Source organism: Musa acuminata, chromosome BXJ3-5 (genome assembly GCF_036884655.1).
Source record: "Musa acuminata AAA Group cultivar baxijiao chromosome BXJ3-5, Cavendish_Baxijiao_AAA, whole genome shotgun sequence".
NCBI lineage: Eukaryota > Viridiplantae > Streptophyta > Magnoliopsida > Zingiberales > Musaceae > Musa > Musa acuminata.
In genome coordinates this window covers 42,322,041-42,428,625 of record NC_088353.1, presented here as the reverse complement: position 1 = coordinate 42,428,625, position 106,585 = coordinate 42,322,041, and the positions used below count along the sequence as shown (strand labels likewise).

The following is a 106,585-nucleotide window of genomic DNA, read 5'->3' as shown; positions in this document are numbered from 1 at the left end:
TTGATTCTCGTAAACAATCTCAAACTTTCTTGAGCATCAAAGTGATCGTACTAGTTTTACGTACGATCAACTATCTCCTTCGTTATGATTCTCAAAACATAATGATTTTTAGAAAGTGGACCAAGTTGACTTGACCTATTGATAATTCATCATTTAAAGCATTTCATTCACCCATCAAATAGATTAACAAATTGGCTTCCACCTTCCTAATCTTGGTTTCAAGTTAGGTCATCATTAATCTTCTATCATCTCAACTGTGGTTTCTCTCGTCTAATTAGAATATCCGATCGATTAAAACGACTATCATTAGGGTATCTCCAAATCATCGCAAAAAAATTATCGTAACAAAGAAAAAGAAATCGAAGGAACATCGAAGCCCCACCGGCCGCATCATCTCCTTCCTCGAACCATCTTTTAAAGAAAATTAAAAAAAATTATTACATTAAATAACATGGGAGATATTCAAACATGTATTTAAATCTGAGATCTATTACTTGTGAAACAAAAAATTGAGAATTATAATATCACCTTAGTATCTAAAGCCACTATGTGCATACCAATAGTCCGAAGGATTAATTTCAATTCCCAAAGTCCCGATTAGATAAAAAGACCAATTCACCGTAGAAAACGAACAAAGATTCTGTCACATAGCAAGCAGAGCATGCACGTCTTTTCCTCCCACCATCCTTTGGCTGCATCTATAAATAGGGCACTACAGGTTGTGCGACTTCTGCTCTCGCCATCCCTTCTCTTCCTTCTGAAGCTGCTCGTTTCATGGCGTCGTCTCCTCCTCCAGCAGCAGCTTTTGCGTCTTCTTCTTCTTCTTCTTCTTCTTCTTCTTCTTCTTCTTCTGATCCCTTCCATCGAGCAGCAGCAGCTCCTCGGGGAAGCCATGCCGTGCGTTCCTCGGGAACGTGAGCGATCGTGGAGCCTTCTAAGAATCACTTGGGAAGTGCTGTTTTGGGGAATCAAGCTCAGTGGTCCGACATAATCCATGCGTACTGCGACTGTCATTGCTATCTTCATTCTTTCCTTTTTGCCTGTTCTTTAGATACTCTTGAGGTTCTTTGTTTATATACATATATATATGAATGTGAGTTGTAATTGCAATATGAATGAGTGTGAGGTAATTGCTGTTTTAGTAGATGTAGGTTGTGCCATAAGAATGATTGCTGTCTGTGAATGTGAAGCTTATTCCACTCAAATTCCTCAAGTGAGGCTGTCTGTGTAACCATATGCATGCAAGAAATGAGGAACAAAGTCGATGACTGCATCAGAATACATCATGTTTTTGCCCTGACTTGGAAGCATAAATATATGGCAGAATCTTATTTAGCTTCACTGAACCTCACCTCAATCCCTAGCATCTTTACTAATGATCCAAATCTATATAAGACAAAGCATAGAGTGGGCACAACATGGGAGTTTTAGAATGCTAGTTTATTAAGAACATGAAAGAAGACTGGATGATGTCTGATCTAATAATGACTTGAGCTTTTAGAATAATGATCGACCGACACATCGAATAAGTTGGAAAAAAAAAATCATGGATAAATAAATATAAGCTCATCCGAAATATCACAAGGGCTACAATGTCTTCCACAATTCCCCTACAGTTTTCAAAAATTTCCTCAAAAGTATTAACTCAAAGTTCTGTAACATCTACATTGTAGTGTTTCATGCCGAGTGTTCTTTCTGAGGAGATTAGCCTGTTTGAATAAGCACAAAGCAGGAACAAGATAGTCTAGAATAGATTAACTGGATAGATCAGTGTCAGGCAAGTCATGGCATCAAACAACCAGATTATGACACAGCTAAAGTCTTCCTATGTTACATCACTTGGATAGGACCTACAACCTTTAGAAAATTGATGAAGCTCTTTTAACATGTGGCGGTAGGTAGGCAGATACATCTTCTTTCTCTTTTACTCACATCGCATAGCTTTTGTTACTCATGGAACTGCTCGGTGGACCAAGTTATGCACAATCATGTTTGTTCAATCTCAAGCTGTAAAGAACCAGTTAAAAGAAGTGGCAGTAGAATTGTCAATGTGAAATGGAGAGACTAGTTAAGGAGAAGAAGGACAAAGATAATAAGAACAGGTCATGTCTTTGTTCTTTTCATGATCTCAAGTCTACCACTGTTCCTGAAAAAAAGATAGACTTTGAAGTCTCAACTTGCTCAGCTGGAAAGGTATCAGCACCAACTTAGGGATGACCCTTCAACTCCCTATACCTACTTTTGACTAAAGCCACAATCAGTGTCTTGATAATATGGAGACAAAGATAGATTTGCAAAAGAAACAAATAAATAAATGCAAAGCTAACAGATCCTTGTGGCCTTGGCTGCGTGTTTCGATTTCGGAATCTTCTCTAGGGATTAAACATGTTCCTTTAATGGTACAAAAGGAACTCACAAGATGATTCCTAGTCTGCAACCGATGTGTGATCGATCAAGTAATGTTGTGTAAAGTCCCAATCTGAAATATCTTTCCTTAAAAGGAGTTACAAAAGTGTGTTTAAGTAGTTGCTCCTCGAAACTTCACAATCACAGTGGTTTGTACTCCTTAGCATATACAAAACTTGGGAAACTAAATATTTGGGGCCAATAAATCATTGAAGGTCAAGTCCAAAGAACATTCCTTAAGGCCTGGATAAACTACAACTACAGTTGTGCTAGCAATAGCCATAAATTCTAACGTTAAAAAAATTATCAACAGATGCATCTATCTATCTACATACGTCACATCACACTGTCCAATTTATTGTGTGACAAAATAAACCACTTATCTAACTGTTGAATTCGGAGGAGATATCCCCATTGCTCTGAAATATGCCTTCTCAGCATCTGACATACGTGTTTGAAACATGCCCCATTCTTTCCTACAACGCTGTCTGACCTGTGAAAGTCAGGGAAAAGAGCTTTAGGCAGCATGCCGAAGTTTTGTAGGGTCTAGAGACATCTAAGAATAATTGATCACTACAAAATACGCATGATAGAATCCTCAAGGAACAGCAGGAACATACCCCTTCCCATGGTGCTCTACCATTCTCTGCTAGGCCCTACATCATGGAAAAATAGCAGGATAAGTGAAGCTACCTGCAAGATGTGCAGTTGTAAAGATGGCAAATATCCCTAGTCCCTACCTGATTACCAAGCGAAGGAACCACCTGATGAACAATCCACTGAGAATCTACAACTCCTATTTTCTCATGAGCGGGCTGGTGTTCCAAAATAGAGGGTAAAAGACATTCTTAATAAAATAAACTTGAAAAGGAGAGGATAGACAAAGCATTCTAATACGGAGAAGTGGTAGAAGATATAAGACACAACCACAAAGACATAAATTCAAAAACAAAAAAAAAAATTGCCCACACTCCGTGCATCTAGTGAAAAGGAGCATCGAGTACCTCTACACATTTTCTAAGAGCAAAATCAAGACCCCATCCATGAACCAGATCATTCTGCACGAGTAAACTAATTTTAGCAGTAGTTAAAGAGATGCGGATGGCATGTAGCTGATGAAAAAGATGAAGTCACCTGAATCATATGCCATACACAACGCCATGCATCCCTGGAGAACACAGGTGCCATAATTTCCACAAATCTGCAAAAATAACAACATTAACAAGCAAGAGAACAAATAAAATATGCAAATGGGCATAGAAACCACACTATCCTCAGGAAGGTTAATCCAAAAATGGTTCTGGAGAAGAAAAACTGTAGCATAAATAACAAGTGAAAAAAAAAATAGAACACATACGCAGCACATGGAGGCAAATGTGCGTCAGTACACCAGCCTGGTCTCTCCTCTGTTTCTCTGTTAGGAATAAGCCATCAATAAATTAATCTAATTGAAAAATAGTTGCATCAGTAGTAAAATGGAAACAACCCCACAAGAAAACCACTTTATAGAGGTAAGGACACATGCAAATGTGATCGAATGTACAGATACACCACGCTCACTTGTGCACTTCACGGTCACCTCTTCTTTTAGTCATTTGCCATGTCAAACCATTGTTTGGCTCCAAACCAGGTTGTGAAATCTCCAGCCCATGTTTCTTCACTAATTTAATGTACCTAAAGTATAGAAACTATTCATTCAAACTAGTGAAAGACTTCAAGAGTATAATGACTTTTGTTAAATGCAGTCAATGCTTACTTTTCTGCATCAAAATGCTCAACACCTAGGTCCTCATCCCATATGAAGATGTACTCGTATGGAGCCACGATGTCAGGGTGCAAAAATCTTTTAGCATACCACCTTAAATAAAAACAATAGAATTACAAGTTCTAATTGAAGTGCAGCGACAATATATTTTCATAGTTAAATGCTATAAACTAGGGAGGTGAACATTTTCTCACCATTTGGTTTGCTTCCTGACACTCACATGAATAGCCTGTTTTGACCACTCAAATTCATCCCACTCAGAAGTCCGACCATCATAATGGAATAATAAAATTGTGAAATCTTCAGAAAACTGCAGGAAAAAATTCTCAGAATAAAACAAATGAAAACATTATCACTCAGTACAATTTCATAGAAAGAAATCTGTTATAAGCATCCAACTCGGCGAGTAAAACCAAACCCAAATAAAGGTCACATTGACAGTATAGTAGACAAAACAATGATCATAGTTGGTGTTGGAAATCACCAAAAAAGAAAATCATAACTACCCCAAGCAAGCTATTCAACATTTTCTCACTGGTGAAGCTTATTTTGTATATGCACAATGAACATATCATGACTTAACCCTAACCACATCAAAAAGCATTTAACATTACAAGATAGCCGAAAAAAGGCTAGAGAACTTGCTCTTTCCTTTAGAGGCTATGTCAATCTATTGTAAATTCAATCAGTTACGCCGAACTGCCATAAAATACTATATTAGGGAATTTAGGTCTTTTGCAAATTATTGATCACATGCTTACAAACAAAAATGATATTCGTGTTGCATCAGACAACTCATCTTGCAGTATACAGAGGTCAGGAACATGGGATGCAAGAACTCAACAAACATGACAATATGACATCCTTCAAAGTTGATATCATTATATAATATATCAGTCTGGGAAAAATAAAAGCTTGAAAGAGAAATGGAAAGCATATACAAAAGTGATATTCAGTTAACATAAGTTCAAGAGAGAGAAGAGAGGCCTGCAAGGTCTTCAAATCAGGGTCAGATTAGCCAGCAACTCCTCTGGTAATGCCTATGGTTATATTTGATGATCCATGATATAATAACGCAAGAAGAAAAAATAGATAAGGATCATAAGTGATAAAAAGTACACCAAAATGGGAAGTCCATAATATGTAATCCAATTTTCCACATAACTGTAACTAAATCAGCCAAAAATAGTCAATATTTACTTTTAATGATAGAATAATTTTATCAGTAAGGGATTCCCATATCTGTTAAACTGGTGATGGCTGATTACCCACTTTTTTGACCACGGCATCAATATTACGTTTCTGCTCATATCCAACTGTGAAAGTCACAAGATACTTCTGTTTGGTAGCTAGGTCCTGTTCATCAAGAAAACAGAAAGATTAATGCAGGATGAGAGAATTTACTGTAAGCATCGGACATAGACAACTATAACTACAGACCAAAATATATAGAGAAAAAGGCATTGCCAAGTTGCAGGAGCTTTTTGAAAGAGAATAAACTAAAAACTTGGTCATACCGAAGTAAAAAGAAAAACATACACTCATGCAGGATTATGGACTCAAACTAAAAAATGCAAGTACTGAAGATGGATAAAAATAAGTTACAGACAAGTACAAAATGTTATTTCTACTAATTTGTATCTATTTACGTTTACATTAGAATTCTAAAAGGAACCTTGCAACTAAGCACCTCAAAATATAACTGAGTATGAGAACCTTACAAAACTTATGATTGTAAATTAGTATATAGAGAAAAGGCATTGCCAAGTTGCAAGAACTTTTTGAAAGAGAATAAACTGTAAACTTAGTCATAGCAAGTAAAAAAAACAAAACATACAGGATCATGGACTAAAACTACAGAATGCAAGAACTGAAGATGGATATAGTTTAGTTACAGACAAATACAATATGTTATTTCTACTAATTTGAATATATTTACGCCTACATTAGAATTTTAGAAGGAACCTTCCAACTAAGCACCTCAAAATATAAGTGAGAATGAGAACCTTACAAAACTTATGATAGTAAATAAGTATAGCCAAATGAAAGAACTAAAGTAAAAAACTCTAATATTATATGAGACATGTAGCGTGTAGGAACATTATAATAATTGGTTTGCATGTGCTTTTTGAGAACATACCGTCGAAGGGACATAAATAATTACTATGTATCTAACTAAACCATAATAATTTTGAATAATTATCTTCAAGGCATGCCCAACTGCCATTTCTAATGAAATTACTGTCTAAGACCAGCAGGCAATTTGGCAGCTTTGATATCTAAAATTTTGTTAAATTAACTATTTATAGTGCCAAAGTGAAAAGCAGTGCTTACAAAATCTGTTCTAGCAAACATCACGTACATGATTCTTATGATAGCACAGTGCCCTAAACTGCTTCTAGTTGTCAGAAACCAAGAATATAAGAAAGCATCTAGTTATCAAATAATACATTACATTCATCTACAAATAAGCTATTCAGCATGGACCTGACAATTCACATAACACTTTTCATTCTAAAATATGAGCTGTTACACATTATTCCTTTGGTAGTATATTGCCCTAAATTGTATCTAGTTATATGAAATCAATATATAACAAAACATCTGAAAAATTTTATATATGCTGTTACGTATGGATATGAAATTCACATAACAAAATAAAACATTCACCTAAATATATTTAAAGATTGGTGCATAATTCATGAAATTAAAACTTAAAAACTCCTATTTGTACTTTTCCTTTTCTAAGCAATGATAAGCAAAGTCATAAAAATAATTTATCAAGAAAATGATATGAAGTTCATGGAAGAAATCTTGATAAGGCAAGAAATCATTAAAAAAAGGAGAAAAAGGGAAAAACCGATGAAAATGTAAAGAAAGAACATGAGGGAAACTCAAGATTGGCAATGCAACAACCAATTTGTCAACTGATAAGATTAAATTTGTTCAAGGATAATCTATTGGAAGGATAAATGGATCCATATTTCAAAACTGTTCGACTTGCTAAGCTACCAATGTGTCCACTGCCTGCAGTATGTTAGTGTTAAAAAAAAAGTTCTATTATGTTTTCTAAAAGATGAGATGAAGTAAACAAATAGCAGCCATTCCAACCAACAGTGGTAAAAGCACTTTAAACCTCCACAGTTGTCCATTTATAACCAAAATTTGTTGGACAGTGGCTAATACTCAGCTTGGATAAGCATAGAGTCAGAAAAAGCAGTTGGTAATGTTGGGCTACCCCTTGACCATAGGTCGTCTATGTAAAGTCTATCTTTAAGGTTAACTAGTGCAATTTTTATCAAATTTAAAAATTTCAAGGTGGATACTAACAACAACATTTGCATATTCCACAATGCTATTACTGATAACAAGATTTACAATAGAGTCTATGCTCACCAAAATTAAAAACCACTTGCAGAAGCAATTATAGAGCAAAACTTTGAAAAAATGAGCAGTAGTTATAGATGTCTATACACCTCATCAGGATTGCCCCACAATCTGCGCAAATAAAAATCTGACTCTGACACAACTATATCAGGAGGTAGTCTTTCTGCACCTCTAGGATTAGTAGGTACATAAATCTGCAAGACAATCAAGTAGAAAAAACAAATAGATAATATTATTATCAGCAGTCCTAACCAAACCATTTAACATAATGTCAAAAAGGTGTGCCTATGGTTTGTACCAAGGATTAATTATGTACATATTTCTGTAAAAACTTGTATGGGGAAGATATCCTTAACTAAAATGCTAATTCCAAACAGGTGGGACATTACAGCTTCTTGTTTGTATCATTAAATGATTCATTTAGGAAAGCAAAAACAAGGTCAACCAAAAAAGAGATGGTGTCATAACAATATGCAGTATTGGCATGACCATCCTTTTTGTTTGATCAAATATAATGTATACATCACATATAAATAGACAACAAAGATCATTTTGGATGAAAATGGAAGCGGCTCTTTGGTAAGACAAGTAGTACTGCTTGTTTTTCTATGTAATTCCCTAGAACAGAAAAAAGAAAACTTTGTATCATTCAGAACATATATTGCTATAGAGAAGGCATGACAAAAACCGGAACTTTATATTCAAACAATATGTCCATTCATTCACAAAGTTCTATCTAGTAGTAACCTGAACACGTCATCATTATAGTATGTTATTTGCATAGGGTTTGTCACCTTGACAAAGATGACATAACAATTAAGCATAATCTAGAAGATGACTTGGTGACAACATTCTGATCCTCTTCAGCATAGGAAAGTTCTCTTTTCGAGAATTGTCATGTCAGCCAACACAGGCACAGTATGAAACATATCGGCATGTGCCATATCAACCTGTGCCAAAGGCATATGATCGGGGCAAAGCAAGTTCCAACCGGCACAAGGACACGACAACAAGCACAACATGGAATCATACTAAGCCATAAAGTTAATGGCACACCTTCAAGCTACAGAACAGCAATCTTTTTCTTATTCTTATTTCAGCTGTGCACATCTTAATTAGACGGCATGGCATTAAATAATTCCTTTTTTTTCAAGTGATGTATCAACAATCATTAATCTAAAAGTCCAAACTTAAATATAATCCACTGATTTCTTAAGTTATACCATTCAAAAGCCACTGATTGCCAATCTAATCAACACTCCAGCAATGATACGAGTAATAAAAGAATATATGATGTAATACTCTAACAATTCTCACTTTCAACAAAAAATAGAAATAAAAATAGGTAAAAAGGTATTAAAAAATCTACACTAAGCATCATTCTGTTCTCTCTGTTGTCAAAGTGTTAACCTTTACCAAAGCTGTATAATACTACAATATGGCAAAAAAAATCTGAATTCTTTATCATGGTTCGTCTTACCGATCCATACTGGTGTACCAACCAGCCATCGATATAGTACCTATCAATCCGTACTGACGTAGCAACACATGGTACAGTGGGATATATCGACAAACCGGTATGTACAGCCGGTACCAATCTCTTGTTGAACCAATATGTACCTCCCTGATACGGCTGGTATGCTGTGGTACAGCGAACTTTATTTTCCATGACAAGTTGCATTTCATATACTGTGGTTACAGGTCAATCAAATGTAATCCATAGAGTCCCCTACAGTACCAAGCACTAAAAGTACAACCAATACAATATGTGAAAAATACTTGCACTCCAAACAGTTTCCAGATTGTATTACAGGTGAGCACTTACTGACATTATAAGCCAGGACCTTAATCTTCTACGCAAGGTACCTAAGCAGCAATTTTTTTTGTGCTCTTTGTTTAAAAGACCTAAGATCACATTCAACACATTCCTCATAACATCTATAGCTAAGTGCCATATTCCTTTTTCTTTTTTCTATTTCTAATATGTCATCACATGTTGATAATTGGTTCATTACACCTACAACCACACAGAAATATAGAATCATGCATTTGATTTAAAGACTTCTATATGCCAACTATTTATCCTCCGGCTTACATGATCTCTAAGATTGTCTTCAGTTTCTCGACTATACCATCTTGTCCAACTTGTTTAGTCTCAAGAGATAATAGAGATAAAAATGGCAAGCCAACTTATCATATCAGAGTTAAAAGCATGTACCAATCTATAGTTACAATAGCCAATGATTCGAAAGGATTTCAATAAACCAGGTTACCAGGCAAGGAAAAGGACACAAGTTCTATAAGAAACTTGAAACTCAAATGTCTTTAACTAGTAGATGAAGAAGCAAAGCACCTTCAGAAGATTAGTCGAGCTAGAAGTAGAATTATTTCTGTTTTGATTACTGGAAGAAGCCCAAGCGTGATTCAATAAAGATTGGGTTGTGGTGCCTGAGTTCCTCTCTTCAATGTATGATAAGATGCTGGAAGGGAAGTGAAGCTGCCAAATAAAGCAAACAAACTTGTTATCAACCCTGGGAGAGTATATCTCATAACAAAGCAGTATCATGCAGAAACAACTTATGATACCTTAATTATGTTAACTGTAGGAAAGGAGATTCCTATCAAGTATCCAAATGCAACTCCAATGACAGTTGTAATAATGAGCCTCAAACTCTCATTGGGTTTTCTTAGAAATCCACTGCAAACATTGTACATGACATTACATCACATGGAACAGCCTGCAGAAAACCGAAATATAACTAATAGATTATATACCTGCGGCCAACAGTTCCAAGTTTTGCCATGTCGTTCCAGCGTCAAAAGCAGAAATGATGAGAATACTTGCAAGCAGAAGCTACCTCACACTGTTCAAAAGGATAATAATTGTCAATTGTTCACAAAAGAATGTGACTTTCATCACAAATTGAAGTGCAAAATGGTAGGCTTAGGCACCAATGACATGCAAAAAATTTGAAAAAATGCAAATAGATGCTGATACTATGACAAGATTTGCAATTAGGTGTTTGTAGAGAATTTAGCCTCCATCACAACTTATGATGCCTCATGGCAGCTCAAGGCACGACAGAAGTTGGTGTACTAACTGGTACTGAAGACATTATTCTTAAACATTGAACCATTAAGAATCCTGAACAGGCATCATGACTGTAGAATGCCCACAGAATCCTGAACTAGCTAGTGTTGATCCCTAAACTGGAATCTTAATCGACTCAAATAACATCCAATTGCTATCTTTTGATGCAAATGACTACTCCAACCCAAGAAAGACCGAACAATATCCAAAAAATAATTACAAAATCCCTGTAGCAAAGTACCACGACATACTAAACCTGAACCTAAATCCACCTGTGTTAGTTAACCTCGACCAAAGAAGTATCACTAGCGTTCCTTCACTAACACAAACTCAGGGGTTCAAGAAACAACAAAGTCCAAATAGCAAAAGGAGACTGCTTTCCATGTCCAAGAAAAGATTAAAGCGCAAGCATCTCAGATCCAAAAGAAACCAGTTTTGAACTCCAAACTCGCATACCACCACAACACGAAAAGAAGATTAGAACGAACAAATATGAATTCCAACAAGGAAAACAGGAATGCACGAAAACGATCATTCTACAACTCCAACCCAAATAAATCGATAGATCTCATACAAGAATCACCAAGGTAGACAAGAAGATCTCGAATCCTAGAGCCGAATCCGAGGAACAGAAACAACTCGATCGTTCGGGGGGCGTAACCTAGGGTAACAAGGATCTCGCCCCGGTCGAGCGACGGAGTGAGCACCGTTCAATCGACACAACCAGACAAACTTCTTCCGGAGGGTAATGACTTCGAGTGGATCGCAAGGAATCGGATCCGCGGTTAGGGAAAACGACGTGATGTGACGTGATGACGAGTTCGTCGTATATGGATGATGTGCAGGGCATCGGTCACCTCGCCGATCAGCGACGAGATCGTGACACGTGTATATCACCAACATGATTAACATCGTGTCACGGATCAAATCGCGGTATTTATTGAACGTGACGGATATTTATCTTTGAATCATTAGTATATGTATCATTAAACATCAGAAATATTTTATTTTTTGTTTATTATTATATTTTTTGACACATAAAATTCTATCGCCGATCACTACATGTCATGTCAACTATCAAAAGATGATGAACGGTGTGATGGATACATCACTTTTGAAGATGCAGCCTAAGATATTTAATAGAAGACATCTGAAATAGGAAATATCTGACATTAATCTAAAATATTTTTTGTTTTCTAAAAAAAGAATTTTGGCCTTTAAAAGAAATATATAAATCTTAAAAATACTTGACAATTAATCTTAAATATTAAATCCGAAATGAGCTGGCAAGCGAATAACGGCAGCATTCCTTTCTTAAATCTCCACGAAGGAAAAGAATTTGGTGTGCGAGACGCAATCGTTGTTGTTATTGTTACCCTCGGTGACGGTCTTCGGCATCTGACACTACGGCCTTCAGCCGGCGCACGATAGCGAAGTGCCTCCTTCCTCCGGCACACGATAGCTGTCCTCGGCTTCCCCGAAGGAACCCTAAGTCTCTCTCTCTCTCGATCCAAACCGTAGCCCTAACGATCGGGTCGGGAGAGGAATGTCCAAGGCATGGGGCGGCGTCGGCGCGTGGGCGCTCGACGCGGAGCGCGCGGAGGCAGAGGAGCGCGAGAGGCAGGCGGAGGAGCCGCTTCCGGTGAGCTCTCACGTCGCCAGTGAGCCAGACCAGAATTTCCCCAGTCTGAAGGATGCGGCCTCCTCGAGGCATAAGAAGAAGAAGCCCACCGCTATGTCCTACGCACAGTTTGCCGCGGGAAGCTTCGGCGGTGGAGCCGGCAGCGGCCGCCGAGACCTGTCCTTCCAGTCGAAGGGTCTCACCCCCGATGAGAAGCTCCACCTCCCCACCGGTCCCAGGGAACGATCGCAGGAGGAGCTCGAGTACGGTCGACTTGGCGGCGGATTCAGGACGTATGGTGGTGGTGGCGGAGGTGGCCCCCGCGGAGGATTCCCGGGCCGTAGGGCTGACGATGGCGATGGTTCGTGGGGCGGCGCCGGTAGTGGAAGGAGGGGCTACGGTGGTTTCGATGACGAGCAACGGAGGGGTCCGCCTGCTAGGGTTTCTGATTTTGACCAGCCATCTAGAGCCGATGAAGTCGATAACTGGGGCATTGGAAAGAAATCGTTTGTTCCTCCGCTGACTGAGGGTAGGCGGCGTGATTCCTATAGCTTCCTGGGTGGTGGCAGTTCATCTAGGGCTGATGAGGTAGGTCATTGGTCAACTGCGAAAAAACCACTACCATCCAAGTACCCAGGCTTTGGCTCAGGGTTTGGGGATTCTCGTGCTTTATCTGGTTCTGATCGATGGGGAACGAGTAGAGAAGGAGCAATACAGGACGGTCAAGGGAGGCAAAAACTTGTTTTAGATCCACCAAAGAGGGATGCTGCTGCACCAAGCGAGCCTGCGAGGACTCGGCCAAGCCCTTTTGGAGCTGCGCGTCCTAGGGAGGACGTTTTGGCAGAGAAAGGATTGGACTGGAGGAGCATGGACTCTGAGATTGAGATCAAGAAGACCAGCAGGCCTGCTAGTTCACATTCTAGCCGACCTTCTAGTGCACAATCAAGCAGGCCTGTGAGTCCGGGATTGCAATCAGGAGCTGCTGCAGCTGAGGTAATAGTTAAACATGGACCGAGGGTGAACCCATTTGGAAATGCAAAGCCCCGGGAGGTTCTGTTGCAGGAAAAGGGAATAGATTGGAGGAAAATTGACAGGGAGCTGGAGCATCGGAGTGTGGAAAGGTTTAGATTCTTTGTTTTCTCAATTTAAATGGTTTCTTAACTAGCTATAATTTGTAATTATTATGCCTTGGTGTTTCCAAATTCGGTCAATTTCTGGTTGCAATGCTATATGCTTTGCTTTTTTTAAAAAAATTGCATGTTTTATGCAAACTGCCATCTGACTCTGCATTTGACTCATAGGCATCGTCTAATGCACGACGCTCTTGTCGATGCAGGGTTTAGAGCTTCCACTTTGTAGGCATTGTCTAGAAGTTATATTGCTCTTAGGGCTTTGACTGGACTGTCACTCTTGAATTTCCCACCTGGAATTTTTAGTTTTGCATAGGGTTCTCAATGGCTTTACGGTGAAATATATTTGGTATCGGGGTTCTTAATTATCAGTGAAATATATTTAGTTTTACTTTTACCTATCACTCTTTTTCTCCTAGGGTACTTAATGATTTCACATAAACTTTGATATGAGCATTTCTTTTATATGGTTCAGATCTGTTTTATGTTAAGGTCTTGGTGACTTGGAAATTGTTGTTTTTGACTTCTAACATTATAAAGCATTGTTCTCCCCTTTTATGTTTTTGAACTGACATTAAGTTTATATTCTGTGAATGGGATAACAGATCTGAGACTGACGAAGAAAAGCTACTAAAAGAAGAGATCAATTACCTGAAGACATTGAAAAAAAACCCTGAGGGATTATCTTCTGAAGAATTATCCAACCTTGATAAGGAAATAGCAAAGAAGGCAAAAAATCTAGAGGATCTAACACGTTTGTTGAATGACAAGGTTCGATTTGGTCAAAAAGCCACAACCATTAGACCGGGACATGGTGCTGACCGGAGTGATACATCATCCACAAGACCACCATCTCGATCTGGTATGTCTGATGGTTCTAGGAGCATCGAGTTTGTTGAGTCCGTTGACAGACCACAGTCACGTGACGGGATTGGAGATGCATGGGAAAAGACAATGAATGACAGACGAGAGTTTCGACATGGAAGGGATAAAGGCTTCTTTGACAAAAGAAACGGGGACAGGTGCATTATATATTCCACATTTTAACTTATGTTGCTGGCCTTTTTTGTTTCTTTCTTCCTTTGCCTATAGAGAATCAATTATCGATGACAATTGTGACCTGCCAACATTACATCACATTTGGTTTTGATTTTAAGTCTAGAAATAAGAATTAATTAATAAGAAATTGTTATTTGCATTTAATCTATAATTTATTATATTTATATTAATTTTATAGATTTCTTAGAGTAGATTATCAATCATGTGATCCATACCAGTTTATTAGGTCTTAGTTATAACAATGAGCATTTTTTTGGTTGAAACTGTCACTATTTGATTAATTTGGTTCAGTTTATTCAAAGGGTTGGTTGGGTTTAGTTTATTTTCTACTGAGTTGAAAGTGCTTTATTTGCAGCCTAGCTGTGAGATTCACATGTGTCGGGAGACCGTGTTGCTGCCATAGTGCAATTTTAAAGAGAGTATATTTTATTACATTTCAAGTTTTTACTGCTATAGTGCAATTATATTAAGAAACGGAAATGACCAAATTCACTTTCAGGATGGCTGGTTCAGTTTGCAGTGAAGTGGTCAGTTTATGTTTTAGTTTCCCTTTATACCAAGCAAGATGCAAAGAAAGAAGAAACAAAAAAATAGCAACACAAGTTCAAATATGGAATATATAATGAACCTATCTCTATTTTTTCTGTCAAGGAAGTCTTTATTCCTCCCACCTTGAAACCTTCGCATGTCATTGGCTTTTTCTCATGCATCTCTGTTCCCACCACGCGATTCTGGTCTGTCAACAAATTCAATAATCCCATAACCGACCTTGAAACCCTCTCTTGTCATTGGCTTTTCTCATGCATCTCCAGTCTCATCACGTGTTTGTGGTCTGTCAACAGGCTTAACAAACTCGATGTATCAGACCGAGATGGTGGTTTTATAGATGATGTATCACTCGGGTCAGCATCTGATCGTGGTCTAATGTTAGTTGTGGCTTTTTCACGAAAGAAAATATTATCATCCAACAGAGCATTAGAAGCTTTAGATCTTTTACCTTGTTATTTTCTTATCAAGCCTAGATAATTCTTTAGAAGATAATCCCTCGAGTCTTTTTATTCAACACCTTTAGATAATTGATCTCTTCTGTAGCATATTTTCTTCATTATTCTTAGATCTGCAAGCTCATTCACAAAATATAAACTTAATATTAATAAAAAATATAAAAGGGGAGAAGAGTATTTGATAATGTTAGGAGTTCAAAACAAGGATTCATAAGTCACCAAGATCTTAATATAAAATGATCTAGTATATAAGAAAAATGCTAATACCGAAGCTTATATTAAGACATTAGGAAAACCTGGCAAATAGTAAAGAAGAGAGATAGGTAAATCTAGATATTTTTCACTGATAATTAGGAACTGATCACATGCTCCGGAAGACTATCTGATTTCCTTTTTCTTTTTTAATCCAGTTTATCATTTCATGTGCTTTTCTGGAATGTTGTGGTTTTCAGAATTATTCAGTCTATATTTATGGGTTTTTAGACTGAGACAAGTAAAGATTGTCCATTCAGTAGCTAGTTGCACTATATATTGTTTGGAAGAAGGATACATCCTGCTTGATGGTGGTTTTCATTTCATATCAAGAATCCAATTGCACAGCATTATTAGTTTTCGAGTCACTACATTTATCCAATTTTCTAATCTTCACTTTATTGTTTTCTCTATTTTTCTCAGCCATCTCAGGTCAAATTCTAGGGAACGGTGGTGAATGTTGTCGGTGTCGATTCATTGGGTTCGATGACAACAAAGACAATAGGACTCAGTTTATTTAATCCCCTTTCTCTGGTTGATTCTTTGGCCATGAAACTTGAATAGCCATGAGAATCTTTTCATCATTGCCGCACTGTTGCGGTGTAAGGTTTAAGTTTTTTCTCATGTCAAGGCAAGCAGCATCCTAATCTTATAGAATGTTGAATCTCTTAATCATCAATGCTTGAATGATGTTTCTTCTGAATTGAAGCAATTTCTTGCATGTTCAACCCTGGCTCTGTAGTTCTACCTACAAACATAGCACATTTTTATCTTGTGCATTATGATTAAATAGCTTGGTAGTTGGTGTATCTGATGACATATCCTTAATGTACTCAGAGAAACAAATGGGCTGTGGTTCTCATGCATGGTCAGCATCTTTGATGAACTCATGCCAGTGGTGGGGAGTTCTTGTGAGACAAATGAGTTCTTCTAAGCCCAAGTCACTGTAGCAGCTTGATGTCTTGTTTATCAGGCTGTTTCTAGTCTTTGTTTGATCCACAGGTAAAAGCTACTAAAAGTTGCATTGTGAGAGTTACAACCACAGATTGTGTCAAATGCTAACCTTTTCAGCAGTGTCAGTAGGAAATCATTAATACTCCGCTAAATCCATCTCTTGCCCACTGGTGACAGGTGTTTGATTGTTTGGTGCTGGAAGCAACCGATGGATACCTTTCTGCTGCTTTTGCAACAAGGAATAGAAACTGACATCAGCAAAGAAGTGACTCATGATCAAGTGGTGGAGTGTTTGTTAGGAGAAATTTAAACTCAGGAAAGAATGAAATTAACCTAAATAAGTGCAATTATAGTTTGCCATTAAGCCATCAGCAACCCTCATGATCAAGTGGTGGAGTGTTTGTTCCTAAAACTAGAATTAATCGGAAAACAACAAGCATAACTAATGACATTATGGTGTACATGACAGAGTATTTATCAAGTAATCCTGAATATCCACCTGTCTTACAACCATTAAACTGTTTAAAACTACTTTAATTGTAGCGAAACATACAGTAATCACATCTTTGCCCAGTAATAGTCGCTGGAATAGTCAGCAGACGAAACGAGAAAAGAGAAAGAACCTAAGGCACAAGCTAGTAAAGTAGACGAAAGAACTCATGTGAAAGTAATTTGATCTTGTCGACAATTTGTCAGATAAAGAGAGTCGGTTTTTCCGTTATCAAAAGATGGCAGCGCTTCTTGGCCTCTCCTCAGCAACATTAACTCTTAATGCTCGACCATCCATACTCTGTTAACATCAAGAAAGCAATAATTACTAGATGAGCAAAATATATAGAATATCAAATATATTCTCGGTTCAGAACATTTTATATTTTCCCTATTGTTACATAAGAATTTTATGATGCAACAACCTTCTATACTTGATGCAATTGCAGACAAGAATACTGAAACTAAGGCGTCCTTATACTTGATATTCAACTTTGTCAAAAAAAAGTAAGTTTCATTGTCATTACCACTGATTTGGCAATCAATATTATGTGCAAGTTCCCATTTTTAAGACCAAGCAATAGGCTTTGCACCCTGGTTCTACCTTTGCAGATATAAACATCACATATACAGCTAGCCAAATTAAATGGACTCACCTGTCCATCAAGTGCGGCAATTGCATCATCCATTTCAGCCTGTGATGCCATTTTTACAAAGCCAAAACCACGTGACCGTCCAGTCTCTCTATCATATACCACCCTTGCATCCAATACTTTACCATGTTCACTAAATACTTGCTCCAAGCGGCCATCATCCACTTGCCAAGGCAGATTGCCGACATAGATTCTAAAAGACGGCTCAAATTCCCGTGGTCTTTCCACACGAGCCCCTCTAGGAGCTGCTTTGTTTACAGTCAAAAGCCTGCCGCTAACTTCCTGTTTCCAAAATAGAAAAGGAGTTAAGAGTTAAAAACTTAACCATAATAAGAAAACAAAAATTGCTGCTTTGACAGGATTAAGAACCACTTCATGCCAGTCAAAGCATGAAAGAGAGGCAATTAGCAACATATTCATACACTAGTCAAAATCATAATTTTCTCTTGCAGAGCAAAAATGGTAGGCAAGGACTTTTAGTTCACAAGAAAGAGAAACATCCCAGGGTCTTAACTACACATACAATATACATAGAGAGAGATGACGCACTTCCTAACCTGACCAAGATGTACTCTGGTCATCGTAAGTATTTCCTAACAAAGTATACCTGAACTCAATTATCCTGCCTGTACTGCTAGTGGTTTGAATAATTAAAGAAGATCTCTAACTAGTAAAATTCCTAAGATACAGCAAATAGAGCAGTTTACCAGGGGAATAGTTCATTCTTGTGAACTATTTCATGTTTTTAAGTGATCAAAGAATTAAAAAGCAGAAGAAATTTATCAATGTTATAGAAAAAGGGCCATGATGCGGTACCATAGTATGGCAATCTTAAGACAGCGAAAGTGCTCAATGCTATGGCAGACTAATATGGTGTTCAGGTTCATGACACATACTGAAGCAACCATGACAGTCGCCATAGCTCGCCCTGTAGCAGCCAAGGCGAGTGACATAGTGGCCATAGTAGCCCCATTATTGGTGTAAACCATTTCTTCTACTACTTATGGTTCATGTGCTTTGGATTGGGTAACCATGTTCCTCAAGTCATGCCGTTGTAGAGCTTATTTTTCTTTCAGTTTGATACAGTTTCCTAGGTGATTAGAGATAAAAAAGGAAACAGTAATCTGATCTTTCTGATCTTCAAGGAAAGAAGCTGTTATTTTTAATGGTTCACCAAACACCATCTCATTCTGATCTTTAAGGAAAGAAGCTGTTATTCATGCATTTAAACTATAGTAAAATCTAGTGTTATTTTTGTTGATGATGACATCGAGGGTTGTGAAACATCATCTTACATTTCCATATTTTTTTCGTTACCCAATGCAGAACTCCTATAACAAATTTTTAAGTATCCCACTATCTTAGTTAACAGCAAACCTTTATGGAAAACTCTATAATATATTGCCAACGTACTTGGTAAAATAAATTACTCAACTTCATAAAATAAAATAAATTATAAATTATATCAATAGTCAACTTTGGCCTCATGACACCCACTTTGTTATCTGCCTTGAATATCCTTAGCCGTTTTATATTCATCATGCAGTGCTCCTAATGTTGAAGTAAGGACCAATGCTTTACCCATCGATCTGTCTGGTTTACAAACATCCTAAATGATTCAACCTAGCTTCTGCAAATAACTCTTCAACCATGGAATCTTAAGCATGTTGACACCTAGCCACTTGAGAACTATGAAACCATGTATTCGTATATCTGTCATGGTTCACTGTCAACATGTAGCACATGAACCAAAAGTTCTCAAGGTTCAACTTTAATGCAATTCAACTCCGGTAGATTAGTTCAAACTCGCTAGACTTGTTTAAGTTTTAATTGAACCAAGCCCTGGTTACAGTCTAGTTTTACTAACTTCCACTAGTTTCAGTTTCATTAACTAGGGGTCAATTGGATTTGAAATTTGGGTTTATGGTATAATTGAACAGCTCAATGGATATTAATCAAATTATTTTCCAAACAGATATACAAAAATTTGAAATCACCTATGTAGATTTACTCTAAACAATTACATAAGTAGGAATCTGACATGAATAGTTTCTTAGAACTATCCTTCAAAAGGAATTGGAGAATTTTAAGCTATTTTTTTCTTGCTAAGGAAAACATTAGACAAATAAAGACTATGCAACTTAAGAAAGACTTCCTCGAATGTCCGACAAAGAAATTAAAATCCTGTCGCAATGCACAAATGAACATCTAAAATCATCCGTTACACTGTCTACAAGTCGGAAAACACATAAACAAACTGGAATATGCTCCAGCTCCACAAGAATGACAAAATGACATATACACATAAAAAACTTACATTCACTAAAAAGGAACCCACATAAACAAGAAAAATGACAAGTATATATACAAAACATATAATCTCTAAAAAAGGAACAGAGTGGCAATCTGATAATGCTAATATCTGCTGTCATTGTCATTCATATTCATTTCTTAAGCAACATAAACCATATTACATTGATTATAATGTCAGGAACTCAGTTGGAAACTTTTTATGCGAATGTCAAGTATTGAACAGAAAAAATGGCTAAATGATTCTCCCTTTTCCACAGGAAACAAAGAACAATATTTTAATAATTACTCAAGCAACTAAGACCAAGACAGAAAAATGCTAAACCAACTTCACTGTACATGACAAGATTCATATAATTGAGAATGAAACTATTAGGACACCAGGTAAATGTATGTTTTAAATGATGCAAGTAATGTCAGCCTTAAGGATCAAGTGAATGCAATCAAGATGGAATAACACAACAACAACAAAAATATAGAGTTAGAGTCACCATAAAGATTTGTTTCATGTTTTCTTTGATACTTCCAAAAGGATACCATTGTGAGTATGCACGTAAAGAAGTTTCCCATCCAATAAACAAGGAAGAAAACTTCCCACTTAATCATTATGGAGAGAACTTACATAACGATGGAACATCTCCACGGCTTTCTCTGCTTCTTCAATAGTGCTCATGGTCACAAATCCAAACCCACGACTCTGATCTGTCTGTCGATTGTATATCACCTACGTATCCACAAGCATGGCCGAGACAATCCACTCCTATTATCAGAACCCAAAAGCACCACAAAGCAACAACAACAAAAAAGGCTAAAAAGGTCCCATTTGTTCTTCTACCTCGGCGACCTCGACGACGCCAGCCTCTTCGAAGAGATGCGCGAGCTTCTCGCTGTCGAAGTCGTAGGGGAGGTTCCCAACGAAGAGCTTAGCCTCCTCGGGTGGCTCGACATAAGCTTCCTCCTCCTCCTCCTCTTCTCCCTCGACAAACTCGCCCTCCCCCTGGGCGACCACCCCACTGTCCTCCGCCTGCACCTCCTCTCCTTCCAACTCCGAGAGCCCAGGTTCATCCCCCTCGTCGAACCCTTCCAAGCCAAAACCGCGGTCCTCGACCTCGCTCGCCTCCTGCTCCTCCTCCTCCTGGCTAGCCCAGTCGGAAGTCTGGGCCACAAGGGGGAGCAAAGGGAGCTTCCTTCTAAGGGAGATCGATGAAGATGAGCGCGAGCAGGAGAGGTGGAGGAAGGGTAAGGGCCTGGAGGAGCGGAGCAATGGGAGGTGGGCGAGAGAGGGTTTGGAAGAGAAGAACGCGGCCGGGAGGTAGGGAAGAAGGCCTTCGGCCATGGATATGGGCTTGAAGGCCGTCCCTGCCGCCATTGATTGGTAGTGAGCGAGGGAGAGGAAGAGGGAGAAGATAAGGAGAGAGAGGAGAGGAGAGGAGAGGAGCGGAGGAAAGAGGCGTCGGGGGTTTCAGATATTATGGGACGCACATATTAGTGTTGTTAGTGCCCCAATTTCTTTTCCATATATACCCTCTAAAAACTTCAAATTTACTTTGAATCATAAAATATATAAAATAGTATTTATTAATCATCTTTGAATCATAAAATTAATTTATATTTTTTAGAAAACATTTTTTATAAATAAACATAAATATAATCAAATTATCATTTAATTTTAATAAAATTTTCATTCTTTTTATTCTCTCTTCTCCTTCTTTCCATTATTATTATTTTTTCCTCTAATCATTAGTGTATCTTTCATTATTGGTGATATGAAATAATAAAAAATCAAATCAAATGGGACGATCTAAAAATCAATGATAAGAAGATGAAAAATATTTTTCTAATAAAAGAATATTTTATTATATTTTAGTAAGAGGTTGTAAATAAAAAAATCCATCAAATTAAAAAAAAAAGGTACTGGATTGATGCTCTCCAATTCATTGATAGAATTGGAATCCTCCAATTCCACATCTCAACCTCACATCCAAAGTGTCCACGTGAGATTAGTTTCGATAGGCGATGAGATCGAGATGAGGTGTCTGACGGGCGGTGGAGATCGCACAATTGGATGATTAGAAAGACGAGTACAGATTCGTTCGGATCCTCAATTACAATAATATCAACTAAAGCATTTCTTATTAATCCTTCCCCATCTTTCGCACCTCTTCCGTCGCCTTTTGCTCGCTTTCACCGCCGCCGTAATAAGAGAGAGACGATTAATGGCTTCCGTCCTCTTCGCGGAGCTTCCATTCCTGCCGCTCCCCTCCTTCGCCGGTCGGCCCAGCGCTCGGCCGCCCTCCCTTCTTCTCCTGCGACACCGGCAAGATCGCTTCGGTCTTCTCGGCGGCCATCCCTCGCCCTCCCTTCTCCGCGGCTCCTTCGTCGCCAGGGTTGGCCCCGCCCCGTACCTCCCCGACTTCGAGGCCGCCGAGGGGCTTGCTCGCGAACTGTTCGGCCGGGTGGAGGGCCTCGTCTACACCGTCGCCGATGCGGCCGTCGCGTCCTCCGATGCGGCCGCGGAGAGCTCGAAGCAAAGCGGTGACTGGCTCTCTGGGATCACCTATTATCTTGAGACCGTCCTCAAGGTCGGTGCTCTATTGAAGAACGGTTAATTGGGATTTGGCTATCCATTAACTAGGGATAAGATGTGATGACTTACTTATATGATGATTCGGTATTTCCTTAGCTATGGAGGATAATACTCGTTCAATCTTACCCCATCATGCTGGTTTTAGATGCTTGAGATTTGTGTAGGATGCAACTAGAAAAAGGTAGGAGTATGATGATCAAGTTTTCTAAAGAGGTATGGTCTTTCGGAGTCATGGAATTTCTATCCCAAGTTATTTGTTTGCAGGCCTAGAGAAAAGAATTGATTTGGAGATTAGATAGACATTCATTAGTGAATAGTTCTAAATGAAAATTGTTGTAGATATCTACTATCTATTTAATACCCCTTTGTTAGCAATCAAGCGACAGTAAAAATATATCTATGAAATAATCAGGAAACCATTAGTATGTGATGAAAAAATAGCTCCTCAAGTGTCAAAAGAAAAACAATAGTTTTTTTTTTTGCAAGAAAACAAAGTGTTTTTGTTAAAAGGTTCTTATTCCCGGTGGAATACAAAGAACATGTTTTTTTAGCAGAGTTACAAATTCACCTTTTGGAACTGTCACCTACCAAAGCCAGACAGCTGACAGCTGGGTGTTTTTCTCCTGGTCTGCTGCTCCTCCTGTTTTCTGTTCCTTTTGGATTTTCTGTTGCAGTCCTACAACAGTCCTAGAAACCTCGTTTGGTTCAACATGTGTTAATCTGGTAGCCGGCCAGCCCAAGTTCTTTTGTTTAAAGTCTTATTTGGTCTCAAGGTCCACTATGGACAACAATCATACATTGCAATAGTACCAACAGCATGTTAAATATTTTTAATGAATACCAACAACCTATGTCGCTAAATCTTCTATTTGATTTACAATGAGTACAGAGTTACTAAATACAGCAGTATTCTTGAGAACAAAGACCAGATGCCTACACAAATATAATTGTCAATGAATCGATTCAATAGATCCAAGTTATATATTTTTTTCACAGCTTTTTGAGATCAACCTAATTCTGTGTTAATCTCAACTATTGATTTCTCTGTTCCTCTGTCATTCACCTGTTGCAGATTTTAAAAGATGGACTGTCAACACTGCATGTTCCTTATTCTTATGGATTTGCAATTATCCTGCTGACAGTTCTTGTGAAAGCAGCTACATTTCCTTTGACAAAGAAGCAGGTCGGCTGCATTATCTTGTTCTACCTGTCAAACTTGATGCTTTTTTAGATAATTCTGCATTCAGATGCTGCAGTATTTAGAGTAACTATAAATAGAAATATACGGAAGACATTGCGCTCATAGTCTTGACCTGTTTTTCATCAATTTCTTCCATTTATATATGATAAAAATGAATATTTCTATCTATTATAAATCTGATGCAATTAAGATTTGAGGCATGGATCTGTAATGTATTCTGTAGCTTGTTGTTTTCTTATAAATGCATGTAGGTTCTCATTTCAACTCAATGAGATGTTGTTGTTTCTCTGTACCATCATCATCTTAGTTAGCTCGTGACATTATGAAAGAATGCTAATTAGCAGATCAAGGTGATCCAATAATTTTATATCTAAGTTGATATCATTTTAGGGAAAAATAGAATTGGACAAGCCTTTGTGATCGTCATTGCAGAAGAATCAAAGAACTCTCACTGACGTCATGAGATGAAGGCAAAAATATATTCTTGTTTACTCTAAATGAAATGGAATGAATGGCAATTTCTTTAAGAGGGTCTCAGGTAACCCAAATCTGAATTTAATAGTTGATCCTGACATTCATCAAGAATTGTACGATTTCCTTGTAAAAGAAATAAAATATTTTCGGTGAATGTTTTAAATACCATATTGTACTGGGCATGCCATCTGGTACATACAACAACAATAAAAATGTAAGTTCCAACTATTTGTGGTCGGCTATATGGATCTTTTACCATCATTGAGATCTGTAAAAAATCTAGTACATATTGATCCAAATAAAATCCAATTAGTGTAAACTTTTGGACATGGTAAGAATGATAAATTTATATTGGAACATTTTTTGTATGACACATACTATAGGTCTTCTCATATATAAACCTAGCAACTTTTAGGATGTTGACTGGTTACATTGTATTGAAATATTATTCATATGGCACATACTATATGTCTTCTTACATAAAAACCTAGCAACTTTTACCATATTGAATGGTAAATCTGTATTGAAATATTATTCGTATGGCACGTATTATAGGTCTTATTATATAAAACCTAGCAACTTTTAGGATATTGATATTTTCATATTAATTGTGATATGATACTGCTTTTTTACTTCTTTTCTCATTCATATTTTGATGACTATGATATGTCTTTGAGTTTACTGGTTCTATTCTACTAAGCGAAATAATGGAAAATCTAGATCTTATTGCTTCCTACACTTCAAGCTCAAATCTTGTAACTACAAATAAATAGTTGTTGTTTTATACTACATTCACCTATAGTAAATTATTTTTGCAGGTTGAATCAGCACTAGCAATGCGATCATTGCAACCTCAAGTGAAGGCTATCCAACAACGTTATGCTGGTGATCAGGTAATTTATTAATATAATAAGCCACCTCATTCTTGTATCCCTTTCCTATGGCTGTTGACTTGAGTACTAAATGAATTGAGAGAGTGGTTGGTGATTAAAATGTTCACCTTCCTTACATACAACAAAGGTTGTAGCTGTCTGTTTTGTACAGCTAATTGTTTCTGCCTCTTTGAGGGGTTGCCTTTTCGAGTAAACACATGGGGCTTGTACTGTTATCATATTCCTGTTGTCATTTTTGTTGGTTTCTATTGTTTATATAGAGAATCTCTTATGAAAATTGAGAATTAAAATAGCTATAGGTTATTTTACAGAAGATAAGTTTGATACTAGAACTACTTATGTATTCTTAGAGCTATAAAGGTTGAGGTGTTTCTCAAGATACATTGTTCGTATATTTTCAGGAAAGGATACAACTGGAAACTGCTCGCTTGTATAAATTGGCTGGCATAAACCCTTTGGCTGGTGAGATATATAATTGCTGTCCCATGCCTTTTTTCTTTTGATTTTCTGTTTTTTTTTTCTGTAAAGGGGAACTTCCTAGTTGTTATATCGATGATTTTTAAGAAATAATATCTTCATTTTTACTTTTTATTATTTATAATTTTTTCCCTTGGCAGTTGCTTTTGCAGATTTTTTGGGATCCTTCTAAGCATTTTATGCTTGCCAAGATATAATTGTGGTACATAAAATTATCTTTCTATGAAACAAAAGCTAGAAATTCTGCATATTGACGGTTAGAGCAACACATACACACCATTGGGTCAGTGGAGCTATTTAACTGAAGACATTATAGTACATTGAAAGCACGCCATGTATCTTATCAGTTCACATTCCAGAGAATTTGCACTTTTAGCATTTTGATCACGACAAAATATAGGTTGTTCCATTATTTCTTAACTGAAAATATTTTGATATATGGATGACAACAATATTTTATAGATATAAAGTGCTATCTAATATCTATAACAATAACAACACAAAACAGTAATGTCTCAACTATTTGGGTTCGGCTGCTTGAATCTTTTGTTGCCGTTTAACCGTAAAAAGTCATATTCTTGATTAAATTAAGAGTAATTAAATCTTATGCATTATGGTATAAAATAATATCTTCACATGCCAGAGGATTTGTTCCTTCAGCAGCCTTTTGATTTTGATGCGATCAGTCAGTAGTATGAGTCTATAACACCTTAACTTGAACTTTTGAACAAAAAGTATATTCTCATGTCCTCCCAAGAATTGTATTATACAGGATTGAAGAATCATGTGTCATGCCTATGTGTCTAGCATTGGGTGTTGCTTTTTCAATCATGGCATTTTTAGTGTGAGAATGTGGCTGCATCTTTGTGGCATACTTGAATTACATTCTGGGTTATTTCATGCTTAAGTTCTGTAATACTTGGTTTTACTTGCATTATTTAGTTATAAACTTTGTATGTTTTTGATATGATATGACTCTTCTATTAGGGCATTCACGTATGTGAGGAGTGCAATAGGTCAACCAAGGAAGAATAATTGAGAAGAAAGAGAATTCTACAGAATTGTCACAAATTTACTTATATAAACAGAATAATAAGTCTTCAAATGAATTTTAAGGGTTTGAAATCACCGATACACGGGTTACTAATGCCTTAAATTCAATTTCAACCATAATTCCATGTTATACTAGAAAACATGTAATAATTTCTACAGCATCTTTGCTACACTACTACCCCCTTCACTCTATTCAGATAGGGATTAATAATTGCCAAGTTGTCCTGTCCTTCTATAGTAAATAGTACTTAGTTAGAACTTTAAGTTGCTTTCCATTTGATATAGACTGCTGGCCTTCTCCAAACGTGCATAGGAATTCTTGTTGAAGCAAATTTCCATTTCTATTTTTTTCTGATATAGTCCAGCTGCTCCTAAATGAAATCCAACTCAAAAACATACATCAGGAGCCTCCAGAAATCTGGTCAGGTCTCATCTTGTGAAGCCAGCTGGAGCTTGGCTTGATCTACTTAGGCTGGTTTTCAGTCGGTTCCGATCTGTTTGTTAACAATTGCCTATGAGATACCAGCCTGGTGTATATGATGGTTAGAAGTTGAAAGTAGAACAGAATTTAAAAACTGGCACTTATAGTTATACTGGTTATTATGTGGTTTCTTTGCTTAAAAATCCTGTTGACATTTCTTGCTAATTTATCCGTGTTTACCTTCTTGCACTGTTTTTTGTGAATGTTCAGCACCTTCTTTAGCAATTGGCATATGCATTTGTATGGTTGTAGAGATTTGTTTAGGGTAGTAAAACTTTTGTTTGAGTGTTCAAGAAATTTCTACTTTCAGTATGACCTAATCAGGATAGGCTCAGAACATAAGCACTCTTTACTGAGGACTGCCGTATAGTGTACCAGACCCATACTGGTCACTGGCCAGACCAGTCCTGTACCAATTGGTACCAAGACATGGTACATTGGTATGTACCGGTGTTTCGAAGACAAAGAAGGAGAAGAGAAAGGCATAGTGGAGGAGGAAGAAAAAGAAGAGGAAACAAGAGGAAGGAAGGGAAAGCAATGGAGGACAAGGAGGAAGAAGGATGAAGAGAAAGCGGTGCAGGAGGAAGACGAATGAAGAAGACGAAGTGGTGGAGGAGGAGAAGGAAGAAGTAAGAAGAGGAGGAGGAGGAGAAGAAGAGGGAGTGCACTAGGGAGATAGGCGGCAATGACAATGGTGGTGGCAACGGCATCGTGAGAAGAGGGCAGTGGCTAGAAGAGGGCTTGCTTTCACGAGCCCTCATTGCTGTTTTAGGGTTTTTTTTAATATGAGTTGGACCAGACCGTCCGAATACATACCACTCGTTTGGTACAGCAGTCCTTGCTCTTTACTATAATTTTATCTTAGTTTGATTATTGTGTATCCTTTGCGACAAGTACATGTATATGCATGCTTGGCAATTATATTGGCATGGTAGAGACTTGTTACTTACTGCAATCTTTACAATGTCATTATACACCACTTCGTATGTCCTTGCAATAGAATTGCCTTTGTGTTTCAAGCATTGTGATTGTTAACTGTTATCATTGCATTTGATGTAATTTCTTGAACATTTTCATCGTCAGGATGCTTGCCTACTTTGGCAACAATCCCCATATGGATTGGACTATATAGGGCTCTGTCAAATGTTGCTAATGAGGTTGCAAATTTTATCAATTGATTATGTTGTAGATTTATTTATCATCTCTATAGATATCTGACCTTGAAATCTATATTTAAGGGACTCCTTACTGAAGGATTTTTCTGGATACCTTCTTTGGCTGGTCCTACTACAATTGCAGCCAGGCAAAATGGTAGCGGAATCTCTTGGCTTTTTCCCTTTGTTGTAAGTATGCTGTATATGATTTTTTAATATTGTCATTATATTTTATAGTTCTAAATGTAGCTTCATGTTTGTCTGATAAAATTATGGAGTACTGAACAATTGTCCTTTGAAAATGCGCTCTGCCAAGTTTTGCAAATATTATGACATTTACTGATGTATGATAGTTGCAAAAATCATACTATCCATATTGAAAGAGTGGTAAATTTGTTAATGAGCAAATGAGGACATGTCACAATCTTGGATGTGATATAGATGGGCTAGTCATAAGCTCTCATTTCTTTAGAGTTTAGACCAGGGTTTGCCGTACCGAACCGTACCGCCTGGTACGGGCGGTACGTACCGGTCCGACAGGTTGTCGGTACGTGGACCGACAGTTACCGGTCCGAGAGTACTGTAGCACTGACTGTAGCACTGTAACAGTGCTACAGTACTTGGTACACCTGGGTGTACCGTTCGGTATATCGTACCGTACCGATACCGAGCCCGGATCGAAATACCGGTACGGTACGGTATTGCGAACCTTGGTTTAGACTATACAAGTGCTCTAGCTTTGTGCCTGAATATTGAATATAAGATCATCATGCCATTTTCCGGTCTTGGCAATACTCTCTTTTAGAGTTTCTAATTCTAAACATGTTTAATAATCATAATTAGTGCCAAATTTGTCGTTTCAAGCAAGATTCCTGTGCGGGTCCATGGTCAGGCCACTACGGTCGATTCCTATGTATCGTGTGTTGATATGTTGGAACTTATTGTGAACCGTTAGGGGAGGGAGAGGAGGGGAGGAAGAAGGAAGAGGAAGAATGAAGAAGGGGAAGAAGAAGAGGAGGAACAAGAAGGAAGAAGAAAAAGGAAAAAAAGGAGGAAGAGGAGGCGATGGAGGAGAAGAGGAGGAAGCATGCTCAAAACCATGTTGGGGCATGTGGTGGGCACATGATAACTTTTGGTGTGTGGAGAGGGAGAAGTCACGAGCCGTAATCATAACTTTTGACTTCTCTTCAAACATTTTTTTTAGTGGACCGGACTGGACCACCCGAAATGGGGGTGGTCCACATCGTGATTTGGGCTTGAACAGAATAAATTTCACCCAGCGAACTGCACGAAATTGCCATCACTGTTTTAAAGGAACAAGGGCCATCGTGGTATCCTTGTTGGCATGATACATGCAGATTGTATGGAACAATTATGACAGTGCTAAGATAGAAGCTATAACCACATTAATTTGGGGTCGGTGAAATATGAATTGGATATGCTATCAGATAATGAGAATAGTGTTTGTAAGTGATGGAAGAATTTGTTATCAATGTGTACTTCACAAATACTCAAAGGTAATAGAAGGCACATTATCTTTTCTACTGTCATCAAAAATTATTTTCATATTGTCTATTCGTTCTAGTTCTACCACATAAAGAGAGTGCATTGTTGCAAGAGGTGGAGAAAAAGAAGAAATAGTAGAGGGTTTAGGAGAAAATTAGTCATAATTCTTGGCACTAGAATTGTAAAAGGAAGACAGATATCAAAATTTTTTAAAGAATGTGAAATCGATTGTACAAGTCAGCAGCATGTGTTTAATATTACCAAATAACCAGCACAAATCCAAAAAACTCTTGGACCAGATTCCTATCAAGTCTGAAACTTATTTTATACGTGGTAATGGAGACTTATTTTATAAACCATCTAACGGAGCTATATAAGAACTTGAATTAGGGTTTTGTTGGAAATTTTCCTACCAATCTATGCACCAAAGTTATACCAAAATACCAACACCTGTTGTTTCAAGAGGATGCCTTAGACAAGGTGGCCACCTTTGCATTTTTGTCTAAGGCCTCGAAATCCAATTGACGATCAAGAATGCGAAGGCAGCTAAATAGTGCTTATCGCTTAGGTGGTTTCTTTAATCTGGACATTAAAATTGTGGAGCATGTTCCCCAATAAACCATGAAATAACTGATTATGAATTGGTAAATCAAATTACATCTCTTAACTTTCCGAGTAAAGAGTTGCTGCATAATTTTCTTTTTCCAACAAAGTGAGAAGAGGGAGAGGATGAAAAAAGAAGGATGCACTTACATTTTGGGGAAAATAGATGACTTCTGTGTCAAACAGAAGTTATGATAGTAACTTTTCCTTTCTCCTCTTTTTTCTCCTCTCCTTTCTCGTCCGCTTTTTCCCCTTCCCATCTTTCATGTGGTTCAAATAGGGTTGAAGCTGTTAAGGTAGCACTGGCTCAACCTTGCATTCTATTAAGGGCAAAATTTATTTTATGGATTAATTGGTAAACATACTCATTATATTGATTTTTTAAGTATATTAGATACATATAAGTTTTTAATTTTTTTGCATTGTTTTGATAACTTAACTGTTCTCTAACCCCAAGATGTGTGTCGAATCTTGGCTGTTTATCTACCACATAGTTTTCGAATATTGTTGACATAACCCTTGTAGAAAATTAAAATAGTGACAGTACTTTTCTGATAACAGGTGTTGAAAACCAGGAAGTTCATTTAAATATAAGATAGTGTTCGAAACTAGGAAAATTATGTTGATTTTAAATACAGTGAAGTGTTTCATGAAACTAGTCTCTTTTCTGTGTCTCAAAAGAGGCTGTCATTCATTGACCTGGTCCAGCTCAACTTGCATCAATTAAATATATGAAGTTCCTCTTTTATACTAGCTGTTAACCATAATTATTAAACTTAATAGTTTTAGTTATTATTTACATGACTTTTAGACTCCCAACTATGTGGGACCTTTCTTCTGTTCATCTTACTCAATTGTGTACTAGCTATGCTTTTCACTCGTTATACTCAGTTATGTTAATTATTTTTTTCAAAAACTAAAGAAAGGATTCTCATTTATTTTGTGGCTGCTCATGTTGCAGGATGGTCATCCACCCCTTGGGTGGTCAGATACATTTGCTTATCTTGTTCTGCCAGTGTTACTTGTTATCTCACAATATATATCAGCACAGATCATGCAGCCAACACAGGTTAGTTTATTTTTTAAATTTTCTGGCAAATATCATCATGTTACATGCATACAAACATTTGTATATCCTTAAAAGTTGGGTATGGATCTATATGATCTTGATTAGTTCTTGTATGAAACTATGGGTAAGATGCTCATAAAGCCTTTGCATCTGTAAGCAGAGAATGTAAAGTTACTGGGTTGGTTTCTGTAGGTTTTGTGCCTATTTGTAATTCCATGCATGTGTTGATCATTCAAATATCTCATATCCTTTATTGATTGTTATAGTAGATATTGTCTTTGAAAGTGAAATCAAAGTTTCTTTCTAAAATCTGAAAGTGCTATTTCATTTTTAGATGCAGCTGAAACTTCAAATCAAGGATTGTTTGGTTAAGAATCTTTGAAAAGGTGATAGGTATTTTTAGAAACTTTTGTACCATTGCCTCCAATTATTGAGGTGCCTCTTTCCTTTACAATAACTTTCTGAGCCATTGTTCCTTGTGTCCCGTGGTCTTCGTTTCTTACCTTTTTTTTTGCTTGAGGCTAACACCCTTGTTTTTTGTTTCCTCCAAAAGAAAAAGGCAAATTGCTTGATCAAATTCTCCTCTACATCAATGCTCATAGCTTTTCAATATCTTGTCCTGCACCTTATCCAACTTCTTAATTATTTAATTCTCCACCTTGTATCTATGCTTTACACAACGTAGATTGGCAAAGTTTTATTAACAAACAGGACTTTTAGGCCACTGCACCAATTTCTCTTTCACATTAACACTTTCTATATTTGTATTTCTCATTCTTCCTAATTGACAGATTAAAACATAGAAATTGTTCTATGCTCCCGGAAATGTATGTGGTTCACCTCGGACAGGTTGATGCCTAGTTAACTTGATTCAGTTTGCAAGAGTCATTTGTCAGAGGGCTTGGTATTTTTATTTTTAACATCAGGGGCTTAAAGTGGTTCAGTCTTGCCACCACTTCATGATGTCACCTTTTTCATCGTGGTTAAGAGGCTCATGGAAGAAGCATTTCACACGAGTTATTTACTTAAATAGTTTTCCCTAGCTTAGGTGGTACTTTCTGCCTCTTAGAAAGCCCTCCAGAATTGAGACTCTCCCTCTAAGGTTAAAATTTTCATGTGTAGAATCGTTGAGACCAAACAAGGGCATACTCATTCTAAATCTGCAAATTAGGAATGCCATTTAGACTATTTGCTACCTTCTGCTTGGTTGCAGCTTGTCATGAGTTATTAGTATGTTTCACTGACAAACATGTTATGTACAATTTTCTCAGGACATATAATCTTTTTGGTCAGCTTGCAGAAATGTAGAATTAAGCTTGAGTGCATTTTGAAAGAGTGCATCAACATGATTCTGAAAAACTACGTCTATTTCTTGATACTGGGAAGAAAGCAAGATTGATTTTTGTCTTTATGGCTTTTCCTTTAAGCAAAGGTTGAAGCAGCTTTTATGTAACTTCTTTTGTACATCTCTCTTATCATAAACTTTGCAAATCCTGCAGCTATGATTCTTTTCTAGCAACAGAAACAAAACATCAAACTGAGTAAATTACAATTTTTGTGGATTATGTTGAAATAGTCTTTTTAAAAGTTCTAATAATTGTGTAACAGGGTAATGATCCTAGCCAGCAGAATGCTCAAGCTGTAACAAAGTTTCTTCCGCTGATGATTGGTTACTTTGCTCTTTCAGTTCCGTCAGGCTTGAGTCTATATTGGTGAGCAGGTGTCATTGTCTTTCATCCACGATTCTATGATGTTTTGCTCTCTGTGAATAAGTTCTACCTGTGGTTTATCATAATTTGATGCGATGTAAGGATTTTTGGCCTCAAGGGAGCTATTTATCTATCCAAGGCAACAGTAATAATGTTATCATTTACCTCCTAATAATTCGTTAAGACATCACTGTACTATTGCCACAAGCATTCTACACAATTCATTGATTGACATTTTGCATTCTGTTGGAGTATTAATAATTTTCTCCATGCAGCTGGCAAAATGGAGGATCTGTAGATAATAGAAATAACTGTTTAAACAAACCAATTGGCATCATGCCTCCATATGGTAAACCTAAGATGATTTTTCACAAAAGCATTTTTTAATGCAGATTCATGGCTCTTGTGTTTGAATGAAGTTTGGACTGGGTGGGTTTTTGTTACCTTGCTGTCAGGTCCTGGCTGTCCATATTTCATAACGTGTTATTTTACATTGCTATATTTTTATGAAATTGATGTGTATAAACACTACATTGGATTGTCTCACTATTAAATATTTTGGTCTGCTTTTCACTTATGAATTCATGCGGCCTGTAGTTTCTTCTGTTTCTTGGAGCACCTTTTCTCACTTAGATTACTTGGTGCTATCTTCTTATTTCCTAACATAAGACAGTTTAAAAGAGTTTGTGTACAATTTTAGACTAAACTTTTAGTTTAGTCTAACATAGTTTGGTTATGTGACATTGCTATGGGTTCTAGACCTTTACTTCTAACCTTTTAGTTCAAACTGTTTAAATGTGTATAGCTCCTAGAAATAGACAGCTAACTCCATCAGTCTAGCTAAAGTTGATTTTGCTTTTTGAATGTTACATTTTTTATGTTTACTTCTATATGATCTGAAATATGAGGTTTATGGAACTTTATAGCAGCTATTCATAGCAACTCCAATCATAATACTATGTGGAATGAATACTATGTTGGCCATTTATATAATAGGTTGTTCGCTATGTAGAGTATCGGGCACCTTAAAAGGCTGTCGTTAACCATGTAACATCTGATCAGTTTTTTTCATTTTGTAGGCTGACAAACAATATTCTGAGCACTGCACAACAAATATGGCTTCAAAAGCTGGGAGGTGCCAACAATCCAGTTCAAGATTACATTAATAGTGCATCCAGAGATGAAGCCTCCGAGAGGCAGAAGACACCATCCTTAATGCAGAAGTCTGTTTCTGAGATTGAAATGTCAAAATCCAGTCAAGGACAACAAGAAGAAATATCTGATGGATTAAGACGTGGTGAAAGGTTAACCTTTGTTTAATATCTCTCAATGGTCTTACTATAATAATCCATTGATTGAGTTGCATGAGTTGCTAAGCAGTTTGATGCAGGTTTAAGCAAATTAAGGAGGAAGAGGCTTGGAGAAGGAAGCAAAGGGAAGAAGAGAAGAAAAGGATGCAGGAGGGAGCTGAAGATTCCTCTGTAATTATTATGCAAAGTTTGGAAGCTACATCAATTGATAGCGATAAATCAGTTGAGAAAACTGATAATATGGTAAAAGCTGATAGTCTCAGTGGCAATTCATGTTATATTGTTGTTCGTGATTGTTGATAGAACTTTTGTTTATTCGTATTATTGGCAAATAAAACAGGTTTTAAAGAAAGAAACAGAACTGCATGTGTCTCCGAGTGAAAATGGAGGGCTTAACTCAAAAACCATGACCACAAATAAGGATGGACTATTTCTTCAGAATGTCCATAAGGTACCCTCTGCACAGCTAAGGTTTTTTTCCTATTGTGTGAGTTTCATGTATGGATTTAATTCAAAGCTCTTTCGAAGTGCACTGATTTGTAAGACGAATTATTATTTATCATGCTCAGTTAGTAATTGCATAAAGGGATATATTTGGTGTATATTATGTTATTATAGTGGTTTCTACTTGGTTCAATCAAACTCTAAAGAAGTTGTACCCGTACCAATGAAAAGCATGGATACCATTGTCCCCGTCCTATTGAAACCTGCTTTTATACTTCACTTTAACTCATTTTTTAACCTAATATAGTGTAGTTATTGGTTTCTCTTACTTGAAATGTGAGGGCATGAAATTCAAGTGTACAATATATATTGGAGTACCTTTGTCATTTGGAGTGTAGATATGTTAGGGATCTTGGAGATGTATCAATATTGATGTTTCTTATGTCATCACAAGGGTAAAGAGAAAATCATTAAATTTCAGGTGGAATGAGTGGGGTATCAAAACCATGGAATTCAGGTGGAATTATTCCAAGGAATCAAAACAACAAGATGACGCATGGATTTTGTTATTTTGCATTTAGTGGCTGTTTAGAGAGGAATAAATAGGCATTACATAATAGTACGAGACATTTTAAATTAGCTTGCTGGCTATGCATGTAAGCCAATATATCATCATATTCCCTTGAGGTGGGATAAATTGCTTGAAAGATATTTTGATCTGAAAGTTATGCTTGTTATGTTTGAGTTTTGCTGGCTATAGCCACATGAAATCTTTGAAGACCCTCCTATCCAAAGAATGTTGGATATATATCGACTCATCTTATTGTGGATTATGCCTTATTTTCAGGAACAAGCCGCTTCCAATGGTGACCAGACTTCAGAAAATTCCCTTGATGAAAGAGATGAAGAGACAGAAATCGACAAAATTTAGCCAGTCAGACATTTTCTGACAAAGGAAATCGGCGTAGTCTTGTTGTTTCATGTGTTTATTTTAATGGCAGAGAAGGTGGTCTTTTCTTTACCTATTCTATTGGTGGTGTTGCATCGAGTCCCGACCACCTTGGCAAAAATAGTTGTACCTTTTGTACTACAAGATCATCGGTTTGGGGAAAAAAAAAGGAACTTCTGAGCAGTAGGCATAAAGTATTTAGGAACAGCAGCTTAATGTGATGATTAATTTTGTTTTCTTCATGGTACCTCAAGCTGGACCTTCACTGTACAGATGGTAATGGTTTGGAATCTTGATCCTTCTCCAGCCTAGCCAGCAGAGAGTCTTAAAAGTTTCAGATTTGATGCTGTTTCATGTCCTCAGTCAAAGAATCAGGTTGACACTTTTCCATGATCTTCTTTTGTTTTCTCACAATCCATGGTTGTATCGACTTCCTAAAGTTGTCTATTTTTGCTTCAGATTCATTTCATGCATCAACAAGATAAGGGACCATCCGAAACTTCTGTTCCGAAGTTCTCCGACTTCCGAGCTGAGGTGGCTACCTCAAGAGCCGTCCGATGAGAGCAAAAAAGAAAAAAAAAAAAAAAAGCAAGAAATCCTTTTTTTATTATGCCTAGACTTTCTGTTGTATACAAACATTTAAGTTTAAGATGTTGCTGCCACATTTCAACCCCCTTCTCTTGAGATGCATGCAAGTAGAAACATGTAGAGTTTAATCTCCTGTATGATGAACAGGCTATTACGCAGTCGACAAAGTTATTAATTATCTATTTTGATATTAACACTGGTAATCACCCTTCTGTTTTTCCAATAAATTCTTTGGATAGAGAAGTTTGACTCTGTTGCAAAGTTTGTTAAGTCAACTTAACCAAACAACAAAGTTGACAAATTTCTAATAGACAGCATCATAAGTTCATCTCTGATAAATAAATCCTACAGAAGAACGATGTCTCCACTTGTAGGGAGATTAAATCTAAACAATAAAAAGAAAATAATAACATCAAGTTATTGAATCCAAATGATTGCAGGCAAGCGAGTAAAATCCAACTTGTACATCAAATATTAGTCTGATCATAATATATTGATTTCATTTAACTAAGATTAATATCAACGGATATATTGTTGAATTATTACCCAAAAAATTCCTCATACAATAAATCAAAAAGAAGGATGGATTCGAGAGGTGCACTATTCCCCGATCTTTACCTCCATATTTGGAGGTGAACGGGTCAAACGCCTGCCCGTGGGACCCGCTCTCCTCCGAACGAGAAGGAAGGCGGTTATTAACAGCAACAACCGTCGACGACACTATATATTACTCCCCATACCCTTCCCTTCCCTTCCATCCTCCATTGCGACTACTACTACTACTACGACTACGATAAAGGCCACCGCCACCCTCCAATAATCCGTCATGGCACGCACGCAGCTCGTCTTCGTCCTCGCCCTCCTCCTCGTCGCCGTCGTCGCCTATGCCTCCGCCGACTCAGCCCCCGCCGCCTCCCCGTCTGGCTCCGCCATGCTCAGCGTCCTGACTCCGATCGCCACCTCGCCCCTACCAGCCGACGCCGACTCTCCTTCTGGCGATGTCGACGACAGCGACGCCGGCGGCGTCGGTGCTCCACTCGGGACCACCACGACCAAGCCGGAGGGCGAGACCAAAAGCGGCGCCTCCCTCAATGGTGTGGCCTCTGCGGCTGTCGTCGCAGCCATCTCCGGTTCTGCCTACTTCATGTTCTGAGCAGACAATAAATTCTTCTTCCGTTCTGCAATGCATCAAACTACTGTTCATTGCAGAATAGTTTAATGTATTCTGTCAAATGGAGGCAACGAAGAAAAATTATATTCCACACTTGTCTTGAATGCTTGCTTGCATTTTTGTTCCTCTCACACCATTGAGGGAAATTCAAATCAATTTCAATCCCTTTTTTTGTCAAATAGACATTGAAATATCTAAATTTAAACGTGAAATTCTCATAAGTAACTAATTCAATAAAAATATTATCATGGCACATAAATCGATTAAGTCACCATAATTAAAATAAGATAAAAAGAATCATTATCAAGATGGAGATTCCTCTCCTCCCTAAAATTCTCCTACTGTGAAGAACAAAGGAAGAGCCTCACCACCCTTATATATACATATATATATATATATATATATATATATATATATATATATATATATATGTATATATATATATATATATATATATATATATAATTTGCTCACATCATATTAATTATTTAGTAAACAGATTTAAAGTATTTGCTTATTCAGATTACATAAACAAGAAAATAAAAAAAATCCAAATTAAGTAAAATACTAATTATGATAATTTTGATTTTTGAAAAGAGGAAAAAAGCTCTGATGAGTACAGATTTTTTCTTTTATTAAGAGATAGTAATAAAATGTGTATTTTAAGTGGTTGTAGGTTCATCTCATTGAAGAAACAATGAGATGATGATGTTCTTCGATGCATTAAACATTGATTTCTAAAGACATTGAGCACCATGATGACACACAATATTCTCTCTCTCTCTCTCTCTCTCTCTCTCATTCTTTTTTTTCTTTTTAAAGGTAATATCTATTTCTTAATGTAGTCTGCCTGGCACGTGTCAAGTTTTGCTTGGTGGAAAAATGTGTACCCTGAATGGCGAAGACAGCCGAGCAGCACCTTCTCATCAACCGCTTTCCTATTCGGGGTTTACACGTGGCGAAGAGGGTGTCGCCATGCACGCTGGCTTCCTTTCTCGGCGCCGCGCACCAATCCCCGGTCACCTCGAGAAATGGTCCCCAATTTATTATGTATGAAGGTAATGTAGACCCACGCGGTCTCATCCTACTTGGCATCACACGCGACGTTGGGGAGCTCTGGATCGCATCTCGTACGAGATGCGCGTATATTCCGTCGGTGTGGCGCTACTTTCTATATAATGGATATATATATTACGCCAATATTTCGTACGAAGAGCGATGCGCACCCACGCGTTCTCATCCTACTTGGCATCACACGCGACGCTGGGGAGCTCTGGATCGAATGTCGTACGTGATGCGCGTATATTCCGTCGGTATGACGTTACTTTCTATATAATAGATATATATATTACACCAACATTGGCTTCCCAGAGTTCTTTCGTCTCTCCTCCTCCTGCCCACCGTTTATTTCGCCTACGGAGAGGAGGAGAGGACGAGAAAGCTTCGATCTTTATTAGGAACCGGGGGGATTAGGGCTCGTGTCCGTGGTCGGGTCCGGGCGCCAAAGAGGGGGGAGGAAATGGAGGCGTTTGAGGCTTTCGACTCGTTATTGGCCGCGGCGAGCAGAGCTTGCTGCAGCCCCCTCGCCGTCTTCATCCAGATCCAGGTAGGCACATTCGATCGATTCTTCTTGGTATGTGGTTGCTTCTTCCTCCGATTCTTTTTGGCGTCCGGGTGTGCCCTGTTTCTTTTTCTTTGGTTGTTTTCTTTCCGCCTTCAATGCCGATTGACGGATCTGGTGTCTCCCTCATTTATGCGCGGACTGGACCATGTTGTCTTCTTCTTGAACCGGCTTAGAGATTATTGGCCATTTCATCCTGGTTCCATTGGTAGACAGTAAAGGAGGAGTCGTATTTGATGAAGAGGTGGTGAGTTGGCATGTAACGCTTTCATGTGTTCGAGAAACACTAATTAAATTAGATAGGGTTCCAAAGAATATTTAATTAGTGAATTTGAGGATGTTGCAATTTCATGTTTGTAATTTATTAATGACATTTGGGCATTCACTCTATTGGAGTATAATAAGCAAAATGAATAGATCTATGGTCAAATTATAAAGCTGATGGCTCCTAAAGTGCCACTGAGATGCAGATGTTGTCCTATTTTTGTACAAATATCTAGTTGATGACCACCAAATCTTCATCAAATTATTAGATGACGAGTCTTGTAAGAACAATGACAAACTTGATGGTGATCATATATCAAATGCCGTTGTTTACTAATTTATCCTTTGAGTTGATAGATACAATTTTTTAATTTCAGTTAAAAGGAAAGATTTGGGGATTCCCGTCTTCATATGAAGCTAAACTCTTCTTACTAAGTGAACAATTTGTGAGTTTACTAGACATGATTTATTGTAGAATCTACTCATTATGAGATGCCATATATCTCAGACACTTCTTGAAAGAAAATTGCAAGAGTTTGTGGCTTAAGAATAGAACTCATTGACAATAACATGCAGGAGAAGAGCCAGATAAATATATCATGAATGTTTGGGATCCATATATGCGACTTGGAGAAATATTTTCCACCAAGAACATTGAATGCAGAATGTGGAATGGTTGAAAGATAAACCAAACAATAGAAGATCAAACAATGTGAGAGGGTACACTAATTTGAGAAGTAGATTATTTCTTTAGAATTATATAATGGATAGGAACAGATAGATCAACTTGGAGGATTTTAAAAATTTATGATGAATGGATGTTGAATTTTTGGATTGGAAAAGAAGAGTGATGTAGAAATATCAAGGCTTGAGTTTTTTGGTGTGATGTCCTCTCCTGTCAAATCATCAAAGGGATTATCATTCTGTCACATTTGAGATGCATGTGCAGCAGAAACTCAATCTACTTTTATTGTAAATATGTAGATTATACTATTTTACTTTACAGTCAGCTATATGTGCTCTTTATTTTAAGTGAAATCTGTAAAAGAAACAACTAAAGCAACCCTTTTTTGTTTGTTTGTAGGGTTGTATAATCTGTTTAACTCTTGCTGTTGGATGGGGCTTTGCTGCCTATGTCAGGTATTATTTTCCGAACAATAGCAAAATAATTTTAGATACTTGATTGGTATGCAACCTTTTGTTATATGACATATGGAAACACATGTTGCGGTTTCTTTCCCTTTACAGGAATAGAGTTATACAGCGCATGAAGCTTAATATTGCAAATGGCAATAGCTTTGCATTCATCTGTGAAGATATTAATGATCTTGAACACTCTGCTCAGCTGAATTTACCTAGAGTGTCAGTTATAATGCCTTTGAAAGGCTTTGGAGAACACAATTTGCAAAACTGGAGAACCCAAGTGAGTTATTGTTATTTATTAAAAAAGTTTCCTTGCTAGAACTGTGGATATTACATATATTTCAAGGAAATATTTATGGCGTATCTATTTTGCATTGCATGTTTATTAACACATGGTTTCTCTCATACCAGTGGAATTTCAACAGACTAAAATATTTTCTGAATTTTTGAATGCAGATTACTTCTCTCTATGGAGGACCTCTAGAGTTTCTTTTTGTAGTTGAAAGTGCTGAAGATCCAGCTTACCATGCAGTGTCTTCACTCATCTTAGAGTTTCAGGTAAATATGCATTCCTTTGGATTCTGCTTCTTACATATGAGGCAGTACCTTGATCAATTTTCAACTTGCCAATTGTGTGCAGTTTTTGGATGTTAATGCTAGTTATATATGCCTCTGCTATTTTTTAACATCCATTCTCTTTCACCTCATGAGTTCTTAGATGACACAGAAGTTTTTATATAGAATAGAAACATGATGTTCTTTAGTATGACCTTTATTTACAATTATCAATTCTGTAACCTTTTGCTACCTATGGACATCTGCAGAACATATCCAGTGATGTATGTTATCTCGATTTAGTTAAAAACACAATGAAACTTCATTTTGCATGGGTTTTGACATTTATCTACTAGTTTTTAACTGCTTGTTCTAGATGCCTATCAATCTCTTTTGAAATACCTGACCAAAAATTTTGCATGAATGATTTTCAGGAGAGTGTTGATGCGAAGATTGTAATAGCTGGCCTGTCAAAAACATGCAGTCAGAAGATTCATAATCAATTGGTACATAGAGCTACTTTTGATCTTGTCATTTTAACAAGAGACTACTGCCATTTAAACAATGCTTTTCCCTTATCTATGCTTTTAATTTTGTTCTTGTTTTCCCTTGATATCATAGAGTAAAAAAGAGGCATAAGGTTAAACATTTTCATAACAAGATGGAGTTTTGAACCACGTGGTATACATAAAATTATATAAGATGTATAATTTTTATTACTTTGCTGAAGTTCCGAAAAGGAGTTAAAAATAACATAGCACGTATGACCCTTGTTAAGATTATGCAATGTGTTAATTCAACATCATTTTTCACTTCTATAAACCAAAACATTTCTGCTACCTGCATTTCATAGGTTCTAAAATTTTCTGGAAAGTCATGATTTCTGGCCATACTCTGTTTCTAAGTTTTTTAATACTTTAAATATACCATGTTAATAGGTTACTCATTACAGTCATTTCTGTAGAAACCAAGACATTCTGACCTATTCATTGATAAAAGGAAGTCTTCGGTTGATCTCATCCTGCTAAAATTTAGAAATCAGGAAGCCATTGGATTTGTCGCTTGGTCCACATTCAATGTGTTTGCATTTGCATGTGCTATGTCTTTTCCTGAGCTTAAACCCCTTATGAATTAACCCCCTATTGCGTTAAGAGCCTTGCAGCAAATTTGTAAATAGCTTTTCATCTACATTGCAAAGTATATCTCATTAAAGCTAACTGTTTGAGGTTTTTTTCCCTGATAAGACTCATTTTCAGCTAACTGTTTGTGCAGTATATCTTATGAATTAACCCCCTATGAACAGCTAACTGTTTGAGGTGTTTTTCCTTGATAAGACTCATTTTCAGAAAGACCTTTCTTGACTAGCCTCATCTCAGAAAAATAATTTCTGAGAGTAGCCTCGTTTTGGACAATGTTAGAAGTGTTATTGATAAAGGAGAACTACTGTCAACAACAGTAGTTTTTTTACGCATCAACTGTTGTCAATGATATGGTTTTTTACTACAATAACTGCTCCACTTCAACTTGGCATAGATTAAAAGAAGGCTAGTCTTTGAAAAATTTTCAATGGCTGCTGACAGAAATTTTCTTCAGAAAACTAGGCTACTTAATTGAAAAAAAAAACATCGTGAGGGGTTAAAGGCATAAGTTCAAAACATTACAGTTTTGTTCATAAATATATAATTTGCAATAGGATAACATACCTTGGCAATCTTGTATTGAACTGTTTTAGGAGTATCCTTCATGCTTAATATATTTGATTCTCCTCAAATTCAATATGCCAAATGCTATCTTCCATTAATTAGTTTCCGTGTCCCCTAAAATGAGAATTAAAACATAATGATCTTTTAAAATCGTGCAAGTCTATTGCAGGTTGGTGTGGAAAGGATGCATAAAGATAGCAAGTATGTTTTGTTCCTGGATGATGACATTAGGCTCCATCCTGGATCAATAGGAGCCCTTACAACAGAAATGGAGAAAAACCCTGAGGTATTAAATTTGTTGCAATTGGCACATCACTGTTTCACACCTATTATCTGTTAATCAGCCGATAATGCTCTTTAGTTTTTTCCATGTACAAAATTAATTGTATTTTTTTCTCTGCAGATTTTTATTCAAACTGGATATCCTCTTGATTTGCCCTCAGGAAGCTTGGGTAGTTACTGCATATATGAATATCACATGGTATGAGTATTTTAAAGCTTTCATTCTATATTAATTTCTTATCAAGTTTTATATCCTCTTCAGAGTCATGAGTTTCAGAATGGGTCATTAGCTACCATGTAAAGCATTTGCCTATTTAATCTTTCCTATTTTTGTCCCATACATATATTGCTTCTTGTTTTTGTTCTCTCTTTCTAATTGGCTACACTATCAGCCAGCCACTATGACCAAATTTAAATGCTTGACATTTTCTGCCAATGTTCAGAAGTTATAGTCACCTTTGACCGTCCAAACAAAATGCCCACTAAACCAAATATTATGTGATTGACCATGCCTCCACTTAAGGCATGAAACTGTCAAATGTCTCTTCATGAAACAGTCTTAAGGATGGAACTAATTATGGTTGTGATCAGTGATTGTTGTACTATCAGAAACGTTAGTGTATGGGCAGTATGTACCTGTTTAGATGCAGACCGACACATGGACCACCTCTTCGCCGCTTCGATGCTGCAACGGCACTACCTTTTTGCCATTATGATGCTGTCGCTGCTTCCTGGGTATGCTGTCGCTGCACTTCTTCTCCTCCTCTACTTTCTTATTCTTCCTTCTTCCTTCCTCCGTTGTTCCTCCATCGTCCCTTTCACTTCACTCTCTTTTTCTTCCTCGTCAAAATACCGGTAGGCATCGGCATACTGTATGTCCGTACACCGGTACAGACTGGTACATAGTACATACTATTCCAGCAGATTATCGAAACGGGTCTGGTACCCAAGAAGGCAAACCTTGGTTGTGATGCTAACACTTAGACACATGCATCAGATGCTTATCTGTGAAAAAACTAGAATTTCAGTTCTTTAAGCAAGTTTTTTTTTGTCAATGAAATTAGTGACCTCTTATAGGTCATTTTTCTATCCTCTTGTTTTCTAATTCCATAACATTTGCATCATGAAGATGAGCAAACTTGTAAGTGTGATCTACATCCTTAGCTGCTTACGAAAACATCTGATTCATGCTTTTGTTTTTTCTCCTTTTCCTAGTAGCTGCAAGTCCCCATTGTGATATGACAGCATAATGCTCTTCTTGAATTCATCGATAATTTTTACCTTTTTAAAAGTGTTCCACCATCTGATATATTTTAACAGAAGCAAAATCTAAAATTTACATTTATCATTTTTTTCCACCAGCAATGAATTTCACCATAAACCACCATAGATAATGCTAGTCTCCATGGATCAATTTCAACATTCCTATAAGAAAGTTTCAAGGAAAAAAAAGCTTGATTTTGTCTTCTTTTATTGTTTAATTCTGGAGATCCTTCTCTTGTTGCCTTTATGTGCCCTATTTGTTTGTTCTGAAAAGGAAGCTGAAAGCATGGGGATATTTCCATCTGCATATGCTTCTTAGACCATGTTATTTCCTCTTTGTCCAGTGTGGGCAATTTCTGGCAGATATGATGTGCATTACTTTGACTGTAAGTTCTGTTTCACAAATTGGTATTTGAATCCAATGTCAACTTCTCCCTTTTTTTGTCTTGTCGGAGCATATAGGTGAATTATCTAAGTAGTTACTCTTATATTGATTGCAAGGCTAAAGCCTCTTATACATTCTTGATGAACATGATTTGTAGTTTATGAATGACCAACATTTGTCCACAAACATATCAACATGGAATTTTCATTTTGCCTTTTTTATTCTTGTTTTTAATTCAACAGTGCCAGTTACTTCTGTACTTATTTTCAGAATGTATTTTACTCACCTTTGTATATTGTTTTTCTCTAATCTTAGCCTTGCTCTATGGGGTTTGCAACTGGTGGAAAAACTTTCTTTCTGTGGGGAGGCTGCATGATGGTAAAGTTTAGGCATCTTAAACTGTTTGTTACATACATATGTAACTTAACAAGCTTAAATATGCATGTCTTATACATCGTCTTTAATCCTTAGATGCACGCTCAAGATTTTAGGAACGACTTGTATGGAGTTGTTAGTGGGCTTCAAGATGGGGGGTACTCGGATGACATGACCCTGGCAGCAATTGCTGGTAATCATTCTGACTTCTGAGTCTATTGTGAAATTCATCCTGCTTGCAAGAAGTGTTTTATTTATTATTTACTTGCTGAACTTGTGCTTTATAGTTGTTAAAATGATTGTGAATGCATAAGTGAAACATATTGTCAATTTCAGTGCTATATTTTTAGGAAAGGTGTGTATGAATTATGATTTGTTTCTCTAATAATATTACATTAAAAATGACCACTGTTATGAGCCTTTAACAAATTTTTTCATCTTGTCATATATTTCTGAGAGATCAGTGATTTAAAAAGCGCTAGGTGTCAAGGTCCAAAAGCGCCCGAGGTGTTAGGCGCTCGCCCGAGCAAAGCGAGGCACTAAAATTTAAAAATATATAATATAATTAATAAATATAATTATTTAAGTAAAAATATGATATTAAATTAAGAAAATCTTGCAAAATCATAATATCACATTAACAAAAAGTCTTAAAATTCAAAACAATAAAATAATTTCAAATAAATAAAAATTAGTAGTATTAAAATCAAAATAATATATTATTAATCTAATAAATAAAAAATATTGTTACTAGTATGCAGTTAACAGTATATTGTTAATATACTGTTAACAGTATACTATCGAGTCGATGTGAGAAGAGTGAGTAAGAGTAAGACAACAACGACAAGTAGTGAGCAGCGGCAATGGCGACAGTGGCAAGCAGTGACAACAGCGGCGAGCAGCGATAGTGGCAGCGACAACGGTAGCGAGAGCGCAGCGTAAAAGTAAGATTGATGCTGTTGATTGGGAGCAGCGACAACGGTAGCAGCGAGCAACGGTAGTGGGAGTGGCGAGCAGCGACAATGGCAACGGTAAGCAACGATAATGGCAGCGGCGAGCAACAATAGTAGCAGTGGTAGTAGAGAGTAACGACAGCGGAGAGAGGTAATGACAGTGGAGAGGAAATGTCGGCGGTAGAATCACGAGCAAGGTTAGGGTCAGGGAAGTCGCGAGAGGGATGCTAGGAGGTTGATATCGGTACTTTAGTTGGTTCGATTGAACCAACTAAAGTATCGAGGTCGCTTGGTTTAACTTGGGCGCTCACCCGAGCCCAAGCATCGGGCGCTTCGGGCGAGCGCCCAGGCGGTGCCTCTTTGAAGCGCGTCGCCTGGACATGAAATGAGGCGCTCAGGCCTCACCTCGCCTCGCCTGAGCGCCTATTGAAATCGCTGTGAGAGACAAGGTAAATTTATATTCCTTCACGTTAATATTTAATTAATTCTATCAAACTGGGATATCATAAATGATGACATAAGATGTAGTCCCATACTTGGTAAATGCTTAGGTCCTATACTTGTAAACTAGTTTACATGGCTACTATGAGAGAAAATTTGTGCAGGGTTGGTATTGCAATTTAGGTCCTTGCATTTTGATTTGTATAGGGGTGAAGCACTATATAAATTACATTGTATCATGAGAAGAGGGATTTCCTTTGCTCTTGTGTTTATAATAAAAAGGTCCTATGTAACAATGAAAAGTTTGTGTACATGTCGTGTCTCCTTCATTACTCGTTGAATTGTACCCTTGGATACATGTCCATGTATGACTTGCATTTCTTGATCAATGTAACATCAAGTTTAAGATATTAATTATTATCAAAATTAGCTTCCAAACCAATATGTATCTCAATGGTTTAGGAAAATAACTAATTTGTATGAAACTACTTGAAGCATAATAATAAGTACAATAACAACAACAATAATAAAGTCATGAGTCCTAGATATTTGGGTTGGCTACATTGATCTTTTATCGTCACTGAGATTCGTAAAAGTCATATATTTAGTTAAGTTAAATAATATTTAAATTTTTATTTATAATTTTATTAAAGTCTTCTTAGGTCTTCTTGTAACTCTTTGCATACCATTAAGACTAATTATTTCATATCTTTTAACTATCATATCTATATGTCTCCTGAGCACATGTTTATATAATTCTAAATGATTTTATCTCATTATATCCTCTATCGAAGTGATACCTAATTATTCACGGATAAAAATATTTTTTTTTTCTTTCTTTCCTAGTAACTCCATATATCCACCTCAATATTCTCATTTCAGCAATACAAATATTTTTGTATATATTATTTTTTAACTGTCCTATACTCAGATCCATAAAGTATTGTTGGTCTAATAATTATCTTGTAAAATTTTCCTTTTAGTCTCTCAGCTAAGATATATGTTTATGAGATTCGACATAATTTTACGTTGACTATCAATAACCTAACACAACCCTCCATCCTTTTCTCTGGGCTTGGGACTAGCATTGATAGTTTTCTCCTGCTTAGGTTAACCTTCTCTTATCATGTTGGAATACTATAATTTTGGCAAAACCTAATTTTCTTCTCTTTATTTCATGCATATATGTTGTTTCTGCCCACCTGGGTTAATATTTTCTTATCATGCAAAAACGTCAAATTTTTTTGGCAAGAACCATGTTTATTCTCTTTATTTCATGTTCATTGGCCCCTTGGATAGAGAAAACAAGTTAGTGATGTTGCTCGAAATTTACCCAACGTGTTACAACTGAATGTTTCATCCTTTGGAGTTACTGTATCTTTCCAGCTGTATTTCAAAGCATATTCGTTCTGAAAAGAGATCAAAGATCAAGCATTTTGGCCTTGCACATGCCATGATTTTCTCGAGTTTTTGTTATAGTTCTATACCATCTCCTACCAATAGTGCTTAAATGAGTGAATAGTGTTAAAATCAATCTTAACTAAATATGCTTTTGCAGGACAACATAACAGACTTATTTGGTCACCACCAGTTGCTGTCTTCCCCCATCCCCTTGCAAGTGATCTTAGCTTTCCAAGGTTTGTGGCGTCATCATCGGAAAAATTTCCATAACTGATTCACTTTTAATTTACCCTTCTATAATTTTTGTGTAGATACTGGAATTACCTAAGGAAACAAACATTTGTTCTTGAATCCTACATATCAAAGGTTAATTGGCTGATGAACCGTGCCTTGTTCGCTACACATTGCTATTTATCCTGGGGATTTGTCTGGCCATATGTCATGGCATTAATACATCTTGCAGCATTTGTAAGAGCACCATTTTGTGGTTCTACATACAGTGAGGCATTTTCCTCATCTTGTGGTGAGTCAATTATTTTTCCCTTGAAGTAGGACCTAGTCAACCATAGGGACCTGTACGGTTATATTTCTGAACTATTGATGTACTAGAAGGTTTATTGTCAAGAGGTGGTTTTGACTTTTTCTACCAGGTTCTTTGGACATATTATAAAATCAATTGACCCAATGTACAAATTCATTAAGTAACTTCATTTTTTTTATATTCTGTTATTATTATCTTAATAATACAAAAAGATGTATTTACTTGTATGTGTTCAGGCTTGTCACTGGCGAGCTGCTTGCTTATATCCACTGTTATAGAACTTCTGTCAATGTGGAACTTGACTAAGCTGGAGATTCAGTTATGCAACATGTTATCTCCAGAAGAGCCAACAGTCTCACTCGGATCTTATAACTGGGGACTTGTAAGCATTTGTCTTGCAATTTTATTTCATAGTTCTAGGTTTGATAGTTTCTTAGGAATAGTTGGGTATTAGATTAGCAATGTGTGTGACTTAACTTATGTTGGATTTATATGTTTGCCAAGCAGGTATTTCTGGCGATGCTTGTAGATAACTTCTTGTACCCTATCTCTGCAATTCGTTCACGTTTTTCACAGTCCATAAATTGGTCTGGTGTCCGATACCACTTGGAAAAGGGGAAAATAATCAAGGTAAATTAATAGTCTCTTATCATTTGTACCTGTTCATTTTACAATAAAGTTAATTGCGTGGGATTTGCTTATGCTTTGCCTTAAAGGAAAAGAAAATGAAGCTTGAGCTTAAGATACTTAGGTTGAATGGTTTAAGATATTGAAAGTGTAGATCTAGAAATCAGGTTGCAGATAAACAGTCACCAACAGTAGTGACAAATCTATAAATGCCTTTTTTTATTAAACATTCAGTGTTGGTCACTTGTTGAAGTTCTCCTTTTTTTTTTCTAAATTAAGTTGTACTCCTTTTTCCAGACTGGACTACACTATTTTTGTTGGATGTTCCGGCTTTACAAAAATATGCCTGACTTCATAGTGGATTAAGCCGAAAAATGCAAAATTGGAGATCATGAGAATTTAACAATCAAAGTAAATTGATATACTTTGGATCCTAATTCCTATGTCAACGACAGGTTTCATAAATCATACTGTCATCAATGATGTGCAGCAACTAACGACTTAGGATACTGGATTTAGTAGTTTCATGACATTTCAAGCGCTAAATGATATTGGTCTTTAAATTAAAGTATAATCACCACATGAAACTTATTTTACACTCTTAGTATAGATAGGGACTCGTGGAGCTGACAAGTTCTAAATTTGTGTTTCTTATGAACGATACTGCAGATCGAAAGATCCATAGCAAATGGCCCAAGCTACTCTGATCTTGCATGGAAGAGGCTATATGGGAAAAGGCAGATCCATCGTAGTACTTCATTTATTAGCTATTTGTCAAGAAAGTATTATCCATTGGCACCAACCAAAGAAGGATGACAGCCAGCAGCTGAGTGTGCAGCGTAAAAGTCATCCAATTTTTGTTACAATTGACGCATTACATTGTATTTTTGTTCTTTCTTTAACCTTTTTTCGTTTCGAAGGTCTGATTCAATTTATGGATTCTTATGGTGTCAGGTCGTGCTCACCATTGAGATTTTTACAATGCCAGTTGATTGTATCACTATAGAAACAAGCATTTCGTTAAGACAAGAAAAAGGAGTATCCTTTCCTTCTTTCTTCCCATGGAGTAAGCATTTTCTGTGTTTGTCGTGCCCACTTCTTTGTTTGGATCGGCAAAAGGGCAGGACTCATTGCAGTATCTTATCAAGGAGTAAGCATATGGGTTTGACATTTCAACCAAAATAATTTGATCTCCATGAATCTGTGATTCAATTGCAGGTTCAGCATCTGATCATGAACGTAATTAAAACTCGTCATCCTCGAGTGTTGTTGGCAATAACCTGATTTATTCTGTTATGTTTCATCCACTTTAGGATCAGAACAATAACTGCTTTCTGTGTTCTCTTTCTGAAGGAAGAATGACAATTGTTCTAAATATATTCAAGTGATTGGTGACCTAAGAATTTTCTTTTGATAGAATCCTCTAAGGTAGGATTTGACCATAGAGTTCACATTAAGAGAGTTCATATTGTCATTAAGAGAACCCTAAAGGTGGTTTTTGAGGAAAACCCTAACCATGTTTTCGTTTTCTTTTTTCTTCTTTTAAAACAGATAAAAAATCTTAATTGTTAACACAAATATCAAAAAAAAAGAAAACATCAAAATAATATTATGCTATAAAAATAATATTATCCATCAAAATAATAGTGAATGTTAGAACAAACTCTGTGGAAGTACAGAATTAGTCTGAACATATTCTGAACAAACACAGAATATTTCCGATTACAAGCAATGGTTGATAGATATTACAAAAACGGATAACAAAAACCTGAACGGTTTCAGGGCATAATACATCGCAACTTATTTAGCAGCAAAGACACAAAGCTACTGGATCCCACTTGACATTCTCTCAACATGATAAAGCTATTTGAAGACTCACCAACCATGCATGATCAATATTTGTAGTCCTTGACATGGAGGCTCTCCGAGACGCCTACGCCTCCTGCAGCATCACCCTTGTATGTGCCGAGCGTTGCCTCCGAGTTCGCCTTGCACCTGGTGAGGAATGCAGTCCTCGCCTTCTCGACATTCTCCACCTTACCTGCCCATGCCTTGAGTGTACTTTGCTGCAGAGCACGGCCGAATGAGAAGGAAAGTGACCATGGCTTCTTCCCCTGCAGCTTGTTCATGGCATTCAGGTTCAAAGTAGCCTCCTCTTCACTCTGCCCTCCTGAGAGGAAGACGATCGCAGGGACAGCAGCAGGAACAGTCCTCTGGAGAGCTCGCACGGTGTACTCGGCAACCACCTCAGGAGCTACCTTCTTTGATTCTGACCCTGGTGTCACCATGTTTGGTTTCAACAGACTTCCCTCGAGAAGGACATGGTGATCATTGAGCGCCTTGTAGCATGCGGCCAGCACACGCTCTGTAACCTCAGCACATTTTGCAATATCATGTGGCCCATCAACAAGGATCTCCGGTTCAACGATTGGGACAAGACCATTCTCCTGGCAGATGATAGCATAGCGTGCCAACCCATTAGCATTTGCATCAATTGACAGTTGTGATGGCTCATTTGGACTGATCTTGAGAACAGCACGCCACTTGGCAAAGCGAGCCCCTGCCTCATAGTACTTCTTGCAGCGTTTGCCCAGGTCATCGTGACCCTGGGTGGTGGTCTCACCATTGGTACCAGCAAGTTCAACGGTACCCTTGTCTACCTTGATACCGGGAAGGACTCCACCCTCCTTGAGGACTTCGACAAAAAGCTTTCCATCGACTGTCTTCTGGTAGAGAGTCTCCTCAAAGAGGATGACACCACTCAGGTACTGAAGAGCCCCAGGAGTGCAAAAGAGAAGCTCACGGAGATCACGACGGTTCTCCTCGACATTCTCCACATTGATGCTGGCAAGGCGCTTGCCTATCGTGCCAGTGGACTCATCAGCAGCAAGGATACCCTTCCCAGGGGTGCCAATGTAGGCAGCATTAGCAATAAGCTCATCTACAATATGGAGTGCAAAGTTAAATATACAATATTACCAAGAACAAAACATGAATAAAGGCAGACCTTCAACCAGATAAGAAATTATCATCAAAATATGTAAATACATTGCTATCTATGTTCTGAAAGGCATACAAGAAAAAAAATATATGAAATTTAAAGCAAAAGGGTTACAAGTAGCAACACAGAATAAATGGAGCAGAACATGCACTGTTTCAGAAATTGGATGACATTTGAATAAATTGCTATGTATGTTCTGAACAGCATACAAAAATTGTAAGAGTGAATTAATTGTAAAACTAACATATACCATGGAGGCTTTCGGCAACACTTGAAATCTCAATTTACTCATCTTAAAACATTCAGACCACCATTTAAAATAATTGATACATAACTAAACTAACTTCATAAAGTTCAAGCAGATTCAAATAGCCAAGATCTTTAGGCTCATTATAAAACAAACAAGAAAAATTTATAGCAACAACTATTAACCTTGGAGTCTCACTAAGATTTCCAAGAGCAATAGTGCAGTAAAGATTGACACAGTAAAAAAATATAACCTCCTATTCTTAGATAAAATGTTGAAGATCATCTTGGGGCCTACAATGATTATAATATCAGCCCTAATACAGTAGTCTTTAATAAAAAACTTTGTAATAGCTACTTGTGTTACATCAATGCAATTTTAGTGGTTGGCATTTACGGTCATCTAATTGAGACTAAAGATGTCTCAATATCCAGAATGACCAACAGGCACAGATTTCCAGACATGCATACACAATCAGCATAAACAGAACCAGCAGCAATTGAGCATAATGTCTCTTCCCAATTATTCCTCATAACCTCGATACAACTTTGCCTTCACAACTACAGCTGCCGTTAATATGCTACACATGGAATGATGATAAATGATGACAATTTCTATTTGCAGAACAGCTTTTTACATACTTTTCACTTAAAGATAAAACATCAACGGAAAAGCATGAGAAATGAAAAGGTTGAACTGAGGATTCTTTAAAGTTGGACAGAGGATTTACATGGTAACTCACAAGACCATAAGCAAAGAACCTTCTATAACAATACGACAAGGCATAAAGTAATGTAATGTAGATGCTTACTGCTTTCACACAACAAGTATGAACCCTAAAATCCAAGAGAATTTCAGATTAAAGAACAGCAAAAAGGATCAATAAAACTACATATAATCGACAAATTAATCAGATCGAGTAGAGCTATAAATAATACTGATTGAGGGAAACAAAAAGTTATCCAAAAGAACACACTCCTTCACTATTAGCTTCAAATCTACGCTAGGAGGAAAAGAATAAGGAAACAAAAAAGTAAACTATGGGGGAAAATAAAAACACCATATCACACAGACCCAAAAGCCAAAAAAAACATTTTTTCAGATGCAAGCCAATTCAGATCCACGAAAATCTCAAATCCACCAATTAAACCAACCAAAGTTTGACCCTCATGAAAGACAGCCCCAAAGAATCCGTAAAAATACAGAAATCCACGAGGCAGGACACGATGTAGGAACATGCAAGTGGAAGAAACGAAGAAAAGAAACTTTTTTAGCTCCACGCGGAACGAGGAGTAGGAGACATGGACAAGAAACACAATATGCCAAATCTTCGAAGAATCCAACGGTCGACAAAAAGCCAGAAATCCAAGAGGCAGGACGCCGAACATAGTAGAAGAAGACGGATAACAAAAAGGGCACATTTACAAGTACGAAGGAGGAAAAGGACAAAAACAACACAATTTTCCAGATCGAAACCATCTCACGTCTTAGAAGGTCTAAATCCAGCTAGCAAACCAACCAAAACTTAATCTTCACAAAATCCAGTGCCAGAGTATCGGTAAAGATCCATAAAACCACAAAGAAGAAACCGAAAACGTACATCAGATGTTCCCAAAAGAAGCGAAAAGAACAACTTTTACAAGGAACTGGGGAAGGATACCGTGAAACTGGCCGCAGTAGGCAGACATCTTGGATTCGAGAGGGTGATCGGAAGGAGAACGAGCCAGAAGCACAGACGGAGCGTTTGGAGGAGCGCGACGAATAGAGTTGGGAGTGAGATAGTGCGCGTTAAATAGGAGGGACGAAAGGAAGCGATCGGCAGGGAAGAGACGAGTGCGGTCAGAGGTCTCCTCGCGATGGGTTTGGGGCCATGGATGTAGGCAAAACTTGTGGCTTGCCAACTGTTAGACACCTCCGTCCTTCGGCTACCACCAAACCTAATTGGTAACCGTACCTATGTCACCTACCCACTCACGGCCCCACTTTTGCTAACCAATCATCACGCTTGCAACGAGGCATTTCGGTTGCAGTTGGTAGCCAAGGCGTCATCTCCCGCGGCGGGCCAGGCGGGCCTCGACGAAGCCGCCACGAACGCCATGACTGAATCACCCGTGTATTTGTACGGGTGATGTCATCTCCCGCGGCGGGCCAGGCGATACTCATATGCGCGAGGATCGCATCACCCCTGGCTGTTTTCACGGGTGATTCAGTCTGCCCCCGGCAGCAATTTCCTCCCTGCTACCAACCATAAATAATGCCTCTTATGAGCACGTTTGATTACGATGATATTTGTAAGCATCAAGAATATAATCATATTATTATTATATAAAATTAAAATTAAATAATTATAGATTGAAGATTATTTTTTTATTTTTTTTATTTTTTATAGAGAAAAATAATCATTGATGTCCTTTTTAGCATTATGTAATTTTGACCCGTATGTTTTCTCTTGAATTGTCACATACACAAAAATCGAAGTTGGGATAGACTTCTCGATCCGACCCCTCAAACATTTAAGTTAGTCCTAAGATCAACTTTTCTACGTTTAAGTTCTCGATTTTGTTTCCTTTTACTTAGAGTTAAGATTTTCCTCGACTATTGTGCACAGAGGATCATTCAGTATGAGCTTCTATCGTAGTGGGTCTTTCAGGATGAGTCAGGTTTTTTTCAACTCATGCATCTCAAGCATCATTCAGCTCGAGCCTCTATCGTAACGAGTCTTCTAGAACGGGTCATGTTTTTCTCAACTCATGTGTCTCAAACATCATTTGACATAAGTCACTGTCATAACGGGTTAAGTTTGTCTTGACTCACACTACGTGCTTATCTAAAATAGATAATTCCTCACATGCCTATGTATTCGTATCCACTATAAAATGTTGGCTTTAATGACTCTATATCAAGGACACACAACTATAGCTTTGGTTATTAAGATAATCTTCACAAACACTAGCATTGTGCAGTTGTTGTCATTGGAACTACATGACATGAAAGAGGAAAAAAGAAAAAAAGAACTACAACATAAGAAGTGGACTGCACGTCTCAAGCATCAAGAGAGTGGGCAGGAGAATGGAAGATTCAAAATGAAGATTTAAGCCTGAGAACAAAAGAGAACTTGCTTAAGGTTCTTCAGCACTGGGAAAAGTTGATCCACTAGCCATAAAGTTGCACAGGGCATCTTGTAATCTTGAGTGGCCTATTCTTTGATGTATTGAGTCAGCATCCACTACCCCAACTTTGACATTATTCGCCTCTCTCTTTCCCTGTTGGAATCCTCATCAATTAGCAGTACTTTGTAGAAGTCATGATGCCTTTAAAGTTGGTCTATTCAACTAAATAAAAAAGTTATTCTTAATCCTAGACTTCAAGAGTAGAAGACAAATATAAATTTGTGTTGCTACTCAAGTTTTATAAAGATAAAAAGGTTCTGACATTATACATTCCAAATAGTTAATCCTTGATGTCACCAACCTAACACATCCAACTGCACATTTCTCTATGTAGGATACAAGAGATGACCAACCTATCAGATCACCATTTCCTAAATTAAAAGGGTACCGAACAAATGCAAATAGTTTTCGGTCTGATTTGGTTGTCACTCATGCCAAGTCCAGGACAGTGCATCACTTGGCATGCAGGCACATAACTTTGTTCACTACAATTTCTCCTCCAAACTCTTTTAGTTATGAAGTTTAGGTGGCAAAATCATGGTTTACTATATTATAGAAATTGGTACATGAATTTATTTCCTTGATGTAATACCACATGATGATCATCATGCACTTATGAATGTTCTCAAAATGGCTCTGCAACATCAGAAAGGTGCTTGAATAGTTCTTGGAAGGTCAAGAGCTGCATCTTGTTACTAAAATACAAGTGTTTGAGTAGTTCAATAATTTGGACATAAGTTTGTCAACCAAATAACAAAGTCTCAATAGCTCATGTCATTTGAAAACTTAATGAGAATGATACATGGGGCCATGCAGTCTAGCTTCAAATTTGATTGTGATATATATAATATATATATATATGTATATATATATATGTATATGTATATATATATATGTATATGTATATATATATATGTATATATATATATATGTATATATATATATATGTATATATATATATATATGTATATATATATATATATATATATATATATATATATATATATGTCTCAATAGTTCATGTCATTTGAAAACTTAATGAGAATGATACATGGGGCCATGCAATCCAGCTTCAAATTTGATTGTGATATATGTATATATATATGTATATATGTATATATGTATGTATATATGTACATGTACATACATGTACATGTACATGTACATTTACATTTACATTTACATTTACATATATATATATATATATATATATATATATATATATAATAGAGAGATAGTGACGATTAACCGTCAATGTCGATCCAAAGCCTAGATGAAAAAGGTGGATGATTGTATTAGGTTAATGATAACCAACATAAAACTATATCAGATCTCATGAATATAGATCTTAATCGATTTCAGCATAAAGCTATGTAGTCATGCGAAAAAAACGTGGGGCACCTTCACCACATAAGTATCTTGAATTTTAAATGGTGAGCTAGGAAGTCACCCTGAAGCGGCCCATCACATTTATGCCCGGATATGGTGCCGAGTAACCAAGGGTTCTTATTGGTTGGACCAATTAGAGTAAAGAAGTTAGTCTAAGAACAGAATGTTAGGTTAGCAACTTGAAATATATGAACACTTTCAGGGAAGAGATTAGGATTTGTATACATTATGAGCAGAAGAAAAATAAATATTATTTGCTTACAATAAACTATGTGGGTAAGGAAAAAAATCTAGAGAAATTGATAGTACCGAATTTAAATTTTGATATATTATAAAAGTTAAATACAAAAATAATTTAGAAATTATTATTGAAGAATCTTAAGAACAATGTTAAAGATATAAAAAGATTTAAAAATATAATTATAATTCTAAATTTTATGAAAGGACAAGATATTTTGAATATCATTAATATTTATACTCCTCAAACCAAAAGAGAATTTTAGAAAAACTTAAATGACATTGTTCAAGAAATGTCCTGTAGGAAATTTGAATGGTCCTGTAGGAAAAATATATGATGAATATAAAAGAATATATATGAGCTTTAGTTATGAGGAGAAATAAAGATGATGGTATGATTTTGGATTTTGTAACTTTGTATGATATTATACTTAAAAATACTCACTTTGATAAGAAACATTAACATTTGATTATTTATAAGAGTGCTCACAATCATAATAGACTTTGTTTCTCACTACAAATATAGATAAAATTATTTATAAATATTATAAAGTTATACATAGTGAAAGTTTGACAAATCAAGATAGAATGATAGTATTAGATATTTGTTTTAGAAAATAGAAAAAAATAGTTAAAAAATTTATTATGACTATATGATAAAATTTTAAAGATGATAATGTAGAATAAGATGAACAAGGCAATGACTTAAAATTTTGATGAGGATAATATTAATATTATTTAGACTATAATAATTAATAAGATTATGAGCTTAACAAAGAAGATTCGAAACTAAAAATATACGTGTAAGAAATATTTATGAGTTTATTTTAATGATGAAACTAATTTATGAGTTTATTAGACTAATATGCTTTGAGATGAGTGACATAAGAAATACTTTAATCATAAACTCAAACTACCAAATGACCAACTATTAAGTAAGAGAGTCAAACATTGTGTCGAAAAATTATCATAAGAATTGGTCAATGTGTCGAAAATCGAACTTCATACTAAAGGTTTGGACATCATGCTAGAAGGATCAGATATTATGCCAAAAGATTAGATGACATGGGAAAATCGACATATCGATAGAATAGACGATATACGAAAGGAAAGGGCATGAACTGTACAAACCTAAGCAACTGTTTAATCTAGTAGATGTTGTAGAAATTGATTATTTAATCTCTAAGCAATACTAGATAAACTGTTTTAGATGGCTTGGAATGTACAAACCTAAATAAGAAGTAAAAACATACCAATTAAATTTGTTATTCTATGAGTTAATTAGAATATCCATTTGCAAGGCTTGCTATACTAAGTGGTATCGATTGGTACGAGCAATATGTACCGATTTGACAGGGGATCGGTACGCAAACCGCCCTCTACTGGGTCGCACCCATTACATGACCTCATATCGAGCAATACGAGGTTTGTATTGATTAGTAACGATCGAATTTCGATTAGTAACCATAGGAAATAATTTTTAAACCCTTTCCTCTACTATAGTTGTCCTCGCAGCATGCAAAGACAAAGACAAAGGCAAAGGGAAAGGCGGTAACATTAGTTGCATAATTGAAAAGAATCAAGTCGAGCGATGTGACATCTTCTCAATTGCATTCAATAACTCGATCGGTCTAAAGACATGACAACGATGTGGTTAACAATGCCTCAATCGATGATCACAGTAATGCCTAGGAGTTGACGATCTCATCTACATAATTTAAGAGTGATGCATGGACCGAAGAAAAATATTTTACACATACCACCAAAGATTTAGATCACAGAGCTCGACGAGATACTGGTCAAGTTTATACATGGAAGAGGAAGGGGAAGGCAGTGGACAATTTTGAGCTGATATAACAAACTCTACACAACATAAACACAAAGCGAAGCTCATTGTATTCACAATTATCGTATTATGGAGCATTTAATGACCAACAATAGTACGGTGATAATTGATCATATTTCTCCAAGTAGTAGTATAATAATCAATCTTATAATATGAAACAATAGATCAGTGGTAAAGGTAAAAGTTCTGACATTCTCCATGCTCCGCACTAATATATACCATAATCGTCTTTGCCTCAGGATGATCAAACTACGACTATCACCAAATTAATGTACCAATAACATACAATGTATCAATATACTATGTCATACAATCATTTTTAGGATTAGATTTGACAAGTATATCAAATTAAAATACAGATACATAGAATCAAGAACCCTGTTCCATCGCTGATGGAGTCCCTAGTTCTTTTTTATGATAAAATCAGGTATATCCATTGATTGATTACTTAATTCATTTAAATTTTAAATTTTAAATTATTTAAAAAATAATCTAACAATTCACATCATTTATTTATAGATAATTCAATATTAATGAAATGGATATCCATACCACAAAATTACTCTACATAATAATAATAAAAAATCACTATTCTTTCTTAATTTAGATTATTTTACTAAAATTATATTAAATTTATATTTATTTTTGACTTAAAAACCCTAATCTAACTTTTTTATATTTTTAAAAAATTTTGAAATTATTTTTAGTAATTTTATCCTACCGTTAGTATGACTAGGCATACCAACATACGATACATCGAGACACCTTGATACATATTATATCGATGACTAATCAGTATACTAGTACGAACCGATATGACAAACCTTATTCATTAGTATATTTCTCACCTAATTGTCCGTCTCTTTATATGGAGAATAATAAGGAAGTTAAAGCACAATATATAATTCAAGATGATGAATGCTCACTAAAGAATGAGAAGAAAAGCACCCTGATCTGATGTCTAAAGTACTTCGATAACAAAAGCAAAATTCTCAATTTGTATCTTGAACATAAGTTTTTCAAAGAGAATCACTTGCAAGTCACACACCAAAGGAACAACATACAAGCTGATAAAAGAAAATTGCTGTTAGATAAACCCATGACATGATTGAAGATGACAATAAAATAACAGACCTGCATGCTGTCATGACTTATGATGTTCATATAGGCATGTCTTTCATGATCCAACCAATACTCAGGCAACCACAGGTTTCTTTGTTGGCCTGTGAAACATGCAGAAAGCTATTAACATGCTCGAATACTATCCTTTGTTTGCACTTTACCCTAAACTAGTTTTGCCATGATGCAGAAACAATTTAATCAGGAAGTTTCCAATCTAATCAAACAGCCTATGCATTATCTTACACAAAAATATGTTCATGATACTAAATAACAATTCGCTTATGATACTTTACTTTCTATTGGCTGACAGGAACTTCTTTGTCTGAGGTGCCAAGTGTGTTGTATATAAGGTTTGCTACTAACAGGGTGCCTACTGTTGATGTTGATACTGGTTCCTGATGACAGTGATGATATTGGCTGTGCTGCAAATGTACACCATCAAAGCGACAACCATAATATGATTGTTCAGAACAAGTTACAAGAACTTAAGGGCAATATCCTGAAGCCATCATCTCATATGCTGACCATGTACACAATACTGTGACGGAGGACCCAAGAGTAGGCTGTGGTAGTGGAAGTGGCCCTTATATTTTTGACTCCTTTGCATTCTGTGGCTCACCAGGTGTTACTAAAGCCTGCATGGAACCAAACAGTTGTGGCCGACATGTTGTACAACCATGGTTACTGTAGACCACTAATGTGCTAATGAATTCCAAGAGTCAGAAGGAGCTGAATGAAACATCTATGAGTAAGATTTAAGTCCTCAGAATAAGTTGATGTTTAAGTTGGGAAAGAATGGAACTTACAGGTATTTCTTAAACTAAAATGATACATGAGCTCTAAATGAATGCCACAAGATAAATTTTGCATTATGGAAATGCCCAAGTCCAACATGAGTGCAACATTCAATACTATATCCACTTTATTCCAGAATGACAATGTATACTATCCCAACTGAATAGATAATGAATTTTATCCAAACATCAGGCAATCCACAAAAGCATAGGTGTTGCAATTTAAGCAAGATCACAGGAGTTAATTTGATTAATAAAAAAAACCAAGGAAATGGATATAGACTGTGAATTTAAATTGAACCACTATTGAACTTTTAGGTGAAGAAACATATTACAGCCATATCACAAAACCTTTAACCAATGAAATGATTTTCTGGATGCAGAACATCTGATTCGATGTATTCTTGGAAGTATCAAGCATATAAATTTGGCTGTAGGGATCAAGAGAAAAACCTCACCGGTCAACCAACTTGTTGCTTTAACTCATGCAATCCTGGTATTAGCAATTACAAACATTTATGGGCATCTCGGAAGTGTGATAAAAAAGAAAGATTTAAAGACAAAGGAATAGGAAAAACATGCTCCTTAAAGAACTAATAGTCAATTTCCTAAAATATCAAATTGAACCAATCAAGAACTGAATGGCATAACATGAAATAGGTGCATAAGAGGAAGGCACAAAACAAACAGACAATCATCCTCAGATCCTTCATGTATTAGTAATCAGAGGAGGTATACACACTATTGTTCAAGTCTTCAAGAGGGTCATTGATCAGGTGTCATTGTTGCACTTCCTGATTCAAACGGCCTACCACTAGCAAACAAATACAAGAAGTGCTGACAACAAATGTTAAAATCTAAATTTGGATCATAAAATCTTTTTTATTTTATGATGTTATAGACCTATGATGATCCTAATTGCTAATACAATCTATTAGTTATAAAATCTAAATAGGATCTACATCCAAATCTCAAAATCCTAGAATCTCGACCTTACCTATGATTCAAACAATCCATGCAACTTTTTTTAAGTGTTGGATGTTCCCCAAATGTAATCATGCAGATTTATGTCAGATGCATCCTTCAACCATTCCATACCAACCAAAGAAACTAATCACCAACTTTAGCTAAACCACCTAATTAATCCTTTACCTCTAGGCACCACTTAATCATAAGAAGATTGTCTAAAATAAGAAGTTGCACCAACTTTAGTCCTACCTGGGCATCATTACCTGTTTCAATCAAGTGAGAAATAGGGTAACCATGCAATGACTAATAGGGATTTACCAATGGATCTGATCCTTGAATTGTTATAAGCAAACTCAGCTTGAGGTAAGATCAAATACCATTAGGCAGATTGCTTGCCTGTTACGCAAATTGGTAAATTGACCAGAGATATCATGACTACCTAAGTTTGACAATCTACATTGGATGGTTACCGCTACTCAACGAAAGTTTAGTTAGTCCTTTGATTAGACACAAGATCAAATGGCTCGAGTTTAATTGATCCATATTAAAGTAAATAACCAAGGAATGACATACAAGCAGACAATTTGTTTAGAAAATAAATATGCAAAATGTGATGTATTGGATATCTTATTATGAGGAATGAAATGTCTCATTTAACAAACCAATCAAGTATCATTATCTACAAAGACATGACTAACCTTTGTAGATGTTTTAATAAACCTAGCATAAAATCAACAAGAACATCTTTCCATGCTGCTATAGAAATGATTATGGAGTTTTAAGTCCTTTAGTGAATGACATAAATGTATGGAAAACTTGATACCAGTCACATACCTTTACAGATCTCATCCCATGTTTGTCTAGTCAACCTTCTTGCCCTGGGTCCAAAATCTTTCCTACACTAAAGTGACCAACTAAAAACCCATTTTGCAAATTGTGAACTAAACTCTCCAAGTGACCCTGTAGGAATGCATAAGTGTCCCATGAAAGAAATATCCTTTTTTAATGACAAAGTTGGCAGTGGGATTCATAGTAAGCTCCTTATATGACTAAAAACTTGGTCCAAAAAATTGATCATTATTATGGCTTTAATTGACTCTAAACCATCTGTATAACAACCTTTAATGGAATCTAAACCTACAACTTGAACTAACACAGTAACTAGTAAACTTTATCGATGACTTGGTGCATCTAGTAGATTTTATTGTGGAACTAGCCTTATGTTGTACGTGATAATTGTACCTTTGGTAAATGAAGACTATCTATCATGTGTTTACTTCAGATTATTTTGTGAGTTCAAATAACCAACTTCTGTTTTCATTACTACAGGTCATCATGTCAAGCATAACAAGTCAATTCTTGAGAAGCATTGTGAACTCCAACTGAAATAGAAAGACAGCAGAATAGTAAATCAACTAAGTTAATGGGCACATGAAAAGCTTCAATTTTTTTCTCTTTTTTCCTCCAGTGGCTTGCCAAACCTTGGCATCCAAAAATAGCATGACTAGATCTTCAATTTCAGAGAGCAATATTTCATGTAATATTATCCTGAAAAGCATCACAATGCAATTCAACTGCACAATCGGAAGAGACATCTCAGGTTGAGTAACTCTTCCTTACCAGACTCAACCTACAAGGGATGGTCAGCTATAGTGCAGTTCATACATCACTATTCTTAAATCCATTGATCATAATAGACAAAGAAAAGGGTATCTGGAATTATCAGAGGCAAACTATCTATATAGCGGTAGAAGCGCCTCGCGTTATCCTTTTCTAGTGTCATGTTATCAACCACATCGCCATTGCTTGTAAGCACCCAGAGGTCTCTTGACCGAATTCTTTTTAAGCTCCCCCTGCAGAAGGGGCAAGATTGAGATCTCACATCCCTGGAGATTGAAAGGATGACCAAAATTAGAGGAAATAAAAGTATGAAACCTGTTTACTTATAACATAATGACATTGGGTAAGCATTTACCAGTCACGGTAGCATTTTAGGCACATGGCATGGCTGCAGCTTGGCAAGACCATCTTGGTGCAAACCTCCAGACATATCCCACATTCATCCTCTCGGTCCAAATCCTTATCAGAAGCCTTTTTCCGGTCTTCCATCCTCTTCCTTCCAACAATCTCCTTATTCTGGCCCCTCTCACTACATTCCTCCCTACCCATCAAGTTACTATCAAGTTGTTGAAGAGAAGGGTACACGACCGCTGCGATGTTTTCACCCAGAAAAGAGGAAGAATCCTCATCAGGATACAAGGAAAAACGAAGTACCTCAAGAATCTTATGAACGCATGAAAGTAAAAGTTTTGCTGACCATAGAATTCCCTGAGGCTGGCACGCCTTTCATAGGTGGATATCGATGATGTTCCATCAACATAAACCTGGATAATTTACATCATAAATTTCAACACTCAGACCACATGAATTAATCCTCAACTCAAGAAATGCCCTCATAGCAACAACATAAGAAACTTGGATGAACAGGAACCCAAAAGACAACCGAAACAATATAAAATCAGATACAGTGAGATGATAACCTTGTATATCATGATCTGGAAAATGCATAAATAACTGAGAAGACTATAAGAACAAGAACAGCCCATATACTGGATGAGGAAGAGGAAAAATGGTGCCAAAGGGCTGCAAGACAATCTCATGTGCAGGCATGGACCACCATAGGCTCTCTGAATAGTTTCTGCCCTGCAGCATCAGCAATGGCAGGTACCAAACAGATTACAACTCATCGAATCTTACAAACTCGTAGCAACAAAGAAGCATGAGCCCGAAACCAGAAATGTCTGGTAACAAAAGAAAGCAATTGGATGGAAGAGACAGGAAGGCATGGAGGGATTACAGGGAGTTGGCGTGGCTTATGTCAGCTTCAAGGCCCTTCAAGGAACCTCTGAAGGATGATGTCCTCGAAAGCTGGTTCTGAAACATGGCCTCGAACAACTCTTTCTTTTCTTGAAACAGAGAGAGAGAGAGAGAGAGAGAGAGAGAGAGAGAGAGAGAGACGGTGGTAATGGAATCCTTTGTGCTGCTAACCTATGGTCTGGTTATATAACAAGAGATCGTTGATTGAGAAGAACCTTTTGGGGGCAGGAAGGAGACGCTGGCTAAAGATGGAAGGGGAGAGCAGAACAGCACAGCACAACACAACACAGCACAGGGGTAGTTCAGCTTTTCTAGAAAGGAGCCAAAATATAGGAGTTTTGGGATTTTTTATCCTTTATATATTTATATATATATATATATGATGATTTTAAAAAAAAAAACTTGTAACTTTAAAAAATTCTAACTTTTTTTATTAGCACTCCAACTTTTAAAAATAAAATTTTTTTTCTAAAATGATCCTTCTACTCTGGTTGAGTATTACCTTTTGTTCATGTTGATCGTGTATCTGTTCTAAAAAAGAGCCAAAATATAGGAGTTTTGGGAATTTTTATCCTTTATATATTTATATGTATATATATATATATATGTATATGATTTTTAAAAAAACTTGTAAGTTTAAAAAATTTTCAATTAGCACTCCAACTTTTTTTTAAAAAAATAATTTTTCTAAAATGATCCTTTTACTCTTATTGGGCATTACCCTCTCTTCATCTTGATCGTGTATCTGTTTCATCAGTCGTTTTTCTTTGTTGAACTCATCTAACAATTTTAACAATGGCTAAGGTATGCCTCCTCCTTTTTTTATCGATAGTTGATAACGAAGGGGTGTAATGAGACAATGAGTGAGGGTGGACTATCTTTTCATACTCAATGACAATGATGACTAAAATTATACCTTCGTCATTGGGTTTAGCGAGGTCCAACGAGAGTCATTACACCCTCATCGCTAGGTAGATTCGACGAAGAAAGAAAGGCTTTTGTAGGTTGGATATAAGGACTTGCTAAAAAATAAAAACGATTTGTTGGGTGGATTCAATAAAGACAAAAGTTTTTTTTAGAATTTACATATATAATTTATTCAGAAATAACTCATTAATTGAATTTGATCAATCTTAAATTTTGTGCAGGACACATCTTTTTGATAAATGAATAAATATATCCTTCATTTCTTTCGTTAATTCTATAATTTTAGAGTGAATCAAATCAAATCGAATCGTAATTAATCAATTTTCTACCTTTCTTTATGCTTTATTGAACCGATCATAAATGTTTTATCAAATGGAAGCGAAAGTTACACCTTCGTTATAACATAAATCCTGGAGGGATCCTATCAAAAATAAAAATAATATGTGAGCGAAGCCACTATTAAATTTCATGGAAGAAACGGTAAAATAATTTATTTTTACGATAGAAAGTTCTCAAAATTATGAGTATATATATATATATATATATATATATATATATATATATATATATATATATATATTTATTGAACAAATTAATAGTGGCAGTAGCTTTCAAGGTTGAATAGTTGAAGGTGGGTGAAGCGGTGGGGCCGAGATGTCACCCTGACGCTGGGGCCCGGTGGCACCGCGTATCAATCGATCAGGACAACACAATCTCTCGCGTGTGCGTATTATACATGTAATTCTGACTCCGAGTGCGTGTGAGAATATAGTTCTGGGGCGGTAGGTGTTTGTGATAATTTCCCAAAGAAAATGACACGAGATTAAAAGGACGTTCGAAGGTGCACCTCCGACATGTGTGTCGGTCTGTGTTGACAGTGTTGACTGAGAGAGAAGGAAAGACATCGCAGTGGGTTGGTGTGATTGATGACTCCTAAAGAAAATGACAGGGGAAGACATTTGAGTCCGCGACTTCTCTGTGGGGGGATTCAAAAGCAGAAGCTTTCGGTGGCATCTTCACAGCTCAATCCTGCAGTAAGGAAAAGGAGGAAATAAAAAGGAGAGAGACTTAGAATAAGGAAAAGAAAGTCACTGTGTATTAGAAGATACCAACCTTGTGGATGATTTGATTCCAGAATTGAACCTATGCATCTCATAAGCAGCTTCTCTTTTGACAAAAAAAGATTATATAACAATTAATAACCAAATAAACAATGGTGGCTGTTGAGCACTAAGAACATCTTTAGACCTTCTCAAATGAAAGCTGGAATACAACAGTAGAGCTTATACACAATTCTAGTCATTTGGGTTCTAAGAGTCAATGTGATAAAAAGTTCTATTGGATTACCACAATTCCCAGAGGCTTAAACTATTTAAGGAAAAGCACAATGCATACTCAAGCAGAGGGACCGCATCTATGAATGCAATAATAATGAAGTTAATTAAATATATTAGGTAAATGCGGCTTAACCTCAAGCGTACACGTATAAAATTATTCAAGGGCTGCCGACCTTGCTTGTCGGAGAAAACATATTTGTCACACAAACCTATTTTTTAATCTTCATAGCTTCATAAAGTTCGAATCTCTTTTCAGATGTGATGCAATCTCCCTTGTTATCTTGTGTCGCCTCTTGCGGTTAGTCTTTGATCAGGTAAAAAGAGCCTGGATGATCAAAGAAACAAAGATAAGATATGTTAGCTTTGGAAGTTGCACATCAAAACAACAGCAGCACAACTTTTTATGTAAGTGGGATGTATTGTTTCAAGCAATAGCAGCACATTGAATTTGTTATGAGCCAGTTGCCAAAAAAAAATCGTTTTGAGCCCAACAAACATTAATATATTAATGGCCTGAGGTAGCTTAATACACAAACATCAGGAGCAACCAGTATCCATGCCTGGCTCCAAAATCCAAGGCTGACATTAGATACTGCAACTCAGTTGCCTTGTAGCTAGCACTCCTTTGCAGTCACCAGTTACATGTCCAGCCAGTGTTTTGAGAATCAATTTGCCTACCATGTTATCATCTCAGAAGCATGCAGAATCCACTCTTCACATCTTTATTGATAAGAATAACATCAACAAGCCCTAATGTCTTGATTATCTGGGATTGAGTTCACATTTATATCAATACACAAAAAGAAACAACGTGGTACCTCCAAATTCCATATCATTTTCTTCTCTGTGGATCTCTGCTGAGGCTATGTTTCTTCAACAATTTGATATAGCTTCGCATGAGGGTGAACTTGTTGGCACCCAGATGATAAAAGTAATTCCATGTGTATATGCCAGTCTTGTGCAAGTCATCAAAAATTATTCTGGTAACCATCCACAAGTAAATACTTGAGCAATATGCATTAATCATAGCACAAACAACCCTTACCTGACTCCATAGTTTCCAACTGGTTCTGCGGACATGATGCCAACATGCCGACGGCCGGAAATCACCTGGCTCAAGAAGAATGAACTTTGCAAAAAGATTTTAGGCATTACGAGGTAACCAGGAGAATCGCAGTTCTCTCTCAATAGCAAGTAAAAATACAAAACATTTGACCACTGTTATAACCATCATGCTGCATCGCAGTTGGCAAAACAATAGCACTCCGTTACACATATTGCAGTCATCTTAATAGCTATTACAATTTTCAGTTAACCAGCTAAGAGCACACAAGATTAATCTTCGGTACCTGGCTATATTTTCTTGTATAAATGATGTACTAATATATCTGATCAGTAAAAAAAGAGGAGATGGTTTAGTTAATAACATGTCCGAACTTGTCTTGTTAATAAAAAAGATCGAAGTCCAAAATGCAAGAGGTCAGTTCAATTGGTAAGAGAGCAGTAGCAGCCTCTACGGTGTAGCTCCATTTTCCAATGGGATGAAATGAATAGCAATAAGATTGTTATTGATTTTGCTAGAGAAAAATTGATCTAACATTGGCACAGAAATGAAGCTTCAGAAGGATAGGAATTTTGCTGAAGAATTTAGAGGAATGCATATGAAATCCAAAGAAATAAAAACTCAACAATGTTTCATCCACTTGTCAATTAAAACAGGTTAAGTTGGTGTTTTGAAATATAGGTCTAATTAGGGTCTACTACTGTTGACCTAAATATCAGGCACCATTCTAAGCCAACAGGTTTAGCATCATATATTACCAAACAAGATTCTTCTTCATTGAATACCTTTTACAGTAATATTGTTTCAGATATATAAAACTTGAGTAAAACACTCAACCGAACCAATTCTTAGTATGTCAATTTAATCCAACATTTAGCTAACTGACATAATTAGGTCTGACAAAGTCAACCATATCAAGTTTGCTACCATAAAGATTATGGCTTTGGTGCTTCAATTAGACGAGAGTTTATCATAAAGGTCAGGCTTGGTGACCAATCCTAATCGTAAAACAAACATTTTAATTGGAGGCAACAAAGATCTTTGGAAGAAACAGCTATAATTGTGTGCTTTAATGAAAAATTAAACTAAAAGGTGGGTGGTGTGTGTGTTTCACGAGTTGCTCGCACTTCAATTTATTCTAGCCTCCAACACTAGAACATTCTGTATAATCGTGAACAGCACAGACAAAAGGTATAGATAACAATTTCAAGTTTCAAATGAAATTACTTTATAAGGTTAAATCAATTGTAAATATGGAATAATGATCCTTGCTCACGTGTTGAAAATTTGAAAAGTATTTTCTTGAACATAATCGTGGATTTTGCATGTTCTGGAGGATTTGAAAGAGTTACAAATTCTTTTCTTTGATTGTTCATATTGTAAAATTATTTTAAAGACATAAAGTGGCATATTTTTTGGAATAATATCAATCATCTCAAAGCTTAGCATCAAAACATTCAGTTATTGTGATTTAGATTTTTATTAAATAGTGATGTGTATAACACTCGACTAATGCGGAATTATCTATAACTTCTCAAAATAGTTATTAGGGCTCTTAAAAGCTATCAAGCATTTTCTTTCTAGTGACTTAAATTCTCCCTCAACCTAGGATAGCTCAAAATAGGACTCTTAAACATCAATTGTACTCAAAATAAGATTCCAAAGCCACAATAAAATGTCTTAAAGGACAGTAGAAGTAAGGGAAAGTGATCCAAAGACCCATAAGACTTAATTCACTGGTCTGATCCTATTAAATCTGAACATAGAGCTTGATATCTCATGTTTCAAGACAGATAATAACCAAAATATTAAGCTCAGCTTCAGACTCAACACAAAAACGGAAAAAAGAAGATTTAGTGATTCGAAATTTTCATGCTTCTCTTCATACCACTTCACTAGAAAGATATCTTTGCTCTGTGCTTTCAGCATAGCTCCATTGTTGGATGCTACACTGCTTCCCATAACTCGTTCAGCCACTACCAAGTTGAACTCAATGCCAGAGTGTCCGGCAAATGTTTGGGCTAAGAGAAACTAAGTCTAACATCAAGAGTGATGTGTAAACTGAACAAAGGTAGTCTACAACATGGTAATGCACACAATAGAAGACACCAGATTAGCTGTTCCGCTTCCCTCTCAAAAGGCATGGGAAAGATTTCATGAAACAAATTTCTTTGATATGCCATACCATATGATATCCTAACGAAGCAATTCTTTTGGCTCAATCAAGACGAGTCCAGTATAGAGAGAAGGCATTACACATTAGCAATTTTGTCATTTAGGATGAACAAGATGCAAACTATATTGAAAATTAGGGGAATCAATTATGCTAAAAATTTGATAACCATAAACCTAGTAAACAAGTGCAGCATCTATAGTGGGAGTGCAATCAAATAAGAACAAATATAAAGAGCAAAAAATTTAAATCCCCAGAAAAGAGACCAAAAAGATGAATAAGACAAATGCACAAGTCACAACATTTTGGTATCATTAAGAGCCAGCTCTTAATCACAAGTCAACATGACGAAGCACAGCAGACTATTGTTTGCCATGCCATATCACGTCTAACGATCACGTAGATCTCCACAAACAACCTCAAATAAGGAAACATTACCTTCTCACCGCCTATCGTTCTGATCTTGCTGTCGACGGCGGGGCTGTACACTCTGAGAAACTCGGCTGGAAGGTTGAAATTGCTGCCATCGGAGAACTCCACTTCTACCTGAAAGAGAAGGAGAGGGTCAACAATGCAACCAATGTGAAAAATACTAGCCGAGCAAGCTTTCGAAACAACAGATACTGGCATTCGTAAGACACAAAAAAGAGCTATCCAGTCATCAAGCTCGAAACCTCTATGCCAAGGGTGCATAGGGTTGATCTAGGGTACAAGGCACCGAAGCCGAGGTAAGAAGGGCGAACTCTTACGGCCTTGGGAGGGTGGAGGGCGAGTCTGGTTAGCCGGGGTGGTTGCGCGGAGGCGTGCGCGCGTCGGACCGCCGAGAGGAGAAGAGAAGACGACATCGCGCGCATCATTCTCGGTGTTGACCGCCCATTTCCACTCGGCTGGTTCAGGGAAAAAAACAAACAGCTTCCGGGCACTACTATGGGGAGGAAGCGAATGGCCTTTGCATGGCATCATCCGATGCCTATTTGGGCTCGCCCAACCAAATTCGAATCTTGATTCGATCCAAACGAAATAATCTTAGTCCATTGGTCTAACGCTGACGAGCATAACTTCGTAGAAGATTAATTACATATTATTTCATATAATTAATTATCCTTAATATTTTTATCTTTATATTTTGTCGATAAAAATATCCTTATAATAATAAAAATAATTTTATCGATAAAAATATCATAGAATTTACTACTGAATATGCTGACTTAGAAGAAACGATGTTAAATGTTTCACTTTCATAAGTATAAATATAATTTTTAAAAATATAATAATTAAAATATTAAAATAATTAATTACATAAGATAATATGTAATTAACCCATGTTTTAGAACGTAGATTGACTATGACTTCATTTTGAAGGATATTAAAATAAATTTAAGAATTAACCAAATATATACAAACACATAAATATCTTCTCGTTTTGTACCTTATATTTCATCTCATAGAAAACATTTGAGACAATCTCTCTTCACCTTCCAACAAAAAGAGAGCTATTATTGCAATAAAATGAAAACATTCATTGACAAAGTAGCAGGGAAAGATTTTGATCAAGAAGCCAAGTTCAAAATGAAAAGATTGTTAGAACAAAGATATGTTTCACTTTTGAAAGCAAGATAATGGTTGCCAAAGTCCCCAACCACCAACAAAGCAGCATGTTAACCAATCCGATTCCTAGCAAAAATGAAGTTGGATGACATGATAAAATATTGAATTCATTCAAGACCTTAATCAGGTCTTCTAACAAAGAAATGATGGCTGCTTCAATAAAAATATACCAAGGCAGGGGATAATCCATTAATACACTCATTAGACACTAATGGGTAAAGCAGTTGCCTGCAAATTCCAATAGCTTCACCCTTTTAGAATGTCAACTAAATTCTCTTTTTTGGGCACTTTTGCTGCTTCACAATTTTCTTGTCAAGCACCTCTTGTGCACAGTAAAACCCTATAAGAACTTCTGAATCCCTCATGGACCAGACAAATCAGAAGCATTAAAAATCTTGAACATGCATATCAAGACCCATAATCTCATGATTGAATCGAGCGTGTTGAGCTAATATGTAGATATGGAATCAACCAGAGGAAGCTCGAAATGGTACAACACGGGGAACAGTCACACTTTCTCTACTTGCAGCTCGTGAAGCAGCAACTTCCTCAAGACGCTTCCATGTAGCTTCACGTTTTGACATGATGTCCTTGTTTTTAGCTTCATCTTCTTCAAATTTCTTCAAACACTCCGCAACCAAATCAGGATCATGATCAGAGAAAATCTTGCACACATTGAGTGTTAGGCTCTTCACGGCTTGGTTCCAGTGGGTCCTTGTGTTTCTCTCCAATGCAGGAAAGATGATCGGTAATAAACCCTTGCAATTTTGTTTAATCAAGTTTTCAATGTGGTCATTATTCCAAAGGAACAATGCTCTTTCTGCCACCTGCATCAGCAGAAGATTCGAGAGTGATTAAAATTAATCAGACTTTGAGATTAAAATTAATTAGAGATAACCAATACAAACCTTCCATCAATAGTTAAGGTGTGAGATTAAAATTGCTAGTGTGACTCACAATTCAAGCATGCAAAGACACAAAGATAGATATGTTAACAAACTTACATACCAAGGTAAACTATAAAAGATCTTTCCATACAATTATCAAACAATAGAAATCCTAGATGAGATATTTAGAAATATAATAATTGTATCACTTCCTGATTATTCAATACATTGTTTATTGACATGAGAAAAGATCAAGTAGTTGCAAAATTTATTGAAAATTTCATATGAATGATTATCGATAGGTCCCTGATAGGACAAAATATTGGAAAACAAGATATATCTGTTTAGTGGATTTATGTACCTAAAAGAATTTTGTGAACACTTTTAGTTACTAACAGTGGTTTATCCAATAAAGGAATTGTATGCAGAAACAAATAGATCTCATGAAAAAACTTCAACAGGAGAAAACAATGTTGACTGTGCAACTCATCCAATGACCGACTAAACAGAATATCATCCTATCCTCTAATTTTATACAGTGTGTATGTGCAATAATTAGGATAAGTATTTCTCTAGATCAGTTCAAAGCACCGAACCAACACAAATCAAAAGTTTGTGAAATGCATATGACCACTGGAAGTTTGGTGGTTCAAGGGTTAATTTACCATTATCCCATTGACTAGTTGAAGTTAATATAAAGTAGAGATACAAGTCTTCAAGGCACCTATACTGATGCATAATATTCATTGCTCATATAGTTGAAGTTAATACAAAGTGTTGACACAAGCCCTCAAGGCCTGGTGAAGGTGATGGTGATGCTAGTGGCATGAACTACAAGTGATAGCAACCATGATAGTGGTGAGATATTGTAGTGGTATGGTGGCAGCAGAAAAGGTGTAGTGTTGGAGGCGGTCATGATGGTGATAGGTTGATAATGACAACCACAGTATTGGCAATGCTGTTAGCAATGGCCACGAAGGTGACAGTAGTGGCAGTGGTGACTGAGACGAGTGGCAGTAGTAGTCATTTTATTGTTGAGGTGCAAAACACAGTGGCAAAGGTGATGATAGTGACAATGGCAACAGTGATAATGTGCTTAAATAAGAACATGAGATGATCTGAAACTTTCTCCAAGGCCTATACAAAAATTAGAAAAATGACAAATAGCTTTCTGTTATTAAACATATTTACTATAGTTCTCAATTTTCTTGGAACATATTCTGAAATTAGAAAGTAATCACACCCAAGTCTTTTGGCCACGTAAAACGGTTTCTTAGTGACAATCAGAATTTGTGGACTTCTTTGCAACTCTTCGAGAACTATATATATTGCATAATCCATGGCATTTAACAGCTGAAACATTAGAGATAAGTTAAGTGGACTGAAGAGGTGTCACAGAAAGATTTTGAAGCAGATAAGGGCAGTTTTAAGAAGATTTCATCCCATTACACTGGTCTTTTGCATTAAGCTTAGCATGTATATCAACGCATACCGATCTTAGAATGCATTTGATGTCCCATATAAACATTTTTTTCATTCTGACTGAGCCTACCCTAGGTACGACATATGAGACAACTTCCTGTTCCTGCTCAAACAATCAGCATACTCATAAAATGTGCATTATCAATGTCTTCTAGCATATTTCTATGAACAATAGACTATCCTCATTCTTGTTTCAAAATGCATAATCAAATATTTCTTACAATAATGCCCCTTCTAGGCATCTGCCTAAAAGCTGAAAGTTCGAAATTACCTAGGGAAAGGGAAGAAGGAAAGAAGAAAATGAAAGTTTGGTGACAGAAAGAGAGGGAGAGAGGAAAATGCTGAACATTGCAAGGAAGCAAAAACAACTATGTCAAACTGAAGGCGGCAAGTTCAGCAAGTATATGATTGCGAAATCAACATAATTAAGAGTAAATGGAGCACAGTAGAAAATGAAAGAAATAAGAAAAGAGAGTGAAAGCTGAAAAAGCCTCCTGTTGATTGAGAGACATCGTTCGTCAGCTCTGGAACCCTATTTTAATTAAATCATAAACTATCTGCTCTCTATATAACTATTTTCCCCCTAATAAACAAACATATCTAATATTAGATATGGGTGAAACTGCAAGTCTGTAACACCTTGGTCCAGATTCAGATGTTTCCGAGTATTAGAAGATCCAGGCCTAGTTTTTGCACAGGTAACTGGGTAATAAATTATCACATTGGAATCTAATGAATGAGATGGCAAATCATATGAAAAAATTGGACATAAGCATAATAGAGCACTATTCCTATAAGGAAGCAACATAGCATACCACATAGAAGAACTCATATGAAATTAATGATCCAAATATGAGCATGAACAGCACAGCCCATATTGAATTACCAATACTTAGAACAATATCTAATCTCAAGCTTGATTTACTTGATCAGAATTTTGAGTATAATTCCTAGTGAACAAGTGAAGTAAACTTTTAGCGAACAACCGGCTCCCTTTAATATCCTCCTTCACTCTCAGAGTTTACATAAGACAATTTCAGGCAAAGAAAAGTCTGCCCAACTAAGAAATGAAATAAAATATAAAAATTCAGGCCACTCTAACCACAATTAATATGTATTATTAGAGAGGCTTAAGTGTCACACCAATGGTAAAAAGAGACCTATAAACTTAGAGGACTCTCCCTAGAACAAGAGGCTAGTAGCATAGAAGATTATGCAAATTCATCAAAACCTCTAGCTAAAAACTGATCTCCTTCAAGTGCAATAAGAGTGATATCACCACCTCAGGTACCTCAGTGGTGTTATATATATGCTACTGTAGACAATGACATTACAAGACAACCTAGAAAAGGCATGCAAAACTTCAAGTCAATCTACCTTTTGGTACCCAAGGTTTAGAATCTAGGTCTGATGCCCGATATCAGTCAATGGCTTGATCAGCATAATTATGGTACAGACAAACATACTACCATTCAGTAAACGTCAGTGTCATCCAGACCAAGAGAAAGAGGGAGAGAAAAGGGGAGGGGCAGAAAGATAAGAGAAGGAATTAGGGAGAGGAAAAGGTGAAGGAGGACGAGATGGAGGAGGAGAAGAAGAATAGCAATGAGGTGACAGTGAGGAGGAGGAACAGGCAGAGGATGAGGAGGGAGAGAAAGATACACGAAAGCAAGAGAAAGGGAGAGACTGTGTGAGAAGAGAGAAAGGAAAAAAAACAGAAGAAAAGATGACAGCTATCAAAAGCCTATCATGCAAGATAAATATCAGTCGTTTGTGTACCGAATCATGGTTGTACTAGTAAATACCAGTCAATACCAATCAATGACTCTTTTTTTTTTAAACCTTGGTGATGTCTACTAAACAAAGCTTATGTTACACAGCTAAAAGAAAAAATGGGAAAAAAATACATGGATGAGAAATATAATCAGAATGAAGCACGAGGTACATAAGAGTATGATCTGAAATTACAACTGAAATATGAGAGGATAGCTACCTGAAAGTGAGAACTGTTCAAGCAGCGAGCAATCTGGCGAAACAGTGGAACCATACATCGCTGGAAATCTGCAGGCTGAGTTGCTTCTAGGACTTCTTCTAACTCTCCCAAGAACATTACTTCCTTTGAACTATTTGTGATAGGCCAGTATTTCAACAAGCCCATTATAACAGTATCCGCAAGTTTGCAGTCCTTTTCAATAAATTGAGTTATGCAATATGATAACTGCTGATGATACATAGCAATGCACCTTGGCTTGTGCAGTGGGATTAGTGCACGGAGAAGGAACAATTTATGCTCTTCCTTTAGTGGCAAAGCAAATCCACTGATGACACTTCCCAAAATTTCCAGTAGCTCTGCAATCCCATTGTGCTTTTCTGTTTCAAAGATAAACCGATAGAAAATGTTGTTAATAGCTTTCCTGATGAACGGTCGGTGCACCATAAATTTACCATAGATTCGATGGAGTATTGTTTTTAGGTACTCCCTCTCTCTAGGATCTTCAGAATCAAAGAGATCGAGCAGCTTAAGAACAAAGGAGTGATCTACATATCTTTTTGCCAACTTAGCATCAGTCTCCGGAGATGCAACAAAACGTAGAAAGAACTCATAGACAATCTGTAAGTGAGGCCACGCGGGGTCCATTACAGGTTCCTCCTCTTCTGCATCAATTTTTTCCAGAATCATGTTCTCTCGAGGCGGGGAAGTCAAGGTCCTAAACAAGTTGACGGACACCATCTTTGCAATCTCTTGCATGACATTCTCTGGAAACTTCCCAGATGATGAAGTCACATAGTCAACAAGCTCTAACAATGTCTGTCGCTTTATATCTTTCTCTTTCAGGTTCTTTGATGGGTCAGTGAAGTCAAACACAACGCAGCAAAGGTCCAACTTTCGCATAAATAAACTCTGTTTCTCAGAATTAGGGACATCTTTAAAGCTCGGCAATGCTTCAAAGACTGGGACCACATTATTGCCATTCAGCTTTACATTAACAGCTGGATCATACTTGTTTTGGTGATTTAACCCAGGACTCAATCCAGGAGGGGCCTGACTGTTCAGATTTGTGATCCTACTGGCTTGCAAATCCCCATTTCTTGAACTGGTCGAAGAAGATGACGACTGAGGAGTTGGTCCACCAACTGAATCCCGACTGTCTGATGACTTTGATGGCTTTCGAGGGAGCCGGTTTAGTATCTGCTTAATCATTCTTGACTGCAGGTAATTGAGTTGGACAATGAAACAGAATTTGATGCCTTAAGAATGTTTCCTAAATCGTTTATAAATAATTGATTTTGAAGGCAAACGCTGCTCCTAGCCTCGTACTCCTTCCTCAGCAATTTCCCATGGGATAACTAGACCAATTTTTTGACAAGTTTCCATACAAGTTCCATATTCAGGAGAAAGATGACGTTTTTTCACCTAAAGACAAAGTTTCCCCCAAGAAATCCACGATTATAAGGAAATTTTTCACATGCAAAGATGCAACATCAAGCACAGATCAAACAGGAAACCTGAAATTGTACCGTTCCGCGGTGCCGCTTTTTCTAATACAACCAGACTTCCGTCTCCTGTCCAAGCAAACAAGATCACCTCATAGCCAAAATCGACCGCAAGAAATGACTCGATCAAGAGAGCTAATTTTCCCGCCCGCCCCCAAATCGAAGCCGATTCGGATGACCGCACCAATCCGGAAGCGATCTGGAGGGATCAAGCCGGGGATTTTGAGCGAGAATTAAAAAGAAGGTGCGCCGAAGGACGAATTCGAAGACGAACAACAGTGAAAACGAAGGCCATTTCCCAATCGAAGGCCAATTGCAAAGAGAGAAAGAGGATAGGGGTTAAAAAAAAGCTACCTCTTTTTTGGGTGATCGAAGGAGCGGCCTCTCCTCCTCCCGATCGGCCGTTGCCGCTTGCCTATTACGAGGACAAGAAAAAGGAGAGAGAAAGAAAAAGAGGAGGACGCCGATGATGCTGATGATGATGATGATGAGCAGAGAGAGATCGAGAGACTGGAAACAAACGACAGAAAAAGGAAGGCCGCCCCCCTCTATCTCTCTCTCTTCCCTCTCGCGTCTCACTCGGTTTCTGATCTAATTGTGAATCGAGCCAATTTGTAGGACCATGCGAAACACCCCGACACATGTTTGCTGAAATGCTCGTCTTTGTGCAACGAAAAAGTCATTCATGGCGAACCAATGGGCCTCTCACTCGTCTCATCGGCTCCGCTATTATTAGTCTAATAAACAGCATATACAAATATAAACATTTTCGTAATAACACGATGGAAATTGATCGTAAGAGCATCAACACCACCACGTGGCACATATGACCACGTCAACGACAGGCACGTGATCAGGGCGTGTCGTTTCGTATCACAAGTGGGCTCGACTCGAACCTGACCCGATCTACAAAGCGCATCGAATTGAGCCCAACTCACAAACCAAAGTGAGTCGAGTTCGGTTGACCCGGTCGAGTCAAGTAGAGCTGCAGAACCATTCGTCGCGTTGACCTTTCGAAATCAAGGATTTTGCTGACGGTGCACTGCTTGGTCAACGCAACTTAAACGAAGTCATGGCGATTTCTGTGGTCAAACCCCCCGAGTTTGACTACTTCGGTGGCTTCTCCCACATGACACGGTCAAATGGCGTGCGACCTCGGAGACAATAAGCTGTGCCCCTTTCTCCCACGAGCTTGGTTTCCGCGTCAATGGCGATCCAAGCTTGAACGTGAATCTTCACGTACTGCAACCACAATTCTTTGATCCATCCATTTCCGCCTCGGTTCAACTTCTTCCCCTCCTGGAAGAAACAAAGCTTTTGCTGAAACGCTGGCATCAACTCCTCTTCGGTGTCCATGGTTGCTCCACTCGTGTCGCAGCAGTTCTCTTCGCGCACGCAGTAGATGAGATCCACAATAAAAGCCAAGGAGAGCGTTTGCATCCAGAAAAGGACTGCTTCTTAGATGAGGGTTCTGAGAACAGACGAGTTCCCTGGATTCAATGCAACTCTCTCTCTCTCTCTCTCTATCTCTTTCTTTCTCAACGTCACCTGGGATGTCATCACAGGAAACCAAATGAAGGATAAGGGCAGCAAGGAAGCCATGATCCTGCAGCAAGTTTCAGGGTACTACTAACTGTTGCGGTGCACCAGAACTCAGACATCTGGCTTCACAGCAGCCACTTGGAGTAGAGGTTCGTCTCATGCAAGGGGGATCTCCGCCATGACTTGGCCATGCAGCGAGCGACGGAGACGAGTCAAGTCGGGAAGACAAGCAGTCATAGTCATGACGAGCTGATAGGTGTGTTCTCTTCCCGAGTAATCTGATGGAATCTGTCATGGTGTTGTGGTATTCTTAAGCTCCTTATGGGGATATTCTAATCCAATAGAATTAACAGCACATAAGAATATTCACATTTGTAATATACACAGATTTGGATTATTGGGTGTTATAATTCCACTGCACTATTAACTAACATATAACAATAATATAATATAATATATAAAGTAGTATAACATAAACTTAAGCACCAAATAGTGTACAATACAGCACATAAAATAAAAATAAAAATGTAAAAAATTATATTTCAAAAAATAATTTTAAAAGGTGAATTGATTTATATTGGATTCCAACAAATAAACCAAACTGGTCATGCAATTTTGACCCTTCCAATTTCAATTCTATTTGAAATTATAACCCAAATTATAAGTATTACATTGCTCTAATTTATGCTAAAATTCTATTATTTCCCCATTTATAAGGTCTCACCTTTGTAATATACAAAGATATTAAGATTTGGATTAGTGGGTGTTATAATTTCAATACAATTATCAATATTTATATTTTCATTTTGATACCTAAGCTTGCATATAACATAATATGATATGATACATAAAGGACTAAACTTAAGCACCAAATAATGTAAGATACAACACATAAAATAAAAACAAATATGAAAACGAATATACAATAAATATATGTATATATATAATTTATATTAATTCTATTGGATTCTAACAAAGAAATCAAACTGGTCAATGGAATTTTGACCATTCCAATTTCAATTCTATTGGGTTTCCTTCTCTTACCTCAATCGCCTGCCTATTTATGGGATTGGAGGTCTCTCTCGAAGTATATCGACCTAACTTTCGTGTTGGTGCTGTCCTCCATGGCGCCGTCCGACGAGCAGCGCCGCAGCCAGAAGTCCATCATCCGCTCCCTCGACAAGCGCAGCAAAGGCCTCTGCAAGAAGGCTACCGAGCTCTCCACCCTCTGCAACGCCGACGTCTGCCTCGTCTGCTACCGTCCCGGCGCCACCGCCCCGGTCGTGTGGCCCGAAGACCCCACTCGTGTCGGCCGCACCATCGGCCGCTACCTCGCCGCCTCCCCCTCCAAGAAGCTGGCCAAGAACCAGGTCAGCTTCAAGAACCCCAACCCAGGCCAAGCCCAAGAAGCCGTCACGAACAACGACGACGACGACGATGAGGAGGAGGAGGAGGAGGAGTGTAAAGAGGCCAAGGCCAGGAACGGCAAGAAGAAGGTGGTGGATACAGAGGACCGTCTCCGGTTACCATGGCCGGACGACGATTGCGCGCTGGGGTCTCTGGTGGAGGCGTTGGACTCTAGGCTGAAGAAGGTGAGGGACAGGATCGAGCAGCTGGTGGCAGAAGACATAGCGTCGACCTCGACGGCACCGGCACCGCCGGATAAGTACTCGACCGCCACAGGAGGCGCCTCCACAAGCTGCAGCGCTTATAGGGAACCACCGGCTCCGGCGTTCGCCGCCGTCTGCCCATGCATGTACTGCCCTCTGCACGGGTACTGGGCCATTCGACGTCTGCATGGCCAAGACCGAAACCGAAGGGAAGACAGGAGTTGACCGCAAGCCAAGAGTTGACTCAATCATCATAGTTAGTTACCGGGGCTAATTACATATTATCCCTATACTTAGAACCTATTAATATTATGATATCTATATTTAAAAATTTTAAATTAATTTTTTTTATAATTTTTAAAATATAATAAATAATTTAATTTATCGTAATATCATTAATTAAAAAGATGAGTATAAATATAATTTTGATATTTTTTTATTTTATTTTTCTCTCAGTACAACTAACTGACAATATCAAGATAAATGAGATTATTTATTTTACTTTTAGAATTATAAAGATCTCAATATAAAATTTTTTTAAATACAAAGGCCTTAATATTAATAGGATCTAAATATAAAGAATAATATATAATTAACCCTAATTAAGTGAATTGGAGGCATTTATGTGTCTGCCTCATATTAATTTTGTTTATATTATTAAGGAAGCTGTTAACTTTTGTGTTGCTTTTGTATTAAGAATATGGCAATAAAATCAATGAATTATTGGCAATAATCTTACATAATCGAATCATAAAAATCAGAGCCCGAACGGGTCGAGTTCGACTACACTGAATGCTTCTATTCCGAGTCTACCTATCCCAATATTCCTTTGGTCTTATCGGTCGGATCCCGATCTTCCCACTTTTTAAATGTCTGATCAAATATTATTTTAATTGTAATAATAATATGATAAAAGTATTATTTTTTTATTAAAAATAATTTTTGATAAGTGACAATTCGAGGTGTAATGTGGGCTTGGCCAAGTCATCATTGAACCCAATTTGCCATAGCAATAGTTTTATATGGGCCGGCCCAATAAGGCCCAACTCATTATTATATCCACGTCCTAAAAATCTTTCGTATTTTTCCCATATTTCATTTGATTCAATTGATTACAATACATATTTACGAGTAATCTTTTTGATACTTAAAAAAAAATTCTAGAGAACTTAACACGTGAATATCGAAATGGTACGTAACAACAAAATTTATTACGTAAGATCGAAAATATTTATATAATTTAGAGAATATTTTCTTAGACGATAATACATAAGAAGCTCGATTATAAATATTATATTCTCTCTTCTCTCCCCTTCTTCGACACTCTCTTAATATTTAATCTTAAGCTTTATCAACTCGTGTGTCGGAATGATTGAGTTAAAAAATCAATCTTCTTTGGTGATCAAATCTTATAATATAATAGATTATGAAAGGGACACATCAATCTCACATCCACGACATTAATAGAGTGGTTGGATAATCACACACCAATTTTAATATTATATTTATTATAAATAATTCGTATAGATCAACATGGATATATTTATTTATTTATTCATTCGGTTTCAATTATTAAAAAAATAAATTATTTCATCAATATTTAAACTCAAATCATTACGAGTTTTAAAGTAAAAAATCATCACACCATACAATCTATTTATTTTATTTTATTTTTATTTAATTAAAAAAAAGTTAGCTAGTTTTAAACGTTGTGATTTCGATTTCTAGGAATCAGAATCAAACCGTATGGCCCCATTTCGGTTCAAAACTATTAAATCATCGACCGGATTCTGATTCGGATTCGATTTCGATTTCAATTCGGCATCCACCAACCCATATGTTCAAAGGCAACGTGACGTCGACGAAGCTGGCAGCTGACGTGGGAGGCTTACGTGATCGAACCTGTCCTGACGTGTCCACGTTTCCAGGAACGTTTCTGGGTCAACGATTCGTCCCGCTATTCGGGCATTATATTATGAGTTCATCTTCGACGTAGCCTTGTCTGCTTGCGGTTCATCGGATAAGCTTTGGTTTCTGGAAAGACGAGAAGTCTCCATGCACCGAGTCGCCTTGTTTGCTAGCGCGGAGGTTAGCACGCCAACCACAGCAGTCTTCTTCTTCCTCATTAGATAAGCATGCAGGCAGCCAATGCCACCGTTGCTTGTTGACGAATATATTCCCATCAAGAATCATGTTGATGATGCTAATCGTCATCAACAACAGCTATCGATAGAGAGAGAGAGAGAGAGAGAGAGAGAGAGAGAGAGAAGTGTGCGTGTGGTGTGAAGAAGAAGGAGACCGAGAACAGTGATGTGTGTGTTATGAGAGGGATGCTATGTCGACACTGTGTGTTCATCTGCATCTCTCTCCCGTAATTTGACTGCAGAATTGTATTGATGTTTCTGTGGAATGTGTGTACTTTGGGTGGATTAGATAGAGATGATCAAGTGGAACAATGAGGACATTGGCAGCAGCTATCCTTTTCTTGTATGCGTGGATTTTAGAGTTGGATGCTGAGAGCATTAGAAGCTGATATGTTGAAGCTGATATCTCTCCTTAGGGCTTCGAGTCCGCATATATATACATAGAATATTTCAACAATGTCCTACTTGACTAGGTGGGAATTGTAGTTCAACGCACGCCATCCTCCACGTATTTTGATTGGTTGGGCTCCATGAAAACTGAGTTATCGAGAGATCGATTAAATAATATCGAGTCAGACATCAATTCAATCCAAAAACTTAATCTATTAAGTTGCGTGAATCTAATTCGATATACGTTTGTAACTATTCTTTTAATTCTATTTTCGATTTTTTCATGGTTTGATTCACTATCATTTGATTATTAGAATATATATGGTTGAAATCTAATCAATAATGGTAAGTATTTAAAAGACATTTTGTTTGATTTGATTTTAATAATTATATAATCAAAATATAATAATTAGGAAGTATTAAAATTTATCGATCATTATTGTAAGGCAAAGATTAGGTAGCAACGAAAACACCAGTTATAATAATTTGCATTTATGAATTGACTAATTGAGACTCGATGTTACGTATGGAATCAAATCAATGCTTACTAATTTATATATCATATCAGATTTAAAGATGACTAAAAGTTTGTTGGATATGCCAATAAGCAACAAAATTAAATTAGATTTTGGTTTAGAACTTAATGATTCGATCTGATGGGATAATTGATATATTATCTTTGATGAGTCTAAAATAAAATACAATTCATTGCTATTTCTGACAGCACACGTTGACGTATCGTCGCCACGTAGGATCCGCGGTGCCTGTGCGCGATAGCGTGCGCAGGATGGCATCAGAGCGGCACGTGCGCCGGTCCTCGTCATCCTTACATGCATGCACTGGTACTCCACTTTAATTTTCGTGCGTGAACGAGTCGGAACTTACCATTAATATACAGAGAGTTTGGATCGGAGTCGAAGAAGAGCACAGATTTAAACTAATTGACCTGTTGAAACTTCGATTCGCATTAGTACGACTCCGTATGATACCAAAATCACTATTCGAATTTACTACTAAGAGGGCAGTAGTGAATCCCGGGATTCCGTGCACCACGGGATATCACACGATTTGGTTTCCCCTTATGTGCATCTCCATATACAGGGGAGTCTACATGTCTCACACGATTTGGTTTCCCCCTGCCGTCGTCTCGCAGAGTTGTCTGTCAGACCTGATCTTGTTCTCGTCTTTCTCCTTTGTCTTTCTTCGGATTAAACTTGCATGAGGTCTCCATGAACACATAGGTGAGGCATCCGTAGATTCCTCTGAACCTTGTGCTGAGGAGGGCAGTGGGATGGGATCTGGTGCTTTGTTTGTTCGTCGAGGACAACCACTGAGAGGGAGAGGATGCATGACAGCAGTATAAATAATGCCTGAGAGCAGCTTCTCCTTGTTGAACAGCGAGGCTTTCTGGTTTCCGAAGCTTGTCTACTTACTTCTTCCATGGAGATGATGCTTATGGATTACCTTTACGTGGTAATTTTCTCGCTGCTGTTCGCTTGGATTCTTCTGGAGTTTGTAGGATCAAGGAGGAGCTCCCAAAAGGCCAATCCAGAGCTAGAACGGTCGCTGCTGTCAGATGAGCATGACGGTGTCGGCGGAGATGGCTTCACCGTGGCTGGGCACTGGAGCCGCCTCACGTTTCGCTGGCTGAATCCGGTCTTTGAGAAGGGCCGAGCTGAGAGGCTCGAGCTCCCGCATCTTCCCGGAGTTCCTCCGTCCGAGACTGCGGAGAGCTCCTTCTCCTTGTTGCAAGAGTCGCTGGGAGGCCAGAAGCCGTGGTCAACCGCGCTTCTGGGAGTCGTCGTTCGAGCAGTTTGGCGGCCTTTGGCTTGGAATGCCGTCATCGCTGGTACAGAAACCTTCACATGCTAATGCACTAGACACCTTCTTTTCCTCTGATTTGACCGCGTTCATAAGGAACGTGTTGTGCAGGACTCAACACGTTCTCATCCTATCTCGGACCTCTCCTGATCACCAACTTCGTGGGATTCATCTCCGGAGAAGATTCGAGCGGCGGGCTGTACTACGGATACGGACTGGCTGCGCTGTTCTTCGTGGCGAAGACGGCGGAGTCACTGACGCAGCGGCAATGGTACTTCGGCGCACGCCAAATCGGCGTGCGAGTTCGAGCAGCGCTCATGGTTGCCATCTACAACAAGTCTCTTGCGATCAAGCACGCCGGCGCCAGCACAGGAAAGATCGTCAATTTTCTCGACGTGGACGTCGAAAAGATCTGTGACTTCTTCTGGTACATCCATGGCGTTTGGTTGCTCCCCTTGCAGGTCACCCTGGCTCTGCTCATCCTTTACAGAAACCTCGGTGCAGCAGCCTCGTTCTCGGCGCTCGCCGTGACGATCCTGGTGATGGTGAGCAACACGCCGCTGGCGAATCTGCAACAGAGGCTCCACTCTAAGATCATGGAAGCGAAGGACGGGAGGATGAAAGCCACAGCAGAGACATTGAAGTGCATGAGAGTATTGAAACTGCATGCTTGGGAAACAGCTTACTTGAACAAGTTGCTCGAGAATAGAAATGTGGAGAGGAGTTGGCTCAGGAGATACCTCTACACATGCTCCGCCATTGCCTTCCTCTTCTGGGCGTCTCCCACTTTGGTTTCAGTCGTCGCCTTTGGTGTCTGCATACTCGTGAGGGCACCCCTGACCGCCGGCACGGTGCTCTCAGCTCTGGCCACGTTCAGAATCCTGCAAGAACCAATCTACAATCTCCCAGAGCTGGTCAACATGATCGCACAGACCAAAGTCTCGATACACAGAATCCAGGACTTCATTAAAGAAGAAGAACAGAAGCGGTTGAAGCCAAGCAACCAATCCGAGACCTCAGAAATCGGAGTAGAGATCGAGCCGGGGGAGTACACCTGGGAAGCTGATTCCATGTCGAGAACACCCACACTGAAGATTGAAAAGAAGATTCATATCATGAGAGGAGAAAAGGTCGCGTTATGCGGGGCTGTTGGATCAGGAAAATCCAGCTTCCTCTGTAGCATCATAGGAGAGATTCCATGGATTAGCGGAGGAAGAGTCAGTGTCTTAGGATCGAGAGCATATGTTCCTCAAAGTGCTTGGATCCAAACAGGAACAATTCAAGAAAACGTATTGTTTGGGAAGGAGATGGACAGGAGATGGTACAGGGAAGTGATGGAAGCTTGTGCTTTGGATAGAGATGTTGGAGCATGGGCGGATGGGGACTTGACTGTGGTAGGAGAGAGGGGAATTAATTTGAGTGGAGGGCAGAAGCAAAGGATTCAGCTGGCAAGAGCCATCTACAACAATGCAGATATCTACTTGTTGGATGATCCCTTCAGTGCTGTGGATGCACACACCAGGAGACACCTCTTTAAGGTATGAGCATGTTGTCTCCCATCTTTGTTTGGAATTCTCTTTTTGAGTGAAATCATGGTAGGTATGACAGGTTTGGTTATCTGATCATATAACTTTGTCATTTTGACTAAGATTTCAATTGGGTAACAACTAATCACAAGAACTTAGGCTATAAGGAAAAAGTTTAAGACGATGATTTAGTCGACACAAGAACCTAACTAAATTTAAAGGGTGCATATACAAACTCATGACCTGTTTTGATACCCATGATAAAATTTTCACCTGATGATCACAATCCTCGAAAGCCTGAATTTTTAGGAAGATAAGATCAACTTATACTTGGAACTCTCACAGTTTTAACCCTGCATTATCACAAAATGGTGATTAGATGGCCATAGCCAAATTGATTTGAGATAAGTTAATTCCAGTGTTCTTATCACACTCACTTATTGGTCCATACAACTGCAAGGATATTGCAAAATCAGGAAATATATACAAGGCAAAGTCCAGGAAATGATGGTCTGGTGATGATCTGTGTAGAATAGAATTTCAAAGAACATCCAGGTTTTTCAAATCAGATATCAAGCATAAAGTGGTTCTTCCCTAAAATTCCACCACTAATTCATGAGTTTTTTTCGACAATTTTTTCATGGTTTCAAGATGTTCGATTATATTTTAATAGATGATCTATTGATTTTCCAAAGATGGAGTATCTGACAAAAAGCTAGGGCTCGTGTGCAGGAATGTTTGATGGGGCTTCTGTCCGCTAAGACGGTTATTTATGCCACACATCAACTGGAGTTCATAGATGCAGCGGATCTTATCCTGGTAACCTAAAAAATTTCTATATTCATTCCAGTTAAAGCACATAATATTAGGTAAATTTTCTTGGATAGTTTGATTGGCTTATTATATGCTGGTGAAAGCCTGCTACTAGTGTAATTAATAGCGTGAAACGGTTGCTGTAAGCCTGTAACAGTGCATTTTGTTTCATGGTTAAGTATAATTCACTAGACAACAACTCATCATGATCCATGGGGATAATATTTATGATTATAATATATAGAGAAAAATGTGAAGCAGAAGAAAAGCTTGCAGTGATCTCATACCTGATAATGAAGACTAAAATTTATTTCCTTCACCAACATTTTTCAGGTCTTGAAGGATGGAAAGGTGGTTCAGTCTGGTAAGTATGAAGATCTGATGATGGACAGCAATGGAGACCTTGTTCAGCAAATAGCTGCACATAATCAATCATTAAGCCAAGTCAGTCCATCAAAAGAGCACAGTTCATCAATAACCACAAGACACAGGATGAAGCAAGAAAATCATGCAGAAGCAAAACTCTTTGATCAAAGCAAAGTCTCCGAACTTTCAGAGAGATCATGTGAAGAAGAAAGGGAATTTGGACGGGTGAAATGGCATGTCTACCGTACCTTTGTGACTTCAGCATATAAAGGGGCTTTTATTCCAGTACTACTGTTCTGTCAAGTTCTCTTCCAGGGTCTACAGATGGGCAGCAACTACTGGGTTGCCTGGGCAACCGAAAAGGAGGATCGAGTCAGTAGAGAAAAATTGATTGGAATTTTTGTTCTACTGTCTGCCAGCAGCTCAGTGTTTGTATTAGGAAGGGCAGTTTTGCTTTCAACCATTGCCATTGAGACAGCTCAGAAGCTATTTGTTGGAATGATAACAAGCATTATTAAAGCACCAATGTCATTTTTTGACTCAACACATACCAGTCGAATTCTTAACAGGGTCAGTACCTAATGTTTCTCCTATTATTGCTCCTGTTTCAGAAGGCAAATTAGTTATCACAACAAATCTCTTTATTAGTACAGCAAGATTAACAGTATTTGGTGTACTTAAATTTTCCTCTAAGAGCTTTGATAGTTTCAGAAACTTCCAGAATATCATGCAGTGAATTTAACAACCTTACCCTTTTTCAGTCTTCAACAGACCAGAGTACTGTTGACACAGATATTCCATACAGAGTGGCGGGATTGGTTTTTGCACTTATTCAGCTTCTGTCCATCATTATTCTCATGAGTCAAGTGGCATGGCCAGTATTCATTCTCTTCATTGTTGTATTCACAATCTCCATCTGGTATCAGGTAAGTGAAATGACGATCCTGTAAAATTTGTAGTGTTAACATGTATAAGAAATTATCCATTGCCATCTTTTACAGGATCTCATTAGATAAGGTAAATAATATGTTATAAAGAGAAAGAAGTGAAAAAAACATTTTTTAGAGCATAATGTTCACCTTTGCAATTTTTGTTATTGTCTAATATACCTAAACATCATTGTTTATTCAATCAACAATGGTCTGCTGTTTCATAAAATGTCTAGATGGTTAATTCCTCTTTCTTGTCTCCCTATCCTCCTGCCCTTTTGTATACCTGTTTCTTTTTTTTTTCTCTGACTCCACATACTTTATCTTCTTGTCGGTTTCAAATCCTTGTAAAATAATAAAGAACATTAACTAATCTTGTAAATAGAGATTCCTATGCCCCTCAACTTGTTCATCGTGGCATTCACACTTCTGATCCTTCTACTAGACCAAAACTTCCATTTTGTAGTGCATAAGTCTATTGCTCATAACTTTATTAGCTTTCAGTTGTTCTCTGTCTAAAGGGTCACTGACTGATTGCAGAATTACTACATCAGTGCTGCTAGAGAACTAGCTAGAATGGTTGGAATTCAAAAAGCTCCTATCCTGCATCATTTCTCTGAATCACTTGCTGGAGCTGCTACCATCCGCAGCTTCAATCAGGAAGAGCGCTTTCGTAAAAGGAACCTCACCTTGATTGATGACTATTCACGAATTACCTTTCACAACTATGCAACCATGGAATGGCTCTCAGTTCGAATCAACTTTCTGTTCAACCTAGTATTCTTTGCAATGCTAACCATCTTGGTGTCCATGCCCAGAAATACTATTGATCCCAGTAAGTTCTATTCAAGTATCGCGATAGTAATTATTTTGGGTGGTATGACTACAGAGAAAATGCCTAACTTGATTTTACCTCAGGCCTTGCAGGACTAGCTGCAACATATGGCTTGAACCTAAATGTACTACAGGCATGGGTTATATGGAATATCTGCAATGTGGAAAACAAGATGATCTCTGTAGAGAGAATTCTGCAATTCTCAGCCATACCTAGCGAGGCTCCTCTGGTAATTGAGCATTCCAGGCCAGAAGAAAACTGGCCCACATCTGGAACCATTGAACTTGATGATCTCAAGGTTCGTTACAAACCTAATCTTCCTATGATCCTAAAAGGGCTCAGTTGCACTTTGCCTGGAGGGAAGAAAATTGGAGTCGTGGGCAGGACAGGAAGTGGGAAATCGACACTCATCCAAACTCTTTTCAGAGTAGTAGAACCAACATCAGGAAGGATAGTGATTGATAGCATAGATATTAGCCAAATTGGTTTACATGACTTGAGATCTAGGTTGAGTATAATACCACAAGAACCAACACTTTTCCAAGGAACTGTGAGAACAAACTTAGATCCTTTGCAGCAGCATCCAGACTCCGAAATCTGGGAGGTAAAGAACTAATAATGCTTTGTATTTATTTGTTATTTTATGAAGTTAGCAGTTGACTGAAGCAAACTCTTCCAGGCACTCTACAAGTGTCGACTTGGAGAGATAGTAAAACAAGATCAGAGACTGCTTGATGCACCAGGTAATTTAATGTCTATATGCAAATGCATTCAAGTTCCTTACAAGTTTTGAGCAACTAGTAAATCAACTATATTGTTTATTTCTCAAAAGGAACAAATCAACGGCATGGAGAATTATAAAAACCATTCCAAGAAGCACTTGAGTGAACTCATCAAATTGTTGCTGGGTGACATTTTACACAATTTTTGTTCGTTTTAGGCAGTTAAAAGTTGCAGTGTGTTAAAAATACACTTATAATAAACTTAAAAAAACACAACTGTTGAACTTTGTAATATTACTTTCCTTTTCATTGGACATTCATGCTGCAGACCTATTGTTCCACAGCATACATCAAGATCTTCATTAAGAAAACTAGCTTAAAGTTTAGTTCCTTCTGTTTCTATGTTTGTCCTTCAGATAACATGAGACAGGAATTATGATGCAGTTGCTGAAGATGGGGAGAATTGGAGTGTTGGGCAGAGGCAGCTTGTTTGCTTGGCAAGGGTGCTGTTAGACAAGAGGAGGATCCTAGTTTTGGATGAGGCCACAGCATCAGTAGACACAGCAACTGATAATTTTATTCAGAAAACTATCAGAGAAATAACCAATAACTGCACTGTCATTACAGTGGCACATCGAATACCCACCGTCATTGACAGTGACCTGGTTCTGGTTCTCGATGAAGGTAAAACTCAACAATGGTGAAAAAATAGGGTGTCTTTTCATGTCCAATTTTGAGTCTATAAGAAGTACAAAATGTAGATATTACTGCAATTCTCATTTATTATATTTATTGTAATTCTCTATCTTTTTCTTTAAATTCATGGCACAAAACATCTAATCATCTCTTTTTGTTCGCCCCTGGTTGCAGGAAAAATTTTGGAGTTCAGTTCTCCTAAGGAACTTCTCGAAGATGAATCATCGGCCTTCTCAAAATTGGTGATCGATTTTCTTGGGAGGTCCAAGAGTAATCATGAATTAGAACTTGAATGAAAGCAACTAATAGGTGGTTAGTACACAAACATCAGAAGATTCTGCATTCATTCTGGAAATACAATCATCTAATGACATAGGAATTTACACCGATATACAGAGAAAAAAAGTTGCTTTCTATAGGATACATGCACTAATATGTATAGTAACAGAGGAAAAAAAACAGGAAGAAAGAGCGGATGGAAATTAATGGGACATGTTAATACTCTTCCAGAGTGTAAAATACTAGTGTAGCATGCTTCTACTGTCAAACCATACTTTTTTTATGCTAAGAAAAAGGTATCGCAGTACACAAAGCTACCTTCAATGTGGAATCGAAGGATGGTTAATGCATATAGCGTTACACCGCTAGTTATAGGTGCTCAGCAAGCATTATGATGTTCAATATAAAATATTTTATATTATATTGCTTATTGCATGCTATTCATAGGTGTCTTCTAATATAAATACTTTATATTACCTATTGCATATATTGTGATATTCATGGATCTGTGTAATGAGAATCAGATTATGATGAGATTATGATAATGAGACCGATTCGCGTTTAAACATGAACCCTAAATAATCTCGGTCATAGGTCACTCGAGAGGGACATCGGGATGACCAGATAGACTAGTGTGTTATATATTTGTCCATATGATGGAAACAGTTGGTCTCATAGTTGCTCATGTGAGGATACTAGGGATACCACGCAGGTGCTCATTGGAGACTAAGTTCATTGATTGATTCGCTCATGGAATGCTGGATGGTTGATGATACCTCATTGTCAGATAACGATTCCATCGTCCCAGTGGTGTATCTGGTCCTTGTTGAATCTCGGATTTTGAAGATGAAACCAATTGATATTGTTTATCTTATCTACGTTTTAAGTGACGTAGGAAGCTTCGATTAGGGAGAGACAATTAAAGCAGGAAGAATCATGTTGGACCGGAGTGGAACATATCAGAAGATTGGATGCCGAGCCGGAGGATCGATTGACGTATCGACAGAAGGCCTTGGGTCATGGGATCGGGCATCGAGCCAAGAAGAGCAAAGATTATACCAAGAAAATTGGAGTTACAGAGGTCAACTGGTCGATTGGACAATAGGCCGTAAGAGAGGACGATGCGCCGAAGAATCGTCGATGAACCAATGATATGTCGGACAACAATTGATTAGCTTAGTAATAATTGTCTAGATCGAAGTAGGTTTTAAGTGTGCGGGATTAACTACGATAGCGATCAAGGCATAAATCAAAATGAAGTTCCGGAGTCAAGAACGAGATTTTGTTGGGAGTTTGTCGGAAGTTCAGACGTTCGTAAGAAGTTCTGTCGGAATTGACTGAGAAGTCCAAGAGCTTGCCAAAGAAGCTCATCGGAACTCTTCAATAAGATCGTCGTGAAGTCCAGGAGTTTGTCGGGAGTCCATTGGACCATTGTCGAGAGATCGTCGGAAGTTCGCCGGAAGCTCGCCAGAAGAAACCTAGACTTATCAGACTTATTTAGCTTAGAGTATGCATTAAAATTTATAGTTAGCACATAATTGGGTTGGAATTGTGCCAACTCAATTAAAGGCTAATTGGGCCTAAGTTTGGACTGTGTTGGGCTAAGTAAAATGCTCAAACAGTGACCCAACAGGTGGCACCATCGGTGGCACAATCTCCGAGACTGTGTAAGGTAGTGGTACCACCAGATTGGGCGGTGGTACTGCCCAATGGCAGTGTCAGGCGATGGTACCGCTCAGACACAGTCTCCCAAGCGGTGGTACTGCTAGATTAGGCGGTGGTACCGTCCAGTGTCAATGCTGTAGGCGATGGTATCACCAGGACCCGGGAAACCCAAGATAAGACATTTTTTTGCTCCATTTTTTAAGCCAATTGTGGTCTATAAATACCCTACTATTCCTACATAGAACAATAAGAAAGTTGAGCAAAACTCTGTGATTCTAAAGTTGTAAACTCTATTCGAAAGTTGAGTTCCCTCCTCCTAAATTTTAGAGAGAGTTTCAAGGAAGGTGTGTGAGGAATACCTTATAGAAGAGGGTTGTAAAAGGTTATCTCTAAACCTATGAAAAGGAGAAGAGGGGTGTAAAAGGGTAGTTGATCTTCGCCCATTGAAAGAAGATCGTTAGTGGATGCCGATGGCCTCGACCGAAGAGGAATTGAGAGTGGATGTAGGTCACGACGACCGAATCACTATAAAATATGGTTTGCATTTATGCTTTGCTATTTACATTTAGGATTTTTAGTGAAAAGTAGTCTGTAGTCGATAAAAAAAAGGATAATATTATATATACACACACACATTTTCAATAATCATCATAAGAAAACCCTAATTTTAAATAAACATCAGTAAAGTATAATGAATATTACATTGAAATTTTTGGTAGATTTTTTTATAAAATATCTAGGTATTTTTCAATTGGTACCCTAATTTTATTTTATTTTTTGATAGTAATCCTAATTTAAAAATACTTAAACTATCCATTTTGTTGTTAGCCTGGTTACTACAATAAAAATATTTTAAAAATTATTTAAAAATACTATAAAACGATCTAAATATATTTCTAACTTCAATCAAACTAACTATAAATATAAAATTATGAAATTATAATATTCTATGAATAATGAAAGCTAAAGAGGCATGATATGATGTCATTTATAATATTTTTTACTATTAGTTTTAGTACTAATAAAGTACTATAAACATTATTGAAAAATACTGTAAATGAGTTAAATGAAAATATTGTAATAGTTAAAAATGATAAAAAATAAGCATAAAAATTTGATTAAAAACTTTTGAGGGGTCTTTCAGATTTTTTTTTAAAATTAAAGGTGTTATTTGAAAAAAAAAAAGATACCTTTTGGGAAATATATAAAATATGAATATTTTCTTTAAAAAACAACTCAAAATTTTTTCAGTATTCTTGTGTTGTGTTATGTCTTTACACAGTATAGCATATTATAGATCATCTTATATTGTATTACATCATGCCATGTCATACCACACATCATATTAATATATCATATCACATAACATTTATATACCTAAAAGGTCAATAGTGGGCAGTATCTAAAGAGCATTTTCCATGAGAAAGTGAGTTACCACCCTAAACTTTAGCTATTAAATAATAAGAGGTTAGGCAGTCTTGTAGGTGTTAAGTTCATGCCATATGTCACCAAACAATACCAACTCTGTATCAACTCTCTCATCCCCTTATCAGATTATAAGAAATTATTTTTCCATCAACAAATATTAAAGCCACTTGGTTCCTCTCAACCCCTCCACATTTCATCCCATATAAGCAAGATATTAATCTAATTTATTACAAACTTGATGATGATTAAGAAGAGACAAAAAAAAGGTTGGTTTAAAAATAGAAAAAAAGGGTGATAAAATAAATATATGAAATAAAATAGAGGGTGCGCATCGGACTTTTATTTACATGTTCTTAAATTTCTCGTTCACCGACCCGACTTAGGATTCGACGCAGTGTTTTTGGAGGACCCACAGACAGAAGAGAATGAGGGCCCCACCACCATCCGGTGTGGTTTTACATGGTTCCAGTGAACGCGTAGTGGCAGTCTCCGTATATATGTGCGAACTTTAGTGGCATTCATCTTATTCTAATCCCACGAACCCACCATTCCACGCCACGTGTCGCTCTTCGTGTTTCGTTCTACTACTTTTACAGAGGAAGTCGAGAAAGCTCTATAAGAAGTACCTCGTAAACCTCTCCCACCTCGTTTCTCTCCGTAACCTCGACTAGTTTCATCTCGAATCTTCACCTCCGATTGCCATGGGTACGTCACCGATTCCTTTCTATGTTCCTTGCGTGTTTCTTTTGATCTCGCGTGTTCTGCTTCTCTGTTCTAGTTTTGATTTCCTTTCCTTTTTGTGTGGTAACTTGCTTGCAGCTAAGATCAAGATCGGCATCAACGGTTGGTTCCGCGTTTGTTTGATTCTTCTGTAGTTTTAGGATTTTGATCGGAGTTCGATGAGGTATGGTATCGATCTATGAGCTTCTTTTGGGTTTGATTCTTGGTTGTTGGTAGGTTTTGGGAGGATCGGGAGGTTGGTTGCTAGAGTCGCGCTCCAGAGCGATGATGTGGAGCTCGTGGCCGTCAATGATCCCTTCATCTCCACTGACTACATGGTACTTGTCCTTCTGTTCTTTCATGTCCATGTTATTTTCTGATCGTTTTGAATTCAGACATTCGCTGCTTTCAATTTTGCTGGAACGGTATTGGATCTTTGAATTTTGTTGCTTATCCATGAATTTAACTGCGGATTATATGGATTTAGTTGTTTGAGGTTTCGTGATCCATATACTGTCAAAGTTTAAAGCATAAGTTGTTTTGCTTGAGCTCTGATGGGGTTGTTCATGGATCTGACTTTCTAAATTGAATAATGATTCGTAGACATATATGTTCAAATATGATACGGTGCACGGGAAATGGAAGCATCATGAGATCAAAGTGAAGGACACTAAGACTCTTCTTTTTGGCGAGAAACAAGTAACCGTCTTTGGCATCAGGTGCCTGTACTGCATTTCTCTTTTCTGTTAAAATTAGCTGGTTAACACTATGACTGCCTGTTTTTATTTTCATTTTTTTGAACTATCTTAGTTGGTTGTGGTTCTGGTTAGGAACCCTGAAGAGATCCCATGGGGTGAGACTGGAGCTGAATATGTTGTAGAATCCACAGGTGTCTTTACGGACAAGGACAAGGCTGCTGCTCACCTGAAGGTACTTGACGACTTTCATTCACTTTAGATCAATTGTGTCATTGAAGTCAGATTTAACTGATGAAAAATGATTCTAGGGATTGCATAGGTGTAGGATCTTTTTTCATGACTGGGTAATAGTTCCTGTGCTTTGTGTCCTATGCTTGTGATGCACATGGACTGGATGACTTATTAACAAGTTCACCTAGAATTATAGATTTTATCAAATGAATTAGAGGTAAAGTTCTTCCAGACGAATTCATTTTAGGTCATGTCACCTCCCTTAGCTTTACTGACATAATCAGAATGCAAGTCATCTCTCTTAGGTCTACATAATTGAAACATGATGTTCACCTTCACATGTAAATTTGACAACCTGGCTACTTATTTAATCTTAAATTCATCTTTCATGGTGAATGAAATGCATGTTTCAGAATATCTGAAGGCAAGATGCTGAAACAAAAATAAAAAAATTGACCGTAGTTCAAAGCAACAAATTTATATGATGGTGCTATGAGTATCGAAGAGTTTACATAATTTTTCTTCATGAATCTGATAGAAGTGGAGAAAGAGTTTCTATTTTAGTTTGAATTTCAGACTCAGTAGATTTGCTTCTCGTCAAGTGAATGATTTTCCCTCTTTATAAACTAGCATCGTAAGACCATGATGAAGTTTCATTGGTGTATTGATCTACATACAGGGTGGTGCGAAAAAAGTCATTATCTCTGCTCCAAGCAAAGATGCACCTATGTTTGTGGTAGGAGTGAATGAGCATACATACACGCCTGACATCGACATTGTCTCCAATGCTAGCTGTACCACCAACTGTCTTGCTCCTCTAGCCAAGGTAATAACTGCTAAATTTGAGATTCTGCTTTTATCATTATGTTATAATTTGCTATTAGATGACCATGTTGGATTTTCATGATGTGACAGGTCATCCATGATAGATTTGGAATTGTTGAGGGATTGATGACCACTGTGCATTCTATCACTGGTATTGATTCAACGAAAGCTTTAAAGTCCAAAATCGTTTCAACTTTGGGCTTTTTCTCATTTTATCAAGAGTTGGTGAGTGATATGAGCTCTTTTTTTTTGTCAGCCACTCAAAAGACTGTTGATGGACCATCTAGCAAGGATTGGAGGGGTGGACGAGCCGCAAGTTTTAACATCATTCCCAGCAGCACTGGTGCTGCTAAGGTATTTCCTGTAACATATTTTACTGTGTTATATTATGCCAGTGGGCACATTTTCTCAAATGTGTCTGCATAAGCACTTATATGTGCAGGTCACTTTGTCAATTTATGTTCATATCATGTGATTATTTTATGGTTGAGACAGGCCTGATAAAAAATATCGCATTTGGTTGTTTGTCACTCTAGCATTTATAGTTGGGGTAGTTTTAGCTAGCTACTCGGCTTTAGTGTCATTTGTTAAACTATATGCTTGGTTAGCTTTTTTTCAAGGCTACTTTCAAGGCTTTGTCCATGATATTTCCTCTGTTGACATTTTTTTGGGTTTGTTATGACTATCCTTCTTTGTTTTGCATGATTATTAATGGCTTATATTTGTTCATATAGCATGTAAAGATACTGTAAGTTTGTCTACTGATAAGTGATAAGTTCTATACTAAAGGATTGTTCATTCGTTGGTCTTTGTGGTGTAATTTATTAGTATATTTTCAAGTTATTAAACCTGATTACTAGACACAAGTTGAGTCTGATATATACATTATCTTCATGTGCTTTGAGAGATCATCAATAGTGTTGTGTTTACTCAAGAAATAACTTCTTTTGATTATGATATATTTTTCCTTCTTCGATGGAACTGAAGCTAACCCAAACAAATATTTTATTTTTCTTCATTTGCACTAAATGCCAATATAATTTAGTCTTTTGAATATGGGAACACTATAATGCTTAAGCAACAGTTCTATCAGCTTTTTCTACTTAAATTTGTATGATTAGTTGATTTTCTCATCATGCATTTGTTTTGTGAGTAGGTTTTTAATTATTTCATTCGCTATGTTACAGGCTGTAGGTAAAGTGCTCCCTGCTTTGAACGGTAAATTAACTGGTATGGCCTTCCGCGTTCCAACGGTGGATGTTTCTGTTGTGGATCTCACCGTTAGGCTTGAGAAAGCTGCTTCTTATGAGCAGATTAAGGCTGCCATTAAGTAAGTAGATTAAAATTTCTTGGATTATGTGATCTCTCAATACTATAAAGTTGTAGCTAAGTTGCTGAAACTATGATTGCTTGCTGTAGTTATGTACACAGAGTAGGTTCAGTAGGTTTAGCTTGAATATAATGCCATGAATTTTTCGCATGTAAGCCTCTGAAACTTGTGATTGACAGAACTGACTTCTTATTCCTTCCCCACCAATCCCAATGATTTAATTATAAAAGGTCTAAAATGCGACTTGCAAAGCATCCTTCTAATTATATTTGCCATGTATAGTCTTGATCAACTAGGCTAACTATAAGGTTTGGTGGGTAAGAGAACACGAAGATAGTTTGAGAATCTAGAGTCAAGAAATTGACTTGTTATGCTTTCATCTCAACACCAATGAGTTTACAAGGTTACCTGATGGGACATTTGGTATTTAATGTATTGGGTCACTGTTGACTGCTAGAGGTGAATACACGGTTGTATTCACACTAATTAATTGGTTTAGAGGGGGCATACTAGCTAATTATACAGGGGTTTGTACTAAACTGGATTTAAAGGGCATATATGCAAAAGATCTGAGTGAAGATTGCAATGATTCTTTTACTTCTTGATGACGTAAGCATAATGTGGCAAATCACATTGCAGTTTGAGAAGTTTTTTGGCTTTTGATCATGCTCTCTTTTTTTAGTCTCGTTGTTCTAAGTTTGGCTTTTTGCCACATTTTATGAAATTGTATTCAAAGCACATGCTAAGTGCTTATCAGTGGGTCGTTGCATGCAGCTGGTCAATATGCAAGATAGTGTATATGTGATGTTAGGCTGTATTTGCTGGCACATGTCTTGCTTATATTAAATACTTGGATATACATAGTTAAGCACAAACACAACATACATTAGAAAAATAAGTAGATAAATGCATGCTATGGCCAAATCACAAACAAATGGAATGATATTTATACTCTTTAAGAATTTAAATGATAAGTGTAAGAAACAAACATTTAAATTATATTTGATTGTAGTTATATGCCCATCTGCTGTGATTTAGAATCTTAGATAATGTATCTAATTTAATTATAGAACTATTAACATTGAGAAAAAGATACAAACCTACATACAGTTGTAACTTACGTTGATAGGCTGAGGCCAATATAGATGCACACAGCTGCATATGTAATTGCATACACTGCATATCATAGGCCTTGAGCAATGCTTTCATATGTGGAGACTTATGAGCATTATACTGCATGGCAGCGACATAGATTGCTTTATGAGAATGTTTCTCATGTTTACAATTTTGAATTGTTGTACAACAGGGAAGAGTCTGAGGGGAAACTCAAGGGAATATTGGGTTATGTAGAAGAGGACTTGGTCTCCACTGACTTCGTGGGTGATAGCAGGTACCATGTTGAAACTTTTCATTGAAAATGGACAGTCAGTGTTTGATATCCTGATGTGTTAGCACACAATTACTAAATATCAAATTGAGAATGCTAGTTAATTTTTACTTTGATTGCTCGTTTTAGGTCAAGCATTTTTGATGCCAAGGCTGGAATTGCTTTAAATGAGAATTTTGTCAAGGTTGTGGCATGGTATGACAATGAATGGGGCTACAGGTAATTCATCTTTTGTTCAAGACAACAGTGATTAGAGATTATGAGTTTAGCTTGTCAAGTTTCTCCTCCTTTAATTATGTGAATTTTTCTTCTTTTGCAGCTCTCGTGTTGTTGACCTGATCCGTCATATGGCTTGCACTAAGTAAATTATGGCTTGTTGCTGTTTGTATCCTTCCTTTGCTACTTGTAGCTGATGGTGAATAAATGTTTCATGAAAGGCGTCGACTTTCCTATTATCTTTCCACTTTGTTGGGAATCAGATACCATCATTATATGTAAGATGATAATTATTCAGCTGCATATGAATATGAAAGAGCTTTGTTTTGTGCAACAAGTCATTAAAATAATCATAATTAATATTGTCATTTTCATGGTTTCTAAATTCCTCTATAAACTTTCTGCACTCCCACATTGCATTTCCGGATGCTCGCAACCGTATATGATGTCTATAAAGAGCAACTACGAGTCTGTATCTCTGGTCATGCTGCATCTGTCTTTCCATTTTCGATCCTTTTATGTAGTTATTGCAGTAACAGTCTCTTTTGAAGCATTTATGAATACAGTGGAAAAGCTGCTGTCAACATATGAACATACTACGATCTCTTGCGGCACTCGAACATCATCCGAATGTGGCATTGTCTGTATTAACTTAACATACTTTTTGACACTTCGTATCTGATTGCTTGCTGGATTATATCATCTGGGCATTGAGGCTTTTGTTTCCAACCTAACAACATGTCACTGCAGAATCGGTAACAAGTCGATCCAGGCTTTTCTTTTCATTATCTGGATTGGGTTCTTCATTGCTAGAAGTTCCACACTGGAACACGACCTTCACTATTTATTATCTTGTACTAGGAAGACGATGTATAGGTGGAGTTTGACATGGGAGACGACGAGGAAAAAGGTAATCTAATTCTTTTAACGACAAAATAGATCAATTTGTTTGTTGGATTAGAATTAATGTACCTTTTTGGTACACGTACCGTCTAATCGTACTGTTTCACCCCTGTTTTCCCAAGTAGGAGTTGACTACTTGTGTCTAGTCAAACTAATACTGCAGCGTTCATGCTTGACCACCAATTGGATGGATGGTGTGCGGCTAAGCCGGACGAGTTTCTGAACCGTTTGGGTTTAACAGCCGGCCCACTTATTCGAGACCGATCCCGGCCCACGCGCGGAACCGTTCACACGAACGCCCTTTATAGTGACCTGAACCACACCTGATCGATTGTCAAGTCGGCCCGAGCCAATTGCCGAGAAAGCGTCGCTGGTAGATTAATCGGGTCGGTGTCGGTCAAGTGGAACAAACGTTTCCTTTTAGTGATCGGCGCTTTCCGCCGCCGCTCGCATCGAAGCAGCTTCCCGCAGTACTATAATAAACAAGTTCCCCCCCTCCATGCTCGTTCCCTCTTTTCGCCCCCATCTCCAGTGGCGGCTCGGGGAAACCCTTGTTGGGGCGGCGCTTCAGGTCAGTAATCTCAGCGGTCCCCTCTACATTCTGTCTACTTTCCCGAGTTCTACATCGGTTCCATCTCAATTGGGCCTTTCTCCGCGCTCTCCACGCTTCCAACCAGTTGATTCTTGTAGGAGTTTGGTGGGATGATTGATTCGGCTCGAATCTAAATTTATTCCCCTTATTGTTTGATTTTATGAGATTTATCGGGGGTTTTCGAGTCTGCCTCGCTTGGTGAGTTCTAGGGTTTCGTCCCGCTAGATTTATCCCCTTTCTCGATTTCTAGGGTTTCTTTTGGTAAAAAACAAGATTTGTAACATGGCTGCCGGTCGATATGGTGGGTATCGGGATCACGAGTTCCGGGACCGTGAAGCGGATGTAGAGAACTCTAGCAGGAGGGATTATTACCAGGGTCGTGTCCGTGAAGGGGGTCGCGATAGGGACCGTGGCCGGAGTGATCGGGACGTGCGTGATAGGGTTAGTGCTAGCCAAAGAGACATCACGGAAACGAAATCGGTGAATGGCTCCTACCGCTCCCCCATGTCTAGCAATTCGAGTGGTGGAAGCGGGCATATTCAGAAAATGAGCCACCTCTCTGAGAGAGATGTCGACCGTGAGACCGGGGAGTTGTCCAGTGGGAGCGGATCAGATGATGCTGAAGCGCCTGTTTCAAAGATCAGGGAGAATGGGATCCAGAATCAGGAGATTGATGACGTTTCTATGCCTGTTAGGAAAAGGAAATTCTCTCCAATCATTTGGGATAGGGATGACAATAAGAAATCCAGTGTTTCTACTCCCAGGAGTAAGATCAGCAAGGTTGAAGATGTTACACTGCCTCCACCACCTCCATTGCCTCAGGGTTTTGTACCACCACAGGTTGTTGAACCATCTCTTGGGAATGAGTTGCCTCTAGATTCAAATGTCTCTGTAGATTTACATCAGGAACAGTCAGAAAATAACAATCAGGAGGCCAAGTTGGTAGATGAGTATTATGAGGAACCTGCACCGGCTCGGAGTATTTCCTTCTCCAGATGGGCTGATGGAAACAGTGCTCTCGACGATGAAGAAGATGAACTCAAGGAGGATGATGCACGGAAAAGGAAAAAGACTAATCCTTTGTCCAACACTGCAGGGCAACAACTGTTGAAGAAGTCACCGACTCCTGAGCTAGGTGAGGTTATTGTGAGACAAAATTCCAGTGGGGCTTTGTCTAAGCTCTTTGATTCAGAGGGAGAGCATGCAGATCATGATCAGGAGGTTGAGGTGGATGGGAGTGATTATATGGATGTTGACAGGGATGAGTCTAATGCAGAGACAAGTGATCAACTTTCTGATACCGACTTTGATGCTGAAGATCATAGGTCTAAGACACCTGAAGCAGCACAGACGCCCCAAAGGAGTATAAACATGCTGCAAGGTTGTAGGAGTGTTGATGAGTTCGAGAGGCTGAATAAAATAGATGAAGGCACCTATGGTGTTGTGTACCGTGCAAAGGATAAAAAGACAGGGGAGATTGTAGCATTGAAAAAGGTTAAAATGGAGAAGGAGAGGGAGGGTTTTCCACTGACGTCACTTAGAGAGATAAACATTTTGTTGTCTTTTCATCATCCTTCAATTGTCGATGTTAAGGAAGTTGTAGTTGGTAGCAGCCTGGATAGTATATTCATGGCAATGGAATACATGGAGCATGATCTAAAAGGGCTGATGGAGACTATGAAGCAGCCATTTAGTCAGAGTGAGGTTAAATGCTTGATGTTGCAGCTGTTTTCAGGTGTCAAATACCTTCATGACAACTGGGTACTCCATAGGTACTTTCAGAATTTTTAGCTGTAACGTGTATTGCTCTGTTATCTTTGTCTCCATAGTTTACTTATTCGAATGACTTTCCCTTCCACTAGGGATTTAAAGACATCAAATCTTCTTTTAAATAATCGTGGAGAGTTGAAGATATGTGATTTTGGCTTGTCTCGTCAATATGGCAGCCCATTGAAGCCTTACACTCACTTGGTGGTGACATTGTGGTACAGGTATGTTACACTCTTATGTACTCTACTTCTGTAAATTCTTTTTATTTTGCTTCTGCTGCTTTTCATGAAGATGGTGGTGAGTGTATGATTTTGTAATATCTATTGTTATGTATTGATGGCACAATCAATTGCAATGCTTCAAAGCTAGTTAGCCTCATTCTTTAGCATTCTTGCTCTTGTTATTATAGGGCACCAGAGCTTCTGTTAGGAGCTAAGGAGTATTCAACTGCAATTGACATGTGGTCCTTAGGATGCATAATGGCTGAACTTTTAGCAAAAGAACCATTATTCAGTGGAAAGACTGAGTTTGATCAACTTGACAAGGTTTTTTCCCCTTATAATATAGCTTCATCTAGTTATTATTTATTACCCTTTGCCTCTTTTTGTTCATATCCCCTAATTCAACCAGCATTGTTACAGATATTCAGGGCACTCGGTACCCCGAACGAGAAGATATGGCCTGGATTTGCTAAATTACCTGGGGTTAAAGTTAATTTTGTCAAGCAGCCGTAAGTCAAATATTTATTCATCTACTTTTTTTGGTAGTTGCATGCAATTATAAGCTTTGGTAGCTTTATTGTCATTCTTATTAACACCACCCTTTTCCAGGCCTCGAGCTATGGATGATCTTGCTTAAGCTTTATGGCTTGCTTTGGTGGCACTAGCAGTTAGGTGATGCGTTTTTAATGTTTTGTCATTTAGCAAATTGCTTCCTTTTTCTTGCAGGTATAATAAGCTACGGGAAAAGTTTCCTCCTACATCATTTTCTGGACGTCCAACCCTGTCTGAAGCCGGTTTTGACTTATTAAACAAACTTCTTACATATGACCCTGAAAAGGTAATTTTGATTGAATGAATTAATTTTCTCATTGAAGTTGGTTCTTATGTTGTCTTCCTTTGATTGACTAATGTTTGCCACTTATCGTGAATGCAGCGAATAACAGCGGAAGCTGCACTTAATCATCACTGGTTCTGTGAGGTTCCATTGCCAAAGTCGAAGGAATTTATGCCTACTTTTCCTGCTCAACATGCTCAGGACAGGTGCCTAAAGTTATTGAATTAAAAAACTTCTGCTGAACGTAGACTTCCTTGGATTCTGTTATATGTGACTCATGATTTTTGTCTCGTTTAATATTCAGGCGCCTACGAAGGATAATGAAGAGTCCTGATCCACTTGCAGAGCAACGGAAGAAGGAATTGCAACAAGGGGAACTAGGTCTTTCTAGTCTGTTTGGTTAGAGGACAGGTACAGAGCATTGCTGTGGTCACGATTGTGAGTGCTGCCTGGCACTTGTAGACAGAAATTCATATTCACTAATATCTTAGGTGAGATATTTTGCTGGTGACATTGTGCAACTTCATTGGTATCGAGCAACGATTGATAATATTGTTTAGCAGGCACCACTGATGGTGTGGATGACAATGAAGGATATTATCTTCCCCTTCTCCACCAAAACACCATGTACTTCAGGCATTTTCTTTTTTTACTTCAGCAGCAGTTAATCGTTTAAGGTGTGGGATATCAAATTTTATCTTGGCAGTATCAATTTCCTCTCAGACTTGTATATGTAACATATTTCTTAATGGTGAAAGACTGGATTTAATACCAAATATTAATTGATACGTTAATACATTATTTTGATCGTTCATACTGTGTTTGCAAGAATCGACTGGTTGATGCGGTTGGATATTGTTGCTTCCAGAGCTGGAGAAAGTGATCAATAACTTATTAGTAAAAGGTAATTTGTTGCATGAATCTTTAAGACCGGGAGGATAATGAATTTTGCATGCTATATTTGTTAACATAATCATGATTGTTAGTGAAATAAAAGTTTTTTATGCATATTCTTATGATCTGAAACTTATACTACCTATAGGCTTGTGTAGTTTTACAATTGGCAAAATTTTATAGCTTGCTGCCCTGATGCCCCTGGCTGTAACGTTTGACTTGTTGCAGGGAGCAACCTACATCTTCACTGAACAATTCTTGTAATATTATACTTTTAAGATCATGCATGCTTCAAGAGCTACTTCTTAAGATGTTTTATTTGTATGATTTTGTACCTGCCTGCTAGCTCTACATTGAGGGACAGCACATGGTCATGTATTACATATTTACATATTCAGTGGGGCTTTTATTTTCCTGAAAATTCATAAATTGAGTGATTAATATATAGAAAAATGTTTAGGAGTTCTACCAAATGCTAGTGAATTGATGGATGCCAAGTCAACACATGGTTTGGGTACCAAATAGTGTGAGTTGCAGTAGAGGATTCGCAAATAATTGAGTTGAAATGTGGAAAAAATGCATTCTTGAAACTAGTGAGTTCACATTGAATGATAACTAGACTTTTGTTACAGGAAGAATGCTTTAAACAAAATCTGTCACTACATGGGCAGTGTTTGATGATATGTGATGTATATATATATGTATACATGTGTTTGTGTATATATATTTATGTATGCATGTCTTTAACTATGGTGGTTAAACTGTGCCTCTCAGCTCTCCACCTATCTTTGCATATTGATATTGCTTGCATGAAATAGTTACTTCATGGAGAAATGTTTGGATTGGCCTCCATTTTCAAATTTGAACAATTGTTAAGCGTAATGGATTTCTTCGTTTGTGCTTTGCATGCTTTTGCTTGAGACCGTCTATAAAATACTAAATATGAACTTTGACTACCATGACATGAACTTTATTGAGTCTTCTGAAGCTCAACAGCTGTATTTTTAATGTGTCCTAGTGTCATTATGTCAGCTGTCCATCTTGATCATATTGTTTAAGTTGGTTGTCTGCACTGCTTGTTAGCTATAGCTCTCCAATAGTTCATCTTCCTAGATGGCATGCAATTTTAGTTTACTATATTTATTGTTATGTCAAACTTGATTTTGGTGAAATGCATTCATGTGGCTTTCATCATGCTATCCTTGTTTCTTATGTTAACCTGTGTTGAT

At 37.4% G+C, this 106,585-nt stretch overlaps 13 protein-coding genes and 1 pseudogene across 28 annotated transcripts; 8 read left to right on the top strand and 6 right to left on the bottom strand.

Moving 5' to 3' along the window:
* Nucleotides 1-2,615: 2,615 nt before the first annotated feature.
* Nucleotides 2,616-11,433, bottom strand: LOC103986416 (uncharacterized). Of its 3 annotated transcripts, none has more exons than XM_009404432.3 (15): nt 11,224-11,433; nt 10,334-10,422; nt 10,145-10,256; nt 9,912-10,055; nt 7,648-7,752; nt 5,444-5,527; nt 4,366-4,481; nt 4,163-4,264; nt 3,967-4,080; nt 3,764-3,820; nt 3,541-3,607; nt 3,411-3,464; nt 3,147-3,221; nt 3,027-3,062; nt 2,616-2,899 (listed from the first exon to the last, which is right to left on the bottom strand). In XM_009404432.3, exons 2-15 carry the CDS (start codon nt 10,360-10,362, stop codon nt 2,786-2,788), a joined length of 1,209 nt encoding a protein of 402 aa, XP_009402707.2. In that variant the 5' UTR covers nt 10,363-10,422; nt 11,224-11,433; the 3' UTR covers nt 2,616-2,785. The 3 variants fall into 3 exon arrangements, with proteins under 3 accessions (XP_009402707.2, XP_018681934.2, XP_009402708.2); XM_018826389.2 differs by having other exon boundaries at nt 11,233-11,433; XM_009404433.3 differs by having other exon boundaries at nt 11,311-11,423.
* Nucleotides 11,434-11,981: 548 nt separating this feature from the next.
* Nucleotides 11,982-16,418, top strand: LOC135638280 (eukaryotic translation initiation factor 4B1-like). Its single transcript, XM_065151342.1, has 3 exons — nt 11,982-13,391; nt 14,006-14,422; nt 16,139-16,418. The coding sequence occupies exons 1-3, from the start codon at nt 12,196-12,198 to the stop codon at nt 16,170-16,172; spliced, it is 1,647 nt and encodes a 548-aa protein (XP_065007414.1). The 5' UTR covers nt 11,982-12,195; the 3' UTR covers nt 16,173-16,418.
* Nucleotides 16,419-17,128: 710 nt separating this feature from the next.
* Nucleotides 17,129-21,594, bottom strand: LOC135638281 (28 kDa ribonucleoprotein, chloroplastic-like). The gene is made up of 4 exons (XM_065151343.1): nt 20,957-21,594; nt 20,744-20,845; nt 17,815-18,093; nt 17,129-17,459 (listed from the first exon to the last, which is right to left on the bottom strand). Exons 1-4 carry the CDS (start codon nt 21,488-21,490, stop codon nt 17,391-17,393), a joined length of 984 nt encoding a protein of 327 aa, XP_065007415.1. The 5' UTR covers nt 21,491-21,594; the 3' UTR covers nt 17,129-17,390.
* A 683-nt stretch (nt 21,595-22,277) lies between these two features.
* On the top strand, nt 22,278-36,813 carry LOC103986420 (ALBINO3-like protein 1, chloroplastic). The gene is made up of 13 exons (XM_018825674.2): nt 22,278-22,703; nt 23,781-23,891; nt 25,202-25,276; nt 25,678-25,738; nt 28,371-28,444; nt 28,526-28,630; nt 31,512-31,619; nt 33,228-33,331; nt 34,408-34,632; nt 34,719-34,881; nt 34,979-35,089; nt 35,930-36,406; nt 36,491-36,813. Exons 1-12 carry the CDS (start codon nt 22,338-22,340, stop codon nt 36,011-36,013), a joined length of 1,587 nt encoding a protein of 528 aa, XP_018681219.2. The 5' UTR covers nt 22,278-22,337; the 3' UTR covers nt 36,014-36,406; nt 36,491-36,813.
* A 584-nt stretch (nt 36,814-37,397) lies between these two features.
* On the top strand, nt 37,398-37,881 carry LOC103986529 (uncharacterized). The gene has a single exon (XM_009404545.3). It carries the CDS (start codon nt 37,446-37,448, stop codon nt 37,770-37,772), a length of 327 nt encoding a protein of 108 aa, XP_009402820.2. The 5' UTR covers nt 37,398-37,445; the 3' UTR covers nt 37,773-37,881.
* A 1,287-nt stretch (nt 37,882-39,168) lies between these two features.
* On the top strand, nt 39,169-50,404 carry LOC103986421 (uncharacterized; annotated as a pseudogene). Its single transcript, XR_001977891.2, has 14 exons — nt 39,169-39,396; nt 40,760-40,815; nt 40,924-41,098; nt 41,275-41,376; nt 41,808-41,879; nt 43,246-43,362; nt 43,480-43,557; nt 45,322-45,384; nt 45,478-45,574; nt 48,334-48,412; nt 48,488-48,699; nt 48,954-49,099; nt 49,225-49,347; nt 50,014-50,404. The product of XR_001977891.2 is annotated as an uncharacterized LOC103986421 (transcript).
* Nucleotides 50,405-50,953: 549 nt separating this feature from the next.
* Nucleotides 50,954-54,497, bottom strand: LOC103986422 (fructose-bisphosphate aldolase 1, cytoplasmic). Its single transcript, XM_009404440.3, has 2 exons — nt 54,253-54,497; nt 50,954-52,285 (listed from the first exon to the last, which is right to left on the bottom strand). The coding sequence occupies exons 1-2, from the start codon at nt 54,278-54,280 to the stop codon at nt 51,237-51,239; spliced, it is 1,077 nt and encodes a 358-aa protein (XP_009402715.2). The 5' UTR covers nt 54,281-54,497; the 3' UTR covers nt 50,954-51,236.
* Nucleotides 54,498-63,539: 9,042 nt separating this feature from the next.
* Nucleotides 63,540-65,301, bottom strand: LOC103986423 (E3 ubiquitin-protein ligase AIRP2). Of its 2 annotated transcripts, none has more exons than XM_065151230.1 (5): nt 64,977-65,301; nt 64,660-64,822; nt 64,438-64,503; nt 64,095-64,324; nt 63,540-64,005 (listed from the first exon to the last, which is right to left on the bottom strand). In XM_065151230.1, the coding sequence occupies exons 1-5, from the start codon at nt 65,060-65,062 to the stop codon at nt 63,795-63,797; spliced, it is 756 nt and encodes a 251-aa protein (XP_065007302.1). In that variant the 5' UTR covers nt 65,063-65,301; the 3' UTR covers nt 63,540-63,794. The 2 variants fall into 2 exon arrangements, with proteins under 2 accessions (XP_065007302.1, XP_009402716.2); XM_009404441.3 differs by having other exon boundaries at nt 64,095-64,329; nt 64,437-64,503; nt 64,977-65,300.
* Nucleotides 65,302-67,355: 2,054 nt separating this feature from the next.
* LOC135638167 (uncharacterized) lies at nt 67,356-71,506 on the bottom strand. 3 transcript variants are annotated; one of them, XR_010496531.1, is made up of 5 exons: nt 71,246-71,506; nt 70,935-71,042; nt 68,306-68,370; nt 68,079-68,215; nt 67,356-67,585 (listed from the first exon to the last, which is right to left on the bottom strand). XR_010496531.1 is itself a non-coding variant. In XM_065151155.1 (5 exons), the coding sequence occupies exons 1-4, from the start codon at nt 71,351-71,353 to the stop codon at nt 68,093-68,095; spliced, it is 423 nt and encodes a 140-aa protein (XP_065007227.1). In that variant the 5' UTR covers nt 71,354-71,506; the 3' UTR covers nt 67,356-67,585; nt 68,079-68,092. The 3 variants fall into 3 exon arrangements, 2 of the variants coding, with proteins under 2 accessions (XP_065007227.1, XP_065007226.1); XM_065151155.1 differs by having other exon boundaries at nt 68,306-68,389; XM_065151154.1 differs by having other exon boundaries at nt 68,079-68,240.
* Nucleotides 71,507-72,195: 689 nt separating this feature from the next.
* On the bottom strand, nt 72,196-78,603 carry LOC103986425 (serine/threonine protein phosphatase 2A 57 kDa regulatory subunit B' theta isoform). 4 transcript variants are annotated; one of them, XM_009404446.3, is made up of 4 exons: nt 78,323-78,603; nt 77,981-78,167; nt 76,467-77,888; nt 72,196-72,931 (listed from the first exon to the last, which is right to left on the bottom strand). In XM_009404446.3, the coding sequence occupies exons 3-4, from the start codon at nt 77,673-77,675 to the stop codon at nt 72,572-72,574; spliced, it is 1,569 nt and encodes a 522-aa protein (XP_009402721.2). In that variant the 5' UTR covers nt 77,676-77,888; nt 77,981-78,167; nt 78,323-78,603; the 3' UTR covers nt 72,196-72,571. The 4 variants fall into 4 exon arrangements, with proteins under 4 accessions (XP_009402721.2, XP_009402720.2, XP_018682147.2 ...); XM_009404445.3 differs by having other exon boundaries at nt 77,993-78,167; XM_018826602.2 differs by having other exon boundaries at nt 77,981-78,037.
* Nucleotides 78,604-80,634: 2,031 nt separating this feature from the next.
* LOC135638446 (agamous-like MADS-box protein AGL103) lies at nt 80,635-81,385 on the top strand. The gene has a single exon (XM_065151557.1). It carries the CDS (start codon nt 80,635-80,637, stop codon nt 81,343-81,345), a length of 711 nt encoding a protein of 236 aa, XP_065007629.1. The 3' UTR covers nt 81,346-81,385.
* A 3,136-nt stretch (nt 81,386-84,521) lies between these two features.
* LOC135637809 (putative ABC transporter C family member 15) lies at nt 84,522-91,972 on the top strand. 3 transcript variants are annotated; one of them, XM_065150615.1, is made up of 10 exons: nt 84,522-85,503; nt 85,587-87,013; nt 87,734-87,820; nt 88,148-88,750; nt 88,942-89,106; nt 89,650-89,944; nt 90,028-90,548; nt 90,624-90,687; nt 91,111-91,350; nt 91,537-91,972. In XM_065150615.1, exons 1-10 carry the CDS (start codon nt 85,095-85,097, stop codon nt 91,656-91,658), a joined length of 3,933 nt encoding a protein of 1,310 aa, XP_065006687.1. In that variant the 5' UTR covers nt 84,522-85,094; the 3' UTR covers nt 91,659-91,972. The 3 variants fall into 3 exon arrangements, with proteins under 3 accessions (XP_065006687.1, XP_065006689.1, XP_065006688.1); XM_065150617.1 differs by lacking the exon at nt 91,537-91,972 and having other exon boundaries at nt 91,083-91,218; XM_065150616.1 differs by lacking the exons at nt 91,111-91,350; nt 91,537-91,972 and adding an exon at nt 90,777-91,026.
* Nucleotides 91,973-95,291: 3,319 nt separating this feature from the next.
* LOC103986429 (glyceraldehyde-3-phosphate dehydrogenase 2, cytosolic) lies at nt 95,292-100,509 on the top strand. Its single transcript, XM_009404449.3, has 12 exons — nt 95,292-95,439; nt 95,554-95,577; nt 95,692-95,792; nt 96,058-96,173; nt 96,285-96,384; nt 97,063-97,209; nt 97,299-97,359; nt 97,465-97,562; nt 98,396-98,538; nt 99,845-99,928; nt 100,055-100,144; nt 100,245-100,509. The coding sequence occupies exons 1-12, from the start codon at nt 95,436-95,438 to the stop codon at nt 100,288-100,290; spliced, it is 1,014 nt and encodes a 337-aa protein (XP_009402724.2). The 5' UTR covers nt 95,292-95,435; the 3' UTR covers nt 100,291-100,509.
* A 961-nt stretch (nt 100,510-101,470) lies between these two features.
* LOC135585352 (cyclin-dependent kinase G-2-like) lies at nt 101,471-105,276 on the top strand. 5 transcript variants are annotated; one of them, XM_065151686.1, is made up of 8 exons: nt 101,471-101,615; nt 101,735-103,408; nt 103,499-103,627; nt 103,816-103,951; nt 104,048-104,136; nt 104,354-104,465; nt 104,562-104,668; nt 104,767-105,276. In XM_065151686.1, exons 2-8 carry the CDS (start codon nt 101,919-101,921, stop codon nt 104,864-104,866), a joined length of 2,163 nt encoding a protein of 720 aa, XP_065007758.1. In that variant the 5' UTR covers nt 101,471-101,615; nt 101,735-101,918; the 3' UTR covers nt 104,867-105,276. The 5 variants fall into 5 exon arrangements, 3 of the variants coding, with proteins under 3 accessions (XP_065007758.1, XP_065007759.1, XP_009402725.2); XR_671798.3 differs by having other exon boundaries at nt 101,491-103,408; nt 104,767-104,953; nt 105,026-105,276; XR_671799.3 differs by having other exon boundaries at nt 101,491-103,408; nt 104,767-104,953; nt 105,023-105,276.
* The last annotated feature ends 1,309 nt before the right edge of the window (nt 105,277-106,585 follow it).

What these genes read in the sequence shown, in the direction of transcription:
- LOC103986416 (XM_009404432.3), bottom strand. Translation starts at nt 10,362, where the DNA reads ATGGCAAAACTTGGAACTGTTGGCCGCAG. An exon ending in CTTGGAACTGTTGGCCGCAG is followed by an intron (nt 10,257 to 10,333) that starts GTATATAATCTA and finishes CAATGTTTGCAG; the next exon opens with TGGATTTCTAAGAAAACCCA. An exon ending in CTCTTAGAAAATGTGTAGAG is followed by an intron (nt 3,222 to 3,410) that starts GTACTCGATGCT and finishes TTGGAACACCAG; the next exon opens with CCCGCTCATGAGAAAATAGG.
- LOC135638280 (XM_065151342.1), top strand. Translation starts at nt 12,196, where the DNA reads ATGTCCAAGGCATGGGGCGGCGTCGGCGCGTGGGCGCTCGACGCGGAG. An exon ending in GAGCATCGGAGTGTGGAAAG is followed by an intron (nt 13,392 to 14,005) that starts GTTTAGATTCTT and finishes ATGGGATAACAG; the next exon opens with ATCTGAGACTGACGAAGAAA. An exon ending in GACAAAAGAAACGGGGACAG is followed by an intron (nt 14,423 to 16,138) that starts GTGCATTATATA and finishes TATTTTTCTCAG; the next exon opens with CCATCTCAGGTCAAATTCTA.
- LOC135638281 (XM_065151343.1), bottom strand. Translation starts at nt 21,490, where the DNA reads ATGGCGGCAGGGACGGCCTTCAAGCCCATATCCATGGCCGAAGGCCTT. An exon ending in TGGAGATGTTCCATCGTTAT is followed by an intron (nt 18,094 to 20,743) that starts GTAAGTTCTCTC and finishes TTTTGGAAACAG; the next exon opens with GAAGTTAGCGGCAGGCTTTT. An exon ending in TTGCCGCACTTGATGGACAG is followed by an intron (nt 17,460 to 17,814) that starts GTGAGTCCATTT and finishes TGATGTTAACAG; the next exon opens with AGTATGGATGGTCGAGCATT.
- LOC103986420 (XM_018825674.2), top strand. Translation starts at nt 22,338, where the DNA reads ATGGCTTCCGTCCTCTTCGCGGAGCTTCCATTCCTGCCGCTCCCCTCC. An exon ending in AGATCATGCAGCCAACACAG is followed by an intron (nt 31,620 to 33,227) that starts GTTAGTTTATTT and finishes ATTGTGTAACAG; the next exon opens with GGTAATGATCCTAGCCAGCA. An exon ending in TTGAGAAAACTGATAATATG is followed by an intron (nt 34,882 to 34,978) that starts GTAAAAGCTGAT and finishes CAAATAAAACAG; the next exon opens with GTTTTAAAGAAAGAAACAGA.
- LOC103986529 (XM_009404545.3), top strand. Translation starts at nt 37,446, where the DNA reads ATGGCACGCACGCAGCTCGTCTTCGTCCTCGCCCTCCTCCTCGTCGCC.
- LOC103986422 (XM_009404440.3), bottom strand. Translation starts at nt 54,280, where the DNA reads ATGTCTGCCTACTGCGGCCAGTTTCACG. An exon ending in CTACTGCGGCCAGTTTCACG is followed by an intron (nt 52,286 to 54,252) that starts GTATCCTTCCCC and finishes TCCATATTGTAG; the next exon opens with ATGAGCTTATTGCTAATGCT.
- LOC103986423 (XM_009404441.3), bottom strand. Translation starts at nt 65,062, where the DNA reads ATGTTTCAGAACCAGCTTTCGAGGACATCATCCTTCAGAGGTTCCTTG. An exon ending in TCCAGATCATGATATACAAG is followed by an intron (nt 64,504 to 64,659) that starts GTTATCATCTCA and finishes TAAATTATCCAG; the next exon opens with GTTTATGTTGATGGAACATC. An exon ending in CAGCCTCAGGGAATTCTATG is followed by an intron (nt 64,330 to 64,436) that starts GTCAGCAAAACT and finishes AAAACATCGCAG; the next exon opens with CGGTCGTGTACCCTTCTCTT.
- LOC135638167 (XM_065151154.1), bottom strand. Translation starts at nt 71,353, where the DNA reads ATGATGCGCGCGATGTCGTCTTCTCTTCTCCTCTCGGCGGTCCGACGC. An exon ending in GAACGATAGGCGGTGAGAAG is followed by an intron (nt 68,371 to 70,934) that starts GTAATGTTTCCT and finishes TTCTTGAGCCAG; the next exon opens with GTGATTTCCGGCCGTCGGCA. An exon ending in GTTGGAAACTATGGAGTCAG is followed by an intron (nt 68,241 to 68,305) that starts GTAAGGGTTGTT and finishes GATGGTTACCAG; the next exon opens with AATAATTTTTGATGACTTGC.
- LOC103986425 (XM_009404446.3), bottom strand. Translation starts at nt 77,675, where the DNA reads ATGATTAAGCAGATACTAAACCGGCTCCCTCGAAAGCCATCAAAGTCA. An exon ending in TGAACAGTTCTCACTTTCAG is followed by an intron (nt 72,932 to 76,466) that starts GTAGCTATCCTC and finishes CTGCTGATGCAG; the next exon opens with GTGGCAGAAAGAGCATTGTT.
- LOC135638446 (XM_065151557.1), top strand. Translation starts at nt 80,635, where the DNA reads ATGGCGCCGTCCGACGAGCAGCGCCGCAGCCAGAAGTCCATCATCCGC.
- LOC135637809 (XM_065150615.1), top strand. Translation starts at nt 85,095, where the DNA reads ATGGAGATGATGCTTATGGATTACCTTTACGTGGTAATTTTCTCGCTG. An exon ending in ATGCAGCGGATCTTATCCTG is followed by an intron (nt 87,821 to 88,147) that starts GTAACCTAAAAA and finishes AACATTTTTCAG; the next exon opens with GTCTTGAAGGATGGAAAGGT. An exon ending in CCAGTCGAATTCTTAACAGG is followed by an intron (nt 88,751 to 88,941) that starts GTCAGTACCTAA and finishes ACCCTTTTTCAG; the next exon opens with TCTTCAACAGACCAGAGTAC.
- LOC103986429 (XM_009404449.3), top strand. An exon ending in GCAGCACTGGTGCTGCTAAG is followed by an intron (nt 97,563 to 98,395) that starts GTATTTCCTGTA and finishes GCTATGTTACAG; the next exon opens with GCTGTAGGTAAAGTGCTCCC. An exon ending in GACAATGAATGGGGCTACAG is followed by an intron (nt 100,145 to 100,244) that starts GTAATTCATCTT and finishes CTTCTTTTGCAG; the next exon opens with CTCTCGTGTTGTTGACCTGA.
- LOC135585352 (XM_065151686.1), top strand. Translation starts at nt 101,919, where the DNA reads ATGGCTGCCGGTCGATATGGTGGGTATCGGGATCACGAGTTCCGGGAC. An exon ending in GACAACTGGGTACTCCATAG is followed by an intron (nt 103,409 to 103,498) that starts GTACTTTCAGAA and finishes CCCTTCCACTAG; the next exon opens with GGATTTAAAGACATCAAATC. An exon ending in GTTAATTTTGTCAAGCAGCC is followed by an intron (nt 104,137 to 104,353) that starts GTAAGTCAAATA and finishes TTTTTCTTGCAG; the next exon opens with GTATAATAAGCTACGGGAAA.